General features: G+C 38.3%; 2 pseudogenes and 5 gene segments (V, D, J or C); all 7 read right to left on the bottom strand.

Moving 5' to 3' along the window:
- Positions 1 to 16529: 16529 nt before the first annotated feature.
- LOC118580199 lies at positions 16530 to 17272 on the bottom strand. The segment is given in 2 exon segments: positions 16530 to 16855; positions 17224 to 17272. Coding segments are annotated over 2 exon segments (375 nt in total).
- A 16429-nt stretch (positions 17273 to 33701) lies between these two features.
- Positions 33702 to 39994, bottom strand: LOC118580198. The segment is given in 3 exon segments: positions 33702 to 33786; positions 39521 to 39818; positions 39940 to 39994. Coding segments are annotated over 3 exon segments (438 nt in total).
- An 11728-nt stretch (positions 39995 to 51722) lies between these two features.
- LOC118580197 lies at positions 51723 to 60758 on the bottom strand. The segment is given in 3 exon segments: positions 51723 to 51812; positions 60275 to 60573; positions 60710 to 60758. Coding segments are annotated over 3 exon segments (438 nt in total).
- A 17363-nt stretch (positions 60759 to 78121) lies between these two features.
- Positions 78122 to 82403, bottom strand: LOC118579849 (the record flags this gene model as incomplete). The annotated part of the segment is given in 3 exon segments: positions 78122 to 78165; positions 81941 to 82219; positions 82349 to 82403. Coding segments are annotated over 3 exon segments (378 nt in total), but the record flags the coding sequence as incomplete, so codon positions are not given.
- A 7163-nt stretch (positions 82404 to 89566) lies between these two features.
- LOC118580196 lies at positions 89567 to 90400 on the bottom strand (annotated as a pseudogene).
- A 7841-nt stretch (positions 90401 to 98241) lies between these two features.
- Positions 98242 to 98747, bottom strand: LOC118580194. The segment is given in 2 exon segments: positions 98242 to 98564; positions 98693 to 98747. Coding segments are annotated over 2 exon segments (378 nt in total).
- Positions 98748 to 101556: 2809 nt separating this feature from the next.
- LOC118580193 lies at positions 101557 to 130898 on the bottom strand (annotated as a pseudogene).
- Positions 130899 to 144179: the final 13281 nt, after the last annotated feature.

Here is a 144179-nt window from a genome sequence, read left to right as displayed (position 1 = left end):
TTTCTGTGGCCATTAATACACAGTGTCATTTCCTAAACACATGTATTTACTTTTGTAAAAAGTGCATTGTAAAGGAAAAAAGAACAAAAATAATTGAGTACTGATTTTAACTGTTCATGATGTTCATGAACAGATATGGGGACATCAGTAGGAGATATCATTAATTCTGTTATAAATCTCTAAGCCCAACACTCAGATACAGCATAAGAATTATTGTATAAGTACTCAAAAACATGAAGGAAAGCCAATCTCTTAAAACTTTTAAAAGGATAGTGATGCCAATATGTAGAAATTCTGAGGTAAAAGGGAAGATTTCAAAATTCAATTTTATATCTCAAATATATGGGGGAGGACACATTCTAAGACTTTGATAGCAATAAAAGATGCTCTCAAATCCATGGTTACTGATTAATGCTTTGCTTTCTCAATTTTTGACCAAGAATCTCTTATTGTGCAAGTGAAGATTCTTTTTTTTTAGGCATGATTTCTTTTTCAGCCCTGGCCATCCTGGAATTTACTCTGTAGATAAGGCTGGCATCAAACCTAGTGATTCACCTGCCTTGACCTTCTGAGAACTAGGATGAAAGGCATGTACTACCACTGTCCAGCTGAAGAGTCTCATTTTTTGGCCTCCTCAGTCCTAAAGACCTGCCCTACTTCCACAGTTTCTACAGAGGATTCTATTTTCTCACACATAGAACTTGCTAAGACCAGAATCCTGGGATTCACTACAAAACCAAAACACAAAACAAAAATGTATCATGTGTCAATGATAATCATATGATTTCTCTATGAGATATTCTACCACAAAACCATTTAGAATACTTCTAGCTAATGGGTTCTGAAAGGGCACAATATATAAAGACAGAGAAGGAAGAAATAGCTCTATTTCCAAAATATATCTATTTTCCTTGAAAAATAATTATGGGTAAAACTGCAACTAAGGTATGAAACAGTGACTTGTGTTTCAATTCTACCTGTGTGTGAGGGATGATCCAGACTCATCCATATAGCTTGGGTAATGATCACTCATACATACATATGCAAGAATTAAAACAACATGGTATTTTCCTGTTTGTCTTTGTAATGGGTAGAGATAGTATTTCAAAGTGTTAATGCATGTTGTGGGAAATACCAAGGATTCCATGACAGTAGTGAACTGCACTGTCTTTAGAATGCAGGTGCTTATGGTGAATATGAAATCTGATGTGGTTTCTTTACCACTGACCATGAGAGTATTTTAGACAAAGACTGTACAGAAATTTGTGTGTGGATTTTGGAGCCTGATCCAGATTCTGCTGGTACCAGTATCAGCTTGTGCCTTAACTGGCCTGAAGATGATGGCAGCACTATCCCCAAGAGCCATAGACAGAGAGTAGAGACTGGGTCTACACAGATGCATTACTGTAGACTGAAACCAAATGTGGAACACATGATTGTGGTGGAGGCCAGAACTGTCAATCTATTAAAAATAAGCTTCATTGTCATTCTAATATGTTAACAGATATATAATCAATATATGAGGAATTAAAGTTAATAACAAAATGAAATATTTCTTCAGAGTAATTATTAATTTGATAACAGAATAAATGACAAACACATCTGTGGAGAAATCATAAATTGTTGCATTGTTACTGGGCATGGAAGTGAGGTACAGCCCATAGACAATATTGGACCTGATGAAGAGCCCGGGGATATGCCTGCCACTTGGCCAACCACTTTCACTCCAAGGTACTCCAAGTTCAGGAGAACTGAAGCCTGAGAGTAGTGTGAAAGTTTGCACTCTTCCCTGTCTACATCAGCATTATTCAGAATAGGCAAAGAGAATATAAAGAAGTTTTGGAACACCCAATGTATTATAGCAATATCAGGATAAGTCATACCTTGATTAATGAATTCTGTGTAGTGTTTCATGAAATAATTTTTGTAATTTTGTAAATATCATAATGAATATATATATATATATACATATATATGTATATATAGATTATAAAACATTGAGAAGTTAAGAGAATATGCAAGTTGGAAAAGGTGGACTGGAAAGTGGTTTTTTTTTTTGAGAAAACTTTATAAAGGTAGCATAGGGAAGTCTTAGAAGTAATTAATATGATTAATAAAATGAATGATATTTTTACAATATAAAATTGTGACATCACACTGGAGACTGTGACACTACATTAGAGAAAACTGTCTTTGCCTTTGCCTCCAGTTATCAGTTGCTAATAGCTTCTTGGTTAAGGATGGGACTTTGTGTCCTCTTCCCCTTATTCCTACTAGGATTTTGTCTGATTTAAATTTGTGCAGGATTGTGTGCTATCACAATCCTCGTGAGGTCATGTGTGTATCAGCCCTGCTGTGAATGGATGAAGCTATTTCTTCAGAGTCACCTACCACCCCTGGCCCTTATAATCTTATAATCTTCCTGCCTCAAGAGGGAAGTTTTATCAACAAAGTTTTCCAGCTGCATGTGTACAAAAACTGATCAGAATACTTGGTCTCCAATAATACAATAATGCTACTATAATAAAAAATAACTTATGAAGATGATATAGGAGTTTGATATATTGGTGTCTGTGTCAATGTGGAAAGATCAAGTTTACCTTGAAAACAAAAATAAACTCCAATATACTCAGGCACCATCCTGTGGATTTTCTATGTAAAACAAATTCTGATAAGTGCTACTGCATGAATCTGGGATCCTGAGAGGCACACTTACAAATCTCTTACATGAGGAACTGTGGAGATTGTCCTGGGCTCTGCAAGTGCCATGTCAGGTAGGTGTCTCTGTTACTGTTTAGGTGGCTCTGACTAGCTCTGCAGGAGATGGAGGCTGGCTCTCAGAGTGTGACATCAGGAAAATTGGGGTCTGTATCATCACATTGTCACCACTGGAAGTTGAAATTGAGGTAAGTGCAGTAATGTATCAATTATGAGAAATATATACTTTTCCTTTACTTTTTGAGTGAGTTCTTCATATTTTGGATTTTTATTTTTGTTCATGCACCAAATATATTTTCAATAAAAAAATGTAAATTGAAAACTGTAACAAGACTCTAAATACCACCATATTACCTACAAAATCCCATGCCATTGAGTTAGCTAAGTTATTGATCATTGGAATGATAGGTTAATAGGTAAAGTCAAGGTCAAGACATCCAGGAGAAAACAATCAATGTTTTAAAATTGCTAAACTGTCTCTCTCAAATAAGAAGGGAGAGAGGTTTTTTCAACAAAAATGGACTCATGGAAATCCTAAAATACATTTGGCAAATGCCAGTCATTAGTTGAGACACTGGTACAAATTCCAGCCCTTCAAGAGCTGGGCCGGAGGATCTATCTATACTATAATGATTGATAATTTACTTAAATTCACTTTTTATAAATTGGTTTTATGGTACAGAGTGTTTAATCTATAAGAGAAGAAATAAAATGCATTAAGCTATTTAAACTAGACATGGGATGTGTATCATATATCCCTACATGAAATATTGGCTAAAACTGAGAGGGGTACATTTTGTGTTGTGGGGATTATTCTGCCATGTACAAGTTTTTCTCATTGTTCTATGTATTTTTTAAATTAATAAATCTCCCAGATCTTTTAATCTTGAGCTTACTCAAGTATTTTCTCCTTTATGTTCTGTCAAGTTTTGCCTTCCAAAGGGGAGATACAACATTGTTCCCCTGTCTTACACTCATTTCACTCAGTTTTTCATTCTACCCATTTCCATAATTTTTACTCCATGTCTTTTGTTACTGAAAAGTGAGTACACTCCATCTGATGCATACAGAGAATGATTTCCTCAAACAATCTCATCATATATCAGAGCAAATGTGATTCTCTAGCACAACATTTCATAAAATAAAGCTTTTTCTAAACCACTGATATGATAAATTTAACTGGCCTTCACTTTTAATCATCTCATAAGTGAGAAACCTCTACACATTTACCTTCCCTCAAAAGTTCTGCTAATCTCCTTAATGAATTTAAGGATTTATAACAGGTTACTTATGTGATTTAAAATTCAATAAGGTAACAACATATAGCAAAACAGAATAGGAAATCATTAACACTTTTCCATGGATTAATAGTCTGTGTTGCTTTACAAATGCATAGTTGGATAAACAGACAGATAGTATCTTAGTTAGGGTTCTAGTGCTGTGAAGAGACACCATGACCACTGAAAATCATATAAAGGAAAAATATTTACTTTAGGTGACTTTAGTTTTCCATAATCATGGTGTGACATGGTGACATATAGGCAGACATGGTGCTGGAGTAGGCAAGTATCCTACGTCTTATCTCATAGGCAACAAGAACTGGTCTCATTGGCACACTGAGGGACACTTAAGCAAAAGAGACCTCAAAGCCTGCCTCTACAGTAACACACTTTTTCCAACAAGGCCATACTCACTTAAAAAAAAAAAAAAAAAAAAACATATCTCGGAATAGTGCCACTTCCTTCAGGGGCCATTTACTTTCCAACCACCACAGATAGAGATTATCTATCTATCTATCTACCTATCTATCTATCTATCTATCTATCTATCTATCTACCTACCTATCTATCTTTCTAGCTATGATCTGTCTGTCTATCTATCTAGTCATGTGTAGGTACTGGAAGTCCTAGAGTCTAAATGTTACTAGCTTTAAAAATAGCTGTTGTCTTGAGGTTAACAATTTTTTCTTTGCTAACATGATGCTTATCACATCTCTCTAGCTGTAAAAATGGCAAAGGTATTGAGATAGCAAATATTTACTTAGATGGAAACACGAGAAGAAGTAAAGGCTCATACAGTGATTCTGTAGCTGTATTGAAAAATGAATGTATCTGTGTTCAGAATGTCGACCACTTTAAAAAATACATATCTTTATATGAATGGGTGTTCATATATGTCTGGTGCCCTCAGATGCCAGAACAGGGTGCATGATACCCAAAAATTGAAGTTAAAGGTAGTTGTGGGTCACCATTTGAATACTGAGTATCAAACTTAGGTTTTTTTTTCTTTTCAAGTACATTCAGGTGCTCCTTAAAATTGGGCATTCTCTCCAACTCTATGAACTACTTTCAAATGTGTATTTCCCCAGTTTTTACATGATGTCAAAGTACTGAAACTAATGTTCCTGAAAGAGACTTGAAACTTGATTAACTCCTCAAGAATTTATATAGAAAGTTATGCAACTTAGTAACTAAGAAAATCAGAAGCCAGCTGGGCGGTAGCACACACCTTTAATCAAGTTAATTACAGCACAAAAGAGAGAGAGGCAGGCAGATCTGTGTGATTTCGAGGCCAGCCTTGTCTACAGAATGAGTTTCAGGACAGCCAGAACAACAGAAAGAAACCCTATCTTGAAAAACAAACAAACCAAAAAAAAAATAATCATTAGCCTAGAAAAGTGGTATTATATATTGTCACTTGATATTTCTCTTTAGTATTAACCTACAATAATTGAGTCTGTGTGTACTATAGAGGCACAGGTAGACAGATACATGAATGGGGTATCATAATGACACAGGAAATAGAATTTACTAGAATTTACTCACAAACAAACTCTTTTTTAAAGATTTATTTATATTATGAATAAGTGCTTTATCTGTAGGTACTTTATGTCAGAAGATGGCATCAGATCTCTCTGTAGATGGTTGTGAGCCATCATGTGGTTGCTGCGAATTGAACTCAGCACCTCTGGTAGAAAGGCAGTGCTCTTATCCACTGAGCTAACTCTCACCCCCATCCCCCAACACACACACAATTTCTAAGCAAACAACAAAATGGAGTATAGATTTCTTTTGTTTTGGTGTTTTCTCCTGTTTCTAAATCTGTGCTATGGAGTATCAATTCGTCATTAATACCACATTCAACAGCATGTTTAAGACAACCATTTACTTCATATGATTTCAAATAAAAAAAATCTATATTCTACTTCATACAGTGACATTAAATGTCATGAGTGTTATTCAATATTATTTGATAGTTGTAAGCAGACCAGTGGGCATAGGAACTATTAGACTTCTACTGGAGTGCTGCACACAGCTGAGAGCATCAATACCCCACTATTTGAGACACAACAGAAAATCATGGTTAGACAGTCTTCACTTTCTCTGACACATGGACTCTCACTTTTATGAGAAAGCCTGGAATCCTCTCTACTGTCAACTTCTCTCGGTAATGTCCCTTTCCTCTTTTAATACTGTAGATTAGAAGCTTATTTTCTGTTTTAAAAGAACCTGTGTTGGAATGGTCAGAGTAGTTTCCACTGTTATGTATGAATCCCACCTGGTGATACAACTCAGACCCCTCACAGTGAATAACTGTATCCTCCCTTTAGACAGAAAATGCACAGATACTCTTAACTGCTAGAGATGAAGAGGAAGAAAGGCAGGAATAGTACAGAGAGGACCATTTAGCCTCTCTTTAGTCCAACAAAACTACAAAACTTTAGTTGTACAAAAACAAATGACTCTCCAATGGCTTTGAAAAATCCTTGACATCCAAGAAACAGTTTCAGTGAATTACCCATGAGGAGGAGCAGATGGGTAAGTTCAGCCTCTCACTTCTACTTCCTGGAGGTTTATGTTATGACTTGTATCACTGTGGGAGGAGTACTATAATGTTGCAGACAGTAATAAGTTGCAAAGTCTTCAGGCTCTAGGCTGCTAATGGTGAGAGAAAAATCTGTCCCAGACCCACTGCCACTGAACCTCAATGGGACTCCATCTGCCAAACTATTTGTGTAATAAATAGATCAGGAGCTTAGGAGCTTTCCCTGGTTTCTGCTGGTACCAGTGTAAATAATTGCTTATGCCCTGACTGGCCCGGCAAGTGATGGTGACTCTCTCTCCCAGAGAGGCAGGCAGGGAGGTTGGAGACTGAGTCATCTGGATGTCACATCGGGCACTTAGGAAGGGAGACATAATTAATAGCCACATAGTTAAGCATGATAAGAAAAGACTTCACTCAAATTTCAGTCAACAATAATCATCATGTAACAGTGAAATTCCCATTTAGTCCTTTTTCACCTGGTAACCAGAACAGCAGGAGCCCTAGGAGCTGAGCAGGGGCCCTCATGTCCATGCTGAGTCCTGACTGCAATGACAACTGTACAGAGTATGACTGGTATATGAAGAAGTCCTCAAGGCTGTGCAGTAAGTGTATGCAAATCACTGGGAACCAGTTAGTAATGGCAGAGCTTAAAGTCCTGCTTATCTCAGTTACTGAGCACAAGCCCTGAGTCACCAGATGCCCAAGGACAGACCACACATATGCCTCCAGAGAATGCTTTACTTCTTAAAAATTATAAATGACACTTTGGAAGTTATTTGAAAATGTCTACTATATATAAGATCTATTTTCAATTATATTTTTCAAAGATATATTGTGAGTAGTATAGAATAATATCCTGCTGTCAGAAAATATACAACAGAGAAGGGACTATTAAGTCTTTAACTACAGAAATAATTCCTATTGGTTAAAAAATAGTATGTACCTTTCTTCAGAAGGTTGTGTTAATTTTCTGGAGTCATTACATAAATTCAAAGATAATTTTTTATCTGGATCATTTTTATAGGAATTAAAAAAGACTTAAGAACCTTAACTATGTTTACCAAAGTACAAAATAAGGAATGCACATTGGTACACATAAAACCTTGATCATAACTACATGTGTCACTTGGATTTCTGGCTCCATCTGAAGATCAAGGTACTTTCGTACCCACAGACTACATGAGCAGTACCTTTTTCTTAGTTTGGGGTCCTCCATATTTGGCCTGTTTTCTGCCTTATCTTACTATGTCCCACAATTCCTCAGCATGAAGAATGTACCAATAAAGACAGGCATGAGCACTGTAACAGAAATCACTGCTACAATACCTGGCTCTGCTGTATATTACAAATGATATTTACACCTTCTACTCTTGAACAGAACCTGGAGACATCATCCTGATTGAGGCATCAGTCTCTCTGTCTACATGTGTGTCTCAGTCTTCAAGCAACCTAAGATGCAGAAATCTTTGTGCATCTTCATAACACCAACATTTGAACATCAAACATCTCACACTCAAACTTTGGTTTGGCCATCCATTCTTAATTATCAGCAGGAGAAGTAGAATTAGTTCAGTATTCAATTCTCCTGTCCTGAGGTTTGGAACATCGGGGTTTCTTAGAAACATTACTGTGAAAGGCCAGACAGTATGCCAGCCTATGCCTACACTTGCTGACTTTCCAGGGATCTGGACTTGAGTGATGAGTGTGAACAACAGCTTAGTTATAAAGCAGCTTCTCCAAGATACTCAACACATTCCCCATCAGAAGTACCACACAGCCACTTTTGGCTGGATTAATAGGAAAGCTGGTTTCTCTGCCTCTTCATTTCCCCCCCTTTCTGCTGATATCTACCAGCTGCATCTGTGCCTCTCTTTGGTCATTGACACTTGGAAGACAGTTCTGCATTCTCACATAATAGCCCCAGTATCTAGGGGAAGCTTTATTCAGGACACGTTCAGTGGATAATAAAAGGAGGTTGACAATTCCCCTCAACCCAAAACACACAAATTATTTTGCAGAGCATTTAAAAACTTAATTCCTACCACACCTCAATTAATAAATATGTAAATATGAAGGGAAATCCAGAAACATTCAACTTCCCTTTACCAATGGCCCCTAGATTGTATTAAGTAATAAATAATTTTGTTTCTGGGTAATACCTTCCTAATAAAGGGTGTGTCCATGGTACAGTAGTAAGCATAGCTACCTTATAATAAACTCCAACAACTTCTTAAGAAACTCTAACATATCTACTGTATAATAATCAGTAGTCTTGAGATTTGTGTGTCTTCCTTCCGACTGTGTTACTTAATAAATAGTGCAGAAATTTTAGACAGGCTCAGTTTCTTAGTACTAGCTTAATATTTAGTCAGCCAGTCATAAAATCATTCATCACCGTGAACTTGACACATGAAGCAAGAACCATGGTTGAACAGAAAAAGGTGTTGAGGCAAGACTCCCTGATCCACCACCTGGGTAAAAGCTTTTTCCCCCAAGGAGTGACTGTACACTGCTGACAGTAATATTGGTAACTCTCCTGGCTCCTAAAGAAGAGAGTGAAATCTGTCCTATACTCACTGCCTCTGAAATAGTTGAACAGACCAGATGCCAGGGAGTAGGCACAGGTTGTATTAACCTTAGCAATGGATCCCTGATTCTGCTGTCACCAAGCCACTACCTTCTTCAGGTTGGACCTCTGTGCTGGACTTTATCAGAACTGATGGGTACTAGTGATTGTCAACTTGACAGGAACTGCAGTAAGCAATTAGACAAAGATCTGCACACCTGTGAGATATTTAGGATAACATAGATATGTAATTCACTAATCATCTTAGAGGCAGCTTCTCGTGTTGTTCCATACAGCATGAAGCCTGAGGAAAAAAAAAAAACTTTTGTTGCTTTCCTACTTGCTCTTGAATCTGGCTGTGGAGTTCTTTATCTACTGTGATCTCATCTTAATGCTGAGTACATATAGTTGATTGCTGTCTCCACCCTGGCCACTGCTGTAGCCATATGTTACTGACATCAAAATCCTAAATCTTTGGATCTCCAAAATGAGTTAAAGTCTATTTCTTCTCTAGGAAACATTAAAGCCTTCAGTATCAGAAGGGTATTACTAAGGCATCCAGCTTCAAGGACAGAGCAGCTACTGTGTTCTCTGCTTCTCCACTGTGAAGTCAGACATTCTTGGGCTATGGACCTGCATTGTTTAACCCAATGTAATAAAACTATTAATTTGTTAATATTTTTCTTCCTCCTTCATTACTACTACTGCTGCCACTACTACTTCCCCCCTCCAATTCCTCTTCCTCCTCCTCCTCCTCCTCCTCCTCTTTTCTTCTCCTCCTTCTCCTTCTACTTCTTTTTCTTCATCTTCCATCTCCTTCTTTGTGTCTGTTATGAGTGTGAATTGTGTCTGCTTGTTTCACAGTACACACATGGGCAAAATTGAGAGATTTTTTTCTTCTCACAGTATGGCCTGGATACCAAACTCAGGTTATCAGGTGCAGGTGCTATTTGGCCCTAAGCACTTATCTACTAAAGCATCTCAACAGCCCTAAATTTCCTATTCACATATATTCACATTGGCTATTCTAATACACTGGAGAAACTGACTAACATAATCCATTTTAATAGGCATCCATGCTGTTTTTGCATCTATTTGGCTATTAACTTGACAGCTAATGAAAACATTCATAGGAGTAAAGAAAGAGGCTGGACAAAGTGTCCCACCATAGGCAGTAGGCTCCAAAAAGCTGGCATGTGCATCAGGGACGGGTCCTGATCCCACTGCCTGGGGACCCTCTAAACAGTTCAAGCTCATCAACTGACTTACCTATTCAGAGGGCCTAGTCCAGTATCATGGGGGCTCCTCATCTACTGGTCCACAGTTCATGACTTTCCACTAATTTGGCTGGTCAACTCTGTACATTTTCCTGTCATGATCTTGATGTCCCTTGCTCATAGAATCCCTCCTTGCTCTCATAAATTGGATTCTTCAAACTCAGCCTGGTTGTTATGTAAAATGAATAGAAAATCTCTTAATAATAATAATAATAATAATAATAATAATAATAATAATAATAGAGAAAAAAGAAAGAGAGGCTGGAGACTGATGAACATGATGCATTTTCTTAGTAGTAAACATACAGTGATAAATGCAGAGTTGATGGTGCACAACAAGATTATACATTTTAAGTAGAAGCCTTCCCAGCCAAGAAGTGAGGGTTTGCTTAACTGTATAATGCATATGGCCTCCATACTTCTCTGCTCTCTACTAAGTCAAGGTCAAGATAAACTACATGTGAACCTATAGAAATGGATACTGCATAAAGGAAAACTGAGGTAAAACACAATGAGAAGATCCTTTTAGTTGGAAATAATATAATTGGTCATTGGAGTCCTAGTGTTAATCACAGGTTTATAGTTAATTATTCCACACTGTAGAGTTGGAGGGAGGATCATGGTTTTATATTATTTTATTTCATGACTATTGTTTTGCTCATACATATGTCTATGTAGTACATTCATTAAGTGCCCTGGGAGGTCAGAAAAGGTTACTGGATCTCCTTGCACTGGAGTTAAAAATCATTGTGAGTGGTCATGTGGGTGTTGGTGACTGAACTTATGACCTCTGGAAGAATGGCCAGCACTCCAACAGATGACCATCTCTCCAGCCTTGAAGCAAAGATTTTTATTGAAGTCACAAGGATCATTACTCACCCTACATACTGAACAACTGAGGAAAATATTACTAAATATCAGAATTAAGAGATGAGATGATGGCTTGAGTGAAAACAAAAACTCCAAACCTCAAATGCACTGAAGAATTTAAGTAGTTGGATAAAAATAGAAGTTGTAGATTTCGCCATAATGGAACTACAAGAAACATACCTTTAAAAGAACTTCAGGGAGATTTAAATGATTCAGTTGGTAAAGGCACTTGCTACCAGCCTTCAGAAGCAAGGTTCAATACCTGTGAATTTATAGTAGAGCTCAAAAACTGACTTCTTAAATTTGTCCTCTGAACTTCACAAGCATGCTGTATTTCACACACACACACACACACACACACACACACATACACACACACACACATGATAAAAAGTTTTTAAAAGATTCATATTTTATTCTGTGTATGGATGTTTTTCCTAAATGTATTTATGCATACCTCAAGTGTGGCCTAGTGTCTATGGAGGCCAGAAGAAGGTGATACATCTATCTGAGCTAGAATTACAGATGATTATTACACCATGTGGGTACTAGAAATACTACCTTGAGCCAGGCTCACACCTTTAATCCCAGCACTCGGGAGGCAGAGCTAGGCAGATCTATGTGAGTTCGAGGCCAGCATGGGCTACCAAGTGCGTTCCAAAAAAGGTGCAAAGCTACAAAGCGAAACCCTGTCTCTGAAAACAAACAAACAAAAAAATCCTACCTTGATCCCATGCTAGATTAGAAAGTTTTCTTAACTGTCTGAACATGTCTTCAGCCTCATGTAATAAAATACTTTTTGAAAAAAACAGTGTTATTTATGTATATTGACACCAAAATATTTAGTAAATATACAAACTAACAATGATGATAGATCATTATAAACTGATTTTACATCTATTTGTATTTCTGATGAGTGTTTTTTAATAATTAATTCAAATGGAACAATGCCTTATAGAAATGTTTTAAGTAAAGAAACATTTGAGTGTAACAAGAATTGAAGCTACACTCTAAAATTTGCTGTGGCTTGTTTTAACAATGGCACTTTACTAAAACCTAATACAATGCAAAAAGGACTTTCTACCTGCTCTCAGACTTATTAAAATTTTGAAAATTGTATAAAAATGTCTTTTGTAATAAAATTGTCCACCAATAGAAGTAGTCTGCAGCAAAATGTGCAGTATTCTGTTCTGGGTTGGGATATCTGAACACCAACCAGCTGAGTTCCTAATATAAAGGCTTGCAGCTGTTATCATCCCTGCCTAGGCTCTGCTTATGTGTATGTGTCCAGTGCATTAACTCAGAACTTCTTAATAGTCTGGTCACACCCTGTCCAGGAGTCAGTTAATGTTAGGTCACAGCAGAGACATGAAGTCTCCCTCTCAGCTTCTGGTGGTTCTGCCATTCTTGATCCAAGTAAGGAAGGATGACTATGGGAATTCATTTGGCCTTTTATAATCAGTGCTACCTGGAACTTCAGAGAAGTCTTTTCTATCATGATTAACCATGTATATTGGTTGGATGTTTCCAATCACAGGCATGACATGTGACATACAGATGACCAAATCCACATCCTTCTTGTCTGCATCTCTTGAAAACATTCACCATTACATTCAGGGTGACTGACAGCATCGGTAGTTTGCTAGCCTAGTATCAGCAGAGAGCATGGAAATATCCTACACTCCTAATATACTTTGCATCCAGTTTGTATTGTGGGGTTTGTCAAGGTTCAGTGGCAGTGGTTCTGTTACAGATGTCACTCTCACTGTAGGCAGCCTGCAGCATGAAAATGTTGCCACTTACTAGTGTCCACAGTGCTGGAGTACCCCTCCCATGGTGATACAATGACAAACTGCTGAATCATGAAGCACAGTCTCCAAATGTCTCTCTTGTTGCCTCTACCGGCTGTTTTTTTCCTCAAATGCAACAAGGCTGTGAAATCACTGTATTAGGTTACTTATTTACTTATTTCATTAATTTTTGCATTGCTTTAATTAATGTCTAATTTGATGGTTTTGTAGTTTCAAAAGACACTGAAAGATTCCCGGGGGGGAACCCAAGGAACACACCGAAACCATCCATCAGATGCAAACAGCAAGAGGGTTTATTTGAATACACAGGTACCTGGGGCAACAAGTCTCTCAGAGGACTTGCGCGCCTTCCTAGGGAAAGGGGGACTTTTTTATAGGATCCCAGGAGCAGAAGCACGTTACAGAAGCAAGAAGCATAGTTACAGGGTTCCCATTGGTTGATTCAAATAAGGCCAGGGTGAACTTGGGGACATATGCTTAATTCTCAGAAATTCGGTGTGTGTGGCTAACCTGGCCTTGTCTAGGGCATAGTGAGTGTTTTCCTAGCCTAACTGTCTATTTCCCAAGGCCAGGTGGCCCATCATAGATATCCTGCTTTGACTCAACAGTTTCTCTCCCAAAGCCAGGTGGCCGACTATAGTTATGAACTCCTGTTTGGCCTTCTTCCCCTGAACTGCAGATATCCTGTTCTTTATGTTTAAGCCTTGCAAAATGGCGTTACAGCAGTCAAGCTACTGGAGGGGGTCTTTCAACACAAAATATAATTGTATTTTTAATTTTTAAGATATATCTTGTGGTGTACCACACTTCATATTTTGGACCATGTTTCTTTTGATAAATGAATAAGGTATTTTCTGAAACTAACATGTGAAAATACCACTGTTGGTATTTTTTGTTCAGTAGTGTTCACTTATTCTGATTTTTTTTCTTGATGACCAGTTGATGAAAGTGTAGTGATATAGGGCCTTCTTTTATTGTACAGGAACCTTTTCCTCACAATAGATCCTGAAATATTTTCCTTATTGTCTATTTTACTGTTAATAAAAGTATGTACATATGCACATAAATAGTTTAGGACAGCCCTGTAAATTTGCTATATTAACTGCTCTGCTGTAACAACTAAACAAAAGATACCAGTTCTCCTTTCCCAGTAGTCTGCAGGAACAACTGAGTGTTTCTATTTAAAGCCTGTCTTTGTGTGTTCTTTATGTGCTGCAGGTGTCCTGTTGTTGGTTATAATTATTATTATACAGGAAAATTCATGAGTTATATTCCAGTCTTTTTCAGTGCTTCTCTTCTATGTTCATTATTTTTGAAGGAATATGTTACTCATATAAGAAAGCATTGAGTGGACACTTGCATATTTGATACTTATTTACTATCATTAATGAACAGAAACCCACATTTCAATATCAATCAACAGAAATATTTAAGGGGAAGAGAATTCCTATTTAAAATTAAAAATAGAGAGGAGGAAGAGATGGACAGAGATGAAGAGAGGGAGAGAAAATCATTTAAATAAATGACAGTGGCAGCTCTTTTTCTTTTTTAAGAAATGATTCTTGAAGGAGAATGACCAGCCTTTCATTGAAGTCATGATGATAGGTATCTGTGGCCCTCTGCACAATAATTGCATAAAAAGGGAAAATATGAAAATAGAAAGGAGACTAATTGAGAAGAAGAGAGTGGACAGCATTATTGGGAACAAAATTAAGATGTTAATGGTAAACTGGTAATAAATGTGTAATTGTTAAGAGAAAGAAAGACAGGGACAGAGACAGAGAGACAGAGATGATAGATGATGATGAAGATGAATAAGATAGATAGATAGATAGATAGATGATAGATAGATGATAGATAGATGATAGATAGATGATAGATAGATGATAGATAGATGATGGATAGATGATAGATAGATGATGGATAGATAGATAGATAGATAGATAGATAGATAGATAGATGATAGATAGATAGATAGATGATAGATAGATAGATAGATAGATAGATGATAGATAGATAGATAGATAGATATTGATTCAAGGGAGCAGAGAGATCATCTGAAAAAAAGGCTCCTGGAGACCTCCAGGACAATGGCTGATGCCTTTTCTGCTCTTGCTTACCCAACAAGAACCAGGCCAAAGAATAATTGCTGTCCAACTAGATTGAATGAGATAAAACACTGTCATGAAAAGAAAGACTATAAAGATACTAAGGTACTTAAACAAATCAAATGACCTTGTAAGGATATGAGGTTCCTTGCATCTACTAACTCTACTCACCATATGAGATCAACTTGAAAGCAAATACTACTTCTCTAGCTGTAAGAATGTATAAGTGAGGCCTACATCAGTCCATACATCTGCTCCTGAAGTCTGTTGCTCGTGAATCTTCTCTCATGGGCACTGTAGGGGGCTGCTGCAAAGTTCTCACTCTTTACTTCTTCTTACAAGGCACCTAGTCCATACTGTGCTCTCATTCACCTAAGTGTCATCTCCAGGTGTAATACTTACCCAACAAGGAAGAAGGCTCCTCCACAAATTGAAAAACAGTGAATAAACCTGATAAGGCTGTGGGAACTCTAATGAATAAAGCAGCTTTCTTGTTTCATGTCCCTTAGATAATAAAGTATACATACATAATGCTTTAAAAATACTCAAAATCTCAGGCTAGAGAGATGGCTCAGTGGTTAAGAGCACTGACTGCTCTTTCAGAGGTTCTGATTTCAATTCCCAGCAACCACATGGTGGGTCACAACCATCTGTAATGAGATCTGGTGCCCTCTTTTGGCCTGCAGACATACATGCAGGCACAACATTGCATACATAATAAATAAATAAATTTTTAAAAAAGGTAAAAATATCCAAAATCTCAAGTCTACTCGGGAAAATAAAAAAGAATATGGATAGATATCTCAGCATTTAAAAAGCAAACTAAGAATTTAACAAACACATCATTAAAAGGAAATATTAAAAAATGAAGCTCAAGAAATTTAAAGAAAAGTTTTAAATGTTTAAAATTTTCAACAATAAAATAAATTAAGGAGCCGGGTGGTGGTGGTGCACGCCTTTAATCCCAGCACTTGGGAGGCAGAGCCAGGCCTATCTCTGTGAGTTCGAGACGAACCTGGGCTACCAAGTGAGTTCCAGGAAAGGTACAAAGCTACACAGAGAAACTCTGTCTCGAAATAACATAACATAACATAACATAATATAAAATAAATTAAGGAGATCAAATTCTTCTGAGGCAGAGGCAATACCATTGCTGTTACAGCTTGAAGGCCCAGAAATTGGTGTCACTTGAGGTTTCACCAGACCGTTCATCCAGCCAGAGCTCTCAGCTGCAAACAATTTTCCATATTCCCTTGTACCTGCCTCTCACAGTGATGCAGAGTGAACTGCCCCTGTCCAATCAGGCAGCCCATTGCAGCTGGGCCTCTCCATGCAAGGAGGTTTTTGTTAGGGTCTATATCATTGTGTGAGGAACACTTGTACCTTGGAGGCAGTAATAAACTCCCACATCCTCAGCCTCCACTCTGCTGATTTTGAGAGTGAAATCTGCCCCTGACCCACTGCCACTGAACCTATCAGGGACTCCAGGGTCACGTGTGGACACCTGAGAAATTAGACGCTGTGGAAACTGTCCTGGTCTCTGTAACAACCAATTCAAATAGGTTTTTCCATCACTATCTAAGAGGCTCTGACTTGACCGGCAAGAGATGGAAGCTGACTGTCCAGTGGCAACTGACAAAGAGAGTGGAGTCTGGGTCAGCACAGCATCACCACTGGTTCCTGAAATTAGAAGACAGTAGTATAAAGTCATGTGTGAATCTTCCTGAAATCCTTTATGTTACTCATTTCAAGTGAGATCCTGGTATTTTTTTTTCTGGTTTTTAAAATATAGCAAGTGCTTTTTTCAAATACACAAAAATAGTGAGTTGGAGGTCCTTAAGGTCATAGTCTACACCACCCAATCCCATTGAATTCAGAATCTTCATCTTAGCACAGATGTTGTCTCTCTAATTTCTCATTATCACATAACTAAACCTCACATGCCCATCCTTGAGAACAGGACATGCCTCATCACACATGAATACACATGGGCAACAAGAGCTCACCCTCTATCCCCATTCTCCACTTTTATCTCCCTCTATCCTTACCCAGAATCCAGAACATTAGCAGAAACAGGGACTGGACAAGACACATCATTTTGAGGAAATGAATTAAGGAGTCAGTGAAGACAAGAGCACAATGGAGCTTTTATCTCAGGCCAACAAGCCATGGCCTCCCTTGGGAGCAATATGCAAACACCCTGGTCTGCATAGCAGTGTACATAGAGGAGACAGTTATCTGGGCTTCTTACATTCGAAGAATGACTCAAAAAGGTCTTCTATATCAGGAGTGAAAGTAATTCAACAAAATGTTGTGACTGATGGCAGACTAGCAGAATGCTGAAAAACTGACAATGTAGTTCAAATAAGTTGTCAATATGGATTAACAAAGAAGTCTAATCTAATTTGAAATTTACTTAGATTTTATCTAAAAACACACAGCTAAATTGCAGAGAAGTAGGAGAATGTAGTTAATACCCACATCTAATTATCCTCAGGTTTGAAATGAACTCCCAGAATTTGTGTTCATATTCTCTAGTACACTGCAAGTTTACAAGATGGAATTAAATTATGCAACATTCTATATCTTTAATTATAATCAAGGTGAATAAGTTAAGTGATCAAAGTGTTTCACAAAGAAGTGCATACAATAAGCACTACTATATATACTCAAACACAATAGTCTTTCACAAAGAAATAGACACATATAAGCATTACTATTCATACCATATATAAACACACACATCATTTTCATATCATTGAAATGGTTTTTAGATAAAATTCTCTTAAACTTACATGTCAGAAAGATTGAACTTTTTGCTGTCACTGCAGATTATGTATTACTTTCATTCTCTAATCTCATTTGAATGAAACCATACAGCATATATCCCTCGGTGACTTAACTTCACTTTAATAGTACAACTATTTTTTAAAGATTAACTCATGTTCCTATGAATCAATAATAAATAAATAAATGCAAATATTAGCTATTGATTTCTTTGCATAGCATTGTCAACGTTTTGTGATGTGCCTCCTTCTCCCTGTTACTGTGACATTAACTTATATCTGCAAGAGATTCTTGATCACTTCATTCTTATTTTAAATTTTTGTTTTATTTCCTGGTACAAGGGAGATATTATGCTCCAAAATATAAATGTAAATGTATTCCTTATCCTTTTATACACATATCTCCCTGTATTAATTTCTTTTCTTCTTGGTTATTGACTACTAAGCATGAACATCAGTTGAATGTCTTGCCTTCTAGATTTTTTTGACAAAATGTGGCCACTGTTATTAAGTAAATGACAAGATACAAAAATGCAGTTTCCTGAAGAAAGGTGCTGGTTACATAAGGCAACTGAAAAAGTCACATTTCCTATGTTAGCAATTATTTTCATAACTGTCTTATTTCCAATATGTAGAAACCAAAATGACAGCACAGAGAAGCCACAAATTCCACCACAATTAGGTAAATGAAAGACAATAAGCAAATTAGAGTCCTCTGAACAAAAGACAGAACAAGAGCATGTCCACAAACAACAAAACAAACAAACAAACCACTGCATATGGGCACAGGTATTTCTGTCTTCATAGAAAATAACTGAAAATTATTACAGAGTTGAATGTAAACATGAAACTAGAGCATCTTAAAGCATAATGAAGGGACACTCTAGTGAGCCTGTGGTTTTCAGATGACTTATACAACACCAAACTGATCATCTATGAAAGAAATGTAAAAGACAGACTTTAATAACATGCCATATATTTATCAGTGAAAAACACTGTCAAGAGACAAGGATGTTTTCAAGAATCTCTTTCTTAATGGAACTCTGGTTCAACTATAAATCCAAACAATCATTTTATTCATTTTTACATAATATATTAATTTTTAAAATTATAAAATAATTACACCATTTTAGAAGATAATGCAGTGTCCTCAAACTGCATCTCATAAAAGATGATATGAACTTTATATCCTCATTATGTCTCACACATTATTTACATATTATAATTTTCATATTGTTACATTATATACATAAATAACAACAATAGTAATAAAGAGACTATCAATGTAAGAGTTGGGGACTATAGGAAGGATTCATGTCAGGAAAAGGGTGAGAGAATGTGCTATAGCACATATATTACCTCCTTTGAAAAATTTGGTGGTGTTGGCTTGTGTTGCTTGGTGATGAACTGGAGAAAAAGGCAATGGACCCATGTTCCTGCCTCCTGAGCCACCTCAAGAGCTAGACCGCTGGTACTGACATACCTCTGTTGGTACTGCTTTTGCAGCCTATTGAGTCGGTATCAATTATTCAGATCTTCCAGAGATCCTCCTGCCTCACTCATATAGAACATTTACCACATAGGCATAGGAAAACCAGTTATCCACCATACTGGTTATGAGCTCCTTACTGAATATATATATATATATATATATATATATATATATATATATATATATATAATTACTTATATGCACAAATAAAAGTGAAATAAGATCCACCAAAACCATATTCATATAGCTTACTCTTATATTCTTGTCAATAGAAAATGATCAAAAAGAATTTTTCAAAGTTTTAAATATATTGTAGATCTTCATAATGGCAGTAGATACATCACTGAGTACATTCCATACTAGCTGCTCATTTAATTTGACGTTTGAAATTTCACTGCATACAGAAGATAAACTGTCATATTCATGTAAACACCCTTTCTATGGATTCATTTGTGAAAATACTTTGGACATATAAATCAGTATGCTATATTCTAATTAAATTGCATTTAGTAAAGTTGAAAAAGAGTGAAAAGTGGCAAGTTCAAATGTGTGTTGAATACTATTGTTTAATATCTCCTCTTGTTTTCTGTACTGTACTTAACAGACAAAACCTGAATTAGTTATTTTCACTATGGATTAGATATTTTTGATTTCTAGACTCTCAAATGACATTAATTCTTCTCTGTATGACTATATTTTTGGAGCACTTTTTCTAAGAAAATATGGAAGAATTCATCCTGTATGACAGCATGATAGGTAAAGAGGTCTGTGTTTGCCTTATCTGGACAATGGGCAATAAATTAGTGATGAATCTAAGAGTAGGAAAATATAAATGAGTTTTGCTGTTCACTCTATTGAACAAATATCAATCACAAGAGAGTAGTCATCAGTGTGAACAAGATTCTTTCTTTCTATGACATTGTTTTCCATTTTGATTATGGTATGAAAAAGATACACATCTATTCTTTCAGTTATTGACCAAGTTAAAAAGTAGTGTTTTCTTATTAGTTATCTTCCCTCTACCAGATATTCCTTAGTAAGGACAACAAGGGTTCTTTTTGTGGTGTTCTTTTGCCACTACATTGATTATTTTATCCCACTTATTTCATTTAAAATTTGTGTGACTATTTTTTCTTATTTTATTTATTTTTCTCTCTTGATTACAAACAACTAAATTTGCTAAATCAGTTCAAATAACAAAAATAACATATATAAACATAATAATAGTGTAGATTGTTTCCTAGGATTTATGACATTGCTAATCACAGGTTCTTACCCCTCCTACTTATGAAAACTATGGATTTCACATAAAAGAATGGGATCTTAAATCCAACCAGAAAGTAGTAGTTGTTTATTCCTATAATTTGCATACCACTACTCTAACAATAGGCTTATTTTATAAGACAGGTAATAATTGTAGCTCCTCAGAGGGAAAACAGAATGTAACATTATTTTGGTTTTCCTTTATTGTCGAGACTTGCTTTGTGTACTACTGTGTTCAGTTTTGGAGAAAGCTTATGGGCTGCTGAGAAGGTGTATTCTTCAGTGTTCTGCTTGACTATTCTGTAGATTTGTGTTACATTAATTTAAATGGCATATACATTTGGTTTATTTTGAAATTAGCTTCTAGCAATGATAAATTGTGTATTATAAAGCCAAGGTATGAAATTCACTGTGATAATTGCTGGTTCTAGGTTATAGATATTGCTGATGTTCATATATTCGTAAGAAGGAATAATATAGACTACCACAATTTGCCCACCTTGAACCCAATTCAATTTAGTATGTCCAGGCTATATTTTAAACATATTTACACAACAGGATTTTTCATTGTTTTAATTTGTTTTTTATTCATTTTACATACTAACTACAGTTTCCCATTCCTCCCCTCCTCCCATTTGCGCCACCCTCAAGCACTCCTCAGAAAGTATAAGGCCTCCCATGGGGAGTCAACAAGGCCAAACCTTCAGTTGAGACAGGATCAAACACCTTCCCCCAGCATCAAGGCTGAGCAAGGCATCCCACCACATGGAACTGGCTTCAAAAACCCAGCTCATGTACCAGGGATACATCCTGGTCCCATTGCCAGGGTCCCACAAACACGAGGCTATATCTGTCACCCACATGCAGAGTTCCTATTATGATCCTATGCAGGCTCACCAGATGTCAGTCTAGTGTTCATGAGCTCTCAAAAGTTCAGGTCATCTGTCTCTGTGGGTTTTCCCATGATGACAATTTTTCCTGTCTTTTTTATATTATTATTATATTTGTGTTTTAATTTTTCACATCAGCCATGGGTTCCCCTGTCCTCCCCCCTCCCGCTTCCACTCCCACCATCCCCCCATCCCCTCCCCTCCATTCCCATCTCCTACAGGGCCAAGGCTCCCCTGGGAATTCATTTAAAGCTGGTGGATTCAGTATAAGCAGGTCCAGTCCCCTCCTTCCAGGCTGAGAAAAGTGTCTCTATGTAAGCCCAAGGATCCAAACAGCCAGCTCATGCACTGACAGGTCCCAGTCCCACAGCCTGGATGCCTCCCAAGCAGTTCAAGCTATTCAATTGCCTCACTTATCCAGAGGGCCTGATCCAGCAGGGGGCCCCACAGGCTTTGGTTCATAATTCAGGTGCTTCCATTTGTTTGACTATTTGTCCCTGTGCTTTTTCCAATCTTAGGCTCAACAATTCATGCTCTTACAGTCCCTCCTCTTTCTCAACAATTGGACACCTGGAGCTCCACCTGGGGCCTGGCAGAGCATCTCTGCATCCACTTCCATCAGTTATTGGATGAAAGTTCCAGCACAACAGTTAGTGTGCTTGGCCATCTGATCACCAGACTAGGTCAGATCAGGCTTTCCCTCAACCATTGCCAGCAGTCTACAGAGGATGTATCATTGTGGATTTCTGGGGACCTCTCCAGCACTCTGTCTATTACTGTACTCATGTGGTCTTCATTTATCATGGTCTGTTATTCCTCGTTTTCCCTTTCTGTTCTTGATCCAGCTGGGATCTCCTGCTCCCCTAAGCTTTCTTTCCCTCAAATATTGCCCTTCATTACTCCTACTGTCCTCCAGGTTGTTCATGTAGATCTCATCCATTTCTCTGTCACTGGGTGATCCTTGGGTCTTTCCTAGGGTTCTGTTTTCTAGGTAGCCTCCCTGGAGTTGTGTAGCAGTCTAGTCATCTTTGTTTTACATCTAATATCCTCCTATGAGTGAGTACATACCATGTTTGTCCTTCTGAGTCTGGGTTACCTCACTTAGGATGTTTTTTTCTAGATCCATCCATTTGCCTGCAAACCTCATGATGTCGTAGTTTTTCTCTGCTGAGTAGTACTCCATTGTATATTTATAGCATATTTTCTTTTTTTTTTTTTAGGGGGGGGAGATAAAGTTTATTTTGGCTTATAGTTCCAGAGGGATAGAACCCACTGCACAGTCAGGAATGCATGATGGCAGGGGTAGAAGTGGCCGATCATATTTCATCCAAACAGAAGGCAGAGATAATACAGGAAGTAAAGGGAGGCTTGAAAACTACAAATTTGACCCCTAGCAATCAATGCACTTTCTCCACCAAGGTTTTCAATCCCTTCCCAAACAGAACTACCATGAGATGCGAGCATTCAAATGCATGTGTGGTGATATATTGTCTAGCCTAATAAAGCTTGCCTGATGATCAGAGGACAGAGCCAGCCACTAGATTAGAAACAGAGTCAGGCAATGGTGGCACACACCTTTAATCCCTTCACTTGCAATCTCATGCCTTTGATTGAAAAGCACACATGCCTTTAAACCCAGGAAGTAATATGGCAGGGCAGAGAAATGCATATAAGGCATAAGGAAACAGGAATTCACTTTCTTTAGACTGAGGATTTCATAGAGGTAAGACCTAGTGGCTGGCTGTTCTGCTTCTCTGTACTTTCAGATTTCATTCTGATAGCTGGATCTGTTTTTTTTTTTTTTTTTTTTTTATGTGTTTTAATTTTATACATCAGCCATGGGTTTCCCTGTCCTCCCCCCTCCCGCCCCCAACATCTTCTTGACATCTTCTTCAATTTCTTTTTGCAGGGACTGAAAGTTCTTTTCATATAGGTCCTTCACATTTTTAGTTAGAGTAACCCCAAGGTATTTTGTATCATTTGCGGCTATTGTAAAGGGTAATGTATCTCTGATTTTCTTCTCACCCTGTGTATCTATTGAATATAAGAGGGCTACTGATTTTTTTTTTGAGTTGATCTTATATCCTGCTATGTTGCTGAAGGTTTTTATAAGCTGTATCAGTTCCTTGGTTGAATTTTTGGGGTCACTCATGTATACTATCATGTCATCTGCAAATAGGGAAAGCTTGACTTCTTCCTTTCCAATTTGTGTCCCCTTAATCTCCTTATGTTTTCTTATAGCTCTGTCCAGAACTTCAAGTATTATATTGAATAAGTATGGGGACAGGGGACAGCCTTGCCTTGTTTCTGATTTTAGTGGTATTGCTTTGAGTTTCTTTCCATTTAATTTGATGTTGGCTGTTGGCTTGCTGTAAATTGCCTTTATTATGTTTAGGTATGTTCCCTGAATTCCTGATCGCTCCAAGACCTTTATCATGAAGGGGTGTTGGATTTTGTCAAATGACTTTTCTGCATCTAGTGAGATGATCATGTCATTTTTTTCCTTTGAGTTTGTTTATATGGTGTATTACATTGATGGACATTCATATGTTGAACTACCCTTGTATCCCTGAGATGAAGCCTACTTGATCATGGTGGATAATTGTTTTCATGTGTTCTTGGAGTCTGTTTGCCAGTATTTTATTGAGTATCTTTGCATCAATGTTCATGAGGGTGATTGGTCTGTAGTTCTCTTTCTTTGTTGCATCTTTATTTGGTTTAGGAATCAAGGTAATTGTAGCCTCATAGAAGGAGTTTGGTAATATTCCTTCTGCTTCTATTCTGTGGAACAATTTAAAGAGTATTGGTATTGAGTCTTCTTTTGAAACCTGGTAGAATTCTTCAGTGTAACCATCTGGTCCTGGGAATTTTTTAATTGGGAGACTTTTAATGACTGTTTCTATTTCCTTAGGGGTTATTGGACTATTTAAATGGTTTATCTGGTCTTGATTTAAATTAGGTATGTGGTACCTATCCAAAAAATTATCCATTTCTTTTAGATTTTCCAGCTTTGTGGAATAGAGGTTTTTGAAGTATGACCTGATGATCCTCTGGATTTCCTCATTGTCTGTTGTTATGTCCCCCTTTTCATTTCTGATGTTGTTAATTTGGATGCTCTTTCTCTGTCTTTTGGTTAGTTTGGATAAGGGCTTGACTCTCTTGTTGATCTTCTCAAAGAATCAACTCTTTGTTTCATTAATACCTTGTATTGTTCTCTTTTGCTCAGCTATGTTCATATCAGCATTGTTTGTAATAGCCAGAACCTGGAAACAACCTAGATGCCCTTCAACTGAAGAATGGATAAAGAAAATATGCTACATGAACACAATGGATTACTACTTTGCAGAGAAAAACAATGACATCATGAGGTTTACAGGCAAATGGATGGATCTAGAAATAATCATCCTGAGTGAGTAACCCAGACTAAGAAGGACAAACAGGGAATGTACTCACTCATAGGAGGATACTGGATGTGAAACAAAGATGACTAGACTGCAACACAACTCCAGGGATGCTACCTAGAAAATGGGACCCTAGGAAAGACCCAGGGATCACCCAATGACAAAGAAATGGATGAGATCTACGGGAACAACCTGGAGGACAGTAGGAGTAATGAAGGGCAATATTTGAGGGAAAGAAAGCTTAGGGGAGCAGGAGATACCAGCTGGATCAAGAACAGAAAGGGAGAATGAGGAATAACAGACCATGATAAATGAAGAGCACATCAGAACAGGAATAGGCAGAGTGCTCAAGAGGTCCCCAGAAATCCACAGTGATACATCCTCTGTAGACTGCTGGCAATGGTTGAGGGAAAGCCTGATCTGACCTAGTCTGGTGATCAGATGGCCAAACACACTAACTGTTGTGCTTTAACTTTCATCCAATAACTGATGGAAGTGGATGCATAGATCCTCTGCCAGGCCTCAGGTGTAGCTCCAGGAGTCCTATTGTCAAGAAAGTAAGAGCATGAATTGTTGAGACCAAGATTGGAGAGGCACATGGACAATTAGCCAAATGAATGGAAGAACCTGAATTATGAACCAAAGGCTGTGGAGCCCCCAGCTGGAGCAGGCCTTCTTGATAAGTGAGACAATTGAATAGCTTGAACTGTTTGGGAGGCATCCAGGCTTTGGGACCAGGACCTGTCCTTAGTGCATGAGCTGGCTGTTTGGAACCTTGGGCTTACACAGGGACACTTTGCTCAGCCTGGAAGGAGGGGCCAGGACCTGCCTGCACTAAATCCACCAAGTTTAAATACATCACCAGGGGGTCTTGACCCTGGAAGAGATGGGAATGTAGGGGAGGGGATAGGGGGAAGGTGGGAGCTGTGGTGGGAGCGGGGAGGACAGGGGCACCCACGGCTGATGTGTGAAACTAAAACACAATTATAATAATTTTTTTAAAAAAGGTTTGAATTAGAATTAAATGTGATAATAGTTAAAGCAAATGGTGGCACATACCTTTAATCCCAGCACTTGACAGGCAGAGGAAGGCAGATCTCTGTAAGTCTGAGGCCAGCCTGGGCTACAGAGTGAGTTCCAGAAAAGGTACCAAAGCTACACAGAGAAAGTCTGTCCCCCCCAAAAAAAAAAAAATTAAGAGACCAAAGATGACTCCTATGTTTGCAGAAAAATGAATACATTCTCTGATGCACATAGCAGGGGACAGATGGACTCCACTGTGAAAGCTTGGGTCTGTGTGAATGGAAACATACATGGTCTAAATGCCCAAGATAGCACCAAAGTACCAAAGCAATCTTTTCAGCATTCTTTGTTTTTACTAATGTTTTCAGCACAGCATCTTCCTGTCTAAGCCTATCTGATTTTGTATGTTTGTGTTAGTTTTGTCAGAACCTGATAAAGAAAACTAAAGAGACAAGTAATCTTCATTTCTACATGACAAATGACTCTCTCATGGCCATTTACCACAGCTATTTTCAAACATAAAGGAAGGAAAAAAAGGAATGAAGTTATGAAAACACACATGTAATTCTCAATAGAATTTGTTACTTAGTCAAATCTCGTTAAATGAACAGAATTTCTAGCATTTAGTTACAGGACTCAAATAGACAAACACAATAATCTATGAGCTAATTCAGCTTGATGATTTGAATACAGTTTGGTCCATATTAGACCTTGAGAAAATGGTACAAATTTTCTGAGACTCAAGTGAAATCTATGTAGTGTTGTCTTTTAGAAATGTGTATAATTGTAAATTATGTGTTTATTATTTTAAAAAGGCAAGAGTGTATGCCTCTATTGCTGTAGAAAACATGTTTCATCACATGTTGGAAACTTTGAGGCATGGAGAGAGAGCATATCACACATGGTCAGTGAGCTTTTACTTGCTATTTTCAGTCTGGTCTGGAAGCTTGTTTTCTTTGATAATTTCAAATATGTGTACAATAAAATATAATCATATTTCTCCCCCATTTTCTTTTTTTTTTCCAAGACAGGGTTTCTCTGTGTTGCTTTGTGCCTTTCCTGTAACTCACTCTGTAGCCCAGGCTGGCCTAGAACTCACAGAGATCTGCCTGCCTCTGCCTCCCCAGTACTAGGATTAGAGGCATGTGCCTCCTCCATTGCCACCCAGCTCTCTCCCCCTTTTTCTACCTCCATGTGGTTTTCCAATACCTCACTGTCCTCACATATTTTATCTTTTTGTTTTGTTGTTTCTTAATAACCCATTAAGTCCAATTAAGTTATCTTCCATATAGTCATGGGATTAGGCCAGTAGCCACACACTAAAAAGTAACGAATCTCCCTCCCCAACATCATTCTACTACCAGGAGATTCTCAGAAAGGGATGAAGGCTGGAGAGCACTTCTTAAATCTATGCCTAAATTTTGGTTTCCTTGATCTTGTGCAGGTAAGAACAACAGCTATGACTACATGATGTTGGCATTTACTAAATCATTGTGCTGGCAAATTACTTTTTGAAAACTTACATTTATATCCAGACTTTGAATGTTGACAACCATGATCAGAGAAGCTTCTTTTTGCTAGGGGCAGCAGTCAATGCAGAGATAAGTGAGCATTCATAGTGTTGACAACAGGAGACTGAGAGCCAGGCTCTAGCTGTCACGTCTTTAATCACCGACAATCTTCCACACATGCATATCACACAGCCAGGAGACATTTTTTATTGACAATAGATTCGTATCTCATACTATACATTTCAACCATCGTTTCCTTTTTCTCCACTTCTTCTAGCTCCTGCACATTCCCTCTCTCCCAGATCTAATCCCTCTCCTTTTCCTCTTCAGAAAAGAACAGATCCTTCAGAGACAACAACGAAATAAGACAAAACAAGGTACAGTAAGACAAGGTGAAAGCCCTCATATCAAGGCTGGACAAAGTATCCCAAAAGGAGGAAAAGAGTCTTAAGCATAGGGAAAAGAGATAGAGATACACCTGCTCCAACAGTTAGGAGTCCTACAAAAAAACTAAACTGACATCTGTAACACATATGCAGAGGACCTGGTGCAGACCCATGCATGCCCCAGACCTGAATTTTTACTCTTTGTTAGCCCATGAGAGCCCTGCTTAGTTGATGCAGTGAGCCATGTTCTCTTAATGCCCTCCATACCCTCTGACTTCTGCAGTCTTCTCTCTCCCTCTTCCATGGGGCTTCCTAATTTTTAGGTACCTTTTCAATGGAGACCTCCAATTTAGTCTCTATCTATGCATATCTTAATACAAAAATACTGCATTTAACTCATGCCATATCATTTTTATAACTGGAAAATGTAAAAGAAGTTTACAAAAGAAATAAAATAGCTTTGAATAAGATAAAGATTTTCCTATGCAGAATGTTGAATAGTGAAGGTTTTTCATATAACAAAGGAGTAAGGAAAATCTCCAAAGTGATGGAAATTCATGGAGACAATGGGGGAGTTAGTCTTTAGTAGGCAATGAGAGGAGTAGGTTTGAGCTGCCATCAGATATCAGGACCAATAATTACAATTAATTTTTGCTTAATCTTTTAAATGGGCATGGGGACATTGGGGAAGAGTAAGTATGTATTTCAAAGCACTTGAAGATAGACTATGAATGTACTGAGGAGGATACAACTGTCATTTTGCTCCATCCTTCCTCAAAATGAATGAACAAACAAGATAATGAACTGGAATTTTTTCTAAGTAAATTTCTCACACTTGAAACCGTTCTATGAAAAAATTCTCTGGGAGTTTTTCCTGTGGCTATTAATACACTGTCATTTCATAAACATGTTTATTAACCTTGGTAAAAAAAGGTATTTAAATAAAAAAAGAATAAATGCAGTTGAGAACTGTTTGTAACTTTTCATGTACAAATATGGTAACATCTGTAAATAGATGGCATCAACTCTAATATAAATATCCAAGCCTAATGCTCAGATGAAGCTTAGGAATTACAATTGCATAAATAAGTACTCAAGAACATGAAGGAAAACCCTTTTTTTGTTCTCTTTAAACCCTTAAAAGTATAATGTTCCTGACATATTGGAATTCTGAGTTAAAAGAAGATCACAAAATGTAGTTTTATATCTCAGGGAGATGAGGGAGAACACATTCTAACAACTTGGGGATTGTGGGAGCCCACAAAGATTCCAGGTTGTGGTTTGTTTCCAGATTTGAGAATCAGAGTTTATGTTATTTCTCAAAGCTGCATAATAGGGTGCAAAGACATGGTTACCCAGTATCTTATATTTCAAGCCCTAATCACAAGCTATTTTGCCACATGACATGGATACCAGTTGTTGTGAATGGTCTACACTTTGCTGTACCTTGTGCTCTGATCTTGAAATGTGGGGGTCATTTGCCTCTATTCTTGCTAGTGCATAAAAATCCCATTAGAAATACACTGAGGCTAATGAATATTGACCCAGGACTCTCTTGCAGCTATTCCATATCTCTTTCCTTCCATCTATGTCTGTATTTCTTCCTATTATTTCTCAATTCTTCTTTCCCCATTTCAAGAGACACTTTGATAGGTTGGAGCTGGATCCCAACACAGGGCCCTGACAGTTGACCAATGGAAGATGCTCACTTTTAGCTGCTGGTTGTTCTACCACACTTCATATGTAAATCATCACATAAAAAACAAGAGGTTCTTTCATCTCTCAAATCCAATCCATAGTCACTGATTAGTTATCTTCTTTCTCAAATTTTGGGCAAGAGTCTCTCATTTGCCAATAGAAGTTTCTTGATTTAAGTATCCTTAGTCCTAAAGTCCTATACTACTCCCTAGTCTTTCAACAGAGGACTCTGCATTCATTGAACTTGCTAAGTAAGAATGACACTATGACTATAAAATAATGTTGTATATGTCTATTGCAACTATATCATTTCCATATGAGATACACTACCACAAAGGCCTTTTAGAAAATTTCTAGATAATGGCTTCAGAGTGGACACAATGAATAAAACTGTGGAAGGAATAAATATATTTATTTTCAAAGTATATCCACTTACTTTGAAAAATCAAATTGGTTAAAGTTGAAACTAAGATATGAAACAATGACTTGGTTTTCAGTTCCAGGTAACCTGTCAGGGGTTCTCCAGACTACCCCATATTGCTCAGATCAGATCATGGCCCCGTGTGCACATTCAAAAATTAGAAAAACATGGAATTTTCGTGTTTTGGGATATGTGTTGCTCTGATGGGTTGATAAAACTGGTCAATAGTGAGGCAGAATGAGGTTAGGCAGTACAATTGAACTAGGGATAGAGGAGAAGAAAGCAGAGTCAAGGAGATGCAAGCAAGCCACCCAAGGAGCAACAAGATGCCACCACACCAGTAATGCTATGGCCACATGGCAAAAACATAGATTAATAGAAATGGGTTAATTGAAGATGAAAGAGCTAGCTAGCAAGAAGACTACCACAGGTGATGTAGTTGGTACTTAATATAAGCCTCTAAATGATTATTTTATAAGTGACTGTGGGACCTCAGTGATAGGGCACAGGAAAAGGAAAACTTCTATTTACATTTTGTTTTTCAACGTGGTAGCAAGAATTTCCTACCAAAACCTGAGAATGGTTTAACAAAGGGTTCTAAAATGGATCAGCTTTCTAGTTGTATCTCTCAGGCAAGCCATGACACAGAGATGACTCGGCATGTGGGCTTGAGCCACAGTTTGAAAGACTGGAGATATGTAGCCTTGACCTACAGCAGGGTGGATTCTTGCCGCAGTACATAGAGGGTTCTCCAAGCTGTAAAGCACACTGCATGATGAATTTAGTTTTTGCTACTACAAACACACACAAAAAAAGATTTCTGGGCTACATGCTTTTGGATGGAGGCATAGACCCACTGCTTCTCAGACTCAGTGGTGAGCATCAATGCCATAGTTGGCAGTAAATGGTAAACGTACTTCTGCCATGTTGGGAAGCTGAGAGGGGTTGGAGTTAACAGCCAAAGTCACCATGCAGCTTAACAATTTAAAATGTCTCCTTGTTGCAGAAGGATTATATTCACAATAAGACAAATTCAGATGGAATAAAACTCTAAATGGTTTACATTGTGTGTAAAAAGACATATAGTCTTGAGTGAGAAGAGACAAAGGACATAGTCATAAAAATAAAATAATGTCTTTTATTCTCCTTATTTATTTATTATATTTGTTTTTTAATTTTAAACATCAGCTATGGGTTCCCCTGTCCTCCCCCCTCCCGCCCCTGCCCTCACCTTCTCCCCAGCCTCTCCCCTCCATTCCCATCTCCTCCAGGGCCAAGACTGTCCTGGGGATTCATTTAAACCTGGTGGATTCAGTACAGGCAAGTCCAGTCCCCTCCTGCCAGGCTTAAAAATAAAATAATATATAAAAACCTAATAAGCCATGTAAAGATGAAAATTACACAGGGAGTCTGGATTATGTTGCTTTGGGATTTTTAACTGGAGAGAGACATTTGATTGTAAAGGCTACTGAGTTAAAATTATAAATATAAGGGTTAGGGTTAGGTATATATATATATATAGTATCTTGACTTAAAAATTTGTGTCTAAGGATATGTTGCTTTGGAAAGGGGCTTTGCTTTTGTTTCCATTGGAAGCAAGAGGCTGTGGATTTATTCCAGGTTAAGATGGATCAAATTTGATCAAGCGAGGCCTCCTGAACCTTGACAGATGGTATTTATCAGCAATAATTACAGACGATCTTCTTAGGACTTGACCATTATCTTGAATTTTCTCAGGATCCTCATTAGATTAACAGTGCCCCCAATAAGCAGGAAGTAGTCTAGAGGACTACACCCATATTCCTTCCAAAAAAAGTGGATTATGGATGTTTGTCATTGTTTAGGCGTTGGTTACAAATTGTTGTTGTTCACAGTCAATCTCCTTCTAAAAGAAGAAAGGAGGGTATGATATAGAAATGATAGGATAAAAGAGTAGATTATTGAATCTACTTTAATTTAAAAAAATAACTATTAATCTTACATATTTTACATAAGTATGGATTTTGCTTTAGTGATACAAATTTAAAGTTATTTTTGTTATACTGTATATATATTTCTATTCTTCTTTAAAGTATTCTATTTATGAAACTCATTTAAAATTGTAATGCAGGGGCATTTAGCTCTATGGTAGAGCACTTGCATAGTAAGCACAAGGCCCTTAGTTCAGTCCTCTCTGAAAAAAAAAATGTAATGTATAATTGAGAAATACAAATTAATAATTAGTCATCTATGATAATCACACTTATAATCATGTTAGTTAAGCTTTCTAGGTATACATAGATATATTTCAATTAGATAGGTAATTTTCAAACACTTCAATGACCTACAGAATATGGCATTTAAGATGTTTTAAGAACTTTGACTTTTCTGTACATTGAGACAAGTCTGCTCCTGCTTCACCAATTTACTTCAGAGAAGATGATGGACACTGAAGAAACTACCTGTGGAGTTTGTTTTTTCTTTCTTTCTTTCTTTCTTTCTTTCTTTCTTTCTTTTTTCTTTTCTGAAACAAGGTTTCTCTTTAGCTTTGGAGTGTTTCCTGGACTAGCTTTGTAGACCAGGCTGGACTGGAACTCACGGAGATTGACCTGCCTCTGCCTCTGCCTCCTGAGTGCTGGGAATACAGGCATGTGCCACCATCACCTAGTGGAGTTGGCTGTCTTTATGGCAAAAGTTAGCCATTTGGTCAAGAAACTACTATTGTCTGGACTGCTTGATAGGATGTTGTATAAACTAGACATACAGGACTCATAGGAAAAATGACCACTGGATTTTGCCAAAACAAGGCAAGATCACCCTTCAGGTTTTTGCTTTACAGAGGATACTGTCAGATATTTTATAGGACATAGGGAGAAGCAACTGAGAAACTATAGGCCTATAGGCTTAAGATGGATGTCCCAGTGTTGTAGAGGAACTTCAGGTAACTGTCTAGGCAGCCAAATGTCTCTGTCATTTCTAGAATTGTGCAAGTTGTTTGCAATGCACTTCCTCTTTACTTAGGTAATAAAGATCCTTGTTGGGACTTTGATGGACTTGAAGACTAGATAGTTATAATTATAATTTTATTTAGTTATGATAACAGATAAATTAGTTATGAAACTTTAGACTCACAAAAATAGGATATATGATAGATTATTTTTAATTTTGACAAATGCTAATGGACTAAATAGTATAACTATAATTTTTGCTTAATAACTGTTTGTTATATGTAATTTCACTATGTTAAAGTTAAAACCTTCCTTCTTCATTAAGTAGAAAAGGAGAAGTTCTGTAGGATGTCTTTCTGTATGCTGTGAATGTTTGTTGCTCTAACTAGTAGATAAAGCTTTTTGGCCAATGGTAAGACAGAATAAGGTTAGGCAGTACATTTTAACTAGGGAGAGAGGAGAATCCAGGAGATGCAAGCAAGTCACCCAAGAAACAATAAGATTCCTGGAGACTGTTAATGGCCACATGGCAAAACATAGATTAATAAAAATGGGTTAATTTAAGATGAAAGAGCTAGATAGCAAGCCTGCATATGCCATATAGTTGGTAATTAATATAAGCCTATGAGTAATTATTTTATAAGGGGCTGTGGAAGGACACAGGAAAATTTTTTAGCTACATTTTCTGGTTTATTTTTTTTGCAAGTTGAGTTAGATTTTGTTCAGGGCTATAGCATGTTGTGAGAAATACTAGAGAGTCCATGACAGAAATGAATTGTAATATATTTAGGCTCCAGGATGCTTAAACTAAACATGAAATCTTCAGTGGTTTCTCTTTCACTGGCTATGAGAGGATTTCAGAGAAAGACTGTACACAAAATTGGAGCCTGATCCACTTTCTGCTTGTACCAGTGACAGCTTATGCCTTGGCTTGTCTAAGGAGGATGACAGCCATATCCCCTGGAGCAATAGACAGAGAGTAGAGATTGGGTATTCACAACTTCACAACTACAGCTGAAATAAAATATGAAACACAAGCAGACATGACTGTGCTGGAGGTTGCTTCTGACAACATACAAAAGAAAAAAGCTTCATTTTCAGTCTAATTCCTTGACAGATTGGCATTCAATATATAAGAAATTTAAAATCAGTATCATAATGGAATTATTACTTCATAGTAATTAATAGGAAAATAATGGAAAAATGACAAACATTGTAGTTGTGGAGAAATCATAAACCAATGAATTGTTAGTGGGCATAGATATGATGTAGGGCTCATAGAATCCCAGGATATGTCCACCACCTATATGACCAGATCCACCCCAGGTATATATTCAGGAGAAGTGAAGTTTGAAAGCAGTGTGAAAGTTTGCACACTAATGTTTAAATCAGCATTAGTCAATATAGACAAAGAAGGAATAAAAAATTCTATAATAGATTATATAATGAATTATAGAAATATCAGTATATATTCATACCTTGCTTAATAATAATTATGAATTGTGTCTAATGAATCATGAGATAATTTTGTAATTGTGTAAGTCACAGAAGAAACTTACATAAGCCTAGAATATAAAGCCCACTACCCACCCGAGGTTTTGGTCATATGGCCAAAATATTGGCTATTGGACTTGGTGATAACATAATGTTGATAACTATAGATTTAAGCAGATCTTAACAGTTACTTGATACAGTAGTGTTACAATATTAAAGGTAAAATATAGTACACCTATAGAATGTACATGTTGTAAATGGACATTGTAAAAGTTCCTCTGAGGAAATCAGTGAGTGGCTAGAGGCTAAAGGTAAAGGTTTTTGCCACGACAGTCACTTCAGAGTCAAAGTCATGTGTCATGTGTCACCTGTCCCTGAGGTTACAGATGAGGACTCAGAAGCTTGCAGTCTGAGGAAACAAAATCAGCTGAGGAACTGGCGAGGTGAGGAAACTATGGCTTGTTCTGATTCTCTGATCTTCCAGTGTTTACCCCAATAACTGGCCTCAGGTTTGATTTTATTAATAAATACCTTAAGATTACAACTACAAAAAATAAATTACAAAACTTGATAAATAAATTTGGCAGCTGACAAGAAAACTTAGTGATTAAAGTCATCCATTTCCAAGTCAGATAACCTGAATTTGTATCCTGGTATCTTCTTGAGGGCCAGAAGTTTTAACAAATTTGGAGGGTTTTTTATTCCCTAATTTAGGATTAGTCAGCTTGTACAAAGACAGGGAGGCAGATAGGCCCAGAACTTCAGAGCAAATGTGTCATGATCCAGCCTTTAACTTGAAGGACAATCAGGAGGTCTGATGGAAAAAGAGAAAGCTTCCCACCACTTTAGGCCTTTGTCTAAAGTTACATCAGGCACATGTGAAGGGGACTAGAATTTTACTGTCTCTATCATCATTAAGTTTGTCATCTTTGTTGTCTATTTGTCACCATTCTTTGTTTCTGTCTATCGGGGATCTCTCTAAATCCCAGTCTAGGAAGAAGGAAAATGCTTCTATTTTATTGATGTGAATAGTGCCAATCCTAGGCAGAGAATTCTGGATGATATAAGACATTAGGATGAGCAAACCATGGGGAGTAAGTCAGTAATCAGCACTCATCCATATCCTCTGATTCAGTTCCTGCCTCCTGCTTCATGACCTGCTTGATGAGTTCTGTTCTGTTGAGATCCATTCATGATGGACTGTGATGTGTAACTAATTATAAACTGATCTCCTTTTGTCCCTAAGTTCCTTTTAGTCAGGGTGTTTATCACGCACACACACACACACACACAAAAAAAAAAAAAAAATTCATGGACAGACCTTATGAGTTATCACATAGCTCTTATATACATTTAGTAGGAAGGGCTCTCTTAAGACCATAGGAAAAAATGAAAAGGAGTAATTTTGTGATTTCTCTTTATTGAGTCTTAGAAAAACCCTTCTTATCCAGAAAAACCCTTCTTATCCAGAAAGGAAAATGAAATTCTATTAGGTTCTTGTTAACTTTGTATAAGAAAATATTTCCCTCATAGGCCTCTGTGTTCTGCAGCCACAGCAAAGGAGTCCAAGTTCACAGTGGATTCCATAAAGGTGAACAGAAATCCACTCTTTTAATGTATCTGGTTCATTTGTGAATGTCCTGCCTCCTGGGCCTTCATTTGGCAAAAGTCACTTGGGATTTTGATGGTGAGTTAGAGTACTCAGTAGAGTGAGTCTGCTGCTTTACCCTCATCAAATACAGAAAACATGTTAATTCCTTGATACTCAAGCCCATACAGCTATTTTCAAACTGAATGGAACTTGACAATTTTGTCAACTTCTCATAATTTAGAAGAACAGTTACTAGATGGCAACCATAATAACAGATGAAACAGAGAATAGTATCTAACTGTGGTCAATAATGAGTAATTTAATTGCAAAGTACAAATTAATTGAAACAAAAGGGAACTAGCATATACAATATTCAATTTTAAAAATAAAATGGTCATATATTCAAATATATATGATTAATTCATTGTGTAAAATATAAATATGTAAATAAATAAAATAATAATATAAATGTATATTCAAATATATATTTTAATATATTGTGTAAATCATGGGTTTTGTGCTTAGAACTCAGATAAAATGCTTAAAAATATTGAAAATGTTAGAAAACAAATGTATGACATTTCTTGTCCCAAAAGTTTTTTTTTTTTTTCTTGAGACAGTGACTGTTTAATTCTCTAACATAGTATTGAATTTATTTGTTGTTGTGATTGAGTTTTGATTAAGAATATTGATCTATAATATATCCTTTTGTCCTTTTATTTTGTATACTTGTCTGGGTTTTCAATCAAGGTTATGTAAGCAGTATAGCATATACTTGGGAGTGTTCTCAATAAAAGGGAAAAAAGAAAATATATAATCTACATTAAATAAATATAAATAACTCTGTTGTCTCAAGACATCTTTTTTTCTATTATGAGCATCATAGTTTTTATGATGGCTACCACAAATATTTGAAAATAGCCAAGAAATTAAAACAGTGACTATTAACTAAGATGGAAACATTGGAGGAAGGAAAGACTCATTTTATGATCCTTTTGTTGTTATGGTTAGGGACCACAGAGAGTGGATACAGTAAACAAAGATGAACTACTGTCAGCACTAAACCTTTGACACCCTAGAGAAATTTTGATATTTTATTGAAAAAGTCTTTTCTAACGAAGTTGTTTTGAAGGATGTGTAAGGTGAGGCAGGGATGTAGAGGAAAAGAACAAAGTTAATGCTATTTTAGTGTTTCTTCCTCCTCTTCCTCCTAGCTTCTGCCTTTTCCTCCCTGTCTTCATCTCCCATGATGCACCATAACCTAGTTAAATATATTTCACAAGACAAAAGTAATGTTAACAATGTATTGATATAGTTCATCCTTCTGACAATTAAGAGGAAAACTATACAACTATCTCTATAGTATCGTAAAAATAATTTCTATGGGATTCAACAACATTTTATGATAAATACTAAGGAAGCAAACATAATCACAAAATGCCTTACTGTCATACATTGTCTATACATGTCAGGCAATATTATAGTCATAATAAGTGAGAGAACATTAACATTTTTTATCTCAGATTACAGAAAAGATCAAAATGTCACTGTCATCATTTAGTGTATCTAAAATAATAGCAGAGATACACTAATTCTATTAATAAATAAGCAATGAAAGGCATGAAATAAAATATTTGCTGATAAGATTAGTATACAAATTCATAAATAAGGAATATCAAAATAAATATTTAGAATTAATTACAATAAAATCTGTACATACACAAAGGGTAGTGAAATAGCTCCTATATGTTAACAGGCACACAAGTGAATACAGACTTTATCTGTGTCATAATATGAACCACTTTTTAAAAATATTTTTACATGCCTGAGTGTTTTGCTTGCATGTTTAAAAGAGCATGGTGTGCATGTCTGGTGCTCTGAGAGGCCAGAAGAGGGTGTTCTATCCCATGAAAGTGAAGTCAAAGATAGCTGTGGGTCATCAAGTGGGTGCTGAGAATTAAATCCAGGTCCTCTTCAAGAGCATCAGATACTGTTAACCACTGGTCATTCTCTCCAGGTCCATGAACCACTTTTAAATGTATGTTATCTCTAATTTACACATAAACTCAATGTAATGCAACTAATATTCCTGAAGGATTTTCTAAAATTGATTAACTCAGTCCACAGTTTATGTAGAAAATACAAAGACAGCAAAACTAAGAAAATGTTGTAGTGGGTAGCCATCCCAGCATTGGCCTGGAAGTTCCAACCCCCATTGAGGCTTCGGTAATGGTCACGCCCTGGGTGGAGGAAGAAGCAGAAGATTGAGAGGAGAGGTCTTTCTTGGCTCTGGGACGCTGGACACAGGAAGTAGACCGAGGAGAGTTCTCCAAAGAATAACGCCAGAGTGCGTCATACCTTTGCCAGACCCTACAACCTATCCCTTCATTTGTAAGTTACCCCACAAAATAAACCTCCCTTTTAACTACATGGAGTGGCCTTAATAATTTCACCAATAAAATGTGAAGCCCAGAAATGTGGTATTATATCTTGTGATTTGTTCTCTTTTGTTCAAAATCATAGTAATTAAGTTTGTGAGTACTCTACATGCACAGATAGACACATATATGAATGATACATCATTAAATCTCAGGAAATAGATATTACCCACACACAATTTCAAAAAAAAAAAAAAAACAACCAGAATTGAAGATAGATAACTATTATTGGGCTGATGTTTTGTTTTGTTTCTAAAACTGTGCTATGGGATATAATAATACCCATATATAATATAATTAAATAATACCACTTTTGGAGGCATGTTACAAAAAATCAATTTACTCTCTATGATTTCATGTAAACTAATCTACATTGCACTTCACACAGTGTGACAGAAAGTCATAGGAGTGCGGTTCTATTTTGTTTGATACTTGTAAGGAGATGAATGGGGATAGGAGCCAGAAGAATCCTATGTGAATCGACACAGACAGCTGAGAGTATAAACACTTAGGGCTGAAATTTTAAAACACAACAGAAGATCATGGTTAGGTACCTTCTCCTTTCTCTGAAACACGTGCTCTAACTTTTGTGAGGAAAACAGGAATCCTTTTCACTGTTAGCTTCTCTCATTAACAATTTCCTGACATTTGAATGGTGTTGCTTAGAAGCAAATTCATTGAATCTAAATGATGTGGGGTTGGAATGTCCACAGAAGCTTCTACTCTTTTGGATGAGTTCCAGAAGGTAATACAACTTAGAATCCTCAAAGGAGATGGCTGTGTCCTCTGCTAAGGCAGAAAAGGCATTGGTAATCTGCATGACTGGAAATAAGGGGAAGGAAGATAGAGTACAGACAGAATTGTTTAATCTCCTCTAGAAAACAAATGTCTCTCAGTGAGATTGTGTAAAAATCCTGTGACATCTCAGAAACAGTTTCAGTGAGTGAGTCATGAAGAGCAGCTGAATTAGCCCAATCTCACTTCTGCTTTCATGGAGGTTTATGTTATGACTTGTATCACTGTGGGAGGGGTATAATCACCTTGTTGACAGTAATAAGTTGCAATGTCTTCAGACTCCAGGCTGCTGATGGTGAGGGAATAATCTGTCCCAGACCCACTGCCACTGAACCTCGATGGAACCCCATCTGCCAATCTATTTGTATAATAGATCAGGAGTTTAGGAGCTTTCCCTGGTTTCTGATGGTACCAGTTTAAATAATTGCTAATGCCCTGACTAGCCCGACAAGTGATGGTGACTCTGTCTCCCAGAGATGCAGACAAGATGGATGGAGACTGTGTCATCTGGATGTCACATCTGGCACCTAAGAATGAAGACATAATAAATGCCCAAATAGTTTAGCATGATAACAAAGGACCTACTCAAAATGCCCATCAACACTAATCACAGTGTAACAGTGAAATTCCCATTTAGTCCTTTTTCACCTGGTAACCAGAGCAGCAGGAGTCCGAGGAGCTGAGCAGGGGCCCTCATGTCCATGCTGAGTCCTAACTGCAGTGACAACTGTACAGGGTGTGACTGGTATATGAAGAAGTCCTCAAGGCTGTGCAGTAAGTGCATGCAAATCACTGGGAAGCAGTTAGGATGGGCACAGCTGCAAGGCTTGTGCATCTCAGATGTCTGAGGTCAGACACCACATGTATCTTCAGAGAATGCATTTCTTTTTTAAGTTCTAAATTTTGGAGGTTTCTTTGAAAATTTCTACTGTACATAAGCTCTTTTTAATAACATATTTAAAATATATGTTATAATTAATATTATATAGACAAATATCTGACTGTCAATATATATATATATATACAACAGAGGAGGGACTATTAAATCTTTAACTCATTCAAATAATGTTTATGGATTAAAAGAATGTTGTGTCCTTGTGAAACTGTTTGTTTGCTTGGAGTAGTTATTTCTACAAATTAAAAGAACAATTTATCAGAACCATTTAGACTTTATTCTTCTCATATGTATTACATCACAACCATAGTTTTCCTCCTTTCCCCTTCCCTCAGTCTACTTCCACCACCTCAGAAAAGAGCAGGACTCCACGATCATCAACCAAACAGTTTGGTTGCTACAGTAAGACCAGGTATGTACCATCACATCAAGGCTGGATGAGGCAACCAAGTAGGAGGAAAAGTACCACAGGCAGCCAAAAGAGTAAGAAGCAGCCCCTGCTCCCACTGTTAGGAATGCCACAGGAACACCAAGCTGCTCAGTCATAACATATATATGGAGGATTTATGTAAAACCCACACAGGCTCCCTGATCTCTCTGAGCCCTCCTGAATCTTTGTCAGTTGGTTCTGTGGGCCATGTTCTCATGGTGTCCCTGAACTCTGGTTTCTCTGATCTTTCCTCTCCCTCCTCCACAGGACTTACCAAGCTGGGCCTAATGTTTGGCTTTGGGACTCTGCATCAGTTTCATTATTTGATGACTGAAGTATCTGGTCTCCTGATGACCTGTGAACTGCAATAATGGCACAGATGTTATGCATAAGCATAAGATGGTAAGTAGGAGATACTTGCTAAAAGTTCACTTAGAGGAGAATCAGCCTTCTTGGACATAGACTATCAAGAGATGGGCCAGACCAGCCCATCTTTCTTGGTTTCTGGATGTGTTCCTAGAAATGTATGAGTAAATCATCCATGTAAATAAGGGTTTTCCTTTCTCTTTCTTTTTCTTTCTTTCTTTCTTTCTTTCTTTCTTTCTTTCTTTCTTTCTTTCTTTCTTTCTTTCTTTCTCTGTCTCTGTCTCTCTCTTTCTCTCTCTCTCTCTCTCTCTCTCTCTCTCTCTCTCTCTCTCTCTCTTTCTTTCTTTCTTTTTTTTTTTATTTGAGACAGGATTTCTCTGTGTAGTTTTGGTTCCAGGATCTCACTCTGTAGACCAGGCTGGCCTCTATCTCACAGAGATCTGCCTAAATCCTGGGATTAAAGGAATGTGCCACCACTACCAGGAAAATAAGGGTTTTCTGAGAGTAATAATTTATTTCCATTGCTTGAAACAGGTATATATGCAACTTGACACAAGTGGAAGGTCTTGGGATGGAGGAAAGAACTAGAGAAACACTGGATATGTGCCTTGCATAGGGCAAAGTATGGGAGAAAGCAAGAGATAGCACCTTCAGTGAATGTCCCAGCTTGCTTCTGACTATTCAGCAATGAATAGCCTCCCTGGTCAGTCCACAAGGGAAAGATCATGTGTCCCTTTCATAAAGCTTAGGCTCAGTGGGAGGATATGTGGTGACGTCTCTATGTTGAGTGACTAATCATGATGTACATTTTGTCAGAAATATTAATAATATGTTATAAAAACACTAAAATAGTTATTTAATATAACAATTTAATAACTGTTTGTAACAGTTGGTCTAATGTTCATTTCTTTTTTTTTTTCACTGTTACTATCCTTTCTAAGAGAAACACACCTGAGCTAAGATCTTATTCTGGAATGGTATCATTTTCAGGCCCTCTGTGACTTTGGACCTTGAAGATCAGTGAGAACCAAACTGTGGAGAGCATGGAGAGCAGGCTCTGCAACGACACTGGTTACACCTCAGAGGATCTGGTTCCCATCAAAATATGTAAGCTGTAGGCTCAGTACTAAACAATGCCAGGCTATGTGTATACCATGGTCTCACTTTCTAAAACCTATCCAGTTTTCTGATTCATTTATTCTTAAAAATAAATCCATACTTTCTTTCTATTGTTCAATAAAGATTTGATGTATAAGTCTGATAACCACACTAGATTTGCAGACTTGATTTTTCATTTTAAAAATCCTTCTTGCAAGTTTGAGAAAATACATGTTTCATAATAATATGTTGTGGTGAAGAATGTTTAAAGTTCTTTTTTTTTTTCCGGTTTGGTTTTTCGAGACAGGGTTTTCCTGCGTAGCTTTGCGCCTTTCCTGGAACTTGCTCTGTAGACCAGGCTGGCCTCGAACTCACAGAGATCTGCCTGCCTCTGCCTCCTGAGTGCTGGAATTAAAGGTGTGCACCACCACCGCCCAGCCTAAAGTTCTTTTACAATAGTTTTTTTGTTGTTGTTTGTTTGTTTGTTTGTTTTATAGCTTTTTAAAACTCCAATGTCAAAAAACACTAAGAATATTGAAAACCAAGTGATTTCACTTCACAATTGTACATAGTGGTGTGGAAAGTGCCATACTAAAGAATTATGTGAGCTATGAGAAATCAGAAGTAGGAACTGCACAGTGTACAGTATGAAATGAACCAGAAAAATTTGTGGTCTTTAAATTTGAAGTCTTGTTAACAGATAATTTTAAAACATACTGGAAAGAAGTCTTGTTAGAATTGGAGACTCAACTAATACAGTAAGTAAATTGTGTATCTCAGTAGCTGACAGAAGAAAAATGGAAAAGAGGTGGAGAGGAAGACAAGCTCTTCATGTTTCCATTGTGGTCAGTAAGCAGCTATGTGGCTGAAGGAGGAAAGGAACTTCAGACAATGAGAAAAGCAAAAGAGTGAATGAAAATTAAGGAAAGAGAAAGAGAAAAGGGCAATTTTCACTTTTCTTCTCAGCTTTAGAAAAGACGGCAGGCATTCCATGGAGACCTCTACAGGAGGCGTTACCTTGGGCAGTCTGGGAGGAACAAAAGGACATTGTCCCATTAAGGAGAGTCCCTCGTTCTGTGTTCTCCTTGTTTGTGTCTGCTATTTCTATCAGCCATCAGAATGTCAATAGTCTCAGAAACAAGGCTGAATGCCTCAATCTTAATATTGGAACTGAGGAGCCATGGATAGTTAAGGCAAGTCTAAAGCTGAGCTTTGCTCTTAGCCTTGCATGGATAGGTCTCCCTAGGGGAAAACATGCACTGTTCAGAACTACATAGCTCTTTGAGAGAAGCCTAGCATTAATAATGACCACTATTTTGAGGAAATCAATGTAAAATGTCTTCTTGTCTTCAGCATTGGACGAAAAGGACATCAGTGTGAAATTCTGGATTAGTGACGGGGGTACTAAGTACACAAAGCCATTGCTTTCCAAAATGGTAACAGAGACACATACATAGGACAATCTTTGGGAAGGCTATGGAAAATCTACTGGGACTGCTCCTAACCTACTTAGGTACAAACACACACTCTCTGTAATATTGATACTCGAAAGATTTTATTCAGTAAAAGCATGAACTTCAGTTTAAGAAGATTTTTGATATTTGTTGTTCTCAAGATAACCAATCATTCAAGGATATGATAAACAATCTTAGAAACAGTCATGCTGTGAGACATATTAAATGTAACTGTAAGAACACACAGGCCTAAAAATAGAAGCTAGTATAAAATTTGTCAACAGGGACAAAACAGCATTTATAGATAATTTGATAAATTTTCTTGCATGCACTTATTATCTTTGAGGTTATTTCGTACAATATCTCCTCTGTACTCCCTTTCCTCCCCATTCCCATTTGTCTCTCTTTTACAAACATGATGTTTGAATCCAGTGGCAGCTTTAGAGCAGCTCTCTAAACACTCGTGGATATTGACAGGTGTTCTACAGGGATGTTGAAGATGGAGCTCTCACCTGGGAAATGAGATAAAATAAAATGATGCTGGCCTTAAGGTATTGGCACCAGGCACATGCTTGTAGGCACTCTCTCTTCTTTACCTGGGAATCAGAGAGCTTGGCTGCAGGCACTTGCTGTAAACCTCCCACAGACTTTGAAACATGACCCTGTTCTCTCATATGGGCTCTGATTCCCTGCAGACTTCCTGCCATGCTGTTTGTTTCTGTGCTGGGAACTGAATTATCCCTGCAGCACTCCACCATGCTATTTCCCTTGGTTTGTCAGTTTGTCAGTCTGTAGCATTAATAACTATTATAAGAAATACCTTAGACTGTGGTTCTTTATCTTGGTGTGTTCTAAAACCATAATGCCACATCCAAAACATAAAAATATGTTCATATAGAAAGTTTCATTTCTAATTTGTGTCATATGCACACATGTGATTATATTTATCTATAAAAATGATAAACACAAATGAGAGTAAAAATTTGATGGTTCTCATTCTGGTATTCACTTAATTCAAGTAATATGATTATCTTCATTTGCATTCAGTTTCCTGCAATCACAATAACTTGATTATGAGCTGGCTGTTTGGAACCTTGGGCTTACACAGGGACACTTTGCTCAGCCTGGAAGGAGGGGCCCTGGACCTGCCTGTACTGAATCCAACAGGTTGAATTGAATCCCCAGGGGAGTCTTGGCCCTGGAGGAGATGGGAATGGAGGGGAGGGGCTGGGGGAAGGTGGGGGTGCGCACGGGAGCGGGGAGGACAGGGGACCCCATGGCTGATGTGTAAAATTAAAACACAAATATAATAAATAAAAAAAGGAGAAAAAAAAGAAAAATGAAAAAAATCCATTTCTTTATTTGGATACAAAGAAAGGGAAATTATAAAATTACTAGGAAAATAGATATAGCTGAAAAGATTGCATTATGTAAGGTAGTCTTTAGAGCTGTGTGATTAGTTTGAAGTACTAAAGAATACCAGAAACCATTGTGGTGGGGAAGGGAAGGAAAGATGCCAAGTGGGAGAGATAATGCACTGGTAACATGAAAGGGGGAAAGAAATAATAGACAGGCAGTGTGAAGTGTGGAGATGCATGGGGGATGGGGCTACAGAGGGAGTTAGGGAAGAGAAAGTTATCATTAATCTTGTTATTTAAAAAAAAACATAAAACATCTATTATTTGAAAATGTTCATACATATTCTTACTAATATAAAAGAGTTTAAGTACTTAGCCTACACTGGGCATTATGCACATCCCAGAAGCTGTAGGTTGCTAAATAAAAATCCCTGAGCCAGATTTGGGACATTTCTCTAAGACATTGATCAGAAGTATACTGAACATCCCTAAAACAGTGAGTGAGGGTGATTTTCATTGTTCTTGGTTGCTGCAGTGGTTTGAATGAGAAGGTACCCCAGAAGTTCAAGTATTTGAATACTTGGTCCCCAGTAGCTATCACTGTATATTTGGAGGTGTGGGCTTACTGTAAGAAATATGTTACTGGTGGCAAGCTCTAAAATTTCAAAACTATACTTCATTCATTTTTTGTTCTTTACTTCCTACATGTGTAGTTCAAGAATTGAGCTCTCACCTGCTACTTCAGCCACCTTCTCTACACCATTATGGATTCTAACCCTGAACTATAATAAGTCAAAATAAATGTTTTCTAGAAATTGCTTGTGGTTATAATGCTTATCACAAATATGGTAGTCAAAATAAGACAATTTCAACAAGATTTTTATTCCAAAATGCTATTTCTATAGACACTACCCACATTTAAAAAAGGAGGTGAAGAAATCAAGTCAGTGTTGACAAGAGAGAAGGGAGACCATGAAGTTAGTTTTTGCTGTAGTGCAAGGTGTTATATGAGCTGCTGAGGGGCAAAAAAATAAATGAATATTCTTACCAAGCTGTGAATCTTGTGAACTGTAGTAATGACCTGGATATAAGATTTGATCATGTGACCAAGACTGGCACAGCTGTTATAAATTATCCAAAGCTTTCTATAATTCACCTTAAGGCCTGTCCCACAGGATATTTTTTGCATGATGATGCAAATCTGCCCAAGATCAAATTGTTTCAGAGCTCACAGAATGCAAGAGCCACTCAACTATTATTACTTTGCTAAATAGACTCAGTGTCAAACTATCTTCCAAATTTATATCTATGTACATATATACTAGTGCATCTTTCAGACCTCAGTAGAGATGTTTCTTCTGGCAGTGGATGGTGACTCAGACAGAGACTCACAAATGGTGAAAGTCCAGAGAATAATTTTCAGTGCTATGCTCAAAAACAAATAGGGAATCTATATCAGATTTCATTTCCAAGGTAAGGAGAACATTACAGAGGTGGAAGAAAGATTGTGAGAACAGAGGGTGTTTATTGTTCATTTGTATTTTATTTTTTGAGAACTGTCATTTCATTCATGCATTTATGGACTGGGTTGTTAGATTTCTTGTAGATTAATGAGTTGGTTGCACTTTTAGCTCTTTATTTTAGATAATAATTTCTTTTTGAATATATGAGTACCATTGTTCTGAAGACTCAGCTATTCTTTAGTGGAAACTTTCAGCAACTTCCTCTTACAAAGTCTCACAGAATCTCCTCTTGCTACATAATATTGGATCATGTACTCTGCCATGAGTCTGGCCTAGAAACATGTCCTCAACAAGAAAATTTGAGATTAAAAATCAGAAAATAAAATTTTATTCAATGTGGCCACTTTGTTAAGTGGGACAAATGTATATATAGAACTGTTGACTCTTTTGCAATCCTAAAATGAGATTAAAGTTTAAACACAGGGCCAAAAATTATTCACACCTTAAAGTGGTCCTGCTCAAGATGTGGTCCTGTCTACCATTGTCCATAAATGACCATATTTTTCTCATACTTAAGACACTGAGTGACATCTATTTCCTGCAAATAAGCTGCTGCCACCCCTTTTTCCCAGCATGAATTCTCCTGATTTAGGGTCTATAGAAAACGTGGGACCTAATAAAGAGACTAGGGATGTGCCTGCCACTTGGCTGACCAATTCCACTCAAAGGTATATATTCAGAAGAACTCACTTCTGAAATCAGCAAAAAAGTTTTGACCCTACTGTTCACATTAACATTATTCAGAATAGGCAAAGAGGAAATAAAGAAATTCTGGAATAAAGCACACAATGAATTTTAGCAATATCAGTATACAGTTATACCTTGATTAATAATAACAATGAATTCTGTCTAATGTATCATGAGACAATTATGGAATTGTGTAAATATCACAGAGGAAACTTATATAAGCCTAGATTATAAAGTCCTCTACCTAATCAGGCTTATGTTATTTGCCATTGTTCCTAGGCAAGATACCGATAGAGAAGATGAACTAGTGGACTTAGTTATAACACAATGGTAGGTAATTATAGATTTAAGCCTGTCTAAACAATGCGTAGATACAATACAATTACAGTATGGAAGGTAAAATATAGTACACTTATAGAGTGTACATATTGTAAATTGTAAAATAGAAAGTGTAGGCTAAAAGTTTCTCTGAAGAATTCAGTGAGTGACAAGAGACTGAACGTGAAGGTTACTACCACAGTCACTGCAAGTCAAAGTCCTGTGTGATGTGTCACCTGTCCCAGAGTTTACAGTTGAAACAGTAAATAACCTTCAACTCTGTGATTCTCCCTTGGAAATACACCTCAGCATATATCAGATTCATCACTCATCACTGAAACACCTTTTTTAAAAGGAAATTTTTATTCATTTTACATACTAATCAAAGATCCCCCTCTTCCATCCTCCCACCCCTCCAGTCTCCCCATCCCAACTCATCTCCCATTCCCTCCTACAAGAAGGTAAGGCCTCCTATGGGGAAGTACATTTAGTAGAGACAGGTCCAAGCCCCTCCTCCTGCCTCAAGGCTGTGCAAGGTGTCCCATCATAGGTTGTGGGCTCCAAAAAGCCTGCTCATGCACCAGGGATGGATTCTGATCCTACCACCAGGGTAGCCCCTTAAGCAGATCAAGCTACACAACTGTCTCACTATGTAGAGGGCCTAGTTCAGTCTCATGCAGGCTCCACAGCTGTTGGTCTAAAGTTCATGAGTTCCCTCTAGCTTGGATTGGTTATATCTGTACATTTCCACATCATGATCTTGATTTCCTTGCTCATAGAATCCCTCTTCTCTCTCTTCAACTGGATTCCTGGAGGTTGCCTGGTGTTTGGCTGTGGATTTCTGCATCTGCTTACATCAGTTACTAGAGAAAGGCCCTATGGATGACAGTTAGGGTATTCACCAATCTGATTACTGGGGTAATCCAGTTCAGGCACCCTGTTCACTATTGCTATTAGTCTAGGCTGGGGTCATCCTTGCAAATTCCTGGGAACTTCCCTAGCACCCGAGTTCCTCCCTATCCCCATGATGTCTCTCTCTATCATGGTATCTCTTTCATTGCTCCTTCACTCCATCCCTATTCCAGATAGACAATCCCATTTCTTTATGTTCTCATCCCCCATCCACTACCCTCCATGATCCACCGCTCATCCCCAGTTTACTCATGGGAGATCTTATCTATTTCCCCTTCCCATGTATCCCTCTTTGGATCCTCCTTATTAGCTAGCTTCTCTGGAGCTGTGGATTGTTGTCTGGTTATCATTTGCTTTACATCTAGTATCCACTTATGAGTGAGTAATACCCTGTTTGTCCTTCTGTGCCTGGGTTACCTCACTCAGGATGATTATTTTCTAGTTCCATCCATTTGCCTGCAAATTTCATGATGTCATTGTTTTTTTTTTCTGCTGAGTAGTACTCCATTGTGTATATGTACCACATTTTCTTAGTCTGTTCTTTGGTTGAGGGGCATCTAGGTTGTTCCTAGGTTCTGGCTATTACAAATAATGCTACTATGAATGTAGTTGAGCATGTGCCCTTGTGGTTTGATTGGGCATTTCTTGGGTATATGCCCAAGAGTATTACAGCTGAGTCTTGAGGGAGGTTGATTCCCAGTTTTCTGAGAAAATTCCATACTGATTTCTAAAGTGACTGTACAAGCTTGCATTCCCACCAATAGTGGAGGAGAGTTCCCCTTGCTCCATATCCTCTCCAAAATAAGCTGTTTTCTGTATTTTTGATCTTAGACATTCTGACAGGTGTAAGATAGTATCTCAGAGTCATTTTGATTTGCATTTCCCTAATGACTAAGAATATTAAGCAATTCCTTAAATGTCTTTCAGCCATTTGAGATTCTTTTGTTGAGAATTCTGTTTAGCACTGTAACCCATTTTTAATTAGATTGCTCATTATTTTGATATTTCATTTCTTGAATTCTTTATATATTTTGGAGATCAGTCTTCTGTTAGAAGACTGGTTAGGGTTGGTGAAAATCTTTTCCCATTCTCTAGGCTGTCATTTTGTCTTATTTACTGTGTCCTTTGCCTTATAGAAAATTCTCAGATTCAGGAGGTCCCATTTATTAATTGTTGCTCCCAGAGTCTGTACTACTCATGTTATACTTAGGAAGTAGTCTCCTGTGATAATGCTTTCAAGACTACTTCCTACTTTCTCTTCTATCAGGTTCAGTGTAACTGGTTTTATATTGAGGTCTTTGATCCACTTGAACTTGAGTTTAGTGCATGATGCTAGATATGGATCTATTTGCAATCTTCTTTTTTAATTTTATAATTAATTTAATTTTACATATCAGCCACAGATTCTCCTGTCCTCCCTCCTCCCACCCTGCCCCCTCCCAATCCACCCCCCCCATTCTCACCTCCTCCAAGGCAAGGACTACTCTGGGGATTCAGCTCAGCCTGGCAGATTCCGTTGAGACAAGTCCAGTCCCCTCCTCCCTTCACCTAGGCTGAGCAAAGTGTCCCAGCATAGGCCCTAGGTTCCAAAAAGCCAGCTCATGCACTAAGGACAGGTCCCAGTCCCACTGCCTGGAGGCCTCCTAAAAAGTTCAAGCTAATCGACTGTCTCACTTTTCCAGAGGGCCTGATCCAGTTCCATGGGGGCTCCTCAGCTATGGGTTCATAGTTCATGTATTTCCACTAGTTTGGCTATGTGTCCCTGTGCTTTTTTTCAATCATGGTCTCAATATTTCTTGCTCATATAATCCTCTCTCTCTCTCTCTCTCTTTCTCTCTCTCTTGCTGATTGGACTCCTGAAGCTCCGGAGCTTAGCTGTGGATCTCTGCATCTGCATCCATCAGTCACTGGATGAGTGTTCTATCATGACAGTTAGGGTGTTCGACCATCTGATCACCAGAGTATGTCAGTTTGGGCTTTCTCTTGACCATTGCCAGTAGTCTATTATAGAGGTATCTTTGTGGATTTCTGGGGACCACTCTAGCACTTTGCTTCTTCCTATTCCCATGGGGTCTTCATTTATCATGGTATGTCTGACCTTGTTCTCCCTCTCTGTTCTTAATCCAGCTGGAATCTCCTGCTCCCCTAAGCTCTCTTTCTCCTGAAACCTTGCCCTTCATTACCCCCTTCTCACATCTACTTTGCCCATGTAGATCTCATCCATTTCTCTGTCATTGGGTGAACACTGTGTATTTCTTAGGGTCCTCTTTACTAAGTAGCCTACCTGGAATTGTGAGTAGCAGTCTAGCCATCCTTTGCTTTAGTTGTACATACCATGTTTGTCTTTCTGAGTCTGGGTTACCTCACTCAGGAAGATTTTTTCTAGTTCCATCCATTTGCCTGCAAACTTCTTGATGTCATTATTTTTCTCTGCTGAGTAGTACTTCACTGTGTATTTGTACCACATTTTATTTATCCATTCTTCAGTTGAAGGGCATCTAGGTTATTTCCAGGTTCTGGCTATTACAAACAATGCTGCTATGAACATAGCTGAGCATGTGCCCTTGTGATATGATTGAGCATTCCTTGGGTATATACCCAAGAGTGGGATAGCTGGGTCTTGGGGGAGATAGATTCCCAATTTTCTAAGAAAGCACCATATTGAATTCCAAATTGGCTTTACAAGTTTGCATTCCTACCAACAGTGTAGGAGTGTTCCCCATCTTCTACATGTTGACATCCACTTATGCCAGCAAGCACCATTTTTTGAAGATGCTTTCTTTTTTCTATTGTACAGATTTGGCTTCTTAGTCAAAAATCAGGTGTTCATAAGTGTGTGGATTAATGTCAGAGTCTTCAGTTGTAGTCCATTGGTCCACATGTTGGTTTTTATACCAACACCAAGCTATTTTTATTATTATTACTATTTCTCTATAGTAGAACTTGAGGTCAGGGATGGTGATTCCTCCAGAAGTGGCTTCATTGTACAGGATTCTTTTAGCTATACTGGTTTTTTTTTTTTTCTTTATGAAGTTGAGTTTTGTTCTTTCCAGGTCTGTGAAGAATTGTGACACACCTTTTTCAGCAACAAATTTGAATCACAGGCTCAGTGTGTGAACAATTGACTTCCACATGTGCATTTCATGTTGTCTTTACTACAATAAACCAGATCTTCAAACTCTATTTTCCTGCATATCAATCTAGTTTTGTATTACCTTTAATTTTTGGTGATTCCTTTGAATAAAGCACATGTTTCTATGCTGTCCAAATTTGACATTCAAATCCATCTTTGGAATTCACTTAACAGCCATTTTATTTCAGACTGCTATAACTGATACTGCCCTAAACTTTTGACAACAGGCTTTTGCTTTTGAACAATTTTACCAAAGTTTATCCTGTAATGTGAAAAACAAGATGGACAGAATTTTCCTCTTTTGATGACTTAAGGACAGGAGAATCCAGTTTTGTGCATCTTCCAAACTGAAGAAGAAAGTTAATAGAATGTGGAAGTGAGAAGGGTGAAGTGGAGAGAAAGCTGTTTTTTCTTCATATTTAATAAAACTTTATGAAGATAGCATAGGAAAGTTTTAGGAGTAATTAATAATGATTTATGGAATGAATGTTGTTTTTCCAACATATGATTGTGACATTACATTGGAGATTGTTACACTATATTACAGAAACCTGGTTTTATCTTTGCCAGCAGGTATCAGTTGCAAATTGCTTCTTGGTTAGAGATGGAACTTTGTGTCCACTTCACCTTATCCCTGCTAGAATTTTGTTTGGTTTGAAGTTCTACAAGTTTGTGTGCACTATGTCAGTCTTTGTGAGTTTATGTGTATATCAGTCCCATTATGGGATGATGCGCTTTCTTTGAAGTCACTACCTCCTCTGTCCTTTACAATCTTTCTGCCTCAAAAAGGAACTCTTAACAACAAAGTTGTCCTACAGCACATACACAAATTACTGACCAGATTATTCAACCTCTAACAATACAACAATATACTACTACTACTAAATAATTACTCATAAAGGTGACATATGAGTTTGAGAGCTGGCAAGAAAGCTTAGTGAGTAAAGTCATCTATTTCCAACTCTGATAACCTGAATTTGACCACTGGAATCCCTATAATAGGAGAGAACCAGCTCTCTTCACTTGTGCTCAGACAACGCACACACACACACACACACACACACACACACACACACACACACAGTATTTTAAATATGTGTTTTGGGTATCATGAATCATCTACAAAATTTTATACTTGATTACATACATGGATGATTTTTATCTGTGCATGTGTTCCAGTTGGAGACAGAAGACTGATCAGTTTGGTATCCCTTCCTTCATTCCTGTTTGTTCTAAAAGGAATTTGGCATCACAGAACAATGCTGATTGTGGCATGCTGACAGTACAGAAGTTGATAGACAAACAAGGTAACCTCAAGGAAACCTGGAAAATACAGCAGCTGTGACCTGTCCTCCAGAATGATCATACTTCACCTCTTATAGGAGTCTGAAGGTGCCATGATACTCTCTGTGTGGACTAGCAATATCCAAGAGTCCACAGTTCATGAAGTTTGTATAACACTATAGCAAAGGAACAAGTAAGTCCACATATTTTAGGTGTGTATTTGTTAAATGCATTGGTAGAAACATCAAGTAAGGAGGTTATATCAAAGTAAAGAAAGTTCTGTTCATGACCTATATGCTATATGATGACATTCTCAACTTTGGGGCTAGCATAAGCTGTGTATCTGTTAATACACAAAAATTCATTTATATAACAGTCACAAAAAGTAAGGTCACATAAAGAATTAGACAATAAATGTCTGTCTAAGCGATTAACAGAACCCAAAATGATCTAGTGCTAGATCTGTTATATTCTACCACCCCACAACCATCAGAATTCTGATCATAACCAAAGCCTGACTCTCTATCTCAGGATGAGATATGGCTGCATCCTGTCTAGCCCAATAGTACTGCAATTAAATAGGGAGGAACCACATGAATTTTGAGTCTCACTAATCCCATAAGCCCTTTCTTTATCTATTTTCCATGCATTCTTATGAAGTTGTTTTTAATACAAACTACAATGCTGGAAATATTAGGCACTAGATCCTCTTGGTGCCTCTGCCTCACAGATCATGCCACACTCCTCTGCAATCTCTCTCCTCTCTGCATGCTGCTAGGATGGATTGAAAAGCTATGTACTGCTCTGACAAAGAGTCCAATCCTTTGGCTCTGACAATCTTCTTGGAATAGGAGACCCCTGATGGCAGGCATGTAGCATAGATGACATACTAACCAGGCCTGCTGTCCTGAGGTATAGGACACTTAAGGTGCAGGACATCTCTTTTCCTAAGGAACACTTAAGAGTAAGTAACCAATTGTGCTTTGGTACAGGGGCTGAACTCTCTCTCTCTCTCCATCCCTTCCTCCCCCTCTTTCCCTCCTTCTCTCCCTCCCCCTCTCTGTCCTTGCCTGTGTTGTCTGTGATGTTAACAAATCTTAATAAAGCCCTTTCCTTAAAGGATGCTCCATCTCTGCATCCTTCTCCCTCAAACCTCTCCTCTTCCTCCCTAAAATCTAGCACATGATAGACAGTAGGTCTTCCTTCTTAAATGCTGATTTAAATTAAGTCCTTTCTTCTTTAAGTTGTTTTCATCAGTTTCTTTTGTCATAGTGACGAGAAAGAACATAACCACTATAGATGGTAACAGGTATGCATGCTTAAGATGGTTCAACTCATGCTGTCAGGGCTCAAGTTCTATAAATGGTAACCAAGCCAACCTCTAAACTGTGATTCATTTAATTTGACAGAGACCAAACTAACAATGACAACTTGGGGTAATGAGCAAGCCCTGAATTCAAATTACATTAACAATCCTGAATCTTTTACATTGTGACACAAAATTTGCTTTTTAGAACCAATTTTGACTAATTCCACAAATTACTAAAACCATTCTTATAAACTGTGAGAGGTAATGTTGACTGTTAAAATAAAAGAATATAGAAGCACCAAGGAGACACTTCTGAGCACAAATGTGATAGATTATGTAGACACAGGGCATGGCTGTGGGGGATTTCTTTGTATGTTAGTTGAAGTAGGAAAACCCACCTTAAATGTGGCAAGCTCATCCTGTGGTTTGGGATCTGCACTGAATGAAAAGGAGAAAGTGAGTTAAACACCAGCCCAGCCTTCATCACTTGCTGGTGCCTCTAGCTCTTACTGCTGTGTTTTTCCTACCATGAAAGACTGTGAGTTCCAACAATGAACCAAAATAAGCTTTCTCTCCCTTAAGTAATTTCTGTAATTTTATCACTGTAGTAGAGAAAGTAATTAACCTATCAAAAGCATGAGAAAAAAAAATGATCATAAATCTGAACTTGTATTATTAGAGCATTTAATTTTGTACTTTTAGAGAATAAAGTAAAATGTGTTTGCAACATGTGATCTAAAATATATTTTCCAAAAAGTTTCATTAGGTAAAGTAAACATCACCTAAAGTTCTGCTTAAACCACCAGTTGATTATTTTTAATCTTGCTTAAATAGAGATTTCCAATCACTTGGTATAAGGTAGTTCTCTGCTTACATTTGCAGTGATCAACATTTAATGGTATGGTTCTGCTATTTTAGTTGTCTTGAGTACACAAATATACATAGAGAGAAACTATGCTGTTAGCTTCATTTAACTTTTGGGTTTAATTTTTTTTTTTTGTATTAAGTAAAATAAAGTTTACACACCTCAATTTGTTTGCCAAATGATTGCTATTTGTATTTGTAGCAATTTCTCTTTTTTATTTATTATATGTCAATGAACTTTTGTTTGATATTATGCCAGAATGGTTAATAAAATTTGGAATACCTCATTGTTACAATTCTGTTGCTCTAGAACAACTTCTGTTTCCAAATTCAGTATTAATCAAAGTTCTCTAGAGAAACAGAACTGATAGAAAGAATATATATATGTTTTGTGTGTGTGTGTGTGTGTGTGTGTGTGTGTGTGATTTATTAAAGTGGATTACAAGGTGTAGTCCAGCTAGTCCAACAATACCTCTCTTTTGACAGAAAGTCAAAAAATCCAATAGTTGTTCCTTCAATCCATGAGGCTGGATATCTAGCTAGTCTTCAGTATACATCTTCATCCTAAAGAAGTAGACTCGACCACCAGAGAAAGAATTAACTTACTAGCAAGAGTGAGGGCAAAAAGGTAGAGAAAGAGCTTCTTTCTCCCATGCCTTTATATAGGCAGCCACCAGAAGGAGTAACCCAGATTTAAAGAAGGCCTTCCCACCTCAAGTGATATAACCAAGAATTCCTCACAGGTATACCTAGAAGTTTGAGGTTTAGCTCATTCCAGATGTAGTCAAGTTGATGAAGAAGAGTAGCCATCACAAGTTTGTCTTAGGTATATAATCTAACTGGAAAAATTCTTATTGGGACACAGTGATCATGAAGAACCATCAGGTGTTAATTGCTAGCATAAAAAATAATTCTGGAAGCACATGATTCACTTACCTTTTGCCCTATTTGTTTTCCTAACAAGGTATTCAATGAGAGGTGCTGTAGGATGTCCTATATGTTGTGAATACCTAAAACACTGCTTGGCAAGTAGCCAGGCAGGAAGTATAAGATAGACAGAACAAATTAAGAGGAGAGGCTGGGACGTGGAAGTCTGGAAGAGATGCCAGACTGCTGTCCAGGGAGCAGCATGTAAAGGCAGCAGGTAAAGCCACAGAATATGTGGCGACATATAGATTAACAGAAATGGGCTGAGTTTAAGTGTAAAAGCTAGACAATGGTAAGTCTGAGCTAATGGCCCAGCAATTTAATTAATATAAGTTTCTCAGTGATTATTATTTTGTAAGCGATTGTGGGGTTAGTGGGGCTGGACAGGACTGGAGAAAATCCCACCTGCAAATGATGCCCAATGGGTTGGAAAGAGTTTCCACCTAAAATCTAAGAAAAAAGATTCAAAAACAAAGCTAAAAAGAGCTTCCTAGTTGTCTCTCTCAAATCAGTGGCAGCCTACAGGTTTTAGCTACTATGGCAGGTTCCTGGCATGTGCATTTTACTGGCAAGCAGTATGGTGGGAATGAGGCATCTACAAGTGGCATATTACTATTACACTGAGTGGTGGATTTAGTCTTTGTTGCACAGAAAAAAAAGGTTTCTGGGCTACATGCTGCTTTTATAGAAGCATATAGAAGCATAGAACCACTGTTTCTAAGAGTTGGTAGCTCCTAGAGCTGGTGGTAAACATACCACCACCATGTTGGGAAGCTGAGGTGGGCAGAGTCACCAGCCAAAGCTATTATTTTAGCCCTAGTAATGCTGCAGTTTAAAACAATAGATTCACAATAAGACAGATTCGTATGGAACAAGACTTTAAATGCTTTACAATGTGTGTAAAAATGTACATAGGCTTGGAAGAGAGAGAAAAAGGAATATATACAGTTAACTTATAAAATGATAGTTTTTACAAATAAAGTCTTTATTTTTATAAAGTAAAGGTAGTATAAAAATAAGCCATGTAAAGATGGATATTACATAGAGAATCTGGATTGTGTTGTCTTTGTGATTCTTAACTGTAGAAAAACATTTGACGGTAAAAGCTGTTGAGTTAAGCCAATATGTGTGTTTGAAAGGTATCTTGAGTTCAAAATTTGGATCTAAAGATATGTTGCTTTGGAAAGAAGGCTCTGCTTTTGTTTCCACAGAAAGCCAGAGGCTATGGATTTGTTCCAGATTAAGATACATCAGGTTTGACCAGCCAAGAACCCCTGAAAGGTCTCCAATGACACTATGGCCCAGATGATCCAGAATGGTTTCAAGGCAACTGGCTCAGACGATACACCTTCAAAGAGTACTACATAATCCTAAAATTTTCTTTGTGTCCCCATAAGATACAGTGCCCACTCCAGCAGGAAGTAATGAGAGAAGCTATACCCAAATTCCCAAATATACCAAGCTGGCTTTGAAGATGGAATTGGGTCACTCCTTCTCTAAACCCAAACATTTTGCTTAAAAAAAAAAAAAATGGTTGAGAGATTCTTTTGTTCCATATCAGAAGAGCTCTCTATTGTGGGGCAGAGAAAAAACAATATTTTTATTTAAATCAGGTTGATTATAAATGTGATCTCTTTCTAAAGAAGTAAAGGGGATATGATATAGATATGATAGGATACAAGTGTAGATTATTAAATCTACTTTTAAAGAGCAACTTGTTTAAAATGTTTTACATTGCTATGGATTTTAGTTTATTGATACAAATTTAAACTTAATTTTGTTATACTGTATATATACATACATATATATATATATATATATATATATATATATATATATATATATATATATATATATATACATATATATATATTCTCCTTTGAGGTATTATGTTTATGTAACTCATAACTCATATAGATTGTTATGAATAATTAAGAAATACAGATTAATAATTAGTCTTCTATGATAGTCAAACTTATAGTCATGTTGTTTTCTAGGTATACATAGATATAATTCAATTAGGTAGGTAATCTTCAAACACTTCAAAGACCTACAGAATATGGCATTTAAAATGTTTTATAAATTTAGACTTTCTTGACAGTGAGACATGTCTGCTCCTGGCAGCACTGGATTTACTTCAGAGAGGAGGATGGGTGTCGAAGACACTCTATGTAGAGTTTCTCTTCACTTTGCCTGGACTGCTTGATTGACTGGACATGCAGGACCCATCAGAAGGTGACCACTGAACTTTGGTTGGTGAAATGGTCCTTCAGGTTCCTGCTTCACAGAAAAAAACTGCCAGACACTCTACAGGACACAGAAAAAAATGACTGAGAGACTCTAGGCCTGTGGGCTGAAGATAGATGCCTCAACTTTACAGAGGAACTTTGGATGACTGTCCAGGCTGCCAGCTGTCTCTGTCTAATCTTGCAAGACTTCCAAAAGTTGCTTGTATCCTTTTCCCATTTCTCAGGTAATATTATATCCTTCTGAGTTCTTCGATGTAGGTGAAGTTATAATTTCCTTAGTTATGATAAGAGATAAGTTAGATTTGAAACCTTAGACTCAAAATTTAAGATAGATAGGATATCTTCTTTAATTTTACTAAATACAAATAGACTAGATATTGTAACTGTACTTCTTCCTAGTTTACTGTTTTGTTATATGTAATTTTACTATGTTAAAGTTAAAATCTTCCTTAAAAAACAAACAAACAAACAAAAAAACTGAAAAGGGGAAGTGCTGTGGGATGTCCTGTATGTTGTGAATAAATCTAATGCTGATTGGCCAGTAGCCAGGCAGGAAGTATAAGATAGACAGGACAAATTGAGAGGAAAGGCTGGGAAGTGGAAGACTGGAAGAGACGCCAACCTGCCGTCCAGGGAGCAGCATGTAAAGGCAGCAGGTAAAGCCATAGAACACATGATGACATATAGATTAACAGAAATGGGATGAGTATAAGTGTAAGAGTTAGACAATGGTAAGCCTGAGCTAATGGCCAAGCAGTTTAAATAGTATAAGTGTCTGTCTGTTTATTTTATAAGTAGGCTATAGGACTGCCCACTTATAAAAAAAAATTCTAGCTACAGAGAGGCCTCTGTGAGATCTAGAAGAAGAAAACCCAATACTATTCCATCAGGATGGAAGGAAGGCCTTATGACAATGATTGATAACCCCCAGATAGTTGCTCTGGGCAGCTGACCTCAGTCACATTTGGCCTTCTCAGCCGAGACTATGAGCTAGATGACAAGAAAGTTTAGATATTGGTTAATAGATACATGCTGGCCACTGGTGAAATGTTAGACAATTACCCTGTTATTAGTATTTGTACTCATTATCATACTCCCTAACTGTGTGTAGGTAAAAACAAACAAACAAACAAGCAAACAAAAAACTAACCATTTTAATTCTTTGTGTTTCTCTTTTCAACATTTGTGAGTACAGCTCTCTCACTGTTGGGGACACAAATATGTGACCACTACACTGTGCATGGATTATTGTCTAGGGTTCTTGATTGAGTTCATTTTCTCTGCCAGTTAAAGGATTAAAAGGCAGGAAAAGTCTTGAGGAAAACAACTGGGAGCAGGGAAACCTCATCTACAGCAAGAGAATCAATAGATGAAGAAATGCTGTCACTAGGGGTGAAACACACAGCATGGCACACGGCACACAGAGAAGAAGATCCACTGCAGAGCAGAGGGAGGACTCAGGAATCCCAGTGTCTCTCTGAGGGTTCTGCATATTAAGAATGCTTGAGTGGACTTTCCCTCCTAGTTTATGGTTGGCCATCTTTCACTAGGAAAGGGAGGCTGACAGGCTACAACTTTGAGGCAAATGTGTCTTGATCCAGTCTTGAACAACAGTCCCTGCTGGCAGAAGAAAAAGCCTGCCAGATCTTTAGGCCTTTGCCACCTGTCATATCAGGCTTATAAGAAAATAGGGCAGAAGTTTACCATCTTTATCATTTCTATATTTATCATTTTTATTATCTATTTGTGGCCCCTGTTTTTATCTTTCTGCCCATCAGTGATCTGTCTAACTCCTAGTCCTTCACAAAATTTTGTGCCAAAAAATCCTTTTAGAAGGCTTCACCGTAGACACTTACTCGTATTCTTTCATCTTTTTGTAAATCTCCGTTGAATTTTTTCTTTGATGTATAAATTCAAATAGATGTCATAATCCAGATACCTCCTGAGTCCTGAACAGTATTACTAAATCAGAATTTACCTTGTTGCACCTTTGCTGCTAGAGTCTAGGAAGAGGAATAACCTTCATAGTCTCTTATTCCAAAGCCACTCAGAGCTCTTCAATGTCAACTTTGTATGAATAATGATCTCAGCAGGTAGAAGGACCAGGAGGAGCAGCTGAAGCAGCCTGGCTTGCACTTCTGTTTTGTTGAACGGTTTATGTTATGACTTGCTCCACTGTGGGTGGGTAACTGCTGTATTGTTGACAGTAATAAGTTCCGATATCTTCTGGCTTCAAATTGCTGATAGTGAGGGTAAAATCTCTCCCAGACCCACTGCCACTGAAGCTCGATGGGACCCCAGGGTACAAACTGGATGCAGCATAGATCAGGAGCTTAGGAGAGGTCCCTGGTTTTTGCTGATACCAGGCTAATGCTGCACCAATGCTCTGACTGGCTTGACACTTGATGGTGATTTTGTCTCCTAAAGATGCAGTCTGAGATGGAGACTGGGTCATCTGGATGTCACATCTGGAACCTAGGATTGAGAAAGAAAGAAAAATATAACACACAACCAAAAATAAATAATGCTGCCTTTAAAGGTCAATGTATAGTGTTCCCAACAAGCCAGGCAGCTCTGACCACACTGAGATAATTACTGCTGTTCTCCATACCTGGGATCCAGAGCAGCAGAAGTCCCAGGAGATGAGGAGGAGCCTTCATGGCTGTGCTGTGTCCTGAATAGGACTGATTCCTACACAGTGTATTATCAGCCTATTAAGAAATCCTCAGAAGTGTGGGTTGTTCTGTTACATGCAAATCAGCAGGGTCTAGATGATGTGGTCACAGCTGCAGGGTTGTCTTCCCCTCAGGGCTCCTGGTCTACAGAGATGTCCTGGGGACCAGCTAACTAACTCCTCCTTCTATACTTTGCCTAATAAACATGCTGAGGTTCTTGGTTGTGGAGGGAAGCAGAATCCCATCTGATCCCAGCTTTATTATACATCTGTCTGTCTGTTTGTCTGCCTGTCCTTCCTTCATTCACTCACTGCCCCCAATCAGGTTCCAGGACCCAAATTGTGCTGGTCTATTACGTGGTACTGGAATGAAGATTGTGTGTAAGGCATCCTCTCTATGACATGGGTAGAAAATCAGATAATGCGATGTGAATATGAAGCAGCAATGGAGTGAGGAGAGTGTCCCTACATGGCAGTAGAGCATATAGGGACACCCTCCACTCAGTAGTAGAAGATTGAACTTTGGAGAAAGATTATCAGGGCATTTATAAGGCACTGAATACCCTTCTTCACCATATGAGAACAAGATATTTTCTGCCAGTGGACAAGACAACCTTGTTGTGGGGGTGAGTAACATCCATTATGTTAACCATGGTCTGAAGTCATAGGGCTCATTAACAACAACTGCCAGTGGGCAGAGTCAATTCTTGATTTAAGAACATGCTAAATCCCATACCACTGCTGCCATTTCTCTTAGTATCCTACAGTCTACCAGTATGATTTTAATGGTTATTGATGGTATATCTGTATCTTTGTCACTATAAAATCATGATTGCAGTATAAAGGAATGAGCATGAAGTTTAGAACTAACCATGTGTAGTCCTTGAAAGGGAAATAGAAATGAACATGGTGAGCCTCTGAATTTAAAATTAAAGGTTTTGGATTCTAGAATAATACAACTGTTCTAGAAAATTCTATTAGAATATCTTCAAGAAGATCAAATTAATCATTTTTCTACACTGACTTAAAGGTGCAGCTTTGAAACTATGCCTGGATTGTGAGGAACAGCAAACTTTGATTCAGTCATGTTCTACTAAGTATCAGCTATCCAAAAGGTCATTTGATTCTGAAACCACTTGTACAATAGCAAAACAATGGTTTAAAACTGGTCATCAAGATGCAGAACATTACTAGCATCCTAATCTTCAAGTACTGACCTCAAATGTTTCCTAGTCTATGCTGTGTATACAATACACCAAATGTTTCAGGTTTTAAATTTATTAGTAATAGCTCTACCTAAAAGTGACTTATTTTCTCTTAAGGAAGTCCTGTATATCTCATGAAGAAGAATGTACTGAGAAATATTTATGTTATATAAAACATTGCTATATCAGCCCAATAGACCACTGTTATTAGCATTTTTCTCTGATTTTTATCTAAAATATTTGTGTATGCTCAAGTCCATTTTCATTCTGCACTGATTGTATATCAAGTTCCTGTTTATGTGAGTGATGTGGCAGAGACAACTATTTGCGATTAAAAGTCGGGCTAACAGGACCTAATTATTTCAAATCTCAAATATTTCTGTTAATATTGTGAAAAAATATTTTCCACACAGGAAATACAATCATATACAATTTTGTCCTGGGTTTTAAGTAATAACCTAGAACAAGGGTTGATCTATTTTAAAGCATGGCTCTTCCATGGTATTTTTTTTTTTAGCCTGTAGGAAGAGAATTTAAATGGAGATGTTTCCAAGGTCATAACCAAAATATGTTCACTTAAATCAATACACATTCAACAAAGATCCACTGACAATCAGCACAAACCTCAACTTACATGCATTATGGAGATTACTGAAACACAAAACAATTCCAGAGAGAAAGTCTTCAAGAAAGCTAAATCCAACCCATTCTTTGTATTGCTGTAATTCAGTTCCTCCCCATGTATAATATACCCTATCCCTGTTTGTATTCACTGACTGGCCCTTTTGCTGGAGGAACCCTTAACTGGAAAGACGTGTGTTCATGGTGACCCCTGCTGGACAGACTGGCAAAGGGATGGCAAAATCAGCTCTTTATCCAAGATGACCTGAAATCTATGTCCTTAGTGTTACTTACTTGTCCTTTTATTTTCATACCATGTTCACAACTGTTTTCCATGGTACTTCTTGTATCTACTAACAATATATCTTCTTTCCTCTTGTATCCATTTCAAATTTCTCCAGAATTATGCATAAAATGGACTCTAGAATCCTGATGATAAGCAGCTATAATATTGAAGAATGTATTTATTATTTCTTCCATCCATTTGCAGAACTAAGCAAATTCAAGTGTCCCATTATACTGGTTGCTTTTTTGTCATGTTGAAACAAACATAGATATATATGAGAAGAAAAAAATTTGGTTGAGGAATTACCTCCATCAGATTGCCCCAGGAGCAAGCTTGTTCTTCATTCATAATTGATATGGGAGGGTTCAGCCCACTATGGGCAGTGCCATTACTAGATGGGTGTTCATAGGTCAGAGTCCATTGTCTCTCTTTCAGTTCCTGCCTATCGGTTTCTGCACTGAATTACTACCTTGACTTAACCCAATGGTGGACTATAAACTGTAAGATGAATGAACCCTCTCCAAATTAATGGTGTGGAGTTTGATCCTCATGAAATGACAAAAATATGAGTTCAGCCAATACAAGAAGGCTTGAGCACACTTACTGGTAAGGTGGTGGTTGAGAATAGGGGATGCTGAGTGCTCCTTGTACAAGTTGATACAGCCTCACCTTTCCCAACCCAGAAACTCCCCTAGAGCTGAATCCATCTCTCTGATTCATTTACCCCAGTTTTTCTGTGGCATGTGCAGGAAATGGCCTCAGTTACATTTTGGAGTCCAATTATGCCCCCTTTTCTGGGCATCATTTTTTTTTCCTTTACTATGTCCCTGATCATCAAATTTATGATAGTTTTGATCACACTTCTCAAAAAGATTTCTTATCATTTTTTATTTTTAAAAAATGAACATGGAAGGTAGTACAGAATGGCTGCAACTATGAAGCATAGAAGATTTGATTGAACTAACTGTGGCTCATCTGTAGTGGGTATTGTTTGGACATCACAAATATCAATTCATTCTAGGGAACTCTGTGATTGGTGGCACCAAAGCAGAAAGAGGAAGAGATGTCCAATGCTCATCATCAAAGGTCAAGTCAGAAGAGCAAACTCCTTCCTCTGGGTATTTGCAGCTAACCTGAAGATGGGAAGAGATGCCGAGGACACCTGCTGAGACAGTCCAGAAAAGATGTTCATTAAAAGGGGAAGGAGAGAAGCAAAGGGAACCTAAAGCTTTTCTTGTGCTTTTAAAATCTTGACTAAAAAAAAAAAATGTCCTGGAGGATTTCAATTTTGTTTTCTTTTGTTATTTTCATACTTACATATCTTAGGTGTAAGTCCTCATTTTAATATTTAGTAAGTTGCTTGTAAATGCTGTTTTTCTGACAACATTCATTTAAAAACTAAACCAAAAAAATGGGCACACAGATCAGCCAGCAAGCAGGTGAGAGATCTGCCTATAGGTTGCACTAACACTGCTACCACCCACTGGATTTTATCCCCCTCAAGCCTCACTCTGCTGCCCACCATACCTGCTTCATCATCTTCCCTATGGTCAGCCATCCCCTGCAACTCCATTAGATTCCATAGACACAGGCATGACCTACAGCAATTAGGAGAACAGGTGAGTGTCTGGCCTCCCAGGTGACCTGCCCCAACCTCCAGATCCTAAGCCCTAGGGCACATCCTGTCACTCTCCTTCCCACCTCAGCACCAGCAAGGCAGCTAGGCTCTGCCCCCAACTCTGGTTGAATTCCACTACTCTGGTGCAGTCCCCAGCAGCTGGCCAGAAGATAAGAGACCTGCCTGCAGGCTGTACCACCACTGCCACTACAATCCATTGGAATAAAAGCTATTCTCTCTGAATTAAAGGGCTAGGGTTTTTGATCCTCATGAAATGGCAAATATGTGACTTCATCAAATAGAGGAAGTCCTTAAAATACTTACAGGTAAGGTGGTGATGATTAGAGGATGCTGAGTGCCCCCTGTGCAAGTTGAGCTAGCCTCATTCTTCCTAACCTAGAAACTCTCCCAGAGCTGACTCTTCCCTTTCAGCCATTGCCTTTCCTCTGATTCATGTACTCCAGTTTTTTGTGGCATGTGAAGGAATAGGCCTCAGTTAACTTTGGGAGCCCATTTGCTCCCCCATTTTTGGCACCATTTGTTTCCTTTAATATTACCCTGACCATCAAATTTATGATAGTTTTGATCACACCTCTCAGAAAAAATTCCAATTAGTTTTTATTTTAAAAAAAATGAACATGGAAGTAGGGACAGAAGATTTGATTGAATTATCAGTGAATCAGCTTGGTGCATGTTTATTTGGACATCACAAATATCAGTTCATTCTAGGGAATTCTGTGATTGATAACACCAGAGCAGAAAGAGGAAGAGATGTCCAATGATTGCCTTCAAAGGCCAAGTCAGAACAGCAAACTCCTTTCTCTGGATATTTGCAGGACACTTCAAGATATATAACTTCAAGATGGGACGAGATGTCCAGGACACATGCTGAGGCAGTCCAGAAAAGACATGAATTAAAAAAGAATAGGAGAGAAGGGAAGGGACCATAAAGTTCTTGTGCTTTTAAAATCTTGTATGAGAAAAATGTAATGTCCTAAATCATTTCAACTTTTTATTCTTTTAGTATTTCTTTTTTTTTTAATTTCCCAAAGGTTTTTTTTTTTAATTATACTTGAGCAAGAGAAAAACAAAAGTGTGATTCATAAATTAAAATGGATAGGATAGTTGATTCATTCATATGGTCTTCTGCTGTGTGGCCAACTCTTAATATGATGTAACTAAAAATTAATGCTATTCTTCCTGAACTGTGTAAACTAGTTCCATCTGATGGTTTCCTTGATTGTAGTAAGTCATAAGATTCTTTACTCATTAGTATGTAGGCTTTACTATTGGGCATTACTAAAAACAGTGACACCATGAAGGAATCGGAAACATATATCTTAGGTGTAAGTCCTTAGTTTGATATTTAGTAAGATACGAAGGAAGGAAGGAAGGAAGGAAGGAAGGAAGGAAGGAAGGAAGGAAGGAAGGAAGGAAGGAAGGAAAGAAAAGAAAAGAAAAGAAAAGAAAAGAAAAGAAAAGAAAGGGAAAGAAAGGAAAGGAAAAGAAAAGAGAGTCCTATATCCCAGATGAAAGAGGAGAGATTTCTCCATGGAAAAATTTGCAGGTAAAGATTCCTGCTCTACAGGAGGCCACTCTGGCACTAGGAAATCCAAGTAAATCACTGCCTACTTCACATTAATATCCTTTAAGCCTAGACTATTAATCGTCCCAGAAAAAGTAATCAGTGTTTAAAAAGTGCTAAAGTTTCTCTCTCAAATAAGGAGGGTAATAACATAATATATAATGTTGTGAGGAAGAGAAATATTTCAGTTAAAAATTATAAAATGTATTGATATATCTTAGTGAATCTGGAAATGTGCCTTAGGTCTCAATCCTTTCAGATCTTGCCTATCAGCACACTACCCAGTAGGAGAGAGGATATTTCCAGAATTAAGTGATTTGCTGGACTTGTGTGACTATCACTACAGACAATATACCACTGGTGTGGAGCAGAAGAGGGTAAGCAGTTCATTAGACTAAGATTATTGGTGTCTATTGTACTTCTTAAATGACAGTATTTGATCTTTTCCAATGTGTATGAGGTCACTGACCTCTGTGTCATCCATGAACTGTTACGCCCGATTCCACTAATTATCAGCATGTCCTCATCTAGCCTTCTTACTACCCATGAGAAAATCAGTAGAGGTTGCTTCTGGCTCCCTGAATTGTTCCTGTTGCTTGTTTCCAGGTCTACAGACTAACTTAGTCTCTAAGATAAAAAGAGTGATAGAATCAACTTCTTGAAGGTAAGTCTTCATTCAAGAACTACCAAAACATTAAATACCATCAATAGTGCTAAAGATTAAAAGACCTGTAAGATTTTTCTATGTGTAAGAATGACAGTCTATTCTCACCAGGCCTGTTTGCTTTAGCCGGTGGTGCTCCCAGTACTGAATCCCACAAACAGAGTTCTCATTATTGTTTGAGTTACAGATTGTTTCCCACTTTCTACTCTGTATTCTGTCAGCTTCTTGATGTTCAGCTTTCTTTGTCTTTTAAGATGCTTTATTTTCATTTGTGGATAAGAATGTTTTTCTTGCATTTATGTATGACAGTGCCTACCTATGTCCAAGATAATCAGATGTCATTAGATTCCCTGGAACTGGAATTATAAATGGTTGTGAACCACCAGATGCATGCTGGGAAGTGAACCCATGTTCTCTGCAAAAACAGCCAGTGCTCTTAATGGTGGAAGCATTTCTCTAGCTCTTCTTATCTATTCTAAGAATTCAAGTGCTCTTTATTTCCTTTTGTCTTCTATTCAACGGTCCTTGAATATCCATAGTGTTATTCGTCAGAAACCACTAAATAACCATCATCCCCCACTTTCATTAATCTCCTTAATGAATCTAGGGAGTTATACCAGGGTACTTACATGATGAAAATTGAGTAAGATAACACAACATACAGCAAAATAGAGTATAATAACATGGGCTATTTTTCTATGTATTAACAGTCTATTTTTTATTATTTATATATTTTATTATTTATAGTTGGATGGGCAGGTAGATAGAGATTATCTATCTATCTATCTATCTATCTATCTATCTATCTACCTATCTATCTATAATCTGTCTTTCTATCTGTCTACCTTTACACAAGAGTGCTCTTGAAGTCCCAGAATCAGAGGTTTCCTAGCTTAAAACAGTGGTGTCTGGAGTCCATTTGTTTGTTTATTTCCAATTATAAGCATGAAAGCTGTTATTGATGGCTACATCATAGTTCTAACTTTGAAAATAGTTAAGAAATTAAGATAGTAATTATACAATGAGATTTAAACATTGGAAGCAATAAATGATCATACTGTGATACTCTTGCTCTTTTTTTCTTTTTCCTCCTTTTTTATTTATTATATTTGTGTTTTAATTTTACACAGCAGCCATAGGTTCTCCTGTCCTCCCCTCTCCTGCCCGCACCTCCAAATTCTCCCCAGTCCCAAACATTCCCATCTCCTCCAAGGCCAAGACTCCCCTGTGGATTCAATTCAACCTGGTGGATTCAGTACAAGCAGGTCCAGTCCTTCCTCCTTCCAGGCTGAGCAAAGTGTCCCTTTAAAAGCCCAAGGTTTCAAACAGCCAGCTCATGCACTAAGGTCCCACTGCCTGGGTGCCTCCCAAACAGTTCAAGTTATTTAATTGTCTCACTTATCTGGAGGGCCTGCTCCAGCTGGGGGCTCCACAGCCTTTGGTTCATAATTCATGTGCTTCCATTTGTTTGGCTATTTGTCCTTGTGCTTTTCCAATCTTGGTCTCAACAATTCACACTATAACAGGCCTCCTCTTTCTCGACAATTGAACTCCTGGAGCTCCACCTGGGGCCTGGCCAAGGATCTCTGCATCCACTTATATCGGTTATTGGATGAGAGTTCCAGCAAGACAAGTTAGGGTATTTGGCCATCTGATTACCAGACTAGGTCAGATCTGGCTTTCTCTAGATCATTGCCAGCAGTCTACAGAGGATGTATCATTGTGGATGTCTGGGGACCTCTCGAGCACTCTGCCTATTCCTGTCCTCATGTGGTCATCATTTATCATGGTCTGTTATTTCTTGTTCTCCCTTTCTGTTCTTGATCCAGCTGGGATCTCCTGCTCTCCTAAGCTTTCTTTCCCTCCAACCTTGCCCATCAATACTCCCACTCTCATCCAAGTTTTCATGTAGATCTCATCCATTTCTCTGTCATTGGGTGATCCCTGGGTCTTTCCTAGGGTCCCGTTTTCTAGGTAGACTCCCTGGAGTTGTATAGCAGTCTAGTCATCTTTGTTTTACATCTAGTATCTTACTATGAGTAAGTACATAACATGTTTGTCCTTCTGAGTCTGGCTTACCTCACTCAGGATGATTTTTTCTAGATCCATCCATTTGCCTGCAAACTTCATGATGTCATTGTTTTTCTCTGCTGAGTAGTACTCCACTGTGTATATATACTATATTTTCTTTATTCATTCTTCATTTGAAGGGCATCTAGGTTGTTTCCCAGGTTCTGGGTATTACAAACAATGCTGATATGAACATAGCTGAGCAAATGCCCTTGTGGTATGATTGAGCATTCCTTGGGTATATGCCCAAGAGTGCTACAGCTGGGTCTTGGGGAGATGGATTTCTAATTTTCTAAGGAATTGCCCTGTTGATTTCCAAAGTGGCTGTACAAGCTTGCCTTCCCACCAGCAGTGGAGGAGAGTTCCCCTTGCTCCACATCCTCTCCAGCATAAGCTGTCTTCTGTGTTTTTGATCTTAGCCAATCTGACAGGTGTAAGTTGGTATCTCAGAGTCATTTTGATTTGCATTTCCCAGATAATTAGGGATACTGAGCAATTCCTTAAATGTCTTTGGAGCTAACTCTGTTGAGAATTCTCTGTTTAGTTCTATAGCCTATTTCTTAATTGGACTGTTGGGCATTTTGATGTCTAATTTCTTGAGTTCTTTATATATTCTGTATTTCAGCCCTCTGTCAGATGTGGGGTTGGTGAAGACCTTTCCCATTCTGTAGGCTGTCACTTTGTGTTGTTGACCATGTCCTTAGTTCTACAAAAGCTTCTCATTTTCAACATGTCCCACTGATTGATTATTTCTTTCAGTGTCTGTGCTACTGGTATTATTTTTAGGAAGTGATATCCTGTGCCAATGCATTCAAGAATACTTTCTACTTTCTCTTCTATCATGTTAAGTGTAACTGGATTTACATTGAGTTCTTTGATCCACTTGGACTTAAGTTTTATGCATGTTGACAGATATGGATCTATTTGCAGCCTTTTTTTTGTCAGGGATTGTGATGCCTCCAGAGGTTGTTTTATTGTACAGCATTCTTTTGGCTATCCTGGGTTTTTTTGGTTTTCCATATGAAGTTGAGTATTGTTCTTTCCAGGTCTGTGAAGAATTGTGTTGGTATTTTGATGGGGATTGCATTTAATCTGTAGGTTGCTTTTTGTAAGATCACCATTTTTACTATGTTAATACTGCCTATCCAAGAGCATGTGAGATCTTTTTATTTTCTGACATCTTCTTCAATTTCCTTTTTCAGGTACTTAAATTTCTTGTCATATACGTCCTTCACTTGCTTAGCTAGAGTTACCCCAAGGTATTTTATATCATTTGTGGCTATTTTAAGAGTGATGTTTCTCTGATTTCCTGCTCAGCCTGTTTATCTATTGTATACAGGAGGGATACTGATTTTTTTGAGTTTATATTGTATCCTGCTTATTCCTGAAGGTGTTTATAATGTGTTACAGTTCGTTGGTTGAATTTTTGGCATCATTAATGTATACTCTCATCTCTTCTGAAAATAGTGATAGCTTGATGCCTTCCTTTCCAACTTGTATCCCCTCAATCTCCTTATGTTGTCTTATTGCTCTGGCTAGAACTTCAAGTACTACATTGAATAAGGATGGGGAGAGCAGACAGCCTTGCCTTGTTCCTGATTTTAGTGGTATTGCTTTGAGTTTCTCTCCACTAAATTTGATGGTGCATGTTGGCATGTTGAAAATTGCCTTTATTATGTTTAGGTATGTTCCCTGTATTCCTGATCGCTCCAAGACCTTTATCATGAGGGGCGTTGGATTTTGTGAAATGCCTTTTCTGTGTCTAGTGAGATGATCATGTGTTTTTTTTTCTTTGAGTTTGTTTATATGATGTATTACATTGACAGATTTTAATATGTTGAGCCACTTTTGCATCCCTGGGATGAAGCCTACTTGATCATGGTGGATAATTGTTTTGAAGTTTCCTTGGAGTCTGTTTGCCAGAATTTTATTGAGTATTTTTGCATCAATGTTCATGAGGGAGATCAGTCTGTAGTTTTCTTTCTTTTTTGGATCTTTGTTTGGTTTAGGAATCAGGGTAATTGTAGCCCCATAGAAGGAGTTTGGCAATATTCTTTTGGCTTTTATTGTAAGGAACAACTTAAAGAGTATTGGCATTAAGTCTTCTTTGAAGATCTGGTAGATTTCTGAACTGAAACCATCTTGCTCTTGGATTTCAATCATCATAGTTGGAGTGAACAAGACAATCCAAGACAATGCTGGATTTAAACAAAACTTATCCACAAATCCAGCCCTACAGAAAGCACTAGAAGGAAAATTCTAACCTAAGGAAATCAGATACCCCCTCAAAAACACAGGCAATAGATAACACCACAGAAGTAAACACCAAAGAAGAGAAGTACAGACACAATACCACTAAAAAATCAAATAATAACAGGAATAAACAATAGACTTCAAATTAAAATCAATCAAAACAGATCATGAAGGACATTACCTACTCATCACAGGGCACCCACATATGTAAAGAAACATTACTAAAGCTTACGTCACATATAAAACCCCACACATTAATAGTGGGACACTTCAAAACTAGGAGCTTTTGTAGAGCAAAAGACAAGGTCAACAAGGCAATGTGACAGCCTAAAGAATGGGAAAAGGTCTTCACCAACCCCACATCTGACAGAGGGCTGATATACAGAATATATAAAGAACTCAAGAAATTAGACATCAAAATGCCCAATAGTCCAATTAAGAAAAGGGCCATAGAACTAAACAGAGAATTCTCCACAAAGGAAGCTCCAAAGACATTTAAGGAATTTCTCAACATCCCTAATTATCTGGGAAATGCAAATCAAAATGACTCTGAGATACCAACTTACACCTGTCAGATTGGCTAAGATCAAAAACACAGAAGACAGCTTATGCTGGAGAGGATGTGGAGCGAGGGGAACTCTCCTCCACTGCTGGTGGGAAGGCAAGCTTGTACAGCCACTTTGGAAATCAACAGGGCAATTCCTTAGAAAATTAGAAATCCATCTCCCCCAAGACCCAGTTGTAGCACTCTTGGGCATATACCCAAGGAATGCTTAATCATACCACAAGGGCATTTGCTCAGCTATGTTCATATCAGCATTGTTTGTAATGTCCAGAAACTGGAAACAACCTAGATGCCCTTCAAATGAAGAATGAATAAAGAAAATATGGTACATATGCACAATGGATTACTACTCTGCAGAGAAAAACAATGACATCATGTAGTTTGCAGGCAAATGGATGGATCTAGAAAAAAAATCATCCTGAGTGATGTAACCCAGACTCGGAAAGACAAACATGGTATGTACTCACTCATAGTAGGATACTAGATGTAAAACAAAGATGATTAGATTGCTACCCATAACTCCAGAGAGGCTTCCCCCCAAAAAAAAAGGAAAAAAAAGAAAAAAAAAAAAACAAGCAGGACCCTAAGAAAGACACAGTAATCACCCAATGACAGAGAAATGGATGAGATCTCCATGAACAACCTGGATGAGAGTGGGATATTGAAGGGCAAGTTTCGAGGGAAAGAGAGCTTAGTGGAGCAGAAGGTCCCAGCTGGATCAAGAACAGAAAGGGAGAACAAGGAATAACCGACCATGATAAATGAAGACCACATGAGAACAGGAAGAAGCAAAATGCTAGAGAGGACCCCAGAAATCCACAATGATATATCTTCTGTAGACTACTGGCCATGGTTGAGAGAAAGCCTGATCTGACCTAGTCTGGTAATCAGATTGCCAAATACCCTAACTGTCATGCTGGGACTCTCATCCAATAACTGATGTAAGTCGATGCAGATATCCATGGCCAGGCCTCAGTTGGATGGAGCTCCCGCACTCCAATTGCTGAGAAAGAGGAGGGACTGTAAGAGTGTGAATTGTTGAGACCAAGATTGGAAAAAGCACATGGACAAATAGCCAAACAAATGGAAACACATGAATTATGAACCAAAAGCTGTGGAGCCCCAACTGGATCTGGTCCTCTGGATAAGTGAGCCAATAGAATAGCTTGAACTGTTTGGGAGACACCCAGACAGTGGGACCCGGACCTGTCCTTAGTGCATCAGCTGGCTGTTTGGAATCTTGGGCTTACACAGGGACACTTTGCTCAGCCTGGAAGGAAGGGACTGGACCTTCCTCTACTGAATCTTACAGGTTGAGCTGAATCTCCAGGGGAGTCTTGGCCCTGGAGGAGATGAGAATGGAGGGGAGGGTCTGTGTGGATGGTGGGAGTGGGGGCAGAAGGGGGAGTACAGGCGAACACATGGCTGATATGTAAAATTAAAACACAAATATAATTAAAAATTAAAAATGCCTATATTTGTTCCATGTGATGCCTTAGTCTTAGCCACATATGCCTATGGTGTTAAAAAAATAAATAGCATAGGTGAGGAACCAAATATTTCTTTCTACTAATATATTCTTAGCATTTACCATATTACAGCATTTTTATAATGATTAGCCTTATCACTGTTAAATATGAGGCTGGTGTCTTTCTCACAGCCACTACACCAAGTTAAGGAATGAACTGTATCTGTTATAGATATAGCAGCTACATTACTGGAAAATATGTTTCAAGGAATTTTCAATTTGAATATGAAAATGATATCAAATTGACATGTCTGAATTCCAGATGTTGAAACAAGGTATGAACAAAAATTCCCTAAAAGAAGCTTTGTCTCCAAACATCTGACTGATTAGAATGACAGTGATGTGGAGAGGCTAGAATGTTGTTAGGACAATATTTAGTCCTCAGTAACAGGCTTCCCATAAAAGACTTCCTCATACTGATATGTGTCCTCCCCCATTCCACCTCCCAATTTTTTTTATTTTTTATTTTTTTTTATTTTAAATGCCTCAATGTATGTGCTATGTCAGAGCCTCCCACACCCATTATTGGTTAAACTCTAATCCTCCAAGCCCTACATAGAGGTGCACTGTAGTAATTCCCTATGAATTTCTCATTACCATTAATGTATGCTTTCATAAACTTGTACAGATTTTGTCTCCTGGACCTGAGATCACAGGACCTCAAAGAATGCGGCTGACTACAGTCCAATGCTGTGGACAACTTTGCTTCAGTTTCAGTGTACTCTTGTACAAGAATGAAACCAAGAAAGCAATGACCCAAATAAGGTTGTTTGAGTTCAGAAAAAAACATGATCAGGAAAACCTGTAAATAAATGTGAGTAAGCACACTAAATATTAACATAGCAGCCCTTTCCCAGAACTTTCTCAGGACAGACCAATTTAAACACAATTGCCTGACATGTACTATAGATTATATCTGACAAGGCATTAAAACAAGGCAGAAGGCCATATCCAGATTAAGGGTACACTGATCAGATTGGATTTATAGCTGTGTTCTGACCTCCAACAAGAATAAACATGTATTATAAATTGAATGTAAATTTTTTTTGCAGGAGGTCCAAAATCACATCCAAGAACAATCCAGGGAAAAAATTCACAAGAGATAAAATACTTTCTGCTTTTTCCCTCCATGGGCTCTCTCAGTTCCCCAAGGGATTGTCCACTAAGCATCGTTCTTTTGACCATGTTGTGACATCAATGTGACATTCAAGGTTCACCATCATATAGATTCAATAATAGGATCACTAGAGCACATGGTCATTCTATTTTCAATGTTTTGAAACTTCTTATGGTGATTTGCCTAGTGGTCATACTGACTTACATTACAATGAATGTTATAACTCTCATAGCAGAGAGATATTTCATTAAGATTTTTATTGGCATACACTTTATGATTAGTAACTTTGAACATTTTTGTCACATACTATTAGTCATTTGTATGTTTTGAGAAATGGCTGTTTAATTCTATTGCACAGTTTTTAATTTATTTGTTCTTATGATTGAGTTTTGATTAAGGATATTGATCTATATATAATATAACCTTTTATCCTTTTACTTTGATTTGTTGTCTGGATTTTTAATCAAGGTTATGTAGACAGTGTAGAGTGTACTTGGAAGTACTCGCTGTCTTTGATGCTGTATAATAAAATAAGGCATATTTGTAAGGTTCTTCAAATTTTTATTAGAATTCAGATTTTTTTTGTTTTTTAAATAAATATTTTTATTTTATAACTGATTTAATTGTCCATATCAGCCATGGATTTCCCTGTCCTCCCTCCTCCCACCCCCCAGCCTTCCTCCCCAACTCATCCCCCATTCCCACCTCCTCCAAGGCAAGGTCTCCCCTGGGGATTCAGCCCAGCCTGGTAGATTCAGTTGAGGCAGGTCCATTCCCCTCCCTGTGCAAGAAGGCTGAGCAAATTGTCTCAGCATAGGCCCCAGGCTCCAAAAAGCCAGCTCATGCACTGGTCCCACTGCCTAGGGACCTCCAAATTAGTCCAAGCTCATCAACTGTCTCTCTTAACCAGAGATCTTGGTCCAATTCAATGGGGGCTCCACAGACATTGGTTCATAGTTCATGTGTTTCCACTAGCTTTGCAATTTGTCCCTATGCTTTTTCCATCATGATCTCAATATCTCTTGCTCATATAAGCCCTCCTCTCTCTCACCTGTTGGACTCCTGGAATGACTCTGAGATACCATCTTACACCTGTCAGAATGGCTAAGATCAAAAACACTGAAGACAGCTTATGTTGGAGAGATTGTGGAACAAGAGGAGCACTCCTACACTGTTGGTGGGAATGTAAACTTGTACAGCCACTTTGAAATCAATATGGCACTTTCTCAGAAAATTGGGAACCAATCTTCCTCAAGACCCAGCTATGCAACAATTGGGCATATACCCAAGGAATGCTCAATCATTCCTTGGTAACAAGGGCACATGCTCAACTATGTTCATAGTAGCATTATTAGTAATAGCCAGAACCAGGAAACAATCTAGATGCCCTTCAACTGAAGAATGGATAAATAAAATGTGGTACATATACAAAATGGAGTACTACTCAGCAGAGAAAAACAATAACATCATGAGGTTTGCAGGGAAATGGGTGGAACTAGGAAATATTATCCTGAGTGAGGTAACCCAGACTCAGAAGGACAAACATGGTATGTACTCACTCATAGGTGGATACTAGATGTAAATCAAAGGATAACCAGACTGCAATTTACAACTCCAGGGAGGCTACCTATTAAAGAGGACCCTAAGAAAAATACAGGGGTCACCCAGTGACAGAAAAATGGATGAGAGCTAGATGAGCAAACTGGAGGTGGGGGGGTAATAGAGGGCTAGGGTTGGGGGAAAGCAAGCTTAGGGGAATGGGAGAGCACAGCTGGATCAGGAACAGAGCGGGAGAACAAGGAAAGAGACTCCATGATAAATAAAGACCCCATGGGAATAGGAAGAAGTACAGTGCTAGAGATGTCCCCAGAAATCCATAAAAATAACTCTACTATAGACAGACTACTGGCAATGGTCGAGAGAGTGCCTGAGCTGACCTACTCTGGTGATTGGATGGCCAAACACCCTAACTGTCATGATAGAACTCCCATCCAGTTACTGATGGAGGCAGATATAGAATTCAGAAATTTGAATGACTAGGAAACCTACAAAAAATTCACCAACTTGTTTGTTTTATAATATTTGCTTTAATGTATATAAATATTAACTTTAAAATTTAGTCATATCAAATGAGGCAAAATGATATAATCAACTGTGTTGTGATTACCTCTACTCTGACAATAGAAGGTGGTCATACTGGAAGCCACATGCTCAATTCTACATCTCCCACCTTCCCTCTGCATAGTCATATAGGATAATGACTCTCTCTGAAACTTTTATCACAGAGGAAGTTGTTGGGACAAAGTGATTTTCTTGGGTCCAGTCTGTGTTCAGTGTCATATTATAGAAAGGGGCCACATGTCTACTGTTTTCTCCTTTCCTTCACTTGTCAAAGACTACTTCATATTGTTCTCTGCAGTAAAACAATGCCCATCGTTCCTTTGTCACACTGTAGCCAACACTTTTGAGTAGCACAGGACTCTTGAATGATTCTATTTCTCCTAGAGGTTGGATGCAAAATAAATCCAAGAACAGATTAAAATCATATACCATGATCAAGTATGCTGCATCGCAGAGCCTGTTAGTTTTCTACTGAGAGGTAGAAAGGGCATGGATCCTGATGGAAGGGTAGGAGGAGAGGAACTGGAAGAAAAAGAGGAATGGGAAACCATAATTGGGTTATATCATGAGAGAAAAATCTATTTTCAATAAATGGAGAAAAAGAAATATATATACTCTAAATTACATAAATATAAAAGGCTCTCTTTTCTTAAGACATCTTTTTTTTTCTATTATGAGCATCATAGTTATTATGATGGCTATCACAAATCTTTCAAAATAGCTAAGGAATTTAAGGTCCACCTCCATGTATGACATGTACTTTGGTGTGATCTTAGTAGATAACATACCAAGTGGAAGCTACCTTCTTTTCTTAACTTTCGGTGGACTTTTAGCTATAAATATTTGGGCTTTCTTTGATTTGGTTTGCTGCTGTTTTAGAGACAGAGTATCACTGTGTCTGCCTCACAAAGATCCTCCTGTCTCTGCCCACAATGTGCTGATATTGAAGATGTGTGCCACCACACCCTTAAGAATTTTAAGTTTAATTTCACAATTCTTTGTTGTCTCCTAAGATACTCGTGGTATTTTCCCTTATGTTGACCTGTTGATTTAGTGAATTTTATGGATGCCTTTTGTCCTGTTAACTCCAGTAACACTACTTGTTCCTGTGTTTTGCTTAACTTTTTAATGGCTACCTTATGGTATTTCTGATTTTTATCTTCTCTTTTCTCTTTTTCTTTTTTTTTTAATGTTTTATTTTCCTTTTTTCCCTTTTTAAAAATCATATTTGTGTTATAATTTTACACATCAACCATGGGTTCCCCTGTCCTCCCCCCTCCCGTCCACACCCCCACCTTTCTCCCATCCCCTCCCCTCCAATCCCATCTCCTCCAGGGCCAAGACTCCCCTGGGGATTCATTTAAACTTGGTGGATTCAGTACAGATAGGTCCAGTCCCCTCCTTCCAGGCTGAGCAAAATGTCCCTGTATAAGCCCCAGGTTCCAAACAGTGAGCTCATGCACTAAGGACAGGTCCAGGTTCCACAGCCTGGATGCCTCCCAAACAGTCTAAGCCACTCAACCGTCTCACTTATCCAGAGGGCCTGATCCAGCTGGGAGCTCCACAGCTTTTGGTTCACAATTCATGTACTTCCATTCATCTGGCCTTTCGTCCCTGTGCTTTTTCCAATCCTGGGCTCAACAATTCACGCTTCCACAGTCCCTCCTCCTTCTCAACAACTGGACACATGGAGTACCACCTGGAGCCTGGCTGAGGATCTCTGCATCCACTTCCATCAGTCACTGGATGAGAGTTCCAGCCAGACCATCAGGGTATTTGGCCATCTGATCATCATAGTAGGTCAGATGAGGCTTTCCCTTGACCACTGCCAGCAATCTACAGAGGATGCATTACTCTGGACCTCAGGGGACCTCACCAGCACTATGCCCACTCCTGTTCTCATGTGGTCCTCATCCATCGTGGTCTACCTTTCCTTGTTCTCCCTTTCTGTTCCTGATCCAGCTGGGATCTCCTGCTCCCCCAAGCCTCCCTTCCTTCAAACCTTGCCCTTCATTTCTCCTACTCTCGTCTAGGTTGTTAATGTAGATCTCATCCATTTCTCTATCCTTGGGTGATCCCTGTGTCTTTCCTAGGGTCCTGTTTTCTAGGTAGCCTCCCTGGAGTTGTGTGGTCATCTAGTCATCTTTGTTTTACATCTAGTATCCTCCTATGAGTGAGTACATACCATGTTTGTCTTTCTGAGTCTGGGTTACCTCACTCAGGATGATTTTTTCTAGATCCATCCATTTGCCTGCAAACCCCATGATGTCATTGTTTTTTTCTGCTGAGTAGTACTCCATTGTGTATATGTACCATATTTTCTTAAATACAGCAACCTACATACAATGCAGCTGCTTTATAAAGCAGTATATTAATGATTTATCTTTTAATTTTGTTTATATCATTTTGTAAGTGAAAAAGTATCTGTAATTGCTTTATTAAAAATACACTCAAGACATTTTTTTGCAAACACAGTCATATATTTCATTAGTATACAGACTTGTTTTATTTAATAAATGGTAATAATATTTTAAAATTAATTCCTGTATGATGGGTAATAAGTCTTAAGTGTTAGATTTGTATGCCTTTTTATACCTGCATACCTAATATTGCAGATAAAATTCTCAGATGATAGGCAAGTCACAGAAAAAATAAAGAGTAGATTAGGATGTAGCATACTTTCAATGTTTTCAGAGTTGATTCATATTTTGATTATATAACTGTCATTTTTAAAGTTGAAGCTTTATGTTAATGTCTAATGGAAAATGGCAGAAGTATGTTTGTTTATAACCATTTTGGAAATTCTGTTCAGAATTTAAGAATTTTTGTATTTTAAACTCTAATAACTAATCCTAACAGCGATTTTGAAAATCAACATTCTGACACAATACAATTCAATAATATCCTAATTTGAAACCAACAAATTGAAGAACCATGGTAAACAAATAGTTTTAAAAGTCTTTGATTTTTGTAATTAAAGCATTGTGTTTCTATAAGTATAAAATCTTTATATGTACAATAAGAACATTTAAGTCATAACATACAACAGCCTGGATTCTGCGCAAACTTATTTCAGGTAGTATCTGCTGGTGTACCTCAGATCCATTACACCTTTGGTTTTAAGGTTTGGTGACTTCACATTCAGACACCTTTTGCTGTCACCATATTGATCATGGCCTCCACATGCAGTTCTGGGACTCCATGTGGGATCGTGAGACACAATTTAAGGAGACATAATCTGTATTAACACCTCAAATGTTTTTAAATTTGTACATATGTCTAACACAAAGGGAAACTAAAATCACATGTAAAATAAAAAAAATAGCTAAAGAATTAAAACAGTGACTATTCATTAAGATGGAATCATTGGAAGAAGGAAAGGCTCATTCTGTGATCCTTTTGCAGTTATGGTTAGGGACCACAGGGAGTGCACACAGTAAACAGAGAACAATATGTCTACCCTTGAAGATAAGCTAATGTCAGCACTAATCCTCTGACACCACAGAGAAATTGTGATATTTTATTGAAAATGTCCTATCTAACAAAGTTGTTTTGAAGAATGTGTAAAGTGAGACAGAGATAGAGAGGAACAGAACAAAGTAAATTGTATATTAGTGTCTCTTCCTCTTCTTTCCCTCCTCTTCCTCCTCCTACCCCTGCCGTTCCCTCCATCTTCATCTTCCATGATGCATCATAACCTAATTAAATGTATTTCACAAAAGTCATTTTAACAATATATTGATGTAATTTATCTTCCTGACAATTAAGAAAAAACCTATACAAGTAACTCCATAGTGTCTTAAAAAATCATTTCTATTGGAGTAGATAACTATTTCTGATAAACTTCTAAGGAACCAAGGCATAGTCACAAAAATATCTTACTGTCATGTATTGTCTATAAAGGTAAGGCAAATATCTTAGTCATAATGAGTGAAAGAACATTGGGCATTTTATCTCAGATTACAGAAAAGATAAAAATGTCACTGTCATCCCTTGTATCTAAAATAATAACACAGATACACCAAATCTATTAATAAATGAGCAATGAAGGACATGAGATAAAATATTTGCTGATAAGATTAGTATACAAAATAAGTATTTAGAAATAATTACAATAAAATCTGTACATACACAAAGGGTGGTGAAATAGCTCCTATATGTTAACAAGCCTACAATTGAACACAGACTTTATCTGTGTGTGAGTGTTTTGCTTGCATGTATATAAGAACATTGTTTGCCTGTCTGGTGCCCTCAGAGGCCAGAAGAGTGTGCTCTATCCCCTAGAACTGAAGTCAAAGATAGCTCTGGATCATCAAGTGGATGCTGAGAATCAAACGCAGGTCCTATTCAAGAGCATCAGGTGCTCTTAATCACTGGTCATTCTCTCCAGTTCCATGAAACCACTTTTAAATATATATTATCTTCAGTTTGCACATAAACTCAACATAAAGAAACTAATACTCCTGAAGGAGTTTCTAAAGTTGATTAACTCAGTCCACCACAACTTACATAGAAAATATAAAGACAGCAAAACTAAGAAAATGTGAAGTCCAGAAATATGGTATTATATCTTGTGACTTGTTCTCTTTTGTACAAAATCATAGTATTTTAGTCTGTGGGTACTCTACATGCACAGATAGACACATATGTGTGTGAGACATATTAAAAAGCCCACAGGAAATAGATCTTATCAACACAATTTCAAATAAAAAAAAACAGACTTGAAGATGTGATCGATTTGTCGGGCTGGTGTTTTGTTTTGTTACTAAAACTGTGCTATGGGATATAAATTCTTCAATAATACCACTTCTGGAGGCATGTTCAAAACAGACCTTTACTCTAATAACTTCATATAAACAAATCTATTTGCACTTCACATAGTGGGATTGAAAGTCATATGAGGGTGGTTTCTACTTTCTTTGATACTTGTAAGCAGATGTGTGGATAGATATAGGAGTCAGAGTGCTGCAGACAGCTGAGAGTATCAACACCTAGGGCTGCAATTTCAAAGCACAACAGAAGATCATGGTTAGGCAACTTCCACTTTCTCTTACACATGTGCTTTAGCTTTTGTGAGAAAACCAGGAATTCTTTTTATTGTTAGCTTCTCTCAATAATATTTCCCTGACATTTAAATGCAAGTGCTTAGAAGCAAATTCATTGCATTTAAATGAAGTGTGGTTGGAATGTCCACAGAAGCTTCTACTCTTCTGTATGAGTTCCAGATGGTGATAAAACTCAGAATCCTCAAAGGAAATAGCTGTGTCCTTTTCTAAGACAGAAAAAGGCATTATTGGTACTCTGAATGGTAGGAAATAAAAGGGAAGGAAGATAGTAGTGTATAGAGAAGACTGTTTAGCCTCTTCTAGAAAAATTAATGTCTCTCTGTGAGATTTTTGTAAAAAGCCTGTAACATCTCAGAAACAGTTTTAGTGAATGAGTCCTGGAGAGCAGCTGAGGCAGCCCAGCCTCTCACTTCTGCTTCCATGGAGGTTTATGTTATGACATGTATCACTGTGGGAGGCGTATAACCTTGTTGACAGTAATAACTTGCAATGTCTTCAGACTCCAGGCTGCCAATGGTGAGAGAATAATCTGTCCCAGACCCACTGCCACTGAACCTCGATGGGACCCCTTCTGCCAAGCTATTTGTGTTATAGATCAGGAGTTTAGGAGCTTTCCCTGGTTTCTGCTGGTACCAGTTTAAATAATTGCTAATGTCCTGACTGGCCCGACAAGTGATGGTGACTCTGTCTCCCAGAGATGCAGACAGGGAGGATGGAGACTGGGTCATCTGGATGTCACATCTGGCACCTAGAAATGGAGAGAGACATAATAAATAAATGTCCACATAGTTAGGCATGATAAGAGAGGACCTCACCCAAATGCCAGTCAACACTATTCACAGTGTAACAGTAAAATTCCCATTTAGTCCTTTTTTACCTGGAAGCCAGAGCAGCAGGAGCCCGAGGAGCTGAGCAGGGGCCCTCATGTCCATGCTGAGTCCTGACTGCAGTGACAACTGTACAGGCTGTGACTGGTATATGAAGAAGTCCTCAAGGCTGTGCAGTGAGTGCATGCAAATTACTGGGAAGCAGTTAGGATGGGCACAGCTGCAAGTCTTACTTATCTCAGTAACTGAGTACAAGTCCTGTGTCCCCAGATGCCTGAGGTCAAACCACACATATGCCTACAGAGACTGTATTTTTTTTTTTTTATGTTTTAAGTTTGGAGGTTTCTTTGAAAATTTCTACTGTACATGACCTCTGTTTAAATAACATATTTCAAATATATGGCAATGGTAATATAGGCAAATATCTGACAGTTAATGATATACAGCAGAGGGACTATTAAATCTTTAACTCACTCAAATAATTACAAAGGATTAAAAAATGTGTCCTCTTTGTGAACTGTTCATATGTTTGGAGTGGTCATTTCTACAAATTAAAAGAATAATTTATCAGAACCATTTAGATTTTATTCTTCTCTCATATATTACATCACAAACACTGTTTCCCTTCCCTCCTCTCCCCTCAGTTTTATCTCACAACCTCCCCTCTTCCCCTAGTCAACCCCTCAGAAAGAGCAGACCTCCCAAGGTCATCAACCAAACACATCATAATATTCTACAATAAGACCAGGCATGTACCATCACATCAAGGCTGGATGGACAACCCAGTAGGAGGAAAAGTGTTCCACAGGTAGACAAAAGGGACAAAGTGATCTCGCTGAGCCCCCAAGAGTCCTGGTCAGTTGATTCTGTGGGCCATGTTCTCATGGTGTCCCTGAACCCTCTGGATTCTCTGATCTTTCCTCTCCCTCCTCCACAGGACTACCAGAGCTGGGCCTAATGTTTGGCTTTAGGATTCTGCATCTGCTTCATTAGTTGCTGAATGAGTTGCTGTGGTTTCTTTAATGGCCCGTGAACTGCAGTAATAGCACAGATGTTATGCATAAGCATAAAATGATAAATAGAAAATTCTCCCTAAAAGTTCACTTAGAGGAATATCAGCCTTCTTTTTCATACACTGACTAGAGATGGGCCAGACCAGCCTACCTACCTTGGCTGTATATGTTCCTGGCCATGTATGAATAAATCATTGGTGCAATTAAGGGTTTTGTAAGGGTGATAATTTATTTCAGTATTTTGAAACAGGTATATGTTTAGTCTGATACAAGTAGAGAGTCTCTGGCTAGAGGAAAGAATTAGAGAAACTTGAACACTAGAAACTGGTGGGTATGTGCCTCACAGTGGACAAGGTGTTGGAGGAAGCAAGGAGTGGCTTCTTCAGTGCACTTCCCAGCTTCTCTCTGACTCCTTGGCAATGAACAGCTCCCTGGTCTGTCCACAGGGGAAAGGTTATGTGGTAGGAGTAAAGGTTTTATTTGGCTTATATTCGACAATGCTGATCATCACCCAAAGAAGTCAGGTCAGGAGCTCAAACAGGGCAGGATCTTGGACAGGAGTTGATGCAGAGGCCATAGAGGGAAACTACTTATTGGTTTGCTTTTCCTGGCTTGCTTATTCTGCTTCCTTATAAAACCCAGGACTAACAGCCCCAGAATAGCACCACCCCCATGTGCCCCAGCCCAATGACTCCCCCATTGGTCACTAATTGAGAAAATACTTTATAGCTGGATCTCATGGAAAAATTTCCTCAACTGAGGCTCTTTTCTCTCTAATAACTCTTATCATGTGTCAATTTGTCACAGAAAACCAGCAAGTACAGAATTTTATTATTATTATTATATTTGTGTTTTAATTTTACACATCAGTCATGGGTTCCCCTGTCCTCCCCACTCCCGTCCCCACCCCCACCTTCCTCCCATCCCCTCCCCTCCATTCCCATCTCCTCCAGGGCTAAGACTCCCCTGAGGATTTATTTAAACTTGGTGGATTCAGTACAGGTAGTTCCAGTCCCCTCCTTCCAGGCTGAACAAAGTGTCCCTGTGAAAGCCCAAGGTTCCAAACAGCCAGCTCATTCACTAAGGACAGGTCCCAAGTACAGAATTAATCTGTCTTTGACTCCAATCCCTGAAAGATAAGGTCCCAGTAACTGACTCAGTGACTCACACACGCACACAAAATGTGCGGTCATGAAAATCTACATGCTATAATATCAAATGTTCATTCCATAAGTGGATCCTAATTTTGAGCTGTCATATTTGAATGATTAAACTGGAGTCTGTAAGGCTGGAATTAGAAAGGTCTGATTAGAGAATGATTGAGAAGAGAACAGGAAGGGAGAAAATAGTAGAATGTGTGTGATGTGAAAGTAGACAGTAAGAATAGTAGGGGCCAAGAAGGTTAAGTAAGAACAGAGCAGGGAATAGGGGAGAGGAGAAGATGTTGAGTAACCAAAATTAAGAGTGTAAGTATATATATATTTACAAACACTATTTTCTTACTTCTTGTTATAAGGAGAAGCAATAACCAATGAAGCACATTGCATGGTGGGTAATGCTCCTCTAGAAACCACAGGTTATAAAACAAACATTTTAGTGTTATGTATAGGAACCTTCATTATGAGAGGCCACAAACCACAGAACAATACACTACTGTCATTTTTTTTTTTTTTTTGCTTGCTCACCAAACTAGGTCATAAATACTATTGTTAGGAATGCTATACATTTGGTTGCAGAAGACAGAGAAATGGTACTGCCATTCAGCTGTAAGTCTCATCCTATATGCTTAGCTTTTTCAGGTCTGGAAGTTTCTCTGCAAAGCCCTGATGTAGAAAATATGTAACCAAAAGTCTTGCTCAGCTATGTACTTCATGACCTGCAATAATGGGCATTTGCTTTACAGAATGTTAACTATTGCAATGATCCTCACATGGATAACCTAGAGCTTTCTGGTTAGATCTGTGATCCACTCACTGGTAGAGAACTAGTGTCTGGTATTGCAAATCCATTCAAGTGTCCATGGCTAGAGATGTCATGTAAACTATGAGGCAGCATACAATTGGTGTTTATCTGAATAGGCATGGTATCATATTGTTTCTCTAATTATTATGTTTGTACCTATTGTTGTTGGTGGGTTTTACTCTTTTTTTTGGAGGGAGTGCTACCCAGCTCCCAAGTAAATCACACACAGAGGCTTATACTTAATTATGAATGCTCAGCCTTTGCGTGGTTTGATTTCTAGCCAGATTTTCTTACCTTTAAATTATCCCATCTACTTTATGCCTCTGGGCTTCTTCCATTCCCTTACTTCTGTAAATCTTACTGTTACTCCATGGCTTGCAGTATAGCTAGGTGGCTGGCCCCTGGAGTCCTCCTCTTTCTCTGACTCTCCACTATTCAATCCCTCTTCCCAGATTGTACCTTCTATATATACACTGTCTGCCTGCCAGTCCTGCCTATCCTTTCTCCTGACTTGGTATTGGTCAATTCTTTGTTAAACCATTAGGTGTTTTACATGTGTACAGTATCACAGCTTCATAGAGTGAAACAAATGCAACATAAACAAAAGGAACATACCTTAAAATAATATTCTACATTTCCCCCTTTTTGTCTAAATAAAAAAAAAAAGGCTTTAACTTTAACATAGTATAACTACATACAACAAAAACAGTTATCATGTAAGAATTAATTTACAATATTCAGTCCATTTGTAGTTAGCATATTCATAGAAAACAATGCATTATCTATCCTATCTTAGTGAATCCAAAGTTTTAACCATAATTGACTTTCTATCATTACTAAGGAAAACTACAACTATAACTATTTAGTCTTCAACTCCATCAAAGATGCAGAAGGGTGTAATATTATCTAACAACAAAGACATTTTGCTGCCTGGACAGTCACCCAAAGTTCTTTTGCAATATTGGGGCATCCATTTTTAAACCTACAGGCCCAGAATATCTGGTAGACTTTTTTATAAAGCAGAATTTTGGACTGTCCTGCCTTGTTGTGGCAAAGTTTATCAGCCACTTTCCTCTGTGTCCTGCAGAATATCTGGCAGACTCTTCTGTGAAGCGGGAATTTTGAAGGACTGTTTTGCCTTGTTAGGGCAAATTTCAACAGTCACTTTTCTCTGTGTCCTCCATGTCCAGACTGCATAGCACATTGTCATGGGTCAAAGGCAAGAGCAATTTCTTTGACTAGTGGCTAACATTGACACAACAAAAATAAACTCCATAAGGTGATTCTTCAATCCCCATCATCTTCTCTGAAATAAATTGGTGCTTCCAGGAGCACACATGTCTCATGAAAAGCACTAAGTTAACAAAACATTTTAAATGCTATATTCTGCGGGTCTTTGAAAGGTTTGGAAACCATCTATCTAAAATATAGCTCTATGTGATCTGGAAAGCATACCTAACATATCTACAATTTTGATTGTTGTAAATGACAAATCACTAACCTATGATTCCTGATTATCCTATGTAGTTTAGAATCACAGCTTTCAAAAACTAGAATTTTACCTTACATTTTTAAATGAATTGCATAGGTATAATACCTTAAGCAAGAATACAAACATATATACCATATGTCGTAACAAAAATATCTAGATTGGTTCACTTTAGCAGTCCAAGCAGCTGTTTTTTTGCTTCTCAAGAGTCAATAAATTCAAAACTAGCATAATAACAAACAGGATCCAAACTACCTTTGTATTCTCCATCTTATGTGGCTTTTTTTCTTTTATTATCTTTAAAGAGTTTATTTTATAAATTATTCATTTTTTTCTATGACTATACCCTTTCCCTTTTCTTTAGCCTACACACACTGTTAAACACACTGTAACATGTTTAGAGGTTTTTCTATCTGGATCTCTTCTACTGAGTATCTCTAGTCTTGACTGATAACCTACAACTGGATTCTCCACACGTGGCTCTCCACACGTGCCTCTCAGCTCTCTCCTCCCCACTTTTCAGGTCTTGAGAGCCAAGCCTAAAGCTCATGGTCTGCTCTGAGGTTTGTGACCTTGAACTGTGTTCATCCTTCCTAGCTATGGGAGCTGGTGCTATGGAAGCCAGTACCTGTGCTGCAACAAGAAGTTTATTCTTAGTTTCCTGGGTTTTTGCTTAGCTTCCTGTTTCTATTTAGCACTGCCAGCCAAACAGCAGTGCCTGTTAAGAGAGCTGTATCCTCCTTTAAAAAAAAAAGAAAAAAAAAACTCTCTCAGGCCCTACATAGAAATATGGCCTGCCACCCAGCTTCCAAATAAATCACACATAGAAGCTTATCCTAAATTTTGAATGTCTGGCCTTTGCTTGGCTTAGTTTCTAGCCAGCTTTGCTTAACTTCAAATTATCCCACATACTTTTTGCCTCTGGGCTTTTCCTGTTCTCTTGCTTCTGTAAATCTTACTCTTACACAGTGATTTGCTATGCAGCTTGGTAGTTGGCCCCTGAAGACCTTCTCCTTTTCTTGCTGTTCACGCTTCAAACCGTCTCCCAGATTTCTCCCTCTATATATACATTCTCTGCCTGCCAAGCCTACCTACCCTTTCTCCTGCCTTGCTATTGGCCAATTCTTTATTAGACCATCAGGTATTTTACAGAGGCACAGTAAAACAGCTTCACAGAGTTAAGCAAATGCAACATAAACAAAAGGAACACACCTTAAAATAATATTGTACTACAGGCTATAGATTAGTGATGCTATCCACCTTCATCAGAGAAACTCCTTTACATTATGGGTGGTACTTAGTGTAGAAGCTCAGAGTTCTTGAAAGTGATCAAAATAATTATGGCACGTTCAAACTGATCTTCAATGGGGTATGTATATCATCCCATCAGGCTCAAGGGATATCTCAACAAAATGTAGGAAGAATCTGAGAAGAAAAGGATAGCAAGGGACTCTGTGAAACACTGTGTCCTGGACATGATCACTGTACTTATGAGCTCACTGCTGTGGTTCCCTGCACAAGATTGGATCCATCCACACATTGTCATGAGTGGAGAAAAGCCTGATGAGTTGCTACTCTTCACTAAAAGGCTATTAACAGTTAATGGCTTCTGGGAAAGGCTGTGCCGTTCTCTTCAGTGTTGTAGCCATTATTGCCATTAGCCATTAACAAGCTTCTACGTTCCAGTACATAAGACCCAGCTCTTGTTCATGCAAGCAAAGAAAATTAACTCACTGACTCATAAAGGAATCTTTCCTGTACTGGTGGAGGGAGTTGTTGAGAATAAGATTTTCAGTGTTAGAGGGAAGAAGATAATTGGGAGTAAAAATAAAATATAAAATAATCATTGTTTATGTTTTTAAATTTCCAAAGAATATAATAAATTAAAATAAACAAATGAAAATGAACAACACTGTCAGTATATTGGACACCATTAAATGAATTCAAATATATATTGTTGGCTTTATGCAAAGAGAAGACAAAGGTAAACATGCACCAACCATAGTGTTAATGGAGTTCTATCTGAACATGAAGGTCATGGAAGCTCAAAGACTCTCAAATAAATTCAATGCAAAACACTTATCCAAAATATCAAGTCTCGCGGTAAAAAAAAAAAAAAAAGACATAGAGGTAGAAAGAGAGGGGGGGATATGTTACATTGAAGGGTATCCTACTAGACTGATAGTAATTTCTTAATAAGAATATAACATGTAGGAGATAATGTTCTAGTAAGAAATAACAGCAAAAGGTTCCTTGCCTACCAAAAAATACAATTACCAGAAAATTTCAAAAAATATGCACTCTCTGAAAACAAAATAAAAGTAATTTAACCTGAAAATAAAATTGCATTGAAGTCACCAAATTTATACATCTAATATATAAACTGAGCTTAGGGAGTCAATAAACATACTTCACACAAAGAGAAAACAAAGGGGAGTAGAATGTGAAATATTATGTTAATTAATTGGAATTTAAGTAAAAGAATAAAATGTGGCAAATGACATAATTATATAGTTTAATAAAGAAATCAATATGTCTCGGTTTTCTTTTTGCTTTATTGGATAATTTTAAATGATGAAGGCAGACAAGGGCTGTTGGATCAAAATGGGATTTTGCTCAGCCTTAGTCCATCATTCATTGTTACTGAGAGAGCACCTGTGCACAACTCTCCTCAGGCGATTTCATTGTTATTGAAGATGAAGAGACCTGAGATTCACAGCTCTTGAGGTGTGGCCAAGGCAGGTGCTCATACCCCTAGTCCCTCAGCTGCAAGCAATAATCTTGAGTTCCTCAGCAGCTCTCTCTCACACAGATAAGTAACATATTTGGCAGGTGGGCCACCCCACCCCAAGCAAGGATGTTTTTGTTAGGGTCTGAATCACTGTGGGAGGAAAATGTGAACCTTGGAAGTAGTAATATACCCCTAAATGCTCAGGTTCCACGCTGCTGATCTTGATTGTGAAATCTGTGCCTGGCCCACTACCACTGAAACTGTCTGGACCCCAGAAAAACTGTTAGAAACCTTGTATATCAGGAGCTGTGGAGACTGGCCTGGCCTTTGCAGGTACCATTCCAAATACGTGGTCCCAGTACTTAGTAGGAGGCTCTGACTAGACCTGCAGGAGATGGAGGCTTGATCTCCAAGGCTGACAGGCAGGGAGAGTGGAGTTTGAGTCATCACAACATCACCTCTGGAAGCTCAAATAAAGACAGAGAAGCACAAAGTTAAGGAAACACTTCATGAAAAATCTTTATGTATTCTTTCTGGATATTTATTTCAGATGGGATGTTTATTTTAACATACAATTCTTTATACACTAAATTACCCTTATTGACAAACAAAATGAACTGGAAGCCCTAATGGGCTTCAAGGCAATAATTACACTATCCCATTCCATCTGTGCCATAATTTCAATTATAGAACAAACTCTATCCTATCTGAAAGCTCCAAGAGATGTAAACCCCTTCAGGCCCCATCCTGGATGATAAGACTCCTCTGTCTTTTCATACATGGACAGAACACCTGTGATCAGTAGTGGAACTCAGGGATTATCCTCCCTATCCATTCTCCTTTCTCACTTCCCCCAGTTCTCACCAGGAATCAGCAGCAGCACCAGCAGCAGAACAGACAACTTCATTTTGAGGAGGCAGTCTGTGGAGACTGAGAAGTCAGCACAGGATGCCAACTAAGCTTTTATCTTGGACTGGCAAAGGTGGGTCCTCCCTAGGGAGCAATATGCAAAGGCCCAGGTTAGTGTAACAGTATAGATAGAGGAAAGACTCATGCAGGCTTCTCACGGTTGTAAAAATTAATTAATGTATCTTCTATGTCCAGGTGACAATAATAAAACAAAATGTGGTGTTTAATAGGAAAAGAACATGCTAAAATCTGTCACTCTGTATGACACTAGACACACCCAGTAAGTGCTGAATTACAGAAGCACTAGAAGAAGTGAAAATGAAGACATGTACACAATCATTCCCTATGAGCTGAGTATTTATGATTTTGCTCCTCTTTCATTAATTTTACTGAGAAATGCCTAATTTTGTGACTGTTAAAAGTAGAAGTTGCAAGCTGTCTTCCCTGAGGTTTATTGAATTTGTCTATATAGGAATGCAAAATTAAACATACCAGGAAAGCATAACTGTACTGTTTATCATGCAAAATGGTAAAAGTGATGGATAATAAAATAATTGTCATAGTAAATATTGTTTCAGGAAACTTGGAAAGTAAGGATGATTCCCTGGTGTTTGAGGCTATTGATATTTCACAGGTGAATTTCAACATATTTTTATATGAATTAAACATATATAAACATTCATCCATCAATTATAGCTCAGGAAAATTATATTTTCTCATTTGTTTATTTATTTATTATTTATTTTGTTATGTGTTTGTGTGTGTGTGTGTAGCTATGTTCATTTCATGGCAAACAGGGGGAAGGCAGGAGACACATGTAGGAGTCAGCCTCTCCTACCATGTTGGACCCAGGGAAAACTCAAATTGTTTTCCTTGATTGCAAGATCTTTTATTTGTTGAGATATGTCGCAACTTCTCCCAGGGTTCATTGAAACACTACAAGTGGGCTCTTCTATCAGTGATCTTTGACCTTACAACTGCCTTTCAGGTAATGGGGATGCTTTCAACAAGACTGATATCTCTGCATGTTACCAAGACAACAGTGTTTAGTTACATCTAAAAAGGTATCCCAAATCAGAATCTCATTTAAGAATGTTGCACTGTTAATATAAGTTGTGTAGCAGTTCTTTGCTTTCTTCATATCATAAAAGTTTTAATATTTAGTCCTTCTGTTTTCATCTGGGTTACAATATTTTATAGTTTCCTTGATGATTTCTTCTTCAGGTTCATTTACATGTGTGTGAGTGTGTGTGTGTGTGTGTGTGTGTGTGTGTGTGTGTGTGTGTGTGTTTCTGCTATCTTTATTACTTTTTCAAGTATCTTTCTGATTTCCCTTGCAATTACATTCCATTTTTAGCATTGATAAAAAGAGGATATGAGTAGCTCAGGTCATAAAATACTTTCTGTACAATGTGAAGACATGAGTTTGATTCCCATAACACATCTGAAAACATTCCAAGGACAGCCGAAAATGATCACAATCCAGCTTATAGCATGGAAGAAAAAGGAAGAGACAGGCAGAGGGCTCACTTGCCACAACATGTAGCTTACTCAGCAAGCTCCAGGCAAATGGAAGTCTTGCTGTGGGATGTTCTCTATGCTGCAAATGTGCTGCTCTGATTGGTTAATAAATAAAACACTGATTGACCAGTAGGCAGGCAAGAAGTATAGGCAGGACAGGCAGAGAAGAGAACTAGGGGAAGTGAAGGCTCTGTAAGAGAGACCTGCCAGCCACTGCCATGACAAGCGAGATGTAAGGTACCAGTAAGCCATGAGCCACGTGGCAAAGTATTGATTAATAGAAATGGGCTGAATATAAGAGTAAGAGCTAGACAGTGGTAGGCTTGAGCTAATGGCCAAGGAGTTTAAATAATATAAGCATCTGTGTTTTTATTTTATAAGTGGGCTGTTGGACTGACAGGACTTGGCAGGGGCTGGAGAGAAGGTCTCCAGCTACAGAAGTCCCTGTCTCAAAAACAATACAAAATGAAAATAATGTAAAATGCATCAGTGGACCAACCCAAAATGTTGAACTGAACCTCCAAATTTACAGGTACACCCATATGTGTGCAAACACATATTCAGTAGTTGCTCCCCTCATGTACAAATGAAATGATTGACTTGTGTTTTAAAACTTTTAAAATAGTTTGAGATTCTTTTGTGACTGATACATACTATATCTTAGAGAATATCCAATGTGCTCTTGAGAAAAATGTGCACCCTGCTCTTGCAGACAGAGTGTTTGATGTAAGTCTATTAGGTCTAAATGGTCTAAAGTGTTAAAGAAATAATTATGTAACACTTTCCCTTTCTGACCTGTTCTGTGACCTTCTGAGTAAAATACTGAAATTCTCTACTATTATTGTATTGCTGTATATGTCTCTACTTAGTTATCCAATTGGTTCTTTCCTATACTTTAGAGTATGGTGAATAGATACTCATACCTCTTCTATTTTCCTGGTTACTAACTTTGTTTGGACTAGTTAAATCTTGCTGAGTCAAGTCATTTAAAAGACATTGATTTCCTCTGCATTCTTTACCTCCTTCTCTTTAACAGGGTCTCAGTATTCCAGTTGAGCTACAATTTGCACTTCTCCAAAGGCCTACCCTCCTGCTCCTTCCCAGGCCTGTGGTATTCTTAATCTTCCCACTTCACTGCTCTTTGGATACCTGCCCCAAGAGACTGGTTCTCCTTCAAATGAACATCATGTCTTTAGAATAAGCCTTGTTTGTGGTCTAGCTGCTTTGTGGTCTCAACCACTGTCATGATGTTTGCTGTTCTTCCACTGTGATTCAGGTCATGATTTCTGCTGCTTCCTGGAATTCTGAATGAATTATTCTTGAGTTTCTTGTAGGTCTTGCCAGCATGTTGTATTTGAAAAGGAAATGATTTCACTTCTGAGGGACACTACAGTTTTCTCTTTGTTGCAGGGTATAAAGTCAACAAAAGGAATTCACATTCCCCCTCCACAGTGAAACCAGGGTTCTAGCCACAGAGCATTTCCCTCTTCCGTAAGTTCTTGTTTGTTTGTTTTTTTGTTTTTCGAGACAGGGTTTCTCTGTGTAGTTTTGCGCCTTTCCTGGATCTCGCTCTATAGACCCCAGACTGGCCTCGAACAATAAGTTTTTAAAATTTTAAAAATGCCTACTCCTGTTTCATGTGGTATCTTAATCTTAGCCACATATTCCTATGGTGTTACAAATACAAATAGTGTAGGTTAGGAACTAAATATTTAATTTTAACATCTATCTATTTTTCTACTAGGAGACTCTTTGATTTTACCATATTACATCATTTTGCACTTAGCACTATGCCAACTGAGGTATTAAATATGAGGCTGGGGTGTGTCTCACAGCCACTACACCAAGCTAAGCACTGACTTGTATTTGTTACAGACACTGCAGCTACATCATTGGAAACTGTGCTTCCAAGACTTTTCTCTGAAGATATGTGTATATTATAACACATATATGTTTGAAAGAATAATAACAAAATGTCATTAAATTGACAAGTCTGCATTCTGGATGTTGAAACAAGGTATGGACACAAATTCCTGAAATTAAGCTTTGTCTCCAAACACAGACTGACTGATTAAAATGATAGTGATGTGGAGAGGCTAGAATGTTGTTAGGACAATATTTAGTCCCCAGGAACAGGCTGCCAATAAACGACTTCCTCATAATGGGTTATGCTTTCCCCCATTCCACATCCTCCCAATGTTTTTTTTATTATTATTTTTTTTTTATTTTAAATGCCTCAATGTATGTGCTATGTCAGAGCCTCCCACATCCATTATTAATAAAATTGTAATCCTCCAAGCCCTATATAGAGGTGTGCTGTAGTAATTCCATGTGAATTTCTCAATCCTATCATAGACCTGTTACAGATTTTGTTTCTTGGACCTAGGATCCGAGGACCTCAAAGAATGGGGCTGACTACATTCCAATACTGTAGACAACCTTGCTTCAGTTTCAGTGTACTCTTATACATGAAAGAAACAAAGAAAGCTATGATCCAAGGAAGGTTGTTTGAGTTCAGAAAAACAAAATGATCAGAAAAACAAGTAAATAAATGTCAATAAGCACACAATAAATATTAACAGAGCAGCCCTTTCCCAGAACTTTCTCAGGACAGACCATTTTAAACATATTTGCCAAACATGTACTATAGATTATATCTGAGAAAGCATAAAATCAAGGCAGAAGGCCATATCCAGATTAAGGGTGCACTGGCCTGATTGGGATTTATAGCTATATTCTGACCTCTAACAAGAATAAACATGTATTATAAATTGAATATAAGTGTTTTTGCAGGAGTCACAAAATCACATCCAAGAACAATCCAGGGGAAAGAATTCATCTGAGATGAAAGAAAAATCTGCTTTTTCCCCATGGGGCCTCTCAGTTCCTCAAGGGATTGTCCACCATGCATTGTTCTTTTGACCATATCCTTACATTAATGCAACATTCAAGGTTAACCTTCATATAGACCATGTTCTGAAATCAAGGTGACATTCAAGGTTAACGTTTATATAGATCCAATAATAAGATCACTAAAGCACATGGTAGTTCTATTATCAATGTTTTGAAAATTCTTATGGTGAGTTGCCAATGGTCATACTGACTTATATTACAATGAATGTTTTACCTCCCACAATGGAGAGATATTTCATTATGATTTTTATTGGCATACAGTTCATGATTAGTAGCATTGAATATTTTTGTAACATACCTATTAGTCATTTGTATGTTTTGAGAAATGTAATTCTATTGCAGAATTTTGAATTTATTTGTTTTTATGATTGAGTTTTGATTAAGGGTATTGATCTATAATGTATCTTTTTGTCCTTTTATTTGTATAGCTGCCTGGATTTTCAATCAAGGTCATGTAAGTAGTATAGAATGTACTTGGGAGTGTTCTCTGTCTTTGTTGCTGTAAAATTTAGTCACACACAAATGAGGCAAGATGACATAACCAACTCTGTTGTGATTACCTCTACTATGACAACAGAAGGTATTATACAGGAGGCCACATGCTCAAATCTATATGTCTTATCTTCCTGCTTCACAGTGATATAGGATAATGACTCTCTGAAACTTTTATCACAAAGGAAGTTGTTGGGACAAAGTGATTTACTTGGGTCCAGTCTGTGTTCAGTGTCATATTATAGAAAGGGGCCACATGTCCACTGTTTTCTCCTTTTCTTCACTTGTCAAAGACTACTTCATATTGTTCTCTGCAGTGAAACAATACCCATCATTCCTATGTCACACTGTAGCCAACAATTTTGAGTAGCACAGGACTCTTTAATGATTCTATTTCTCCTAGAGGTTGGATGCAAAATAAATCCAAGAACACAATAAAATCACACACCATGATCAATTAGGTTTCATCCCACAGCCTGTTAGTTTTCTACTGAGAGGTAGAAAGGGCATGGATCCTGATGGAAGGGTAGGAGGGGAGGAACTGGAAGAAGAAGAGAAAGAGAAAACCATAATCAGGTTATATCATGTGAGAAAAATCTATTTTCAATAAAAATAGAAAAAGAAAAATATATAATCTAAATTAAAAAAATATAAATAACTGTTGTCTCAAGACATCTTTTTTCTATTACAAGCATCATAGTTATTATGATGTCTATCACAAATCTTTGAAAATAGCTAAGGAATTAAAACAGTGACTATTAACTAAGATGGAAACATTGGAAGAAGAAAAGGCTCATTCTGTAATCCTTTTGTTGTTATGGTTAGGGGCCACAGAGAGTGCATACAGTAAACAAAGATGATCTAATGTTAGCACTAAACCTCTGACACCATAGAGGAATTTTAATATTTTACTGAAAATGTCTCTTATAGTTCATGTGATTCCACTAGTTTGGCTATTTGTCCCTGTGTTTTTTACAATCATGGTCTCAACATATCTCGCTCATACAATCCCTCCTCTCTATCACCAGTTGGACTCCCAGAGCTCCACCTGGGGATTGGCCATGGATCTCTACACTTCCATCAGACACTGGATGAGAGTTCTATCATGACAGCCAGGGTGTTTGGCCATCTCATCACCAGAGCAGGTCAGCTCAGGCACTCTCTTGACCATTGCCAGTAGTCTACAGTGGAGGTATCTTTGTAGATTTCTGGGGACCTCTCTAGCATTCTGCTTCTTCCTATTCCCCTGGGGTCTTCATTCATCATGGTATCTCCCTCTCCATTCTCCTACACTGCTCCTGATACAGCTGGAACCTCCCTCTCCCCTAAGCTCTCTTTCCCCTGACCCCTGGCCTGCATTAACCCCCCATACACTCCATTTTAACAGTGTATTGATATAGTTCATCCTTCCGACAATTAAGAAGAAAAACTATATAATTATCTCTATAGTGTCTCCAAAATCATTTCTATTGGAGTCAATAATTATTATGATAAACTACTAAGGAAACAAAACAGACTCACAAAGGCATTTTCTCATTTGGTTAAATATATTTCTAAACCTCCCTCCTCTACTCTTCCCATTGCCCCCTTTTTTCTCAATTCTATAGTTTGTTTATTTGTTTTTTATTTCTTTTCACTCCATCATTGCTGTCATGTAACAGTGCTCTGCATATGTTTGGATGTTGATTTTGTATTCTGAAATGCGGCCAAATTCTGTGCCTGTTGATGAGTGCCTTTATACACAAACCGGATGCTCAGATGCTAGATAGCTGGGTTCTGTTGTCTTTAAGGAGTCAGATGTCCACTCATTAGTGGGATACAGATGAGAGAATTATACCTTTCCTTTGCCCTGGTATGTCTGATAAGTGATTGCACCAAAGAGTAAGTTTCTATTTTCATTCCTTAATGAGGCAACAATGCATTTTTGTTGCCCTCTGAGTTTTCTTTAATCTGTTAATAGATACGTTTTTGGTGCCTCCTGTGAGGAATAGTTAATAAATTACTGACACAAATAATAAATAATGAATCACTTTGCAAACAATTATATCCTTAATGATGCAAATGAGCAAAAACAGCCATGTATTTGAGGTTCATTCTCTGAGCAAATGTATAGAAGGGAGCACAAGGGGACTACCTGTTAATATACCCTCCAGATGTGCAAAAGCATGACCAAAAACATTTTTAAAGTTTCAGTCTAAAATGGCTTTGTAAATTTGGACACTCTGAGGCAGAACATTATGATGGTGTAAGCACCTGGTAGAGGTAATGAACTCCATGACACAAAGGAGGCTTTGGGCTCTCATCCTAGTCAGATCAAGAATAAAACCCCAATATAGGGAAAACGATGTTCCCCCCAGGCCCAGTCCTGTACATTTCACCAGCTCTCCACAAGCTCTCCTATGCTAGAACAACTAAGGGGTTACTCCATTCATTACCCTGGATCTCTCATGATCTGTTCATCTCTGGAAATGACCTCAGAATACTGCTGGAAGGGTATTGTCTGTGAGACTTTACTTTCTCTGATTTCCTGTAGAGTTGTTCAATAAAGATCCTTGCTGAAATGTGAAGTCAAAGGATAAGATTTTCCCATCCATCAGTACCTGTGGTAAACCATATGAGGCAAGGGTTGTGCCTCTCCTGTGTTATGTCACATGCAGACACTGAAGCATCAGCAGGGTCTTCTTAAACTTCCCAGACCTATCCCAGGACCACATGGTTAGGCAGTTCATTCCTTGTTGTGGTAGATGCACACTAAGTGCTGGCAGAGGTCCACAGAGAGAAGGATTAATATGCAGATATCTGGGCACTTTGAAGGAAAACTTTTCCTTGACATGCAAGCAGTCTGAGCACACAAACAAACAAGGAGCAGCAGCTGGGGCAGCACAACCTCCAACTTCTACTTCCCTCTGTGGTTTATGTCATGGCTTGTATCACTGTGAGAGGAGCACTGTGATACTGTAGACAATAATAAGTTCCAACATCTTCAGGCTCCACACTGCTGATGGTTAGAGTGAAACTTTTCCCAGAGTATTGGCCACTGAATCTTGATGGGACACCAGATTGCAAACTAGTTGCATAATAGATCAAAAGTGTAGGAGCTTGTCCTGATTTCTGCTGGTACCAGCTTAGGTAATCGCTAATGCTTTGACTTGCCTGACAAGTGATTGTCACTCTGTCTCCTAGCGATGCTGACAGGGAGGGTGGAGATTGTGTCACTTGAATGTCACATCTGGCACCTGACAGTAGAACAACAAACAAACAAACAAAATAACATAATTAACAATGTTATAGTAGGAATTCCTTGAATACTAGGGAAGTAATGGCTACTCCAGGCTGAATAAATTTTCTGTCCTATGCAACTTACCTGAGAGCCAGAGTAGCCAAATTGCCAGAGTCTGTGCAGGAGCCTTCATGGCCATGCTGTGTCCTGACTGGGACTGACTCCTGCAGGGACTGTAGAGCCAGCTAAGAATCTGTCAGTTAAGGGAGATATGCTCTGGGCACATGCAAATCAGCAGTCTGCCAGGCCTATGGACAGCTGCAGGGTTTGCTCAGCTCAGTAACACAGGAAGTCACAGTCCATAGGAACCCTACATCAGACCTGGGAGAAACACATTGACTGCTTCAAAAGTGTTTCCCATGGGGATTACAGGATATAATTAGTCCAGTGTCCTTTAAATAGAGTGATTTTGTTTTGTTTTGTTTTGTTTCACATCTCACTACATGGATGAAATATTTTTCTTTCTAATTTTGAATATAAGATGGACGGTTGGAGATTTAAATCTTTGGAAATTGCAAGAAATTTACGTTGAGGCCAAAGTGTTGTCTTTTTTCATCTCTGGGGTTTTATGTGATAAATCATCAGGACAATTGATGGACTAAGATATAATTTTGACTGAAAGTTAGATGCATAAAGGTAACATAAGGAGGTCAGTATATATGCATACATTTATAGTTCTAAGGTAAAGAAACTTTGATAAACATAGTTTAATGATCTCCTAGATACTGAGTGTCATAACTAAATTGTTACCCTCACATAAGTGTTGTCCTCTATTTCTTAAGGACCTTTTTTCACTCAGCCAGTTTAGGGAACTTACTTGTTCTCTGCCTTTTGAAAGACTCTGGCATGTTTCTTTCTCTAAGAACACTTAATAATTCCCAGATCAGTGTCTCCTGCACTCTGGGGTAACCATTAATTATCTTTCTTATTCAAGCTTTTCTTTTTTAGAAGCAAAGGCATGTTATACAGACAAAGTCTATTCTTGTAGTAACTCTGATCCACAAATCTACATATTCCACATCAAATATCTCTTCTAGTTATATTTCACACCGTGGTGTTAGTTTTATGTCAACTTGACACAAGCTAAAGTCATCTGATAGGAGGAAACACCAACTGAGAATATGTCTCCATAAGATAATGCTGTATACAATCCTATAGATAATTTTCTTAGTTAGTAATTGATGGTGAAGGGCTCACTGTAGGTAAGGCCATCCCTAGACTAGTGGTTCTGGTTTCTATGGACAGCAGGCTGAGTTAGCCATAAGGAATAAAGCCCTCCCATGGCTTCATTATCAACTCTTCCCTTCCGGTTCCTGTCCTGTTAGAGTCCCTGTCCTTTTTCCTTCAGTGCTCTACAGTGATATGGAAGCACAGGCCAAATGTACATTTTCCTCCCCAATTTGGTTTTGGCCATGGTCTTTCATCACAGTAATAGTAACCCTAACTAACAATCTATTAAAAGCAAATACTTTTTTCTGGTTTGAAATTTTTAATTTTCTTGTGCTACTTAACAGTGAGCTCTGGTGTATCACCAATCTATAACATAACTAAATTATTATATGTTTGTCCCATATGAATTTACATGTCCAATTATCTTTTTATTTAATTTCTCATGGTTTTGAACATTGACTTAAACTTTTTTTTTTTTTTGGTTTTTTAAAACAGGGTTTCTCTGTATAGTTTTGTTGCCTGTCCTGGGTCTCGCTCTGTAGACCAGGCTGGGATCAAACTCACAGAGATACGCCTGTCTTTGCCTCACAAGTGCTGGAATTAAAGGCATGTACCACCACCGTCCAGCTTGACTTAAACATTTTAAGGAGAAAGTTTGGTAATTTAGTGAGCTTTGCAGTTCATTTGTAACTAGTGAGTTTTTAAAGTTGGTTTAGGATTCTCCCATCCCACTTCAGGACACTACAAAACTTCCCTGGCATAGAGGCCCTGGTTACTTGAGATTCAGGCCAGAAGATTCATGGAGGAAGAGCCATGGGGGTCAGAGATCCAGGAGGAGGCAGCAGAGCAGATTCCGCAACGAAAAGGAGTTTAAGTAGCTCAATACATTTTTTTTTTTTTTTTTTTTGTCCAGGAGTATTGTATGTCTGTGACAATTAACATAGTATAGTTTGCCCAGGAACAGTTCTGTGTTGTTCTCAGAGAAGTCTACCACAAGTCCAATTTTCCCACTAGGGTCATTGTGATCTGATAATGCTGTGGGCTGTCTGCAGCAGGAGGATATAAATAGGACAGACATATGGACTGTGCAGGGCCTGCATGCGGCAGCCTCTGTTACGGTCATCTGGAAGAAAGAGTCTGTACATGAAGGTGATGTCTGTCATCAGAAAGGCAAACACATTCTCATGTGGACCACCTGTGTTCACACTATCAGCAATAACAAAAGTCTTGAAATTCACAGCCAGTGGTGGCTGTGAAGCTCCCTGATATGAGGAATTTCTGTGGCACTGGGATGGAGTGGTATTGTTTTGTCTACCAGGAAGGTAGAAGGGACCTTTGTTTTCCCTGAGTTCTGGGAGTCATGAGCACAATTTCACAAAAGCAGATGCAGTTTGCCTTGAGAAATTGTTAAAGATCACACTTGGGTACTGAGCTGGGGTGGAGAGCAGGATTTGGGTACTGATGGTCAGCTGTCAGAAACAGTGGGATTCAAGGGCACACAGTTGAAAGCTGCACAATAAGGAGAATTTGCCCAAACATCATGTGAAAAGTCTTACACCATAATTAGAAAATATCCACAGCCTTCTTTACTGGCTTTCTAAAGGGAAGACAGCTCTCTTTTAAATATAATTAAGGGAAGGACCCAGGACTTTGATTTATGTAAAAGGACATCCATTCACAAACCTGCCTGTCTACTTAGAAATTGCTATGAGGGGCTGTGAACATTCTGGCAGGATGAAATGTCATGGGCATGAAAACTGGGTAGGTTACTTGGGGAGTTATTCCTTTAGGTTGCCATCAACTCCACTCTTACTCAGTTCATCTAAGCTGTAGTAACAGTGAGCAATATTCTCAGCAGTGATGACCACCACATGGAGCCTGGCACCTAATTGCTGATGAAAACACCATGTCAAGTTCCAGGTAGGTTCCCCCAGCATTCCTGTGGTAGAGGCCAGAGAATGCAACTCTGATACCTGCTTTGGTGAGCTTTGCTGCCATCTCCTTCCACAAGGCCTTGGTGAGGTAGAAGTAGTCACCGGACCCATGAATACTCTGCAGGAACAGTGGGATGTGCTGGAAGACAATAGTGTCCTGGCACCTCCACTGCTTTGTGATGCATCGCTGTTGGTCCAGTGAGTGGTCCTGGGCCTGCTTCAGTTCATGGCACTGGAAAGCATTATAGAAAAACTAGAAGTTGAGCACCAGGAACAGAAGGTCCCCCACCCTGAAACTGAAGTAGTCCTCTCCCGATATCTGGCAGAACTCCACTGTCTCGGTTGTTGGAAACAAATCACATTTCATGGTTGCCACTACTTGCCCAGGCCAGTGGGATTTCAACGGGGGTGACCCACCTGTGGGAGCAAATGAAAGAGACAGGGGACACAAGAGACAAACAACAAGACAAGATTCTGATCAAGCTGCCAATCTTTATTTTAATCCGCAAAGCTTATATAGCATAGGAGGGGAAGGGGCAAGAAGGAGGGAAGGGGAAAAGGGGAGTGTAGAACATGGAAGGGGTACAAAACATGTGAGGCAGATCGTGCAACTGTGAGATGTTGGCTAAGGTCACTGGTCAGGGGCAGTTTATTCTGTTGCTAGGCTACCTGACCATGGAATGCTCTTTATGTTCAGTTGTCTTGGCACCTGACTGTGGGATGTTCTCTTATCTTTGGGGGCCTCTGATTACTGCTCTGGGAGGGGGCTTATGACTTGTTCTCTGGCCTAGCTAGTACTTTCCATAGTTCATGTTTGGTTCCTGGCATCTTGGTCCCTAACAATTACTAGCACCAGTGCAATTACTTGGTCAATGGCCATTAGTACATGTTGCAGGTCCTTGATCTGTTCTTTCCTCCAGGGAGTTCCTGGCATGGCATGGCATGGGTGAGGTCGCCACAGTGATCAAAGGTTTGGGGTTTGGGGTTTAGCTTGTTGATGGCCTCAACAGTTTGCTCAGTGATGCCCATCTCTTGCTCCCACTCAACACTGCCATTGTCGTAATCCCCAGAATACCAGGCATTCACAGCCCCAAATGCAGGTCTTCAGACCCACAGATCTACAGACCCCCTTAGATAAAGTAGAATGGGTCTTTCCATTCCCTTTCCTTTTCTGAAGAAAACGCATGCAGGATCCTGATCCAGGCTTGTGGAAAACGTTCCTCATCTCCTCAGATCCCATGACTAGTGATTTTCTGGCCTTGTCTGGGCAACTTCTGTAGGAGGAGAGAGCAATTCCACACCTCCCTGCAGCACTGTCTGAACAGTTTTACTGAAAGCAATTTTTTAAAAATGGTTGAGGAGAATGTTTTTATTGTAAATTAAGGAAAAGTGCAGCCAGAGGCATCTGGAAATGTCCAGAACATAGAAAGAGAATGTTAGACTAAACAAGGCCAGCAAACTGAACCAGGCAATGGGGTGGGGGTGAGGTGGGGATAACATGAGAGGAAGACAGAGAGAGTGTGGGCAACAGTAACTGAGAGAGAGAGAGACAGAGAGAGAGGGAGAGAGAGAGAGAGAGAGAGAGAGAGACAGAGACAGAGAGACAGAGACATAGAGAGAGAGAAGAGAGGCAGCCAAGGGAGAAGACAAAAGAGAGAGAATGACCCAAAATAGTAGGACCAAAAATAGTAGGGTTATATGGCAATGAGAAACTGGGAAAAGGAAACACATGGACTAGAGAAGTTTACGGTCCTGAAAGCAATTATAAAGGCTGAATATTGAACATGCCATCCAAGAAAGTTCAGAAGCAATTCCACGTAACCATGTACTTGGGAAGGCAGGCAGCCAGGGTACTGCATGAGCAATGGAGTATGGGGAAGAACATCACACAGTTGGGTACTCAAGAAAGAAACAACAGACTATGTATGATAGAACACTGTGAAGAGAACAGGGGAGATCAGGATGAACTTCTGGCTACTGAAATGTTCTTGGAGGAGGAAAGTCATTGTCTTTAATTGTGTATTCAACAGTGAGCCCACTAATCCCTAACAAATGATTACAAACTAAACTCAAGATCAAAGAGACATCCTAGTTAAACTGAGGGGGATAACAAAACAAAACAAATGACCACGGATATAAATAAGGAAAGTGGAATTGTAGGATGTAGAGAAAAGACATAGTATGAATGATAGCAATAATGCAATACATGCTTATATAAAATTGTCAAAGTACAAATAACACCAATAAAAAATAAGAATATTTAAAGCATTGTAACATATTGCAGAAAATAAAAGTAGTGAAGTAGTTCAAATATAAGACCAATCTAAAAAGCTTTAAGTAAAACAATTAAAAAGGGACAGACATTTTTATCCTACTCAAATTAGACAAATTGTCTGGAAAACTTCAGACACAGAACGCTGGAGAAAAGAGAATGTGACTGAGCTTTGGGGTCAGGAGCTTCCTTCACAGAGTAGATTGGATCTGAGCCACAGGAGTGGGCAGTGTTTTTCTTGTGACATTTTTATGATGTCAAGGATGTGAAATTTGATGAAGGAGGTAGACTAGACTTGACTAAAGTCTCCAAAATACTTAGAGGTTTCACCACTGGGGTTATGTGTTTGACATTCTGCTCACCTGTATTGGTTCTGTTCCCTGTATGTTAGCCCTGCTTTCAGACATTGCATGGTTCGTCCAGGTCCAACATCTTGAGGTCTCAGTTGCAAACCAGGCTTCATTTTCAAAGCTTCATGTTGGGGCACTCAAGTCTTAATCATAGAGAATCCAACCCTGTCAAAGGGACACTTGGCCTCAGCAGCTATCTGACCCTGCAGAGAAGAATCCATGTCTCTCAAAGTCCTGTATTTTCCAGGTTTCTCAAGTCAGTATCATATAAATGGTGCTACCACATTTTCCTGTCAGGTAGGAATGGAGCATGCTTCTCTTCAGTCACGGTTGCATTTCCTAAATAATATTTGAAATTTGTGACTGTCTAATCCATATTTGAGGTGCCTTAAGGCTCAAATTGCTAAATACAAATGAAAGACCCTTATCCTCCATTAGGAGCAATTAAATCACAAACATTTTACTTTATTGTGAAAACTTTCAAATGGGCTCTATGAAAATGGCAAGTGCTGAGAGGTATGCATCCTATACAAAGGTGTTTAAAGGGTTGGTTTCTTTTGTTGCAAACAAGAATTAAGCTAGGAGGACTTTTGGAAACAACACTTGCAAAATGGAACAAATGAAAATTAGATTAATTAGGACAGACAGTGCATATTAATCTTTCAATGACAATAAGATTGTTAAAAAATTGGACAAATTCAAGGAAGTAAATGTGGGAAGATTAATACTACCAGATAAATTGGTGCACTTATGTATCCCAATATATAGTGACATTATAGATGACATATTTAAATGGAAACAACACCTTGTTTTGAAATAAATAACAATAAGGTTTCATGTTTCCATAGAAGTAACTTTCTTGAATTTAAACTCAACTGATAGTATTCATGTCTCTAGATTCACAGAGTTAACACTTGTAGAGGGGAAAATAAACTGATAATGAAAAACCTGTTAGAAATAACAGAATTCATACTTTCAAAACAAGGAAATGACATGTTAAAAATGAATTGCATAAACACCACCAACAGTAGCATCTCAATGACACAGTGAAATACAGAGAGAGAAAGAGAGGGAGGTGGGGGGTGCTGAAACAAGACAAATGTCTGCAGATAATCTGAATCATAAGATTCCTAATGAATTGTGAAGGGCTAGGTGAAATTAAGTGTTGGAGAAATGACAAGTGTCAATGCCACATTTAGACACTTTTAAGAAGGGAGCTACTACAGAAGAAAGGTTACAACAGGAGAAGCCAGATCATCTCAAAATAATCCAGACCTTAGTCAACACATGACTAGTAATATTGAGAACTGCTTCCAGATAACATTACAGCTACTTTTTGAAATATCTGTGGGGCAAAAGCTTTTCTCAGGGCAGTGGTGGCACACGCCTGTAATCCCAGCACTCGGTAGGTAGAGGCAGGTGGATCTCTGTGAGTTCGAGACTAGCCTGGGCTACAGAGTGAGTTCCAGGACAGGATCCAAAGCTACAGAGAAACCCCATCTCAAAAAACCCAAAAATAAATAAATAAATAAACAAACAAATAAATTAATAAATAAATAAAGCTTTTGAGGGAACCTGTGAAAGGACTCTATAGCCATGTTAACCTGACCCTGCCCTCAGCCCTCTTCATACAAGAGAGGCTTCTGGTGACTGTGACTATGACCTCTCTAAACCCTTCTCCTAAGGCTCTACAGCATTTCCAGCTAAGACTACTGGGTTTCCAATCCCATACTGGCACTTAGGCTGTTCTTAACACAGTAAGATATTGAGACAATAACATCCTCCATCAGCAAGTGTGCCACTCACACAACCACCATGATTCAAACTGGAGGAGTCTTTCACACTCAGGTTAAGAGGACTTGGTTTAGATACCACTCCATTTCTGTGGGATATTTGATCACATTGTGAACTCTGAATTTGTGTTCATTAAATAAAACCTTGAGTTAGAATGTGGAGCCAGCAACTAGTTGACAAGAATCAGCCATAGAGAGCTAGAGGGTGTCTAGAAACAGGGTAGAGAAACAAGCAGGAAGTAGTAGGGAGGGACTTTGAGTTTGGCCATCATTTTTGGTTTTGTATCATGGAAGAGAATCTCTCTTGCTGGGTAGCTGTCTAAAGAGGAAGATAGCTGGTTGCTTCTCTGCCTTTCTGAGCTAGCAGATTTTCACCCAAGCATCTTACTCCTGAGTCTTTATTGGTAAAATAGAATGATAGAGACTTAGTTAAAGACTAAATTTGGCTACCGAGGCAGAAGCAGTTCCATCAGGATGTAGAAGTCCACCAAGCCTCCACATGAGCAGTGGGCCAGTGACTGAGGAGCCTCAGTCAGTAGCTGAACTAGCAGTAGATTCAGGTGCACCCACTGTGACAATAAAACAAACCTCCATTCTATATTATCCTTTTTCTTACAGAAAAACTTTGACCTGAACTGTCAATTCTCCTTCTCTAAAAGCATAAGAACACTCTATTGGGAGGTATCTTTGTGGATTTCTGGGGGACCTCTGCTGGAAATGGTTGAGAGAAAGCCAAAGCTGACCTACTCTGGTGATCAAATGGCCAAATACCCTAACTGTCACAATAGAACTCTCATCCAGTGACTGATGGAAGCAGATGCAGAGATCTATGGCCAAGACCCAGGTGGAGCTCAAGGAGTCCAATCTGCAAGAGAGAGGAGGGACTGTATGAGCAAGAGATATTGAGACCATGATTGGAAAAAGCACAGGGACAAATAGCCAAACTAGTGGAAACACATGTACTATGAACCAGTAGCTGAGGAGCCCCCATGGAACTTGATCAGGCCCTCTGGATAAGTGAAACAGTTTATTATCTTGAACCATTTAGGAGGCCCACTAGCAGTGGGACCAGGACCTGTCCTTAGTACATGAGCTTGCTTTTTGGAACCTAGGGGCTATGCTGAGACATTTTTCTCAGCCTAGATGCAGGGAGGAGGGGACTGGACCTGCCTCAACTGAATCTACCAGGCTAAGCTGAATCCCAAGAGGAGACCTTGCCTTGGAGGGTGTGGGAATGAGGGGTGGATTGGGGGGTAAGCCTAGCAGGTGGGAGGAGGGAGGACAGGGGAATCTGTGGCTGATATGTAAAATTAAATTAATTATAATATAAAATATTTTAAAAAAGAACACTCTAAGAATACTTAATGTGAATTTAACAGTCATTCACTTTCAATAATGTTTTTAATAATTCAAGAAGATTTTCAGAGACTGTGTGTGTGTGTGTGTGTGTGTGTGTGTGTGTGTGTGTGTGTGTGTGATGAAAAGATCATCTCCCAGCACTCTTAGAAACTGTATTGGTCATCTGTATCTTACATATTTCTCCCCTCCTTCTTGGTGTTACAGCTGGATAGGTAAAGGGCAGGACTATTGATTGCATTTCTCCATGGGGAGCTTTCCAGTTAATTTAAACAGAAAATTACTTTTACTGTCTGCAAAAATTGGAGAAGCATCTAGCAAGAAGCAACAATCTGTGCAGGAATCATAAGAATATTCCTGCCACTGCAACAAACAGATCAAAGGCCACAAATCACATTTGTCCATATTGTATACATATTAAAATCCCTTGTGATTTTTTTAAAATTATTTTATTCTTAAGAGAACAATTTTAATGTTAAAAGTTGAAGGAAATATTACTTTGATGATGGGCTTAAGGAGAAATATTGAAAATGTGATTAGAGATTATGCTGGTTTAATTAAGCATGAGTTGTTATGGTATCCAAGATCCTTGACCTCAATAGCTCTAGGTAGTTGCCTAGTTTTCTACTACCAGACATGATTTCTCTTTTGATTAGTGGGCCTTATAATCAATTTAAAAGCTGCTCTTACCTCCAAGGTACATAGACCACTATTTACATTGTATTTTTTTTCTTTTTTTTCTTTATTATTATGTGTTTTAAATTTTATACATCAGCCATGGGTTCCGCTGTCCTCCCCCCTCCCACCCCCACCTTCCCCCTAGCCCCTCCCCTCCATTCCCATGTCCTCCAGAATCAAGGCACCTCTGGGGATTACATTGCATTTTTTAACATATTGTACTGGTCATGTTTTAGCTCATATTCATCACAACTGAGTAGGATTATTGTTGGATTCCCTTCCTTAACAGCTTGCATAGCACCTTCTGAAACCATGAAAGCTAATACCTTGCAGAATGTTAGGTATAATAATATTTTAATTTCAAAACAAGTATTTGGGCTGAAGAAAAAATATTATAAAATCTCTATCAAAAATATATCTATGACAATGTATGTAAACTAAGAATACTGCATTTAAATTAATATAAAAATTATAATGTAAGAAGGAATTTAGTATGTGACATAAATTGTTGCATATTTTGAATACATAGGTAAAATCAATGTACTTATGAGGTCTACATACCATTGATGGAGAATTGTCACCATAAGGAAAGAGACATGAGACTGAAATGGCATGTTGTATTGAAGTAAGGAACCTTAGAACATAGTTTGTGCTTCTTGGAGATGAGAAGGCAGAAATAGATTCTCTTATTAGGGCATTGTATGAAGCACAACCTCCATGAGTCTGATTTTAGCTCAGAAAGAGTCCCGTACACTAGTACTAAGAGATGATCACTTTGTTATTCCAGGCAGTGTTTAGGTTGTATTCATTTATTACAAGAGATACTTAAAACAGATACATGAAGTGTCTTCTTTCTCTTTGAGAATCATATTGCCCCATGGTTTTAGAAGTCTTGGAGGGAAACTTTCAGTTTGAAATTTGTACTAAGAGAAAGAAGTAAGAATATTGAAGAGGAAAGATTGATAGTATTTTAGTTATATCAAATAATTTCATGTAAATTAGTGTCAGATAAAAATGATTGACAGAAAAGAACACAACAAAAATTATTCATCTACATCTATATGTATATATTCCAACTTTGGCTACCATGAGTCATCTTACCTCTCAGCCATGTGACTATGCTCATGAACAAATTTTGTCACTGTATTTACACAAGAGAGGGAGGATTTGAACAGACATAAAGTCAGCTTTTCTCTCTTCATGATCAGCTCATCTAAAAGCCCTTGGGCCCTCTTCATGTGGCTGCTTCTTACATAATGAAAGAATGTAGGTGCTGGCAGGTAGTTCCTAAGGAATAGCCAAGGCTGTTACTGTCTACCAGTCTCAAGTTTAACCTACTCTCTAGGAGTTTCAGTCTCATCCTCCTACATAAACTTAGGACTCCTGCTGTAGTGCTCCCAGAATTAAAACACATGAGGCAACTGATCCATCCAAGGCAAGATTTTTGTTGGAGTTTGTATTATAGTGGTAGAAATAGACATAGCATGCATAAGACTATAAACGTCCAAGCAATTCAGGCTACACTCAGCTGATTTGCAATATGAAATTGGTCATTCACTCAATGTCACTGAATTGGTCTATAGTGCCAAGAAACTGGTTGGAAACTCTATAGCTGAAGATCAGCGGAGACTGGATTGGTTTTAGCATGTAAAATCTACATTGTCTTTCCATTAATCTATGTGAGATCCTGACTTGATCTGCAGATATGGAAACAGCTTCTTCAGGGACAACTGGCAAGAGTGAGCACAGTCTGGGTTATCATGATATTACCCACTGGATACTAAAAGTATAAAAATAAAGAATGTTATTTAATTTGCAGACATAGCAAAATATCTAAAATATTTCCTCTTATTATTTATTTCCTATTAATCATGTTCACAGCTTTGGTTCACATTCTAAAAAGTATTTCATTAAAAAAAAGAAAAAATACAGAGATTTAAAAATTATAACGCATGCTCCAGAATTAATCTTAACCATAATCTTCAATTCATAGCAGATCTATTACCAGAACACAAATTCTTGTTCATTCTGGCACCTCTTGCAGTCACATATCTAAACCCACAGAAACATACTGAACCATTAGCTGCCATCTCACACACTGACAGATCATGGATAAGCAGTGTTAGAGTCTACGAGCCCATTTTATGCTAGGCATCTGTATTAGCTAGGGTTTCTACTGTTGAAAAAAAAATGACCAAAAGGCAAATTTAGGGAGTAAAGGGTTTTCTTGGCTTATACTTCAACATTGTTGGTCATCTCCATAGGAAACCAGGACAGAAACTCAAACAAGGCAGGAGTTGATGAAGAGGTCATGGAAAGAAGCTGCTTATTGCCTTGCTTTTCCCAGCTTCTTTAACTTGATTTCTTATAGAACCCAGGACCACCATCCCAAGGATGGCACAACTCACCCTAGTCACACTCCTACTGGTCAATAATTGAAAAAATGCCTTATAGCTGGATCTCATGTAGGCATTTCCTCAACTTAAGACTCCTTTCTTTCTGATGACTATAGCTTGTGTCAAGTTGACACACAAAACCAACCAGAACAGAATCCATCTCGGCACCCATTAGCCATCTGTTTCTGACTCCAGTTACTTAAAAATAAGTTCTCAGTAACTCTGACTCAGTGACTCCCACCCAAAAAAGGGCAACCATGAACATCTACTTATTATGATATAACATGTTTATTCTCATAAGTGAATTCTAACTTTGAACTGTCATATTTGAATGATTAATCTGGAGTATGTAAGGTTGGAATTAGAGAGGTCTGATCAGAGAATAATTGAGAAGAGAACAAGATGGGTGAAAATAGTAGAATGTGTGTGATGTGAAAGTTGACAGTAAGAATTCTAGGGCCCAAGAAGTTTAAGTGGGAATAGGGCAAGGAATAGGGGAAAGGAGAAGATGTTGAGTAACCCAAAGAGTGTTTGAAAAAAAAATCCCATGGAAACACACTGTTTTTTTTTTACTCTATAATAAAAAGAGGATCAATGATCAATGAAGCACACTTCATGGGGGTAATGCTCCTCTAGAAACCACAGGTGATAAAACAATGATCATAGTGTCATGTATAGGAACCCTCATCGTGAGAGAAGCCCCAGACCACAAAACAATATGGGCTAATGTCAGTTTTCTTGCTTGCCCACCAAAACTAGAACACAAATACTATTAATAAAGACACTATACATTTTGGTTACAGAACGTAGAGAAATGGTGCTAGAATTCAGCTGAAGGTCTCCTCCTGGCTGGTTAGCTTTCTCAGTTCTGGAAGGTTTTGCTCTGCAAAACCCTGATGTAGAAAAATGTTATCAAAATTCTTGCTTAGCTGTGGACTTTATAACCCTCAGCAATGTCCATCAACTTGGTAGGATGGTCACTGCTGCAATGATCCCTATTGTCGAGGGCCATGGGAGTATACAGCAGGTGAAAACTAATGTTTGACAATCAACCTACCAGACATATAACTTCCTGATGGGGAGCGCCACAAGGCAAAGCTATGGGGTCACTGGCTGTGGAAACTGGTTGTCTTCTGTCTGTAACTTTCTCAGGTGCCACTGCTATGTCTCCCTAATAAGAACAGCTGTGGGATAGTGTGTTTTACATTTTTGGGCATACTTATAGTTGTGGATGATCAGGTTATGATTTCTGTTCAAGCTATATAATTTTAATGTATAGAAACAATACTGGAATATTTTACATTACTCAGATTGACATGGGATTCTAAGTCACAAAGACAGCCTTTTACACAGACAGCTACCTTTAGACTTCAGAGCAGATTCAAAGCAGGCTGGTTGCCCCTAGAGACAAATACATGAGGTCATTTTTCCAGGTGGTGTTTTACTTGCTCAAGGTCAAAGCTTGAAGAAACTTTAGACATAACTTTCTCAGTAACTGACTTTTTGCTTTTAGTCCCAGCCACAGTTAAGGCTACAGGATCAAGGTTCAGACAACTGTTTACTTATTATTTGGGATCCCTCACTAACTTGAGATACGTGCATGGGTCATTGTGACATTACTAACCTAAGAGAAACTATGTGACTTATCTTGTGTTTTGAGAATGGGTAGGGGCTTAATATGTAATTTATAATTGTCCAGAGGTTGGCTGAGAGAGAGCAGCAGCTGTAGTATGGAGAGAAATGCAGAATGTGAGTGAAGTGTGTGTGTGTGTGTGTGTGTGTGTGTGCGTGTGTGTGCGCGCGCGCGCGCGCGTGCACGTGCAATGGGCAAGAGATGAAGAAGAGGAAGTATGAGAGAATTGTGAGGGAGTGGATGAAAGAGTGAGTGAATAAAAATGACTGAATAATCTAGAAGAAGTATGTGTGATTGAGTGTGAAAGAGAGAAGAAAGCTATGTGTCAAGAGCTGCTGCTACATGGAGAAGCTATGCCTAGGAACTGTGTAAAATGCTGTAAGGTGAGAGAGCTATGTAAATGAGATGTTAAGCTGTGACAGGGTGGAGATTAGTAACTGTGTGGAGGCAAGGGAGATAAAACTGTATAGAAAAGAGATGTAGAAGAGAAATGTATGTAAAATAAATATGAGGAGCCATGTGAAAAGATGTATGTATGTAAAGATAAGTAGCTATATGTAACAGGGTGGAGATATGTAGCTGTGTGGAAACAGAAAGGGTCAGAGACCATTGCTAAGATGAAGTAGAAGAGAAAGTTAACATCAGAAAGCATGTGTGTTTCCTTGTTTCATCAGTTATAGAAGGATTAAAACTTATTCTTAATTTACCCTTAGTTAAAAAGTTTTCTTATTGCTCACTCCTCTGAGGCATTCCTTTTATTACCCTGAGCTGATCATGGAAGCTCATCTCTCACGGTCCACATTTCACTATCATAAGGCTAACCTAGAGCTTTCTTGTTAGATTTGTGATCCACTCGCTGGCAGAGAGCTAGTGTCTGGTATTGAAAATCCATTCCAGAGTACATGGCTAGGGATGTCACAGAAACTATGAGGTAACATACAACTGGTGTTCTTCTGAATAGGCGTGGTGTCAAATTGTTTATTAATTATTGTTTTTATTCCTGTAGATAATTGATGTTATCAGCCTTCAGCAGTGAAACTCCTTTATCTAATGGGTGGTACTTATTGTAGAAACTCACAGACCTTGAAAGTACTAAGAATAACTATGGTGTGTTCACACTTATCATCAATGGGATGTCTATAGCACCCCTCATGCTCAAGGGACATCTATAACAGGATGTAGGAAGAATGTAAAAACAAAAGGATAGCAAGGAACTATATGAAACAGTAGAATCTAGACATGAGCACTGTAGACATTGCTGTGATTCGCTGCACAAAATTGGATTCATCAACATTTTATCATGAATGGAGGAGAGCCTGATGAGTTCCTACTCTTCACTAACAGGGTATTAGCAGTTAATGGCTTTTGGTAAAGGCTGTGCCGTTATCTTCAGTGTTGCGCTCATAATAACTGTTAGGTATCAACAAGCTTCCATGTTCTAATACATAAGACCAACTCAAATTCATGCAAGCAAAGAAAATTAACTCACTGACTCAAAGAAAAAAATCATTACTGTAGGAAGGGGGTGGGCTAGAATAAGAGTTTCAGTGTTAGATGGAAGACAATAATTGGAAGTAAAAATAGAAATATAAAATAATTATTTATGTTTTTACATTTCCAAATCATATAATAAACTAAAATAAAACAAAATAAAAATGAACAAGATAGGCAGTTATATGGGACACAATTGAATGAATGTAAACTTATATTGTTGGGTTTATGGAAAAAGGAGAGAAAGGTGAACATATAGAAGACATAGTTAATGAAGTTATAGCTGAACATCCAGGTCCTGGAAGCTCAAAGACTCTCAGGTAAATTCAATGCAAAACACCTGTCTGAAAAAAGATAAAATTTCAGGGAAAAAAAGACACACACACACACACACACACACACACACACACACACACACACACGGGGGGGGGGGTTCAGTTACATTGAAGGGCTTCCTACTAGACTGACACTAATTTCTTAATAAGAACATAAGAAGTGGGAAATAACTGGGTACTATAGCCAAAGTTCTAGCAAGAAACAATAGCAAAAGATTCCCTGTCCACCAAAAAGTACAAATTACAGAAAACTTCTGAAATGAAAGAAAAATAAGCACTCTCAGGAAACTAAGGAAAGATAATTTAACCTGAAAATAGAATTATACTAAATTTACCAAATTTACACAACTACAGATGAAAAAATTAAAATTTTATCAATACATAAAAATACAACACCAAAAAAATTGGAGCAATAGAAGGAAAATATACAAAACAACCAGAATGTTCTAGCATGGATATTTTCCTACTCATCATTAACTATGCATATGCTTGGAATAAAACAGTCAAAACAGTAACAACAACTGGATGGAGATAAAAAGAACTATTTGTTCATCAGAAAAGAAAACCATCATTAGTAATATGGTCTGAACATAGGGAATTAATGAACATACTTTACACAAAGTGAAAACAAAGGAAAGTAGAATACACAATATTTATATTAATAAAATGAAATCTAAGTCAAAAGCATAAAATGTGACAAATGAAGTAATTATATAGTAAGGAGACAGTTTAACAAAGGAATATGTCTCAGTTTCCTGTCTGTTTTACAGGATAATTTTGAAAGATGAAGGCAGACGAGGGTTGTTGGATCAGAATGGATTTTCACTCAGCTTTAACCCATCATTCATCATTGCTGAGAGAGCAGTTGTTCACTATTCTCCTGAGGCAACTCCATTGTTATGAAGCTGAAGAAACCTGAGATGCCACTCTCAAGGGGTAGCCAAGGCAGGTGCTCATGTTCTGAGTCCCTCAGCTGCAAGCAATAATCTCAAGTTCCTCAGCAGCTATCTCTCACACAGATAAGCAACATATTTGGCATCTGGGCCTCCCCAAACAAGGATGTTTGTGTTAGGGTCTGAATCACTGTGGGAGGAAGATGTGACTCTTGCATAAAGTAATATACTCCCAAATCCTTAGGCTCCACTCTGTTGATCTTGAGTGTGAAATCTGTGCCTGACCCACTGCCACTGAACCTGTCTGGGACTCCAGAAAATCTGTTGGAAACCTTGTGTATCCAGGAGCTGTGGAGACTGGCCTGGATTCTGCAGGCACCAATGTAAATATGTGTTTCCATTACTATGTACAAGGCTCTGATGAGACCTGAAAGAGATGGCGGCTTCATCTCCAAGGCTGACAGACAGGGAGGTTGGAGTTTGAGTCATCACAACATCACCTCTGGAAGCTGAAATAAAGACAGAGAAGTAAAAAGTTAAGGACATACTTAATGTACAATCTTTATGTATTCGTTTTTGATATTTATTTCAAATGAGATGTTTGCTGTTACAAACAAATCCTCCTACACTATATTTCCCTTATAGACAAACCAAGTGAATTGAGAGCCCTAAGGAGCTTCAATGAAAGATTTATACTATCTTCTTCTATCTGTGCCAAAATCTTCATTATAAAGTTCTATCCTATCTGAATCCTACCTCTAATAGATGTAAACCTCACAAGCACCATCCTGGAGGATAAGACACATCTCTCTTCTTATAAATGGACAGAATACATGGAATAAGCAGTGATACCCAGGGCTCATCCTCCATACCCATTCTCCCTTCTCACTTTCCCCTGTCCTCACCACCAGCAGCACCAACAGCTGAGCAGGCCACTTCATTTTGAGATGGCAGTGTGTGGAGACTGATCAGTCATCACAGGATGCCAACCGAGCTTTTATCTCAGACTAGCAAGGGTGGATCCTCCCTAGGGAGCAATATGCAAAGGCCTGTGTTTGTGTTACAGTATTGATAGAGGAAGGAGTCGTGCAGGCTTCTCATGACTGCAAACAGTGTATAAGGTATCGTCTATGTCAGGGATGACAACAGTAAAACCAAGTGTAGTTAATAGGAAAAGAACATGATGAAATCTGTCAATCTGTATGACACTGGACACTTAAATGCTGCATTACAGAAACACTAGAAGGAGCAAAAATGAAGACATGTATGCAATAATTTCTTATTAGTTGAATATTTGTGCTTTTGCTCCACTTTCATAAATTTTGCAGAGAAATGAATTTTTATGAATGTTAAATGTAGAAGTTAGGAGTTGCCTTTACTAAAATTTATTGAATTTGTCTCTGTAGGAGTTCAAAATTAAATGAACAAACTAGGAAGACATATTGCAAATGTTTATCATGAAAATGTTAAAATGAAGATTATTGGGTGGTGGTGGCATGCATCTTTAATCCCAACACTCCAGAAGCAGAGGTAGACAGATTTCTATGAGTTTGAGGCAAGCCTGTTGTAGGACAGCCAGGACTATAACACAGAGAAACCCTGGCAAGAAAAACCATAATAAAAATAATAATTGTAGTAGGAAATAGGGTTTGAGAAAACTTGCAATTTGGGGATTGGTCCCTGATGTTTGTGGCAATTAATATTTTGCAGGTGAATTTCAACTCATTTGTTTAATATGAATTCAATATCTATAACTATTCATCCAGCAATTATACCTCAGTAAAAGTATATTTTCTCATTTATTTATTTATTATGTATTTGAATGTGTGTGTGAGTAGGTATGTTCATTCCATAGCCCACAGCAGGAAGGCAGAAGTAACTTGTAGGAGTCAGTCATTACCTACCATGTTGGTCCAGGGAAAATTCAAATTGTTTTCCTTGATGGAAGAAACTTATTTGTTAAGACATCTAACCAATTCTCTCAGTAAACCGATTTTAGTACCATATTTTGAGAATAGAAAAATTTCTCCCAGCACTTGGGAGGCAGAGGCAGGTGGATCTTTCTGAGTTCAAGGCCAGCCTGGTCTACAGAGCAAGATCTAGGAAAGGTACAAAGCTACACAGAGAAATCCTGTCTCGAAGAAAAAAAAAAGAAACATTTATCTAGGGGTTGATAGGTCATTCATCAATTAAGAGTGCTTGGTGTTCTTCTAGAAGACGTGAGGTTAGTAACTAGCACCCATGATGAGCTGCTTAATTTTTCCTGTAAGTTTAGATCCAGGGGACCCTACACACTCTTTTGTCCTATGTAAGCAACCACATACATGCATACATGTGTGCTTACACAGAGAAAAGTCACCAACAAGTACACATAATTTTAAAAAGAAAAGTCTCTTTTCACAGATAGTCATTTAATAGTTCTGTATGAACCCAAGAATAAAAGGAGTGCTTTATGCCTCACAAATGAAATAGGAGATCAGGACAGCCTGTTACGGTATGGTGAGGGCCCTAGTCTTGGTTGTTTCTGTCAATTTGATATAAGCTAGGGACATCTGGGAAGCAATAATGTCAGTTGAAAAAATATTTCTATCTAAGTGACCTCTAGACAAGTTGTAGGGTATTGTCTTCATTAATGATGGATGTGAAAACATTCAGCATTTTTCAACAGTGCTGCCCCTTGTCAGGTGATCCAGAGTGATATAAAAATCAGATTGAACAAACCATAGGGAGTAATTCAGTAAGCATCACTCCTCCATGTCTTTTATTGCAGTTCCTACCTCCAGGTTCATAACCTGCTTGAGTCCCTGCCCTCAGTTCCCTTCATGATAAACTGTAATGTCAAGGTCCATTTTGAGCTTAGAATTCATATAAAATGTTCAAAATATTGACAGTATTAAAAAAAAACAAATGTGTGACATTTCTTATCCCAAGTGCTTTATTCGTTTGTTTTGTTTTGTTTTTCTTGAGACAATGAGACAGGAGCTGTCATCAGATGAATGATCTCCTTGCCTCTGCCTCACACGCTAGCAATGTAGGAGTTTGCTACAATTTTTGATTACCTAATCTTTTGAAAGAATGATTTTCCTAATTATGTATTTTCCTGATTCCTAAGAAGCTTTCCTTTTTCCTTGAATATTTAGTTGAAATAGATGGTGAATGTGAATTAACAAACTACTTCTTTGATCTAGTGTAAGACTGACCAAACTTTGATCTATGGATGCCCAACTAAAACCCTAGGGGATTGACTGAATAACACACAGCTTTTGCTCCTCAGGGCCGAGGGAAGATCTCAGAAGCATTGCCCATCAAGTTCCTAGTGCACTACAACAATTGGTGATATGAAACAATATAATTTAACTCTTGAACTTACTGTTTTTCACTCTATTTAACTATATGCAATTTTAATATAATTAAATGTCCAAAGCATTTTCACAAATAAATTTATAAAAATGGCACTAGATGAATATGGAGGTTTATGTTCAAGGTACAATGTGTGGCTCTTATGTACCATGTACAATAATTTATACAGTGAAATTTCAAACACAAATTAAATGAATAAAACCTCACACACTAGAACTGAATGCAGGCATGTTTTTTTCTACTGCTATTATGAAGACCTTAAATATATTTGTAAATTCCAAAAGTTCTTTCAAATGAATTCTAATCAATGTCCTTATCAGATAAACTCTGAACAACTTGTTTCACTAATAATTTGTTTTTTTTTTTCATATCTAGACTTTCATATGAGATAAATTCTGTGGATTACTATATTTTCATAATATTTTTATGGGAAAATAGGGAAAATGTCATCATTTGTTGCTGTGGATATCGCTCTGTGTAAATAGAGTTCTGATTGGCCAGTGGCCAGGCAAGGAAGTATAGGCGGGACAAGAGAGAAGAGAATTCTGGGAAGTAGAAGGCTCGGGAGAGACACCACCAGCTGCTGCCATGAGAAGCAACATGTAAAGACACTGACTGGTAAGCCACAAGCCATGTGGCAAAGTATAGATAAGCAGAAATGGGTTAATTTAAGATAGAAAAAGTAGATAACAAGAAGCCTGCCACAGCCATACAGTTCGTAAACAATGTAAGTTTCTGTGTCCTTTCTTGGTTGGGTCTGAGCGACTCTGGGACTGGCGGGTAAGAGAGATTTGTCCTCACTGGGCCAGGCAGGAAAACTCTAACTACAATTTGTGATGGCATGATTATAACTGATGTTTATATTGATGTTTACATAGGTTATATAGGCTATCATATAGTGATGAATATATGAATATGGACATATAAATAAAATTTCCTTCTCTTTATTCTAAATAAATATCATTCATGAGAGAGTGGACATGAGTGTAAAGAATATTCTTTCAAGATATTAGTATCTGTTGGTTAAGGTATGAAAAAGATATACATTTATTTTTTCAGTTCTTGACTAAGTTACAATATTTTTCTTATTACTTACATACCTTTTTTCCCCTTTTTTTGTTTATTATATTTGTGTTTTAATTTTACATATCAGCCATGGATTCCCCTGTCCTCTCCCCTCCTGCCCCCAACCCAACTTTCCCCCCAGCCCCTTCCCTCCATTCCCATATTGTCCAGAGGCAAGACTCCCCTGGGGATTCATTTAAACCTGGTGGATTCGGTACAAGCAGGTCCAGTCCCCTACTTTCAGGCTGAACAAAGTGTCCCTGTGTAAGCCCAAGGTTCCAAACAGCCAGCTCTTGCACTAAGAACAGGTCCGGCTCCCACTGCCTGGGTACCTCCCAAACATTTCAGCCTATTCAAATGTCTCACTTATCCAGAGGGCCTGCTCCAGCTGGGGGCTCCACAGCTTTTGGTTCATAATCCATGTGCTTCCATTTGTTTGGCTATTTGTTCCTGTGCTTTTCCAATCTAGGCCTCAACAATTCACACTCTTACAGTCCCTCAACTTTCTTGATAATTGGACACCTGGAGCTCCACCTGGGGCCTGGCTGAGGATCTCTGCATCAGTTATTGGATGACAGTTCCAGCATGATCATTAGGGTGTTTGGCCATCTGTTCACCAGACTAGGTCAGATCAGGCTTTCTCTCAACCATTGCCAGCAGTCTACAGAGGATGTATCATTATGGATTTCTGGGGACCTCTCGAGCACTCTGCCTATTCCTGTTCTCATGTGGTCATCATTTATCATAGTCTGTTATTCCTTCCTCGTTCTCCCTTTCTGTTCTTAATCCAGCTGGGATCTCTTGCTCCCCTAAGCTTTCTTTCCCTGGAACCTTGCCCTTCATTAATCCCACTGTCATCCAGGTTGTTCAAGTAGATCTCATACATTTCTCTGTCATTGGGCAATCCCTGTATCTTTCCTAGGGTCCCATTTTCTAGGTAGCCTCCCTGGAATTGTGTAACAGTCTAGTCATCTTTGTTTTACATCTAGTATCCTACTATGATTGAGTACATACCATGTTCATCCTTCTGAGTCTGGGTTACCTCACTCAGGATGATTTTTTCTAGATCCATACATTTTTCTGCAAACCTCATGATGACATTGTTTTTTCTCTGCTGAGTAATACTCCATTGTGTATATGTTCCATATTTTCTTTATCCATTCTTCAGTTGAAGGGCATCTAGGTTTTATCCAGGTTCTGGCTATTACAAACAATGCTGATATGAACATAGATGATCAAATGCCCTTTTGGTATGATTGAGCATTCCTTGGGTACATTCCCAAGAGTGCTACAGCTGGGTCTTGGGGAGATGGATTCCCAATTTTCTAAGGAATTGCCATATTGATTTCCAAAGTGGCTGTACAAGCTTGCATTCCCACCAGCATTGGAAGAGAGTTCCCCTTGATCCACATCCTCTCCAGCATAAGCAGTATTTTGTGTTTTTGATCTTAGCCATTCTGACAGGTGTAAGGTGGTATCTCAGAGTCATTTTTATTTGCATTTCCCCGTATGATTAGGAATGTTGAACAATTCCTTAAATGTCTTTCACCCATTTGAGCTTCCTCTGTTGAGAATTCTCTGTTTAGTTCTATAGCCCATTTCTTAATTGGACTGTTGGGCATTTTGATGTCTCATTTCTTGAGTTCTTTATATATTCTGGATATCAGCCCTCTGTCAGATGTGTGGCAAACCAATTAGAATAACACCCTCTTTTATATATTATCTTGTAAATGGATTCATATTACAGATGCAAGTTTTCCTTACTGCAATGTTCTTTGTTCACTACTTATCCAAGATGCTTCATTTACATTTTCTATCAGAGGGTCTATGACTTTTCTAACTACAGATTATTTTCCCTAATAATTGTGTCATGTATTGTTTTCATCTTACAGAATTGGCCTCAATCCATTCAGAAAGTATTTTGTTATAGCATGATTTTCATTCCACTGCTGGAACAGTTGGCATGCTTTATAAGACTGGCCATTATTAGAGTTCCTTAAATCAAACACAATGTAATGTTATTTTAGCTTTCCTATGTTCTTAAGCCTTGCTTTGGGTCTTTTTATTTAAGTACAGTTGATGTCTTTTAGAGAAGAATCAGATTTCTTTAGGGATTGGCCATTTGTAGGTTGGTCCCTGGTAGGTTAACCCTTCATCCATGTGTATATGTACAGGGCAAAGTCGACTCAGTGGGTAATGTTAAAAAGAGTAAATGAAGTCTGAAGAATGTGAGGGTGAATCTGATAATAATTATAGAGAAGAGCAGGGCTGAATGTCATCAAAATGCATTGTATCATGTATGAAATTCCCAAAAACGTAATGTTTCAAATTACATTAATAACATAAAACAAGGAGCCATGTGTTGTGGCACATGTCTTTAATCCCAGAATCTGGAGGCAGAAATGGGCAGATCTCTGAGTTCAAGAGCAGCTTAGTCAACAAAGTGATTCAAGGCTACACAGTGAAACCCTGTTTTATACATATATGTGTGTGTGTGTGTGTGTGTGTGTGTGTGTGTGTGTGTGCGTGCGTGTGTGTGTTACACTTTCACTGGACATGGGTTCATATCCTAGCATCTACATGGTGGCTTGCAACCATATATAACTCCAGTTCCAGGGCATATGATGCCCTCTTCTTTGTGTCTTAGTGTGTCAAATTTGGGGAAAATTTCATGGGGTGTTTGAAAGGTTTTTTTGCACCCCCATAAGCCTCTCTGCCAATGCAGCAATCCAAACCAAACAAAATCAGACCAAATTGGAAAAAGCCCCAGTTTAATGGGTAAAGCATTCCTTGGGTGATTCTCCAGCCCCCCAGAGAAGAGACTAGGACAGGAGAACACAAAACCATATGTCTGTTTTCTGGGATGTATTAAACATCCTCTGGGAGTTGTTGTGAGCATTTCTGAGGGAGGAGCACTGTTTGGTGGGCTTTGAGGGGGCTGGTTTAGGGAAAGGGATGGGGGAGGGGAGTTGAGGTAGATCTTTCACCAGAACATTTCAGATTATTTGGGTATATGGATGCCAGGGTGCCAGGGGCTGAGGTAGAGGTTCAATAATAAATGATAAAATTTATTATTGTTTTAAAAAGGAGTAAAATAGATTACCACATTTTGCCCACCTGTAGCTGCATCCAACCTAATGTATCCAGGCTTCATCCCAAACACATTTACAAAAGAAAGTTTTTCAAAGCAGGGTGGTAGTGGTGCATGCCTTTAATCTCAGTACTCAGGAGGCAGAGGCAGGTGGATCTTTGTGAGTTCTAGGCCAGCCAGATCTACTGAGTGAGATCCAGGAAAGGTGCAAAGCTACACAGAGAAACCCTGTCTCGAACTCCCCCCTTTTCCCCTCCCGCAACAAAACAAAAAAATAAAATAAAATGAAATTTTTCAGCATGAAAACTATCCAGTACAATTAACATAGGTGGCAGTTCTATTATATTAGTAAAGCATAAAACCATAGGGAAAATAATCATTAAAGTTAAAAGTTTATATATCAGAATGAACATAATAATTTCTAACCTTAAAAAGAACCCTTTTAAATAACTCATTAATGTTAAAATAAAATAAAACAAACTGAGATAAAACATTATGATACACATAAACATTGTGTTGTGCTTCTCTTGGGACAAGAAACACATTTGAAATCTGGGTGATTACAAGAGAGAAAATTTTCATTATTGTCTGTGTCACTGTGGATAGATTATGTGTAGTTTACATGCAGTAATAAACTCAAACATCCTCAGTCTCCACTCTGCCAGTCTTCAGTGTGAATTATGTTTCTGACTCTGTAGTGGTTTGAAAGAAAATGGCCCCCAAAAGGAATTCCACTACCAGGAGGTGTGGCTATGTTGGAATGGATATGGCCTTGTTAGAAGAAATGTGTCATTGTGGGGGCAGGCTTTGAGATTTCTTATGCTCAGAATACCTCCCAGTGTCTCAAGTCCACTTCTTGCTGCCTGAATATAGGACTCTCAGCTACTTCTCCATCACTTTGTTCTATCCCCTGGAACTGGAGTCAAAGATAGCTGTGGGTCACCATGTGGTTGCTGAGAATCAAACCCAGGTCCTCTTCAAGAGCAACAAGTGCTCTTAGCCAATTGTCATTCTCTCCAGTTCCATGAACCACTTTTAAATATATATTATCTCCAATTTTCAAAATAAACTCAATGTAATAAAACTAATACTCCTGACAGAGTTTCTAAAGTTGATTAACTCAGTCCAGAAATTATGTAGAAAAAAAGACAGAAAAACTAAGAAAATATGAAGCCCAGAAATGTGGTATTATGTCTTGTGATGTGTTCTCTTTTGTTCAAAATCATAGTAATTAAGTCTGTAGGTACTCTACATGCACAGATAGACACATATATGATTGAGACATCATTAAACCACAGGAAATAGATCTTACCCACACACAATTAAAAAAAAAACAGAATTGAAGGGAGATAACTATTATTGGGCTGGTTGTTTTGTTTTGCTTCTAAAACTGTGCTATGTGATATAAATTCTTCAATAATACCACTTCTGGAGGCATGTTCAAAACAGCCCTTTACTCTCTCTATAATTTCAAGTCAACTAATCTACATTGCACTTCTCACAGTGTGATTGAATGTCATAGAAGGGTGGTTCTATTTTATTTGATACTTGTAAGGAGATGAATGGGCATAGGAACCAGAAAAAACCTGTGTGAAATGCTACAGACAGTTGAGAGTATAAACACATAGGGCTGAAATTTTAAGGCACAACAGAAAATCATGGTTAGGTAACTTCTTTCTCTGACACATGTGCTCTAGCTTTTGTGAGGAAAACAGGAATGCTTTTTACTGTTAGCTTCTCTCAATAATATTTTCCTGCCATTTAAATGCTGGTGCTTAGAAGCAAATTCCTTGAATCTAAATGATGTGTGGTTGGAATGTCCACAGAAGCTTCTACTCTTCTGTGTGAGTTCCAGATGGTGATACAACTCAGAATCCTCAAAGGAGATGGCTGTGTCTTCTGCAAAGGCAGAAAAGGCATTGGTACTCTGTATGGCTAGAAATGAAGGGGATGGAAAATAAAATACAAAGATGACTCAGTGAGATTTTTTAAACATCCTGTGACATCTCAGAAACAGTTTCAGTGAGTGAGTCAGGAGGAGCAGTGGAGGCAGCCCAGCCTCTTCTGCTTCCATGGAAGTTTATGTTATGACTTGTATCACTGTGCGAAGGGTATAATGACCTTGTTGACAGTAATAACTTGCATTGTCTTCAGGATACAAGCTGCTGATGGTGAGGCAATAATCTGTTCCAGACCCACTGCCACTGAACCTCAATGGGATCCCATCTGCCAAGCTATTTGAATAATAGATCAGGAGTTTAGGAGCTTTTCCTGGTTTCTCCTGGCACCAGTTTAATTTATTATAAATGTTCTGACTGAACTGAAAGCCACAATATTTGAAGAACTGAAGAATCTGAGAAACCATTGTGGTGGGAAGGGAAAGGAAGATGCTAAGTAGGGTAGAGAGTGCACAGGTGACATGAAAGGGGAAGAGAAATACTAGACAGGCAGTGTGAAGTGTGGAGATGCACGGGGGTGGGGCTACAGAGGGAGTCAAGGAAGGGAAACTTATCATTAATCAGTTTATTGAAAAACCCATAAAATGGCTGGGCAGTTATGGTGAACTTATTTAATCCCAGCACTTGGGAGGCAGAACCAGGGGGATCTCTGTGAGTTCAAGGGCCAGCCTGGTTTACAGAGTGAGGTCCAGGATGGGCACCAAAACTACACAGAGAAATCCTGTCTCAAAATAACAAAGAAGGACATAAAATAACCTATTATTTGATAATTTTCATAAGTGTCCTTACTAATATAAAAGAGTTTAAGTAGAGTTAACCTACATTGGGCATTATGCTCACCCCAGAATCTGTAGTTTGCCAAATAAAAATCCCTGAGCCAGGATTGGGATACTTCTTTTCAAGACATTGATCAGAGATACACTGAAGAGCCCCAAAGAAGTGAGGGTGATTTTGATTGTTCTTAGTTACTGCAGTGGTTTGAATGACAAGGTACCCCAGAAGTTCAAGTGTTTGAATACTTGGTTCCCAGTTACTCTCACTGTGCATATTTGTCACTGTATTTACCCAGGTAGAGAGTATTTAAACAGATACAAAGTCAGCTATTCTCTCTTCATGCTCAGCTGATCTAATGCCCTTGATCCCTCTTCATATTGCTGCTTCTTACATAATGAAAGGATATAGGTATTGGCAGATGGTTCCTAGGGAATAGCCACATCTGTGCTTGTCTACCAGTCTCAAGTTTAATCTACTCCCTAGATGTTTCAGTCTGATCCTCCTACACATACTTGGGAATCCGGCTGTACTGTTACCCAAACTAAAAACACATGAGGCAACTGAGCATTCTAAGGCAAGATTTTTCTTGGAGTTTGTATCACAGTGGTAGAAATAGACATAGTATGCATCTGATTATAAACTTCCATGTAACTCTAGCTCACTCAGCTGATTTGCAGTATGAAATTGGTCATTGACTTGCTGTCATGGAATTGGTCTGTGATGCCAAGAAACTGGTTGGAATCTCTATAGAGCTGGGGAGACTGGACCAGGTTCAGCATGTACCAATCTAAACTGTGTTTCCATTAATCTGTGTAAGATCCTGACTGACTTGGTACCCAGATATGGAAACAGTTTCTCCAGGGCAGAGTGAGTACAATCTGGGTTATCATGATATTAACCCTAGATATTAAAAGTATAATAAGAGAAAAATGCTATTTAATATACAGACATAGAAAATATTTAGAAATTATTTGCTCTTATTATTTATTTCCTACTGATTATGTTCAAAGCTTTGGGTCATATTCTAAAAAGTTGTTCATTCAAAAAGAAGAAAATACAGAGATTTACATGTTATAAAGCATGCTCCAGAATTAACATGTACCATAGTCTTCTATCTGTGGTAGATCTATGACCAGAACACAAATTCTGATTCATTCTGGCTTCTCTCTCAGTAACATATGTAAACCCAAAGAACCATGGGACCTAGCTGCCATCTCACACACTGACAGATCATGGTTGAGCAGTGGTGGAGTCTCACAGCCCATTTTATGCTAGTCATCTATTTTAGTTAGTGTTTCTATTGTGCAAAAAAAAAATAGGGGTAAAGGTTTTCATTTGGATTATTCTTTAACATTGTTGTTCATCACTGAAGGAAGTCAGGACATGAACTCAAACAGGGCAGGATCCTGGAGGGAGGAGTTGATGCAGAGGTCATGGAAGGAAGCAGCTTACTAGCTTGCTTTTCCTGACTTGCTCATCCTGCTTTCTATTAGAACTCAGGACTACCAACTCAAAGATGGCACCACCCCCTATGGGCTTGGCCTTCTCCCATTGGTCACTAATTGAGAAAATGCTTCATAGCTGGATCTCAGGTAGGCATTCCCACAACTAAGGCTCCTTTCTCTCTGATGACTTTAGCATGTTTCAAGTTGACACACAAAACCAGTAAGTACAGCATCCATCTTGGTACCCATTAGCCATCTGTCCATAACACCAGTCCCTGAAAAATAAATTTCTAGTAACTTGAACACTTTTGTCAAGCTTGAAGATCTGAGTTTGATACCTGTAACTAAGTGAAAAGAGGGAACTGGCTCAGCTCGAATGAGGAGTCCTTTGATACCCACATATGTGCTGGGATGTGTGCACCCTTCAAACACACAATAAGTTAATATAATTTTAAGTGAATGCATATGAGCTAGAGAGATGGCTCAGTGGTTAAAAGTGCTTGTTGCTTTTCCAGAAGATACCTGTTTTTAATTTGCAGAGCCCACATTTGGTGGCTCACACCTACCAGTAACAACATCTACAATGGAGTCAGTGCCCTCTTCTGGCATCTATGGGTACTTTCACACCTGTGTACCTACTCACAGAGAGACATATGCTCAAAATGTAAAAGATAATAAGTATTTAAATTTACTTCATTTTTAAAAGATTGTCCATTCTCCAAAAGTGAATTCTTAGCGTCTTAATTTAAACAAAAATCATTTGACAGAATACTTCTAGCCTGTCTAATATACTCCATTAGTCTATGTGTTTATTTTATGTCTGTACAATACTGACCTACTACACCTTTGCAGTATATTTACAGGTATGGTAAATCAGATCTCCTGGTTTATTATTTGTACTTAAAATTACTTTGAACATTTAAAGTGTTTTGTAATTATGTATGATTTGGGGCTGTTTTAGAAAGTTTTGTAAATAGTATCATTATTTTGAAAGGAATTACAGTGAATTTGTAAATAATTTTAATAGTATTGACCATTCCAATCTGTTAATAACCCATGTCAGCTATGGATATCTGTATGCTATGAATGTGTTGCTTTGATTGGTTAAAAAATAAAGTGCTGGTTGGCCAGTAGGCAGGCAGGAAGTATAGGATGGACAAAGAGAGAGGAGAATTCTGGGAACAGGAGGTCTGAGTCAGGAGATGCTGCCAGCTGCCCTAATGAGAAGCAAGATGTGAAGGCAGAACTGGGAAAAGGTACCAAATCAAGTGGCTAAATATAAGTAAGAATTATGGGTTAATTTAAGTGTAAGAGCTAGTCAGTAATAAGCTTGAGCAAATGGCCATACAAATCATGAATGATATAAGCCCCTGTGTGTTTACTTGGGTCCAAGCAGCTGCGGGACTGTCAGGAGAGAGAGATTTGTCCTGACCGCATGCAGGCTGGGACACAGGAAAACTGTAGCTACACATGTCTTCCTTCTAACTTTATATTTTAGGATTTTGCATCCATGTATTATATGGTATAGTCATATGCTGGTTAATTCATCAACTTAACACAAGCTTGGCTTATCTGGGAGAAAAGAGCCTGGACAATGGACTTGATTCCATCAGATTGACCTATTCATGTTGCAGAATATTTGATCACACTGTGAATTCCAATGCATTATTTACTGGAAAAAACCTGCTTCTATTTGTGGTGTGGTTCAGCCCTAGCACACATTTAGTCCAAAAGCTTACAGTTGAAAATTGTAAACAGGATTATATAAAATTAATTAGGAGGAGCAAGCAACCAGTTGACAGAATTAAAAAAAAAAACATAGCATGTAAGAGGGAATCATTATATATATTCAAGGAGGGGGGGGAGGGAAGATGCACAGGAAGTAGACAGAAGGGACACCCTGTCAGTTGGAGAAGTTTTCTTTGAACCAGCACAGAAGAAAGATTTTTTTTATGGGATGACAACAGAGGAAAAAGCAGCTGGGTGCTTTCTCTGCTTCTGTAACTATCAGGTTATTACCCAAGCATCTGGCTCCTGAGTCTTTATTGGTAAAATCAAATGATTGAGATTTAATTGAACACAACATATGGGCAAGTCTGTGAAACATTTTCATGATTGGGGGTTGATGTGGGAGGGCCCTGTCCACTGGCAGTGGTGCCATCTCTGGTCAGGTGGCCCTGGAATGTATAAGAAAGATAATTGAGCAAGTCACAAGGAATAACCTTTAAGCAGCATTCCTCTGTGGTAACTACTTTAATTAATGTTTCCAGTTTACTGCTTGAGTTCCTGCCTCAACCTCTCTCAATGATGAGCTGTAAGCCCATGTGGATATATAACCTCAATAAACTCTTTCTTCTCCAAAATGGTTTTGAACAGTCAGTTTTTTATCACATGAGCAGAAATGTAGCTGGAACAAGGCATTTTCTCCTTTGGTTAAATATATTGCTAAGCCTCCATCATCTACTCTTCCCATTACCCCTTTTTTCTCAATCCTGTGGTTTGCTTATTTGTTTTTTATTTCTTTTCACTTTATCATTGCTGTCAAGTAGCAATGCTCTGCATATTTTTGGATGTTGAGTTGTATTCTGAAATGTGGCCAAATTCTTTGATTGTTTGTGAGTGCCTTTACACACAAACCAAATACTCAGATGCTAGGTTGCTGGGTTCTCTTGTCTTTGAGGTGTTAGATGTCCACTAATTAATAGGCTACAGGTGACAGAATTATACCTTTCCCTTGCCCTGGTATGCCTGATAAGTGACTTCACCAAAGAGGAAGTTTCTATTTTCATTCCTTAATGAGGCAACAATGCAATTTGGTTGCCCTCTGAGTTTTCTTTAATCTGTTAATGGACACATTTTGGTGCTTCCTATGAGGAATAGTTAATAAATTAATGACACAAAAAATAAATAACAAATCACTTTCCAAACATTTATATCCTTAATGATACAAATGAGCAAAAACATCCATGTTTTTGAGGTTCATTCTCTGAGCAAATGTATAGAAGGGAGCACAAGGGGACTGCATGTTAATATACCCTCCAGACGTGCAAAAACATGACCAGAAGCACTTTAAATGTTTCAGTCTAAATGGATTTGTAAATTTGGACACTCTCTGAGGCAGAACATTATGATGCTGTAAGCACCTGGTAGAGGTAATGAACTCCATGACACAAAAGAGGCTTTGAGCTCTCATCCTAGTCAGGCCAAGAATAAAACCCCAATGTAGGGAAACGATGTTCCACCCAGGCCCAGTCCTGTACCTTTCGCCAGCTATCCACAAGCTCTCCTATGCTAAAACAACTAAGGGGTTACTCCATTCATTACCCTGTATCTCTCATGTTCTGTTCATCTCTGGAAATGACCTCAGAATACTGCTGGAAGGGTATTGTCTGTGAGACTTTACTTTCTCTGGTTTCCTGTTGAGTTGGTCAATAAAGATGCTTGCTGAAATGTGAAGTCAAACAAAAGGATTTTCCCATCCATCAGCACCTGTGGGAAACCATATGAGGCAAGGACTGAACCTCTCCTATCATATGCCACATGAAGCCTGAAGCATCAGCAGTGTCTCCTTGAACTTTCCAGATGTATCCAAGGATCACATGGTTAGGCAGTTTATTCCCTGTTATGGTGGATGCACACTAAGTGCTGGCAGAGGACCACTGAGAGAAGGATTACTATGCAGATATCTGGACACTTTGAAGCAAAACTATTTCTTGACATGCAAGCCATATAAGCACATATAAAACAAGGAGCAGCAGCTGGGGCAGCACAGCCTCCAACCTCTACTTCCCTCCGTGGTTTATGTCATGGCTTGTATCACTGTGGGAGGAGCTCTGTGATGCTGCAAACAATAATAAGTTCCAACATGTTCAGGCTCCAGGCTGCTGATGGTTAGAGTGAAACTTTTCCCAGAGTGCTGGCCACTGAACCTTGATGAGTCACCAGATCTCCAACTAGTTACATAATAGATCAAAAGTGTAGGAGCTTGTCCTGATTTCTGCTGGTACCAGCTTAGGTCATCGCTAATGTCCTCACTTGACAGGCAATTGATTGTAACTCTGTCTCCTAGAGATACTGACAGGAAGGTTTGAGACTGTGTCACTTGAATGTCACATCTGACACCTGAAAATGGAAAAACAAACAAATAACACAATTAACAATGTTATATTAGGAATTCATTGATTTGTAGGGAAGTGATGGCTACTCAGAGCTGAATAAATTTTCTATCCTGTGCAACTTACCTGAGAGCCAGAATAGCCAAATTGCCAGGATCTGTGCAGGAGCCTTCATGGCCATGCTGTGTCCTGAGTGTGACTGACTCCTACAGGGACTGAAGAGCCAGCTAAGAATCTGTCACTTAAGTGGGATATGATCTGGACACAAGCAAATCAGCCCAGTTTGCCAGGCCTAGGGACAGCTGCAAGATTTGCTCAGTTCAGTAACACAGGAAGTCTCAGTCTATAGGGACCCTCCTTCCGACCTGGGAGACACACATTGGCTGCTGAGAAAGTGTTTCCCCATGGGGACTGCAGGATATAATTAGACTAGTATCCATTATATAAATGTTTTTGTTTTGTTTTGTTTATCATTGCATGGATAAAATCATATTTTTCTTTCCAACTTATTTTTCTCCTTTTTTTATTTATTATATTTGTGTTTTATTTTTTACACATAAGGCAAAGGTTCCCCTGTCCTCCCCCCTCCCGTCCCCACTTCTACTCCCCCCCCAACCACTCCCCTCCATTCCCATTTCCTCCAGGGCCAAGACTCCCCTGGGGATTCAATTCAACCTGCTGGATTCAGTACAGGCAGGTCCAGTCCCTTCCATTCAGGCAGAGCAAAGTGTCCCTGTGTAAGCCCAAGGTTCCAAACAGCCAGCTGATGCACTAAGGATAGGTCCGGGTCCCACTGCCTTGGTGCCTCCCAAACAGTTCAAGTTATTCAATTGTCTCACTTTTCCAGAGGGCCTGATCCAGTTGTGGCTCCACAGCCTTTGGCTCATAATTCATGTGTTTCCATTAATTTGGCTATTTGTCCCTGTGCTTTTCCAATCTTGGTCTCAATCATTCACACTCTTACACTCCCTCCACTTCCTTGATAATTGGAGTCCTGGAGCTCCACCTGGGGCCTGGCCATTGCAGAGATCTACTTCTTTCAGTTACTGGATGAGGGTTCCAGCATGACAGTTAGGGTATTTGGCCATCTGATCAACAGACTAGGTCAAATCAGGCTTTCTCTCAACCATTGCCAGTAGTCTACAGTGGATGTATAATTGTGGATTTCTGAGGACCTTGCTAGCACTTTGCTTCTTCCTGTTCCCATGTGGTCATCATTTATCAGAGTCTGTTATTCCTTGTTCTCCCTTTCTGTTCTTGATCCAGCTGGGATCTCCTGATCCCCTAAGCTCTAATTCCCTTGAAACTTGCCCTTCATTATTCCCACTCTCTTCCAGGTTGTACATGTAGATCAAATCCATTTCTCTGTAATTGGGCTATCCCTGTGTCTTTCTTAGGGTCCTGTTTTTTATGTAGCCTCCCTGGAGTTGTGAGTAGCAGTCTAGTCATTTTTGTTTTACATCTAGTATCCAACAATGAGTGAGTACATATCAGGTTTGCCTTTCTGAGTCAGGGATACCTCACTCAGGATGTTTTTTTTCTAGATCCATTCATTTTCTTAAAAACCTCATGGATATCATTGTTTTTCTCTCCTGAGCAGTTCTCCACTGTGTATTTGTACCAAATTTTCTTTATCCATTCTTCAGTTGAAGGGCATCTAGGTTGTTTCCAGGTTCTGGCTATTACAAACAATGCTGATATGAACATAGCTGAGCAAATGCCCTTGTGGTATGATTGAGCATTCCTTGGGTATATGCCCAAGAATGCTACAGCTGGCTCTTGGGGGAGAAGGATTCCCAATTTTCTAAGGAAGCTCCTTATTGATTTCCAAAGTGGCTGTACAAGCTTGCATTCCCATCAGCAGTGGAGGAGATTTTCCCTTGCTCCACATCCTTCCCGGCATAAGCTGTCTTCTGTGATTTGATCTTAACTATTCCAACAGGTGTAAGGTGGTACCTCAGAGTCGTTTTTATTTGCATTTACCAGATAATTATGGATGTTGAGCAATTCCTTAAATGTCTTTCAGCCATTTGAACTTCCTCTGTTGAGAATTCTGTTTAGTTCTATAGCCCATTTCTTAATTGGACTGTTGGGCATTTTGATGTCTAATTTCTTGAGTTCTTTATATATTCTGGATATCAGCCCTCTGTCAGATGTGGGATTGGTGAAGACCTTTTCCCATTCTGTAGGCTGTGGCTTTTTCTTGTTGAGTGTGTCCTTTGCTCTACAAAAGCTTCTCAGTTTCAACAGGTCCCATTGATTGATTGTTCCTCTCAGTGTCTGTGCTACTAGTGTTATATTTAGAAAGTGATCTCCTATGCCAATGTGTTCAAGAGTACTTCCTACTTTCTCATCTATCAGGTTCAGGGTAGCTGGATTTATGTTGAGGTCTATGATTCACTTGGACTTAAGTTTTGTGCACGGTGACAGATATGGACCTATTTGCAGCCTTCTACATGTTGACATCTAGTTATGCCAGCACCATTTGTTGAAGATGCTTTCTTTTTTCCACTGTACCATTTTGGCTTCTTTGTCAAAAATTATATGTTCATAGGTGTGCAGGTTAATTTCAGGGTCTTCAATTCAATTTCATTGGTCCACATTTCAGTTTTTATGCAAGTACCAAGCTGTTTTTATTATGGTAGCTTTATAGTAGAGCTTGAGGTCAGGGATGGTCATGCCTCCAGAGGTTGTTTTATTGTACAGCATTGTTTTGGCTATCCTAGTTTTTTGTTTATTTGTTTGTTTATTTTTCCATATGAAATTGAGTATTATTATTTCCAGATCTGTGAAGAATTGTGTTGGTAATTTGATTGGGATTGCATTGAATCTGTAGATTGCTTTTGTAAGATGACCATTTTTACTATGTTAATCCTTCCTATCCATGAGCATGGGAGATCTTTCCATTATCTGACATCTTCAATTTCTTTTTTCAGGGACTTAAAGTTCTTGTCATATAGGTCCTTCACATGCTTAGTTAGAGTAACCCCAAGGTATTTTGTTTCATTTGTGGCTATTGTAAAGGGTGATGTATCTCTGATTTCCTTGTCAGCCTGTTTGTCTATTGTATATAGGAGGTCTGCTGATTTTTTTGAGTGGATCTTGTATCCTGCTATGCTGCTGAAGGTGTTTATAAGCTCTATCATTTCCTTGGTTGAATTTTTGGGTTCACTCATGTACACTATCATGTCATCTGCAAATAGAGAAAGCCTGACTTCTTCCTTTCCAATTTGTATCCCCTTAATCTCCTTATGTTGTATTATAGCTCTGGCTAGAACTTCAAGTACTATATTGAATAAGTATGGGTAGAGGGGACAGCCTTGAGTTATTCCTTATGTTAGTGGTATTGCTTTGATTTTCTCTCCATTTAATTTGATGTTAGCTGTTTGCATGCTATAGGTTGCTTTTATTATGTTCAGGTATGTTCCCTATATTCCTGATCGCTCCAAGACCTTTATCATGAAGGGGTGTTGGATTTTGTCAAATGACTTTTCTGCATCTAGTGAGATAATAATGTGGTTTATTTTCTTTGAGTTTGTTTATATGGTGTATTACATTGACTGACTTTTATATGTTGTACCACCCTTGTATCCCTGGGATGAAGCCTGCTTGATCATGGTGGATAATTGTTTTAATGTGTTCTTGGATTCTGTTTGCCAGAATTTTATTGAGTAATTTTGCATCAATGTTCATGAGGGAGATCGGTCTGTAGTTCTCTTTCTTTGTTGCATCTTTGTTTGGTTTAGGAATCAGGGTAATTGTAGCCTCATAGAAGGAGTTTGGTAATATTCCTCTTCCTTCTATTGTGTGGAACAATTTAAAGTGTATTGGTATTCAGTCTTCTTTGAAGATCTGGAAGAATTCTGCAGTGAAACCATCTGGTCCTGGGATTTTTTTTTTGTTGGGAGACTTTTAAGGACTGATTCTATTTTCTTAGGGGTTATTGGACTATTTAAATGGTTTATCTGGTCTTGATTTAACTTAGGTATGTGGTACCTATCCAGAAAATTACTCATTTCTTTTAGATTTTCCAGTTTTGTGGAGTAGAGGTTTTTGAAGTACGAACTGATCATTCTTTGGATTTCTTCATTGTTGTTATGTCCCCATTTTCATTTCTGATTTTGTTAAATTGGATGCTCTCTCTCTCTCTGTCTTTTGGTTAGTTTGGATAAGGGCTTGTCTATTTTGTTGATCTTCTCAAAGAACCAACTTTTTGTTTCATTAATCCTCTATATTGTTCTCTTTATTTCTATTTTATTGATTTCAGCTCTCAATTTGATAATTTTCTGGTGTCTGCTCCTCCTGGGAGACTTTGCTTCTACCTTTTCAAGGGCTTTCATATGTGCTGTCAAGTCACTAGCATGAGATTTCTCCAGCTTCTTTATGTGGGCATTCAGTGCTATGAATTTCCCTCTTAGCACTGATTTCATAATGTACCATAAGTTTGAGTATGTTTTATATTCATTTTCATTGATCTCTAGGAAGTCTTTAACTTATTTCTTTATTTCTTCCTTAACCCACTGGTGATTCAGTTGAGCATTATTCAGTTTCCATGAGATTGTAGGATTTCTGTAGTTTTTTCTGTTGTTGAAATCTAACTTTAAACCATGGTGGTCTCATAGAACACAGGGGGTTATTCCAATTATTTTGTATCTGTTGAGATTTGCTTTGTGGCCAAGTATGTGGTTGATTTTAAGGAAGGTTCCATGGGGTGCTGAGAAGAAGGTATATTCTTTTTTGTTTGGGTTTAATGTTCTGTAGGTATTGATTAAGTCCACTTGAGCCATAACATCAGTTATTACCATTATGTCTCTGTTATGTTTCAATTTGGCCAGAGGTGAAAGTGGGGTGTTGAAGATTAATGTGTGGGGTTTTGTATGTGATTTAAGCTTTTGTAATGTTTCTTTTACATATGTGGGTGCCCTTGTGTTTTGGGCACAAATGTTCGGATTTGAGACTTCATCTTGTTGGATCTTTCCTTAGATGAGTATGTAATGTCCTTCATCCTGTCTTTTGATTGATTTTAGTTTGAAGTTTATTTTGCTGGATATCAAGATGGCTACACCAGCTTATTTCTTGAGACCATTTGATTGGAATGTCCTTTCCCAGCCTTTTATTCTTAGGAGGTGTCTGTCTTTAAAATTGAGGTGTGCTTCTTGTATGCAGAAAAAAGATGAATCCTATTTTCATATCCATTCTGTTAGTCTGTGTCCTGTTATAGGCACATTAAGTCCATTGATATTAAGGGATATTAATGACCAGTGATTGTTCATTCCTGTTATTATTTTTATTATTTGGTGGTAGTGTGTGTACTTCTCTTCTTTGGTGTTTACTGCTGTGGTGTTATCTATTGCCTATGTTTTCCAGGGTGTATCTACCTTCCTTAGGTTGGCATTTTACTTCTTGTGCTTTCTGTAGGGCTGGGTTTGTGGATAAGTATTATTTAAATTTGTTTTTTCTTGGAAGGTCTTGTTCCCTCCATCTATGATGATTGAAAGTTTTGCTGGGTATATTAGTCTATGCTGGCATCCATGGTCTCTTAGTGTCTGCATTAAATCTGTCTAGGTCCTTCTGGCTTTCAAAGTCTCCATTGAGAAATTGGGTGTTATTCTGATGGGTTAGCCTTTATAAGTCACTTGGCCTTTTTCCTTTGCTGCCCTTAATATTCTTTCTTTATTCTATATGTTTATTTGTTTAATTAGTATGTGGCAAGGTGACTTTTTTGTGGAGTCTAGTCTGTTTGGTGTTCTATACGCTTCTTTTATCTTCATAGACATTTCATTCTTTAAGTTGGGAAAGTTTTCTTCTATGATCTTGTTAAATATATTTTCAGTGCCTTTGAGTTGGTATTCTTCTCCTTCCTCTATCCCTATTATTCATAGGTTTGGTCTTTTCATGGTGTCCCAAATTTCTTGGACATTTTGGGTCATGACTTTGTTGGTTTTAGTGTTTTCTTTGACTGATGACTCTACTGTATCTTCAACACCAGAGATCCTCTCTGCCATCTCTTGCATTCTGCTAGTTATACTTGCATCTGAAGTTTTTGTTTGTGAATTGAGATTTTCTATTCCTTCTGCTAGTGTCTTCTTCATTTTTTCTATTTCCCTCTTCAGGTTTTGGACTATTTCCCTTGTTTGTTCCTGATTTTCTTTCAGGGACTTATTGTTTTCTTCTGCTTTAATTGTCCTTTCCTCTAGTTTTTTATAGCATTCTTCCCAGTTTTTGTTTGTCTATTCCTCCACTTTATTTTTGATTTCTTCTATATAAGGCTCTAGCCTCTTCATAATGTTACTTATAAGGTTGTTTTCTTCTTCTTCTTCCATTCCATGATGTTCAGGTCTACCTGCTGGAAAAGAACTAGGTTCTGGTGATGCTGTATTTCTCTTTATTTTGTTGTATGTACTTCTGTCTTGGCGTCTGCCCATCTCCTTGTGGGTTCGTTCTTGTTCTTGTCAGTGTACTTGGTCCAGACAGAGCTGACAGATGTAGGGAGCCTCTCTCTGGTCCAGATGGAGGCTCTGGGCCCAATGGGAGCTCTGGTCCAGATGAGAGTGCTTGGGGGCTGGACTCTGAGTCTCAGGAAGTCCCTGGGATCTCCTTTTGTTGTCCAGATGGGAGCTCTTCTTGTCCAGATGGGAGTACCAGGACAGGATGGAAGCTCTGTTCCAGATGGGAGTTCTGGGGCAGATGGTAGCTGGGGGCTCTCTGGTCAAGATGGGAGATCCAGGATAGGATGCAATACTGGACACTGGTCTCTAAGTGTCCGGGAAGTGGCTGGGGTCTCCAGCAGATGGGTGTGGGTGCAAGGCATTGAGCTTGTAGTGTCCACTGGAGGCTCTCTCTGGTCTCTGGTCCAGATGGAGTTACAGAGCAGATGGGAGCTGGGGACTCATCTCTGAATCTCAGGAAGTGGCTGGGGTTTCGGGCAATTGGGTGTGTGGGCAGGGTGTGGAGACTGCAAGGTCTGCCTGCAGTCTTGGAAAAGGGGAGCCTTCCCACAGGGCCTGCTGATTGGCCGTAAACTGGAGCCAAGTTGGGCAGGTCCTCCCAGGATGGTGCCCAGGGTTGGGACCCAGGGCGGTTGCCTCTATGACTATAATCCCAGGCACTCACCTCTGGTCCAGATGGGAGTTCCAGGGTGGACAAGAGCTGGGGATTGGTCTCTGAGTCTCAGGAAGTGGCTGGGGTCTTGGGCAAATGGGTGTGGGGGCAGTGTGTGGAGACTGCATTCTCTTCCCATTTTTTATTTGTCTGTTCCTCTACTTTATTTTTGATTTCTTCTATATAAGGCTCTAGCCTCTTCATGATGTTACTTATAAGGTTGTTTTCTTCTGTCTCTTCTATTCTGTGATGTTCAGGTCTAGATATTGGAGAAGAGCTAGGTTCTGGTGATGCTGTATTTCTCTTTATTTTGATGTATGTACTTCTGCCTTGACATCTGCCCATCTCCTTGTGGTTTCATTCTTGGTCTTATCAGTGCACTTGGTCCAGACAGAGCTGACAGATTTAGGGAGCCTCTCTCTGGTCTAGATGGGAGCTCTGGTCCATATGTGAGTACTGGTGGGATGGGACCCAGGGGCTGGATTCTGAGTCTCAGAAAGTCCCTGGGGTCTCCTTATCTTTTCCAGATTGGAGCTCCTCTTGTCTGGAGGGTAGTTCTGGGGCAAGATGGAAGCTCTGGTCCAGATGGGGGTTCTGGGGCAGATGGTAGCTGGGGGCTCTGGTCCAGATGGGAGTTCCAGGGAGGATGATAGCTGGGAACCAGTCTCTGATTCTCAGGAAGTGGCTGGGGTCTAGGACAGATGGGTGTGGGGTTCAGGGTGTGGAGATTGCAGGGTCTGCCTGCAGTCTTGGAAAAGGGGAGCCTTCCCACAGGGCCTGTCAAATGGCCAGAAACTCGGGCCAAGTTTGGCAGGTCTTCCCTGGATGGCTGGTGCCCAGGGGTTGGATCTAGAGGCGGGGGGCCTCTCTGACTATAACCCCAGGCATTCACCTCTGGTCCAGATGAGAGTTCCAGGCTTCTTTCTAACTTTGAATATAAGATGGACAGTTGGAGATTTAATTATCTGGAAACTGCAAGAAATTGAAGTTGAGGTCAATGCTTTACTTTCTCTTTTCTAGGATTTTATGAGACAAATCATCAGGACAAGCAATGGACTAAGATGTAACATTGACTCAAAGTTAGATAGGTTGAAGTGAACAAAGGAAGGTCAGTATATATGTATACATTGATAGCTATATGGTAAAATTACAAAATATAAAAATACTGTTTGAAAAACATAGTTTAATGATCTATAGGAAAGGGCCTAGACACTGACTTTTACATCTCAATTGTTACCCTCACATAGGGCTGTCCTCTTTTTCTTGAGGCTCTTTTACACTCAGGCAATTTAGGGATCTTAACTGTTCTCTGTCTTTTGAAAGACTGGCATGTTTCTTTCTCTAAGAACACTAAATAATTCCCTGATCAGTGTCTACTAGACTCTAAGATGACCATTCATGATCTTTCATATTCAAGTTTTTCCATCTTAGAAGCAGAGGTTTTATATAGACTGAGTCTATCCTTGTAGTAACTCTGATCCACAAACTTACAAATTACATATCAAATATCTCTTCTAGTTCTATATCACGCCACAGTATTAGTTTCATGTCAACTTGACACAAACTAAAGTCATCTGATAGGAGGAAACACCAATTGAGTATATGTCTCCATAGGATAATGCTGTATACAATCCTACAGATAATCTTCTTAATCAGTAGTTTATGGGGGAGGGCTCAGCTCACTGTAGATAAGTCTACCTGTGGACTGGAGTGAGGGGAAATTATGATTAGGATGTATATAAATGAATAAATTTAATCAGTTAAAAAAAAAGAGAGAGAAAGGCTCTCTGAGAAGCCTGGGAATGAATGAACAGGAGCAGGTTCATATTTTCTCCAGATTGAGGTTTAGGATAACCTTCCCCATTCACAGTTATTTTCTATAAGGAAAATGTAATTCAGTTGTATTCTTGTTGACTTTGAATTAGAATCTGTCTCCTTCAGAGGTCTCTGCCTGATGTAGCTACAACAAAGAAATCCAGGTTCACAGAGGCTTCCATCTAGGTGAACAAAGAGTACATCTACACTTTTAATGCCTCTGTGAATTAAAAGTTTATCTGTGAATGTGACACTCTGTTAGCTGGGTCTTCATTTGGCATGGTCACTAGGGACTATGATGGTAGGTCAGAACTACTCATCACAGTTAGTCAGCTGGTGTTCCTTCCCTCACCAAATGAGGAGTGCATGCTAATTCCTTGATACTAAAACCCATGAAGTTCATATCAAATCATACAAGGAATAATATGTAACTCTGGTAAGTATCAAATAATTTTATCCTAGGGTACAAATTAATTGGAACAAAAGTGAGCTAGAATATACTATTTGAAATGAGAAAAATAAAAAGTTAATATTTTCAAATATGTTTTATAACTTGATTTATTGTGTAAATCATGGTTTTGTGCTTAAAACTCAGGAAAAACAGTTACAAATATTATAAAAGAAATGTGTGACATTCCTCATCTCAAGTGTTTTATTTGTTTCTTTCTTTTTTTTTTTCTTCTTGGAACAATGAGACATAGGCTGTCATCAGACTAATGATCTTACTGCCTCTGCCTCCCAGAGCTACTAATGCAGGTATTTGCCACAATTTGTGATTCCCTAATTCTTTTTAAAATATCCCTGTGGTGGGTATTGTGTTCCCTGAAATATTGTATGTTCCTCGAACTAAACATATCTGGGGTCAGAGAACAGACAGCCACTAGAACACAGCCAGAAATGATGGCTAGAAAATGGGAAGAGTAAGCCATAACAGAAGTTGGGCGGTGGTGGTACACACCTTTAATACCAGCACTTGGGAGGCAGAGCTAGCTGGATCTCTGAGTTCAAGGCCATTTTAGAAACAGCTAAGCATGGTGACCCACGCCTTTAATCCCAGGGAGTGGGGGCAGAAAGAAAAAGTTATATAAGGCGTGAGGACCAGGAACTAAAGAGGAAAAAGCATGTAGTTATTTAAGCTTTGGAGCTACACAGTTCAGCTGAGATTCACATGTAGGAGGACTCAGAAGCTTCCAGCCTGAGGAAACAGGATCACCTGAGGAACCAGCAAGGTGAGATAGATGTGGCTTTTTCTGCTTCTCTGATCTTCCGGCATTCACCCAAATAACTAGCCTCGGATTTGAGTTTCATTAATAAGAACTTTTAAGATTCCTACTACATATCCCTACTTGGATATTTTCTTAATTCTTAAATATCTTTCCTTTTTCCTTGGATATTTAATTGCAGATGATGGTGAATGTTGATTAAAAACTACCTCTTTGATCTAGTGTGAGATTTACCTAAATTCATTCTATAGATACACACAAAAATGTAGACAACCTTATAGAGAACACACACATTTTGATCCTAAGGGATGAGGCAAGATCCCAGAAACTTTACTGTTAGAGTTTCTAGTGCACTGAAACAATAGATTATATAAAACAATACTGTTTAACTCTTGATTCACTTTTCTCTATTCAACTTACTAGATGGAAATTTAATATAATGAAGCGCACTGAGCTAAATGTCCAAAGTATTTTAATAATCAATACACAGAAAGGGCATTTAGATTAATATGTAGGTTTATGTTCAAGGTACAATGTATGGCTCTCATGTACAATATACAATGAATATATACAGTGAAAATTCAAACATAAGTGAATAAAAATCTCACACACTAGAATGCAAAGCATTTGTGCTGTTTCTACTGCCTTAATGAAGATAAAATATATTTTAAATTCAAAAAGTTCTTTCACATGAATTTTCATAAAGGTACTTATCAGACAAACCCCGACCAACTTGTTTACATTAGAAATTTTAATTTTTTTCATTTCTAGATTCTCATATGACATGAAATCTTCTATGAATTACTATATTTTCATATTTGCATGGAAGAAGTCTGCATTTGTGATGGCATGATTGCAACAGAGACTGTAGTCTATATTCCCAACACATAAACTGTAGGCTATCAGATAGTGAAGAGTATATGAATAGAGAAATATAAATATAAGTTTTCTTGTTCCTAGCACTAAACAAAATATCAATCATAAGAGAGTGGTCATGAGTGTAAGGAATATTCTCTCTTTCAAGAAATTTCTTTCAATTGATTAAGGAATGAAAAAGGTATGAATTTATTATTTCATTTCTTGACCAGGTTACAAATTTTTTTCTTATTAGTTACATGCCCTCTTTTATATGTTACCTTGTGAAGGAACTGTTACTGGGGACACAAGGTTTCCTTGTTGCAGTATTCTTTATTCATTTTGTTCATTACTTTGTCCAAGTTGCTTAATTTACAAGTCCTATCATGGTGTCTATGACTTTTCTAGCCACAGATTCTGGACCCTAATAATTGTGTCAGGCATTGATTTCATCTTATGAAATTCAACTTAAGTGCAATAAGAAAATATTTGATTATACCACAATTTTTATGCCACGATATCTGTGCAAACAGAATGTAGTGGATTGTGATGTTATGTTAGCTTTCCTATATTTTCGAGACATGCTTTGTATCTTTTTTGTTACAATTGATGGATGTTAGAGTAGCAATAATCAGTTTTCTATAGGTATTGGCCCCTGGTGGGTGGGAAACTAACCCATGTGTATATAGGCAGTACAAATTTGATTCAGTCTGTTATTAAAAACAAAAAAAAGTATATGAAGTCTGAATATGGTGGGGGATGAATCTGAAAATAATTATAGAAAAGGGGGTAAATGTGATCAAAATATATTGTAGCATGCATGAAATTCCCCAAAAGGTACTTTTTAAAATTACATTTAAAATATAAAACAAGGAGCCAGGTGTGATGGCATATGCCTTTAACTTGGAAATCACAGGTAGGCAGATTTCTGAATTCAAGGTTAGCCTGGCCTATAGAGTGAATTCCAGAACAGCCATGGCTGCACAGAGAAACCTTTTCTAAAAAAAAAAAAAAGAAAGTAATTATATAATATAAGGTAATATATATTTCATTTTATTTTATTATTTATATATTTACAGCAATGATAGATGTATCAGCAGTTAAGAGCAATGTCTGCTCTTTCAGGAGATATGGGTTCAGTTCCTCGCACCTACATGATGTCTCACAACCACCTGTAAGTCTGGTTCCAGGGTATCTCATGCCCTCTTTGTGTCTTAATGTGTCAATTTTGGAGAACGTTTCATGGACTGCTGGGAATGTGTATTATTTAGTTATCTGTTTTTATAGAATGTTTTCTAGATCTTTGTCAGGTCAATTTATATTATATAACATTGGTTAATTTTGAGAGTAACTTCTGGTAATAAAATATTATGTATTATAAAACCAAGAGATACAATGTTCTGTACTAGTTAATTTTTAGTTCTAAGCCATAGATATTGCAAAACTTTATTATTATAAAGAGTAATATAGACTACCACATTTTAAACCTAATCCAACCTAGTGTATCTGGTCTTCATCCAAAAAACTTTTCCAAAACAAAGTTTTTAATCATAAAAACTAATCAATACCATTAACATAGGTGACAGTACCAATAGATATCAAAATATAGACAAAATAATCTTTTAAAATGCAAGGCAAAAATACATATCTCAGAATGAACACAGTAATTTCTAACCTTAAAAAACCCTTTTAAATAACTCAGTTAATCTAAAATAAAAATAAAATAAATTAAGATAAGAATAATATGTTACACAAATACAATATGTTGTGCTTCTTTTGGGACAATCAACACATTTGAAAGTTCGGCCATACCAAGCAAGAAAGTTTATATTAGTGTCTATGTCACTGTGGGTGAAATATATGTAGCTTGCATGCAGTAATAAACTTAAACATCCTCTTCCTTAACTCTGCCAATTTTCAGTGTGAAATATCTCTCTGACCCACTGCAACTGAACCTGTATAGAACCCCAGATTCCCAGTTAAAAGTATCATAGTGAAGGATTTATGGCGACTGTCCTGGCTTCTACCAGTATCAATTCAAATTGGTGTAACTCTCACTATCTAGATGGCCTGGACTGAGTAGAACTTCAGGAAATAGAGGCTGTCCATTCATGGTTGATCAGCAGGGAGACCAGAGTCTGGGTTATCACAACATTAATCATTGAAGCTGAAATAGTAAGAGTAAAGTCCAAAATCATGTAGAAAATTTGTGAGCAATATTTAACATTATCTTCATGTTATGTATTTCAAGTGAGATCTTTACATTTTGTGAATAAAATTTTTGTCTGTAACCAGAACATTTAAAAAAATGTGAATGTAACATTCTAAAGAAATTCTCAGGGTAATGTAGACCAGGCCATTCAATTTCATGTGTGTCAAAATCTTCCCAATATTATAGATACTATCTCATCTGACATCTTTCTTTCCCAGGTCTAAACCTCACATTTGTATCCTAGAAGACAGGGCCT

The sequence above is a fragment of the Onychomys torridus genome, chromosome 3, assembly GCF_903995425.1.
Source record: "Onychomys torridus chromosome 3, mOncTor1.1, whole genome shotgun sequence".
Classification (NCBI taxonomy): domain Eukaryota; kingdom Metazoa; phylum Chordata; class Mammalia; order Rodentia; family Cricetidae; genus Onychomys; species Onychomys torridus.
Note: the sequence above shows the minus strand (reverse complement) of the source record. Positions and strands in the feature narration are given on the sequence as shown.